This window comes from Malania oleifera, chromosome 12 (genome assembly GCF_029873635.1).
Source record: "Malania oleifera isolate guangnan ecotype guangnan chromosome 12, ASM2987363v1, whole genome shotgun sequence".
In the NCBI taxonomy this organism is placed as follows: domain Eukaryota; kingdom Viridiplantae; phylum Streptophyta; class Magnoliopsida; order Santalales; family Ximeniaceae; genus Malania; species Malania oleifera.
Window position 1 is genome coordinate 26,307,798 of NC_080428.1, and position 144,179 is coordinate 26,451,976.

The 144,179-nt window shown below is 37.3% G+C and overlaps 2 protein-coding genes and 1 non-coding gene across 5 annotated transcripts; all 3 read right to left on the reverse strand.

The window, feature by feature from the left end:
- Positions 1-8,566: 8,566 nt before the first annotated feature.
- LOC131145323 (small nucleolar RNA R71) lies at positions 8,567-8,673 on the reverse strand. Its single transcript, XR_009134106.1, has one exon. It is a non-coding gene; the product is annotated as a small nucleolar RNA R71 (small nucleolar RNA).
- A 27,244-nt stretch (positions 8,674-35,917) lies between these two features.
- LOC131144316 (transcription factor TCP2) lies at positions 35,918-98,847 on the reverse strand. Of its 2 annotated transcripts, none has more exons than XM_058092879.1 (5): positions 98,357-98,847; positions 97,864-98,066; positions 97,611-97,731; positions 95,597-97,048; positions 35,918-36,149 (listed from the first exon to the last, which is right to left on the reverse strand). In XM_058092879.1, the coding sequence occupies exon 4, from the start codon at positions 96,982-96,984 to the stop codon at positions 95,641-95,643; it is 1,344 nt and encodes a 447-aa protein (XP_057948862.1). In that variant the 5' UTR covers positions 96,985-97,048; positions 97,611-97,731; positions 97,864-98,066; positions 98,357-98,847; the 3' UTR covers positions 35,918-36,149; positions 95,597-95,640. The 2 variants fall into 2 exon arrangements, with proteins under 2 accessions (XP_057948862.1, XP_057948861.1); XM_058092878.1 differs by having other exon boundaries at positions 98,334-98,847.
- LOC131144318 (uncharacterized) lies at positions 80,563-83,453 on the reverse strand. Of its 2 annotated transcripts, XM_058092880.1 has the most exons (4): positions 82,444-83,453; positions 81,546-82,354; positions 81,336-81,454; positions 80,563-81,232 (listed from the first exon to the last, which is right to left on the reverse strand). In XM_058092880.1, the coding sequence occupies exons 2-4, from the start codon at positions 82,183-82,185 to the stop codon at positions 80,729-80,731; spliced, it is 1,263 nt and encodes a 420-aa protein (XP_057948863.1). In that variant the 5' UTR covers positions 82,186-82,354; positions 82,444-83,453; the 3' UTR covers positions 80,563-80,728. The 2 variants fall into 2 exon arrangements, with proteins under 2 accessions (XP_057948863.1, XP_057948864.1); XM_058092881.1 differs by having other exon boundaries at positions 81,546-83,312.
- Positions 98,848-144,179: the final 45,332 nt, after the last annotated feature.

Genomic DNA, 144,179 nt, shown 5'->3' on the forward strand with positions numbered 1-144,179 from the left:
TTGGGCCGGGGTAAAAATGGGGTGTCTACAGCGGGTATCTGTTCTTTATCGTCACCTTGTAAAATTCTCTGTAGTTGATGCACATCCTAATCAACCCATCCTCCTTCTTTACAAATAGCACCGGTGCTCCCTAGGGCGAAACACTCGGTCGAATGTATCCCTTATCTAGTAGCTCCTGATGCTAACCTACTCCTTCAACTCTCTCAATTCTGCTAGAGCCATACGACATGGAGCTTTCAATATTGGTGTCGTACCTGGAACCAACTCTATAACAAACTCCACTTCATGATCTGGAGGTAATCCCAGCAAGTCCTCTGGAAACACATCTAGGAACTCTTACACTACAGGAATCCCCTCCAGTTTACGTTCTTCTTCCGGCATGTCTTTCACAAACGCCAAGTACCCTTGGCATCCCTGCAGGAGTAACCTCCTAACCGGCATAGTTGAAAGGATCCGTGGTGCTGAACGCACAAACGACCCTAAGAACTTGAATTCCTGCTCCCGTGGTGGTCTAAACAACACCTCTCTCTAGTGGCAATCGATATTGGCATAGTTGGTAGATAACCAGTCCATCCCTAGGATGATGTCGAAGCCATGCATGTCAAATACAATAAGGCTGACTAGTAGTACCCTCTCCTAAATTTCTATTGAAAAATCACGAACTACTTTACTACACACGACTACATGCTCAGATGGCGTAGCCACTACCGGTTCATAATCTAACTGTTGAACCTCTAATCCACACATTTTAACGAATCCCCGGGAGATAAAGGAATGTGTTGCCCCTAAATCGAATAATATAATAGCTTTATGAGAAAGCATGTGAATGATACCTATGACTACATCACCAGCATTCTCTGCATAGCCTGGAGTTAAGGAATACACCCTTGCTTGGGCTATACGCCCCTGTTGACCACCACCCTACGCTTATGTACCTCCTCTCTGTGGATACTGTGGGGCTCTTCTGTTCCTCTACATGATACAATATTTCACCTGATGTCCTAGCTTACCACATTGCAAAAGCCCTTGTAGTCCTCCAACACTGCCCAGATTCCCTCTTACCACACGTAGGGCAACCACGAAAGGATGTGGTGCTCTGAGATGCACCACTACTGTTCTTTTTCTAGTTGCCCTACCTTGCACCAGAAGAAGAACTAGTAGGCGCTACCCTCTTCTTCGGAACCTGGACCTCTGTGTCCTCTTGCAGGCTCTCCTCTACTATATTGGCTCTTTCTACTAGAGAAGCAAAGTCTTACAACTGCAAGATCGTTGTCTGCCTCTAGATCTCCTTCTTCAGATCCCTCTAAAACTTCCAGGCCTTCATTGCCTCATCCGGTATCATAAATGGAGCAAATTGGGATAGATCCTGCAATTTGGCAAGGTACTATTGAACTGTTAGCGATTCTTGCGTCAGGCTCATGAATTCCTCCATCTTTGCATTTCTGACCATGGCCGAAAAGTGCTGTTTAAAGAATAAACTCTCTAAAATAGGTCCACGTCATCACTATTGGTATCGTTCGATGCTCCTCCATTTTATTTACCGACACCCACCATCTCTCTGCCTCCCTTTACAACTAGAATGTTGCAAAGGTTACTTTCTGCTTCTCTGTGCCGTTCAGAACATCCAGGATCTTCTCGATCTCTTAGATCCAATTCTCAGATCAAATCAGACCTCCACTTCCTATGAAAATAGAAGGCTTCAGTCTAGTGAACTGGTCAATGGAGCATCCTATCTCAGCTGTGGAATGGTTCTTCCCCCTATTCGTTCACACCACCTCAGCCATAAGCTACTGTGCAAAATCCCGCAATACACTCGTGGAGTCGCTACCAGCCTCATGGCTGGCTCCCTTACTACTACTGCCTCCAACGTTGGCAATATTATCCCTGGACTCCATCCTGAAGAAGCAATTAAGAAAATCAATTAGAAGCTTAATAACCTAAGTATCAGCTAATACTACAATATTATAAACTCAGTTCCCTAATCCACATTCCTACTACTGACGTACTAAGATAACTCAACATTCTCATTCTAACTCAAGTTCTACCCCTCCACTTGGAAACAAATCCGTCGATGGATTGCCATGATTTTCTAAACCTTTCGATTAATCCACAAAAACATAGAAGTCTGTCAATGGATTTCTGTCTCCTGGTCTATTGAGCAAAACTCATATGTTTACTCCACATCCTAAACTCTGGTAAAGTCTAGTCTAGAGAACCTAGCAACCTAAGCTCTGATCATTTCCATGACCAAGCAATGTAATTCACATCACACTTCCGGCTGGTTAAGGCTCTGATACCAACTGTAATGCCCTGGCCCTTTATACAACCCCAGAGTGCTACTACACCTATATAATACTTTGTCTCTGATAAACATACATATACCACCCGCCCTGAATAGGAACATATGGGTATTTCATATTGATATGTAATTTCATGCACAATAGAAAACATAAACATTCATATGGAATCTAAAAGACAAACCAGAGTTTCTAATTGTATCGTCACATATATACGATCGTGCTTAAAACATAACCTGTTCTTACGATCCCCAAAAACTCATTCTGAACTAAGTATATTACATATACAAAACACTTACATAATCTATACACAATATGACACTACAAGTCCCTCTAGCAACTAGGACTGATGTCCTACAGGACCTGAAACAAAGGTTGTATATTGGGGTGAGACACTTCTCAGTAAGGTGGAAGATATTACATCAGTAAAAAGCAGTTACATACTTAAAGCATTCTCAATATTGTAATATAGGAGATATATATATATATATATATATATATATATATATATATAATTCTAGCAATAGATAGTTTAGCGTCATAACAAGTGAGAGTCCCCAAGTTAGGGTAGGGTACAGGCTCATACACTGTACAATCCCTTTGCCCGGTACACAAACCTTTGACTTTGCCCATTTTAGTTTTTAAATCATGTATATGCATAGTTAGAACACCTTCCGGCTTAGAAACATCATAACTAATGCCAACACTACCCCTTGGGGCGGGTTATGCGATCATAAATCCCTGAACAAGCCCTATCTTGCGCAGGCACTGTTAGTCATTATGGTTATTATAGTCCGACTGAATCCACTTGATCCATTAATCCACCAGTGACCACTCCTACCCAACCGACTATCTCGATACCCACACTGAAAAATAGATGTGTGGTTGCACTGTATCCAAAATATGACAACGGAACCGCACTTAAGCTTTTTAAGGCTTCATATAACGTTGAGCTTTTTAAGGCTCTCATAATAACAAGTTGCGGTCCCAATATCATATATACAATTTATAATAAAATGAATTAACTTGTTTCAAATTCACAAATCACCTGTATAGTTCCAATATTTTCATAAACTCATTCATTCATACGATGGCATAAATTGGCACACACACTCTCGGTTTAACCCTTTTTACATATAAAGCTCAGTATATAACTAGTACTTGTCTTCCACATTTTCAGATAGCAAAAATAGAACTCCAGTTCCCATAGTTCATATACATGTATAATAATTCAGTATATTCCATTTCATATCATATGAAACTCATTTGATCAAAAATCCGCTATATATAGTATATAACTCGAAAAATAACATTTAAACGGGAAACAGGGTGTTCAAGCATCTCCTATGTTAAATTTAATGCAAATAAAGTTTTGAAAAATTTGAAAACCATATGCCAAAACCCTCATTTTTACCAAAATTGTAAAATCATAAAGCCAGTAATTTTACCTGGTGAAACTTTGCAAATAAGCAGTCAATACGTGTATATAAACATAAGCTAACTTTTTAGCGGTTTAGTTTTCTAAAATGACTAATGTAAACAAATCCCTTTACCTATTTCCCCAAACCTGAAACATAAACTATATGACTCCAAAATAGTGGACCAAGTTCTCAAAACCTATAAACCCCAAAACAGTACTTCAACACAATCCTATTTACTACAGATCTACCGAACCAAAAACGAACTTAGACCTTTACCTCAATTTCGGGATGAAACCTAAAAGTCCTCAAAACGAAGATATGCTCCGTTATAACCGTAGAGGTTTTCCCCTTGATCCACGTAGTAACGTCTGATTGTGGGTTCGGGTGACGAACAGTGGACGATCGAACAAAGAGAGAGAGAGAGAGAGAGAGAGAGAGAGAGAGAGAGAGAGAGAGAGAGAGAGAGAGTTTTGAGTTTCTTAACCATGAAGCAATGAATAGATATTTATAATTTAGTTGACACGGCTAGACTCATCAACAAGCAGAAGAAGGGTGTTCGTCGACGATGGAGTTGCCCTCGTCAACGAGTCTGAGATTCCAAAATTCCCAAAATATCTTAGTATCCACTTGTTGACGATACTTTGAACCTCACCGACAAGCCACAGAAGAGACTTCATCAATGAGAGAAAGAGCCTCATCGACGAGCCCCGCTGTTTTCTCCTTTTTAAATTCTTTTCCCTTTTCTTATTTGTTTAATTAACATTTCTTGGGTCGGGTCCTTACATTCCCTATTTGTGACCTCCATTATTTGGCCCGACTTGTTCATTTTTCAAATTATTAGTTTTCCCCTAACTTTTATTGTTTAGATGGGACTCTTTTTTTTTTCTTTTTCTTTTTTCGAACAAAACCCATTTTGAATAAAAAAAAAAATGAAATGAAAACATGCATTCATATGACACCCCCTCACTTAATCATAGGACAAAATGCACAAACTAGTTAATTTACTAGGTTTCCATGCCATTTTTAACGGGAAGTAACTTTGCCAATACTTGGATGTCGTATTGCTTCAATGTCAACTTAGGTAAACTAGTCAATAGGTAACCACCTCTATTTTTTCCTTTTAATGCCCCGACTTTGCAAGAAGTGCCCTTTTTCTGTATTATACTGCTATAAATATGATGCCCCTTTTAAATAAAGCTCTTCTCAATCCAAGTATTCCATTTCATCCTTCTACTCCTAAAGTGCAGTAAATGTTTTACTTGTGTTCTGATCTCATGGTGGAATTTAAGACACGAGATGAAATGTAGGCTAAGGATACGAGTTTCCAAAAGAAAAAGGAAACTAAGCCTCAAAAATCTCTTCCCTAAAGGTCATTTCATGCCCTAGTTAGTGCAAAGTATTGACTGAACTTGTTATGTGAACAAGTTGCCTACGTACCTTATCAAGATCAGGTCATAATGTAGTTTAGACTCAATATTGAGTCTGACAACTCATTTGAGACAACAATATGTACCAATTTGGTCGAGACTTTCATTCATATCATAATGTAGGCTAGGGGTATAAGTTAAAGAAGAAAAAGATTTAATAACGCCCAAAATCATCAATTTTGTCAAAGGTAATATTGGACCAAGGATCACCTACGAAACATGCCTCTTATTTTTTTTCCCTTTTTTGTTTGTGCTTCCCCATTTTTACTACATCTTATGCTTTTTCATATGAGGGGGGAGGGGGGGCTGATTTATTCATCTTTTTAGATTTTATTGAGGCTTCATGTTAACATTTTTGTCATTGCCCTTGTGTGGGGTATGATCCTTGGATGACATTTTGAAGAAAAAAAATTTTCCATACTCAACAAGGTTATTAAAGGATTTCTTCTTTGACTTTTTTTTGATAGCTTATTCACTCAAAAAATGAGCAGCTCGAAAGCTATCCCAAGTATAGGAGTTCAGTCGTGTAATAATTAGCCCAAAGGCCAGGTCATCTCCTCAGGGAATGCAGTTTAGTTTCAAAATTTGTGTAATTCTAAAAGAAATTAAGAAAAGACAAATTACTAAACACAGTTCAGATTCAGTTCCTGGATTTTTGGGATTTTTGTAATGAAACTGAAAACAATGTAAATCCTAACTGGAAATTTATCATGCATAAAAATAAATAAATAAATGCCAGATTCAATGCTAGAATAATGAAATAAACAAATCCTGCAATTATTCTATTAAATAAAAATACTAACTTTAAACATAAACCCAAACAAAAATAAACTATAACTAAATAAAAACACTAACTTCAATAGTAAAAATACCCAAAGAAAATATTTAAATGCTAACAAAGACTCCAAATAAGAAAAAACAAACTGAAGAATGACCCAAACAAATATTAAAGATTCAACGCAGGATTTAAAAAAAAAAACAACAACAATCTAAACTGAATAATTTAAACTAAAATAAAATTCCAACCACAACTTTTTACTACTTTTTACTAAACAAATAAACTAAAGAAAGGGAATAGAAGAGAGAGAAAGATTCAATTTAAAAACTAATTAACAATATTTAAATAACACGAAAATCAAACTAAATTTTTTATAATAAAAATAGATCCAACAATTGTTTAAGAAACAAATAAAAAAAATAGGGAGAGAGAGAGAGAGAGAGAGAGCTTAGCCATGAGGAGGGATGAAAGAGAGAGCTGCTATTGCTGCCTCCCTTTCTCTTGCCAACCTATCTATAAAAAAAAACTAAAGAAAACTTAAAGAAACCCTACCTAAGCTACTCTCCCTTGAGCTCCAATTCGGAGCCCCAAGGAAACACCAGCGCATGGGCCATCCAGCCCTCTCACGTGGTCACATCATTTAATGGGCCTTTATTCAAAAAAATTTTTTTTCCTTTTGTTAACACATGGTCAATTTTTCACTTTCAAACCCAATTTTGACTTAGTAAACGTCCGTATCTCTCAAAACTTGAAACAAAAAAGTTGTAGAACTCTTTCTCAAATTTTCTTACAATTTTGAATTGTCTCGATCGGAGCTTGTACGAGAAAGTTACGCCCATATTACAAAATAATGTTGAAATAGTCCATAAAACAGCATATGGTAACTTCACGTCTAATTTCAACCTTGATGCAGCCAGTATTTCTCAAAATGCAAAACATGAGAATTGTAGAGTATTTTATTATCTTTCTAAAACATCTTGAATCATTTGAATCGGAGGTTGAATGAGAGAGTTATGCACAGATCACAAAGTACCATCGATTTTTAGCTTCCAATAGTCACCCTGTAATAAAAAAATACCAAAAATTCATAAATTACTCAATAAAACCTAAATATTATAAATAAGACACAATGTTAAAATATTGAGAGTAATTAGGCATTTAATTAAAAAATATAATTTGTGATGCATGAATTAAAGCACCTAGTTACCCAATTTAAGCTCGTAATCAGTAGAAGAAAAATGGTCTACCATCCCTTTGGCCCATGATTGTTGCCTCAATTGAACTGTCAAACACTAAAGGGCCCAAACTCCAGTTAATAATTTTGTAAAAACTGACTTTAAAAAAGAACTAGTTTAAATTCATGCCCAAATGGGTTAACAAGTGGTAACTCATTATTGGGCTCATTTTGGGTACACTGGTCGGCCAAAGATGGCCACCCATCATATGATCAAAATATGATTGAAATTTCCATAAGACATTATCCACAATTAGGAGGAAAAATTCACGGAACATATATCATCAAAGGGTAGTCCATACATTATGCCCCCTTTTTTTTCTTTTTATTATTTTTTTAAATGGATTCTCAAAACCAATTATCGGTTCCCAGTCTTCCATACTGGCAAAACCATTTCCTACATCACTGCACAAAATGTAAGCAAAAATAGATAAAATTTGTGTTGGCTTTTTGAGTCCAATCCTTGGTTTTGATAATGAAAAACCGCAAGTTAGTAATTGATTACGCGCTTAAATTGCGTAATTAGGTGCTTTAATTCATGCATTGCGAATGATATTTTGTATTAAATGCCTAATTACTCTCAATATTCTAACATTGTGTTCTATTTATAAAATTTGGGTTTTATTGAGTAATGTATGAAATTTTGGTTTTTTTTTTTTACAGAGCAACTGTTGGAAGCTAAAAAAAACGACGGTACTTTGCAATCTGTGCGTAACTCTCTCATCCAACCTCTAATTCAGATGATTCAAGATTCTGTAGAAAGATAAGAAAATAATATACAATTTTTGTGTTTTTTGTTTTGCAAAATACTAGCAGCATCAAGGCCGAAATCAGACGTAAAGTTAGCATGCCGTTTTATGGATTATTTCAACAATTCTTCGTAATCTTGGCGTAACTTTCTCATCCGAGCTCCGATCAAATTGATTCAAAATTCTGGGAAAATCTGAAAAAGAGTTCTACATCTTTTTTGTTTTAATCTTTGAGATTTACAAGCTATAAGAGGGTCGAAAGTGGGCTTGAAAGAGGAGGGCAGTTCATGTACCTTTGAAAAAAAAAAAGAAAATCAAAAAATCAAAAAATGAGATTCGACCCAGCCATGCAGCCGGGTCATCTCAGAAGGTGAGGCGCTGGGTACATACAAAGGAAATACAAAAGAATGGAAAGAAAAAAAAAAGAAAGGAAAGAAAAGCAAGGAAAGAAAAGCAAAAGGAAAGGAATGGAAAAGTCAAAGGAGGGTTTCCTTGTGGAGGGAGCCATGTGCAAGAAGAGAGGAAGGGGGGCAGCGTGCACTGGCTAGAGGGAGAGAAGCAAGAGGTTGGCTATAGTCGCTACAACCTGGGAGTATTACTAGTTGGCAGGACATGGCAGAAAAATTTCTAGCTAAATTCTTTCCACCTGCAAAAACAGCTCAACTCAGGAGTGAGATTGGTCAATTCAAGCAACATGATTTTGAATCACTTTATGAAGCATGGGAAAGGTATAAAGATTTGATTCGACGCTGCCCACAACATGGATTGCCTGATTAGTTGCAAATTCAAATGTTCTATAATGGATTAAATGGGCAAACTCGGACTTTAGTTTATGCTGCATCTGGAGGAACTTTGATGTCAAAGACACCTGAGGGTGCTACTGCTCTTTTGGAAGAAATGGCCTCAAATAACTATCAATGGCCAACTGAAAGAACTATGGCTAAGAAAGTTGCTAGAATTCATGATTTGGAGCCATTTGCTGCACTTTCAACTCAAGTCACTTCTCTATCCCATCAAATTTCAGCTTTGACAACCCAGAGGATACCACAAGGTGCAGAATATGTGGCAGCTACAAGTAGGACAGATCCGAGCATTGGAGCGAGTCAAGAACAGGTTCAATACATCAATAATCGGAACTACAATTATCGTGGTGATCCTTTGCCACAATATTACCATTCAGGGCTTCGAAATCATGAGAATTTGTCTTATGAAAATACAAGGAATGTGCTGCAACCTCCTGCAGGATTTAAGAGTCATCAAGGTGAGAAGAAGATGTCACTTGAGGATGCCATGATATCTTTTGTTGAGGAGACAAAAGCAAGGTTTAAAAAGACAGATGCACGACTAGACAACATTGAGACTCATTGCAACAATATGGGAGCCACTATGAAGAACCTTGAAATGCAAATTGGGCAACTGGCCATGACTATAAATACCCAACAGAGAGGAACTTTTCCTAGCAACACAGAAGTGAATCCTAAGGAACAATGCAATGTCATCACACTTAGGAGTGGAAGAGAAATTGAGAAATCGCCAGCAAAGGAAACCATGTCCACACCTACAGCTAAAAATAATGGCCAAGGCAAGAATAAAGTGGAAGAAGACGAGATGGTGGATGACACACCAAGAGAGACTGACACGTCACCAACAATTTCATTTCCTGACAATCCTCCTATTCTCTCTACTCCACTTCCTTATCCTCAACATTTTCAAAAACAAAAATTAGATAAGCAATTTTCTAAGTTTTTGGATATTTTTAAGAAAATTCACATAAATATTCCTCTTACAGATGCCTTGGAACAAATGCCAAACTATGTCAAATTCCTGAAGGACATCATTTCAAAGAAAAGAAGGTTGGAGGAGTTCGAAACAGTGAAGCTTACTGAGGAGTGTAGTGCTATTCTTCAAAAGAAATTACCTCAAAAATTAAAAGATCCAGGGAGTTTTACTTTGCCTTGCACTATTGGAAATTTATTTTTTGATAAAGTTTTATGTGATCTTGGAGCTAGCATTAATCTTATGCCACTTTCTATTTGCAGGAAATTGGGACTTGGAGAGATGAAACAAACAACCATTTCTTTGCAACTAGCAAACCGATCCATCAAGTATCCACATGGAATCATAGAAGATGTATTGGTAAAGGTGGATAAATTTATTTTTCCTGCTAATTTTGTGGTGTTAGATATGGAGGAAGACCAAGAAGTTCCACTAATTCTTGGCCGACCATTTTTGGCCACTGGAAGGGCGTTAATTGATGTTCAAAAGGGTGAGCTCACATTGAGAGTAAACAAGGAAGAGGTCATATTCAACATCTACCAAGCCATAAGATTCCCAGAAGATCTAAACACTTGCTTTCGGGTAGATATCACGCAGCAATGTATAGAAGAAGCCTTTCAAGAAGTTGTACCAACCGATCATCTAGAACGGTGTATCACTACTTTATCCCATGTTTATGATTTTAATAATTCTACTATTTTCGAATCTGATTTACCTTGTGCTAGTAAGGAATTTCTACACTGTGTATTTGCTTTGGGAGCTTTGCAGCAGGTTACAACAGTTAGCAATGAAGTGGGGAGGATAGAACCTATGGTGGCAAAGACGGATTCTGGAATTTCTAAAGAAAAGATGCAGCAAACTACAACTCCAGAGTTGAAGCAATTACCTGAGCATCTTCTCTATGCATTCCTAGGGGATAATGACACCTTTCCAATGATTGTCGCTGCATCACTCACATCGGAAGAAGAGGAAAAGTTGCTGCGTGTGTTGAGGGAGCATAGGACAGCCTTGGGATGGACTATTTCTGACATAAAAGGTATAAATCCTTTAATTTGCATGCACAAGATTTTAATGGAGGAACTTCACAAACCGTCAATCGAGCACCAAAGACGATTAAATCCAGCAATGAAGGAAGTTGTGAGAGCTGAAATTTTAAAACTCCTCGATGCTGGAATTATTTATGCTATTTCAGATAGCCTATGGGTAAGTCCAGTGTAGGTTGTGCCAAAGAAAGGTGGAATGACGGTGGTGAAAAATGACAACAATGAGTTTATTCCTACAAGAGCAGTCACGGGGTGGCGTGTATGTATGGATTACCGCAAGTTGAATAAAGCAACAAGGAAGGATCATTTTCCACTTCCCTTCATTGATCAAATGCTGGATCGATTGGCCGGATATTTCTATTATTGCTTCTTAGATGGTTATTCGGGATATAATCAGATTGCCATAGCCCCCGAGGATCAGGAGAAAACAACATTCACATGCCCTTATGGAACATTTGCTTTTAGGAGGATGCCTTTCGGATTGTGCAATGCCCTGGCAACATTTCAGCGTTGCATGATGACTATCTTTTCTGATATGGTGGAAGAGATAATGGAAATTTTCATGGATGATTTTTCAGTTTTTGGTACATCTTTTGATCATTGTTTGCATAATTTAACCCTTGTTTTGCAGAGATGTGAAGATAAAAATCTAGTCTTAAACTGGGAGAAGTGTCATTTCATGGTTCAAGAAGGGATCGTGCTTGGCCATAGAGTGTCATCTAAAGGAATTGAAGTTGATCGAGCCAAAATTGCAATCATAGAAAAACTACCACCTCCAAAGAATATGAAGGGAATCAGGAGTTTTTTGGGACATGCGGGATTTTATAGACGGTTTGTAAAGGATTTTTCTAAACTCTCTAAACCTTTATGTAATCTTCTCAAAAAAAATTATGAATTTGACTTTAATGATGTTTGTTTGCAGGCCTTTAACGCAATCAAGGAGAAACTAATTTCAGCACCAGTTATGACTGCACCTGATTGGAGTCAACCTTTTGAAGTCATGTGTGATGCCAGTGACTTTGCAATTGGAGCAGTGTTAGGACAAAGGCAAGACAAACTGTTTAGGGCCATATATTATGCAAGCCGAACATTGAATGATGCTCAATTAAATTATACAACAACTGAGAAGGAGATGCTTGTTGTGGTGTTCGCTTGTGATAAATTTCGGTCTTACCTTATTGGTACAAAGGTGATAGTGTTCACTGATCATGCAGCACTTCGCTATTTATTTGACAAGAAGGATGTCAAGCCTAGGTTGATTCGTTGGATCTTGCTTCTGCAAGAATTTGACTTGGAGAATCGCGATAAGAAAGGGAGCAAAAATTTAGTTGCTGATCATCTCTCTCGGTTAGAGCAAGAGGAAGTAAGACCAGGCTCAACGATCCAAGAAGCATTCCCTGATGAGCAGTTATTTGCATGTGAGATCAAGCTTCCTTGGTATGTTGATATTGTAAACTACTTAGCTTGCAAAGTATTGCCACCAAATCTCACGTACCATCAAAGTAAGAAGTTTCTACATAATGTGAAATATTATCTTTGGGATGAGCCTTTACTATTCAAAAGATGCCCTGATCAAATCATCCAAAGATGTGTGCCAGAAGAAGAGATGCACGCCATTCTTCATCATTGCCATTCCTCATCATATGGAGGACACTTTGGAGCAACACGTACAGCAGCTAAGGTACTTCAAAGTGGCTTCTTTTGGCCTTCTATTTTCCGTGATAGTTACACTGTGGTGAAAACTTGTGACCGGTGCCAATGTATGGGAAATATTTCAAGACGTCAGGAGCTACCTTTGAAAAACATCTTAGAGGTTGAGTTGTTTGACGTTTGGGGAATAGATTTTATCCGTTCCCTCCTTCTTTTGGCTATGTTTATATCTTGTTAGTAGTTGATTATGTGTCAAAGTGGGTGGAAGCAATTGCTACAACAACAAATGATGCAAAGGTAGTGCTCAAATTTCTACATAAGAATATATTCACAAGATTCGGCACTCCACGAGCTATTATTAGTGATGAAGGGACTCACTTTTGCAACAAGTTATTTGACAATCTTCTTTCTAAATATGGTGTGAAGCATAAGATAGCACTTGGCTACCATCCTCAAACGAATGGCCAAGCTGAAATTTCAAATCGAGAAATCAAGAACATCCTTGAGAAGACGGTCAACTCTAATAGAAAGGATTGGGCAAAGAAACTTGATGATGCTTTATGGGCATATCGCACTGCTTTTAAAACACCTATTGGCATGTCCCCTTACCGATTAGTGTTTGGAAAAGCATGCCATCTCCTGGTGGAATTGGAGCATAAAGCCTATTGGGCTGTAAAGAAACTTAATTTTGATTTGAAGGCAGCAGGGGAAAAGCGACTTCTTCAATTGAATGAGATGGATGAGTTTAGGAATGATGCTTATGAAAATGTAAAAATCTACAAAGAACGTACGAAGAAGTGGCATGACAAGCAAATTCTCAGGCGTGAGTTTGCTCCAGGACAGCAAGTTCTACTTTTCATCTCACGATTAAAACTCTTCCCAGGTAAGTTAAGGTTAAGATGGACAGGTCCTTATACAATTGACAAAGTTTTCCCTTTTGGAGCAATAGACTTGAAGGACAAGACAGGGAACATATTCAGAGTGAATGGTCAGAGATTGAAGCACTACTATGGAGAACAAATGGAGAGGAACTGTGCATTTATTCCTCTTGGAGATCCTCATTGATGAAGGCTGAAACGTCTGGCTAGAGACGTTAAAACAAGCGCTTATAGGAGGCAACCCAAGGAGTTTTTCCTTTGTTTATTTCTTTTATCTTTATTACTTTATTAATTTATCTATGCACTTTTGAATAAGTTAGATTTTTTATGCAGGTTTATTTGGCACGAGTACAGAGCTGAAAACTTAATTCCTCTACGGATTCACCAATAAGTCAGGGAAGTTTCTTTCTTTTCTTCAATCTTTCTCATTTTTGAATAACATTGAAAAAAAAATGTGTGAATATGGATGATTAGGCCATGCGTGACCCTACTTATGCCCTTCATATACCTGCATATAACCTAGGAGTACACACTAGGTCATTTATGTGTAGTTTCTATTTATATGGCTAAACTAGGAATCGTAACTCATTGAAAGTTGATTAGTAGTGCAATTGTGTTAATCTGGCTATATAAACTCTTGTATCTACATGGTATCTCTTGAGGCTATAAAAATACACGTTCACGTGACTTGTAGCACTTAGGGTTCCTTGTGAACACTGAGAGAGCGCCCGTGGAGACTTTGACACCTTGTAAGGTACTGTTGAGCCATTTATCGCTCTTTTGAGTTTTGACATCAACTCAGAGTTCATGAAACTCAACTTTCCCTATTTTTTTCTGGATACTCTTTGTACACTAGTCTTGGTTTTTGAATTGCTAGCCTAGAGGTGAAATCTAGTGGGGAGATAAAAACTTAGGTCTTGTAGCCTACTCAAGATGTGAAGGCCGAACCACCCCTAGAAATAGATTTATTTCATGGACTCTTGTTCGAGCTTAATGCACATGGATGGTATGAAAACAATAAAAGAAGTGTTATGATTGTCCTAATTGACCATGAAAAGAAAGAAATTGAAAAATGAACAAAAGAAAGAAAAAGAGAAATAGAAATACCCTAGAAGAGGTGAAAGATTAATACCTGCTCCACACAACTACAACAAAAGTCAAGGACAAGACGCATGTTATCCACATATGAAGACTCTTCACACGCCTAATGCCTCAAATGTATTCACGCCTAGTTTGTGAATAAGTTGATCTAGGGTGGTCTCGGTTGGACAGGGCGAGTAGGTGAGAAGATGTTAGGGTGAAGGACCTGACACCTCCTGAATAGGCTTGATCCTTTTCAGACTAGTCCACTCCATACATTTAGCGTTTGTTCCTTGCAGTATGTCGGATGTTTGATCAAGACACTCCTCCTCACATACAATGAGTGAACCCATCCTTTTTGAGTGTTTTTTAGGGTATACCAGTTAGGCCGAGTCAAAGCGACAGTTCTTTAGGTGTCCACGAATATCCTGGGTGTAACGAGTCACACACATTACACGCGCTTCAAGATTTCACCTATTTATTCTTGAATTTATATGGCTACATTAACTCTGAATTATGCTCGCTGGTTAATTTTACGTGAGTTTACTATTCTTAATGGCTATATAATGATGAGATTTGCATAAATGACTTACTTCGGAGTTGCGTGAATTGGGTATGAATGAGTTTGTGTGTAATTTGGTGATATTCCTGTATGTGAAAGGGTATGGTTGTGTTGCCTGTGTATTCATTCATTGAAATTGGTATGACACCACCCTAAATTGCATTCACGTTATTTGCTAGGGACTAGCAAAACTTTAGTTGGGGGGTGTGATTACGCGCTTAAACTGCGTAATTAGGTGCTTTCATTCATGCATTGCGAATGATATTTTGTATTTAAATGCCTAATTACTCTCAATATTTTAACATTGTGTTCTATTTATAAAATTTTGGTTTTATTGAGTAATGTATGAAATTTTGGTTTTTTTTTTTTTTTTTTTTTACAGAGCAACTGTTAGAAGCTAAAAAAAACCGACGGTACTTTGCAATCTGTGCGTAACTCTCTCATCCAACCTCTGATTCAGATGATTCAAGATGCAGTAGAAAGATAAGAAAACAATCTACAATTTTTGTGTGTTTTTTTTTTGCAAAATACTGGCAGCATAAAGGCCGAAATCAGATGTGAAGTTAGCATACGCCGTTTTATGGATTATTTCGACAATTCTTCGTAATCTTGGCGTAACTTTCTCATCCGAGCTCCGATCAAACTGATTCAAAATTATGAGAAAAGCTGAAAAAGAGTTCTACATCTTTTGTGTTTTAAGCTTTAAGATTTACAAGATATAAGAGGGTCGAAAGTGGGCTTGAAAGAGGAGGGCAGTTCATGTACCTTTGAAAAAAAAAAAAAATCAAAAAATGAGATGTGACCCGGCCATGCAGCCGGGTCATCTCAGAAGGTGAGGCACTGGGTACATACAAAGGAAAGACAAAAGAATGGAAAGAAAAAAAAAAAAAAAAAGGAAAGAAAAGCAAGGAAAGAAAAGCAAAAGGAAAGGAATGGAAAAGTCAAAAGAGGGTTTCCTTGTGGAGGGAGCCGTGTGCAAGAAGAGAGGAAAAGGGGCAGCGTGTGCTGGCTAGAGGGAGAGAAGGCTGGACCATAGCAAAAAAGAAAAGAAAAGATTTTTCTTGAGGAGAAACATTATTTTGGGGGAGCTTCCTTGTGGTTTTCTTTTGGGGGTGCTGTGAGGATACACACACAGCTAGCAAAGGAGAGTTGGAAGCACGCAAAAATAATATCTTTTCAGAATCAGAAGGCGGCGAACAACTGCGGTGTTCGGGGTGTTCGTGACGCGCGACGGCGGTGCGGCGAGTGTTGATCTTTCTCGTACGCTCCAAATTGAAGAAAATATGGTGAAATCTGTTATGTTGGATTTAATTTTCGGAATGAACTAAATTTTTGAATTCTAGGAAAACGATGAAGCCAGTTTCGAACTATGCTTGCTCTTTGATGCTAATCTGAAGTAGTTTTCATTAATGTTTGTTTGAGTTATTATGTGCCTAATGCTTTTAATTAACTGGCCATTAATTAAATGATTTTAGTCTTATGATTTGCTATCGAGAGGGGGGATTATAGGATAGATCTTGGATAATTCAGCGTAGGTAAATATAGAGATCGAAAGACTTGTATGAACCTACGTAGCATTAAAAATCGAGGGTCTTACTGCGTTCTTGCGTTATTAATTTGCATACTCTTATGTTAAATAATAAACAAGAATAGGTTCCGATTGACTATCGAAAGAGGTTTTTCGAAAAATTGGCGATTTTCCAACAAACAGAGAAAACGAAGTTAAATTAGCTAAATGAGTAAAGCATAGAGAGAAACTCGGTGAAATCGGTTTCCTAGAAGTTTTCACCATCATCAATTTGACACGCGGTACAGTTTTAAATTCTCCTCAATAGTTTATTTAAAGTAGCTTTGTTTAAATTTTGCAGTCTAAAATTGTTAATTTTTCTAAATAAAATCAAGGTTAGTAAAATTTCGGTACTTGGTAAAATTAAGACATCAATCCCTGAGGACGATACTCTACACATCATTATATTATAAAACTACGATATTGTGCACTTGCAGTTTGCTCCGGTCAGTAATGTATGTGCCTAAGTACTTGAATAGGTCCATCATTCAGATCACACACATGAAAGTGAAGTGGAAGCCAGAAAGACATTGAAGAGCACATACTCTTGTTATATTCCATAGGAAAATGACGAGCGAAAGAAGAAAACATGTTATGTTTCATTGTATTTCATTTTGGTTTTATATTTTGGTCTGTAATAATTGCATCTCATGCATGATAGGGATGAATGCTCAATGGACCATAGATTGACTCATAGGAACCAATACCCTTAAGATAAAATGCCACAGTTTACTCACACAGGGTTGAAAAAGTTCAAGGGCCAAAATGAATTTAACAAAGACTTCGGTCGACCAATTTTTGGGCTTTATTTAAAAGCCTAAGACTTAGACTGACATTAGGTTCCCATAAACACTTCATGAAAAATCCCCTATAACTTAAAATTTTTACCTATGTGAACACGGGTGACTTCTAATAAAAATCAGCACCTAAAATAAACATTGAAAAGGTCTCGATCAACTGAACCAGTCCAGTTATACTATGCTGGGTCAACCGAACCACTGTTGACTGAGGAGATTAAGCCTCAATCGACCGAACTTGTGCAGTATAAATGATATGGTCGACCAAACCATACGAAAGTAAACATTTTGACTTTGTACAGTCGACCGTCCAGGTTTGAACACAGTGTCCTCAGTCGACCGAACCACCATGTGTCTGACTACACTCACTCGACCAAATTTTTAGTTCTCTTTGGCCACGGTCGACTGAACTGTTTGATTAGCTGAGCGAAACTTTTGTTGGTCGGCCGAACTTCGAATGGGTTAAAATCACCTGAATACGGTCGACCATATTCTCAGTTGAAAAATACCATGGTCAACCGAAGCTCCCAAAGTGGTCAACCGAACCCTCAGTACGGTCGACCGAAACTCTCGGGTTGCCCAATTTTTACCGAGGTAAATTAGGGCTTATTTTTTATTAACCTCACTTAAAATTTTTCAAAAATACCGAATAAGTCCCGAACAATTATATTTTTTTGGAGTGTCTATATATACTCCCTCGTTTGGTTTGATTAGCACGAATTAGCAAACATCATTAGAAAATTATTCTCTAAAATTTCAAATACCCATTTCTCTCATACAAGCTTAAAAATCCTACTCTTACTTATTCCAATTGCAAGATATCTTTTGTGAGAGTTTCTTGAGGTTATCCATATAAGCTTACACTCTCATATTCTCTAATTAATATTGATTTTTTATTGAGAGTAAGCTTGAGTTTTCCCTTGTCATTTCATTCATAAATCTTCTTTGGGAAAATTCTCTAGGGGTTGAGTCTTGCATTATTGTTGCAAAACTCAAGAGCTTGTATTGCGTTTGTTTGTGAAAAATATTTTTGACAAACTTAAACCAAATATCTCTTGTGGTTGATTTTTTAAGAAAAACATTTTTGAGATATTTGTTAGTGTGTTTCAGATCTTTGATATTGCTCGTTATGATTGATATAGTTATCTTGATTCAAAGATCACTACACATACACTATCATATACTGATTCCTATACTTGCATTATCTTGAGAGTAGTCATATAAACTTTATTGACCTTATAAATCCTATCATACTGAAGTGCCTTGGTACATATCTTCTTATTGGAGAAGCTCATATATTGTACACGAAAATTTATATTTGATTATCTGTTGTATTCTAGGCATGGCCTGAGGGGGTATTGATCTAGCGCTTAAGGATCGGTTGTAAAGATTGAGGTTAGCCCTGGTAATTTGACCTGGTGTTGTATTCGGTATCGCTTCACCCATGAAGTGAGCTTTAGTGAAATCCTCTTACTTGTGAGCTTGATGCGGGGACATAAGTAGTATTGGCCGAACCCCAATAACAATCTTATGCATACTCTTTAGTTTTCACACTTTATTTACCGCACATGTATGTTATTATTTATTACTTTGATTGATTTATATACATAGTTTGCTTTATAAATTTAAAAATCTACTCAGTAGATCATTTATGATATTGGGAAATACTTAGACAAACCCTAGGGTGTGTATTACTACTGCTAGTTAATTTGACCTAGGAGGAAAAGTTTTAAATTTCCAATTCACACCCCCCCCCCTCTCTTGTGAATACACCATTTTCAACAATTTGGCACAAGGCGATGCAATGAGACTAAAATGCATTTTATTCAATTTAAAACTCAAAATAATTTGAACAAAGAGATTTTTCAAGGAACCATCCTTTTTAAGAATAAAGGATTTTGTTGATTCTATCCCCACTGGGTCTTCAAACATATGTTCAATTTTCCATCATCACTTCTTATCCCAAAGTCAACAGCCAGTCAATCCTTCAACCTAGCATGGAGCTGTTTTAAATGCCATCCTTTTCTTTTCGACATTATCTCCTTCATAAGGATGTCCTTGTACTGCTTGTGACTCCTTATCTTCTTCTTTTTTTGTCCATTTCTTCCTGCGCAGTTCCCTCCTTGATACTTGAGTTGTTCATCCTTCCAATCTTGAATGTCCCCTCAATTATTTCTCTGGTGATTACCAAATTTTCAAATTTCTAAGGACAACCTATGATAAGATGGCCAAAATATAGATCTTTTAGAGTGTTGATAAATAAAGAAATTGCTTCCCTATCCTCAACTGAAGGATGAACCAGTGCTGCCATTTCTCTCCATCAGTAAGCATATTATTTAAATGATTTGTTTGAATTATTTTCCATATTCTGCAAAGTCAACCTATCCAGAGCTATCTCAATCACATGACTATACTAGGCAATGAAAGCATGAGCTAGATCTTTCTAGGTGCATATCTTTGCTCGATCAAGCTGAATGTATCATCTCATAGCTACCCTAGTCAAACTATCTTGGAAACAGTGGATGAGCAATTTATCATTATCCAAATGTGCAGCCATTTTTTGACAATACATCCTTAAATGAGTTATTGGACATTTGGATCCACTGAACTTCACGAAATCTGGGACTTTGAATTTTAGGACTAAAATCACATTGGGCACCAAACATAGATCAATAATATTCATCAAACTTAATGTTCTTGTTCCTTCCATAGCTTGCAACGTTCCTCCAAGGCTTCATATTTCTGATTTACCTTCGAACTAAGGATTTGTGCTTTAATCATTTCCCTAGCTATTCCTCTTCCTTGGAAATTAGGATTGGTGATTGGTGGTTCTTGTGCATTTCTCCTCGATTGAAATCTTGGGACTGATGCCATTGGGATAGACGGGTACGAGCTTGGTCTCGAGCCAGTTGAGAGATTCATCAGATGTTCACTAACAGGTGTAAATCCTAGTGGAAATGAGGATCTTCTTCAATTTCAGGTTCTGGAGATTGCACATTTCTTGTAGTAGTGAGTATCCCCATAAATTTATTCAATTGATCTTTAATATCTTGAATATCTTGATAGATATCCTCTTGACGTTGTTCAAGACCTCCCATGCAGCTTTCAAAATGCTCACCTATGATCTTGGCCTTCTGTCTAAGGATGTAGAAAGATTGCATGGTTCATGCACAATGTTGGAACTTCAGATTTTCGTTCTACCACTCTAGCACACTGCTTTTGCAGGTAACTAGAACATAAGTAAAGACCCATTGGCTATGACTATGCATGAAATGCATGAATACAATGCAACCTAAAACAACTACTTTTCAGAATTCTTTGGAAAAACCTCATCATCTAATGAAAACTCCCCAAATCAAACCAACCCTTGATATACAACCCTTTCATTTTAAGAACTTGCATACACGTTTATTTTCCTCTGATGACTCCTAAAAGTTGACCTTATTTGTTGAGCATTCAATTTTTTCCTCAATTACCTTAATTCTTTCAATTCAACTAATTTTCTAATGATTCTGTCAAATTTTGAAGTACAGTTGAACTCCATTTCTTCTTTATTGAATACCACTACTAGGTCATCCAAAAGGTGATTTGCGATTTCCAAAATCTTGAGCAAGTAGTACGCATGTCTAAAATGGATGCAAAATGCAGGAAGCAACATAAAGGAACTAAAAAATATATACAAAATACTGGACTAAATCATATGGAGAAGGATGAGACTCTTGTCCCAACCCCAAGTGGGATTATTTTTACAATTTTTTTATCAAGGATCTATCCTAAGGGAAGGAAAACTATAGGCAAATAAGTGTGGTTCAAGCTTTATTCCCTATTAACAACATGTTCTCAGCATGTTACCTACCCTTACCCAATGGCCTTGGACAAAGTTCAAAATAAGCGGAGTGGTTCACGTTCCCCCAAAGACAATTGTCTCATGAGGGCTAATGTACTATGCTCCTTTCTATTCCTAAATGGTGAAGCCCGAGTAGAAAGGCTCGAGAAAATGTGTGTGAGTTTATATAATTAGCATATTCCCACAAACCCGACATATCATTCATCTTTACACATCCTTATTCAAACATATATACAATAAAATATTCACAATTATATAAACAATATTCACAAAATAAGATGGAGTAATTAAAAGACTTATAAAATTCACATTTGGGATAATTTCTAATTAATTAATGGCTTGATTCTCTAATGTCCCCAACAGAGTCGCCAATCTGCCACGATATCCTGAGAATGAGATGCCCCGAGGAGGCAAGGGAATATGATATATGATTTTGAAAAATTTTTAATTTGGAGTCGCCACTAACCTATTTTTCCTTGGTGCAATTAGAAAACCTAATTACTACTCATTTGATTGGTCACTAGACTAAACCTAAGCGAAGGAACCAGTAATCTCGATCTGTGTATACCAAGATTGGGATCGGGAGTTCGGTTATGCGAGGGGAAGGTATTGGCATCCCCTACACACTCATTCTATAAACGATACCTAATTAATTAAGAATTATCCCCAAATTGAATTCAATAACCTTTTAATTAACTTTTTTTAAAATAAACAAACAAATGAATGAATAAATGTATAAAATTGACAGGAGATTAACAAATTTGGGTGTGACTTAGGAATGTCTAATGAGACCTCCAAAAGAGGGGATCTTATCATAACCCCCCCCCCCCCCCTCAAAACCAATATAGGTGAGGTCTACAAATACCCCATTACCCTTTTCAAAACATTAGTACACACCCACCCAAAATCAAGAAAATTATAAAAAAAAATATCTTTTAAAAATATTCCAAAATTTTTCAAAATTTTGAAGAAATTTTTCTGAGCATTTTAACATTTTTTTCAAATTTTTTTTGAAATTTTCAAAGCTTTTTCCTCATTTTTTTTTTAATCAAAATAACTCTAAATATTTTTCTTGGCTTCAAAAATATTTTTCCAAAATTTTCCCTATTTTTTTGCAATTTTTCAACTATTTTTCTCTATTTTTTAAATTAAAAAACTAATTTAAAATAATAGATAAAATAAATAAATAAATAAATACTGAATTGGGTCAACCAATTCATTCATAATGAACTAGGTCAAGTGGTTCATTTAAAATAAACTAGGTCAACTAACAAATTCCAGGTGTCCACCCACAATGGTGACACATGCCCCCCCCCCTCTTTTTTCTTTGATTTTTTTGGGATGGAGTGACGTCAACCTAGACACGAGTCAGTGCCCAATTGATCTAGATCTTGAAACATGGATTGCTGACATGGCAAAGATTTAGGTCGTCCAGAGAAAACACAGATCGAACAGCCAAGAATGAGCCATGTTGCCCCTAGGATACTTGGTCCAGAACACCCCATGTGTCGCCATGTGGTGGTGACACGTGGCCCTTACCCCCAAATATAAAAACCTAAATTTTTATTTTTCCTCATTTGTCACACTCCTCTCTCTCTCTCTCTCTCTCTCTCTCTCTCAAAATCTCTCCGATCTCTCTCTCGACCTTTCTCTTTTCTTTGATTTCTTCTTTGCACTATTCTTCTCTTTCTTCTTCTTATTCTTCTTCCTCTTCCTCTTCCTCTTCCTCTTCCTCTTCCTCTTCTTCTTCTTCTCTCTTCTTTTTCTTCCCTCTCTTTCACTATCCTCTCATTTTTTTCTTTTCTTATTCTATTTTTTCCTTTTTCTTCTTCTAAATCCCCCTCCTTTCTGCATATCCTGTCTTACTCTGTTGGAATTGGTGTGATCCCAAGAGTGGGGGGGGGGGGTGAATTGGATATTTTAAAATTTCCTTTAAAGATAAATTTTATTACTATAGTTCTACTCAACTTAGGATTTATCAATTTACCAATTGTGTAAAAACTTAATGATATACACAGGTATAATAGTTTCAGAATGTCTCAATTAGTTACTAACGAAAAATCAAGCAATGATATTAACAATTTAACACAAGCATGCAAATATTGGAATGTAAAGAGAATAAGAGGAGAGTGACACAAGGTATGTTATCGAGGTTCGGCTAACAATGCCTATGTCCCCGCCTCAAGCTTACAAGCAAAAGGATTCCACTAATGCTCACTTGCGGGTGGAGCGACATTGGTTACAATACCTTTTCCTTACTGGGCAAAGGAAACCTCAGGTCAGATTCACAGGGCTAACCCCAACATTTACAATCAATCCTTACGGGCTAGATCAACACCCTTTCAGGCCATGCCTGGAATACAACAGCAAGTAAAAATTTCGTGTACAATACAAGAGCTTCTCATACTATAAGCAGATATGTACCAAAATATAACCAATGCACTCTTATATGATAAAGAATTAATGCTCAGTAGAGTATTTCAAGTCTAACTCTCAAAGGTATATTCATCCAGTAATGTGAGAGATGATAATGAGGATAATCTTTGTTTCAAATAAGTTAAGATCAATAAAAGTTTCTCAAGGATTCAAACCTCAAATAATGTTGTCTCCACAAATATTAATTTTCTGTGATGAACTATAGGAGACAATAAAGATTAGCCTCACAAAGATACTTTACAATAACCACAAAATCAAACTTTTGCCTCTTGCAAATATTTAAAGCTAAGGTAGGTTTTCCAAAGAAATGTATATGAGAGAAATATTTTGGGAAACACTCAATGCCAACTCTCAAAAGATTTTATCAAAAACAAATGAATATGTGAGAGTATTTATGCCTTTGAAGAATATGATAATGAGCCCACAAAAATGGAAATTAATCGCTCTTCAAGTTGCAATGAATTTGCAAATGAAGAGGATAAGAAAATAGAACTCTCTTCCTTTTAAAATGATTTTAAAAATAAAAATATGAAAGAGTATAAGCATATGCTTGATTTTGAAAGATATGCAATAAAGACAAAAAGAATTTTAAAGAGACTATTTGGCTAATCTTATTGCTAATCAAGTTACTAATCAGGACAAATGAAGGGGTATATATAGAATTCCCAAGATTTTTTACTGTTGGGGACACGGAGGGAATTTTGAAAATGTTTAATTAAAAATTAACCCCTGATTAGCGCAGTAAAAAATTAGGAACCCGAGAGGTTTGATCGACTATTGCTTAGCACCGATCACCTGAACTCACACAGAAAATTCAAATTAAAGTTGGGGTTCGGTTGACCAAGGATAGTGTCGATCGGCTGAGGTTAAGGCGATACAAACCCTTCGTAGGTTCAGTCGGCTGAGCTCCTTGTCAGTTATCCGAATTGGTTTACTTCGGTCAGCCGATTAATTTTACTCCTTAAAGGCCGATCTGCCAAGGCAGATATGTCAGTATGGGATTTTGGTTTCGGCGCCTAAGGAAGATGCGTGTTCAACAGGATGGTCACCCGAGCCCCTTTTAAAAATCTTTTACAAATAGCTTCGGTCGGCTTAGGTAAATTGAACTTTTAAGATTTGGTCGACCAGGGCCTTTTCAAAGTGCACATTTTTGCCCTATTTTTGTCCTTGAATTGATTCCATCATGTGTGAATAAGTTATACCATTTTGTTGTAAAGGTTTTGGGTCCTAATGGTCAGTCTATGGTCTTATATATTTGAGCATTCAATCCTTACCATGCATGAGATGCAATTATTATAGACCATCTAATTATTACAGACCCAAAGAAGATATAATGCAATTACAATTTGTTGGCCTTACAAGGTTTAATACTCCATTTTGATGCTAACAAACAAGTAGGACTTAACATGCTTTAGTTAAGTATGTGTTTTCTCAGGAATCCATATTGAAAGTACTCATGTAGCATGGATCAAAGTTTGATAGTATGGATCAAAGTCTGAAGATCATAAGAGCATGATGATTAAAGAAGATCAACATGAGAGCTAAAAGAAGAAATATCAAGAGGATGTAAAGAGATGAAAGATTAGATTATTCTAAAAGATTAGAGACTAGCAACAAAGGAAGTTCAGAGCAAAGAAGAATTTTTTAGCATTCAGGACAAGTCTTTGTAAGTACTTTAAGTCTATTCAAGTATGAAGTTTTCATTTTGAAGCTCATTAGACAAAGAGACTTAGAGACCTTAAGATAATAACTTGGAACATGTTTTCAAAGTTAAAACAAATCTATATTCCAAGTAATAATGAGAGAAAAAAATCAAAAAGTGACTAAGAAAAGAAAATCATTCAGTTGACAGACGACTGTGTGTTAACATATAGACGACTGACTAAATTTACAAGGTTTAAAATTGAAACACAGAAGCCTAACAGATGACTATCAAAGCTCCCACAGATGACTGTCAGTGAAAAGTGAGAAGACTGTTTAGGTTTCACCAGACGATTGTCCACCCTCTATGTTATTAAAAAGCTTAAAAGTATACATAGACAGACGACTGTCATCATATGGACAGATGACTGTCACCTCATATTCTAGTGATAGACGACTGCCACTCAAGGGACAGACGACTGTCACCTTTCTGCCTATGATTTTCACAATTATATTAAATGGACAGATGACTGTCAGGACTTCACAGTCGACTGCCTCGCGGCATTTTTCTGTTTTCCAATGGATATAATTTTTGAAATTCAAATATTTGGAAACTCAAATAAGTTTAATATATGGGAACAAGTCTGAGTATCCTTTGGGGAACAAGCAAGAAGGTTTTATACATCTATAAATACCCCTAAAGACACATTGATTTAATCACCAAGATCATTAAGAACTCACAATCTGCTGTCATACTCTCTCTCATTCTGAAATTCTGAAAGTGCTTCATATTACTCTCATCCTTGCTTGAAATTAAGAGAAGTTCTTGCTAAATCTCACTGTGTTTGATCATTGAGTTGCTAATTCTTTCATTGAAAGATACCTATGGTGATAAGTTTCTAAGAGCTTCATTTTGAAATTCATATTCTGAATTTACTGAAGTGCATTAGTGTTTTAAACTTGTACTAATCAGCTCTTTGACGAGCAAGTTCTTGTACGTATTGTTTTTCTATCATTGTAACAGGGCTTGTTGACAATTTGAGTATTGAATCGTTGGACCAAACAAGGGGAGATTGTTTGGAGAAGGCGGGCTCTAGCCTTACCCAAGGAGTGCTTGTAATTGTTTTTGTTCCGGCTGATAAAGGAACGGTAATAGTGAATCCTTTGGCAGTTTGGCCAAGGGCGAGGATGTAGGCTGTGTTGAAGCTGAACCTCGTAAAAATCCTTGTGTTCTTCTTTCTCTACTCTACTCTTTATTTTTCAAGGATATAATCTGCGTGGTTGCTTTAAATTTCAATTCTGAATGTTTGGTTGTTAAATAGACCAGAAGGTAATTCATTTTGGATAAATCAACATTGATTGCTAAAACCGAAAGGGACTACGTTGGTTGATTATCCTTGACCTATTAATCTGAAAGTTTATTTAAAAACTGAAAATTGGGAAGAAGAATAATTGTGATACAGGGCTTATACTGAGTGTAGCAAATTTTCACATATATTGTTACATAAATTGAGAGTTTGATCTTGTTGTGATTGATTGTGATTGTTTCTAAAGATTTGCAACTTAAAAGAACTAATTCTAAAGGAACAATTTTTTTTTAAAACCAATTCAGCCCTCCTTTTGGGAAGCTATTCCTAATTTCACAATTGATAAAATGGTCTTCAGTCCTTTTGCTCTTCAAATGCCATATATATATAAGCTTTGATGGGCATCAAGGCTCCCACCGTATCCATACCATCCATGCGCGCTAAGAGTAATCCTGTTAAGAAACTCAATGCACAGGTAAGATACAAAGTGATCTATCATTATCAAAACGGGACAAAGACTCATAGAATCAACACACTTACTCTCTTAATCTCTTTGATCTCTCTCTCGAATTTTCTCTCAATTCTTTTTCTCTCATTTTTATTTTTTTACCAATTTTTTTTGTACTTTTTGTCAATCAACTCTACACAAAGGAATGAGGGCTTTCAAATACTTTTAGGTCCACAAAAATTTCAAGATAAGTACCCCTCTTCTCTTTGCTTCTCATTTTTAGATCAAACAATCTTGATTTGTATTTTAAGTTTGAATTGAATAGAGCTCATGGTGAATTGACACACCCTGAACTCGGTGAGTGAACTCAATCAGTTGGGTGACTCAATGAGTTAACTCAATACGTCTTTATGAGCTGAATGGGTTTTGGGTCTTGTTCATATGGGCTTTGCTTGGGATTTGGACGTGTAGACTCTATTTGGTTTTTGGGTTAGGATGGGCTCTATTTGGTTCCTAGGTTAGGTTGGGCTTTGTCTTTTTTTAAATAGATTGGTTTAATGGTTTTTTAAAAAAATTGGATCTGCGCCCCAATATTGGGCTAATGGCTTCTTCTTTTTAAATGGCTAAGGGTTTTGGGTGTCAAAAAATTGGGCCCAAGGCCCTTTTATTTTAAAACACGAGGCTTGGGTTATTTTTGAAATTGGTAAATGGACCCAGGTCCAAATGGACCTGGGTCTTGAGGAGTTTATGGGTCAAGTTAATGGGTCAGTCAATGGGTTTGTGCCAACGGCTTAGGGCCAACGAGTTGGATCTGAATCCTTAGATCGGATTTGATTGATTTCAAAATGCTTTGTTTCCTATTTTCGAATGAATATTGAATAATAATTAAAAATATGAGAAAGACTTACCTAGAATCTTGTACTCCTTCAATCTTTGAGTCCTCTTCTCTTTAGTCTTGGCTGCAATTCCTCTATCTTTTTGGGTGGATGTTGTGGTATGACTTTCTGAATGCTACTACCTGTATGTTTGTCCATCTCTGTGTGTCTAAATTTCTTTCTAAGATGCTATCGTTGTGTGGGATGTTGTGAATGGTGTAATCCCAAGAGGGAGCATGAATTGGATATTTAAAAAAAAAAAAAATCTTCCTAGGTCAGGTATGTTCAATTTCAAACAACAGCCAGTATTACAAAACCTTGGGTCTTTCTATGCAAACTCAAATCCCCCCAATAATATAAGCGTGTATGTAAACCAATTAATCACAATAAATAATCAAACATACATGTGCGGAAATAAAATAGCGTAGGGAAAGAAAAAGGCACAATATTTGTCATTAAGGTTCGGCCAATACTGCCTACGTCCCCGCCTCAAGGTAGAGCTCAAGGATTCCACTATTTGCTCACTTAACCAGGTGGAGTGACGTCGTTTGCAATACTCCTTATAAGGTGGAGTCTCCTCAGCTCGATTATGGGGCTGAGCCACAACTAGTTCCCCTTATGAGGCGAAGTCTCCTCAGCTGAATTACGGGGCTAAGCCACAACTAATTCTCCTTACAAGGCAGAGCGTCCTCAGCTCACCTAACCAAGCTAGAGCCAAACCAATACACCTTACAGGATGGTGCATTCCTCTTCAAGCCACGTCTGGAACACGAAGATAATAATATTTTGAGAACAAACAAAATGCTTCTCAAAAGCAGAGATGTACAATATAAGGCTCTAAAATGCACTTTCATATTATATGAAATATAGATCAGTAGAGAATGTGTATTTTTCATAAAATGATTTTGCAATTTTTGAAAGTGATGTATATGATAAACTACTTCAAAGATTTAACCCCAAAAATATTTCTCTAAAAAATTATTTTTCAATGAAGTGTATGAGAACCTAGGGTTTTGCTTTTAAACAATTTTCTCAAGATTAAGAGACCTTTCAAGCAAAGATATTATAGATGAATATATGCTCAAGGTTCTCTTGACTTACCCTAACTCACTTTCTCAAAAATAATTTTTCCAAAGATTTATTTCAAGGAAAGTTAGGGTTTTGGCTCAAAAAGATTTTTGCAAACAAATACAAATGAGCCTTTGGATCTTGCAATAGATATGCACAAAGATCCACAAGCTATATGAAGTTTCCCCAAAAATATTTATAAAGAAAAATATGTGGGAGAAACTCAATGCTTACTCTCAAAAATTGATTTTCAAAATGGAGTATGAATAAGAGTAAATTCTTTTCAAATGCTATAAAATATGCTTACTAGAATGATTCTTCAACAATCTTCTAGAGCAATGAATCTGCTAAAGAAGAAAGTGAGAAGTAAACAATGCTCCTTTTCAAAAGATTTTTCAAGGAAAAGGGAAAGAGAGTAGCAATTTAAGTACAAAATATTTGAGAGAGTATTTAGGCTAATCTACTGCCTAATTGTGCTAATGAAAGGGGAATATATAGAGTTTCTAAAAATATGACCATTTGGGAACACAAGGGGCATTTTAAATTTATTTAATTAAAATTAAACACGTTTTTAGCACTGAAAAATTGGGCAACCCGAAAGGGTCGGTCGACTGACAACTTCGTCAGTCGGCGGACCTAAGCTAAAAATTCAAATTTCTTAGGGGCTCGATTGACTAAGCAAATTGCCAGTCAGTTGACCAAAGGCAATTCTGAACCCTTCATTAGTTCGGTCGGCTATCCACAAAAGCCAACCAGCCGAGTGAATAGTGTCAGCTGACTGGGGCTATTTTGTTCCAAAAATGTCGGTCGGCTAAGGAATACAGATTTGTCAAGTTCTAAGGTCGGTTGACTATGGAAACTTAACTAAGAAAATGGTCGGTCGACTGAACTTTGTCAAACTTTGACTTTTGGCCAAAGGTATGGTCGGTCGATTTGGGGTTATATAATGTGAATTGGTCGGTTGACCGACGTCAGTGAATGCCTTAGTTTTTGCCCTGAATTTTGACCCTAAAGTTGTTCCAAAACCCTTGTATGATTTTAGCTTTTATGAAAAGGATATTTGATTAAAGTTTAGGTTCCCCTAAGGTCTATCTACGATCATTCTGAGCATTTAACCATATCATGTAGTGCATGCATTATTACAGACCAAAAAACCTAAATGCATTACAAATTAAAATACATGTCTTCTCTTCTTTGCTCTTTGATCATCCCATGGAATATGCTAGGAGTATAATCTTTAAGTTCTTCATTGGCTTCCATGTTTAGTCCCCTTATGTGTGTGTTGAAATATAAACATGTTCACATAATAAATATACACATAAGATACTTGTACTTTGTTAACATCAAAATAGGGATCGGACTCAAAAAGTCAACATGGGAATCAACTTTTGAACTGCTCCTCTATCTGAAATCCTCCCAAAATTTCTACGTTGTTTGTGTGCAAATCTCTATGCAATTCTCACTGCATTTCTCACACTATGAATTTCTCACACACTACCTCTCAACACATTTTTTTTTTTTCAGAGCTCTCTCTCTTTTTTGCTAAATGTATTCATGTTTTTTTGTGTTTTCTCCTTCTGCGAACCCCCTATTTATAGTGTTGGAGTCTTAGCTGAGATAGGCAACCTTTAGGAATTTTCTTTCCTAGTGTCTTCCTTTCATACAAATCCTTGCACTTGCTTTCCTTCCTACAATCCCCTTCGTCATGCGATTTGGCTTATTCTCTTTTTCTTATTGAATCTTTGGCCGAAGATATAAGGGGATACATCACAATATTTTGAAATCTTCTCTAATTAATTACATAATCGCTTAAATTTTATTTCCTTTGCTGCTTGATCTCCTTTCTTTTTTTGGATGCAAGTACCTATGAAGATGCTTTGGAAATATCCTTGTGCATAAGATTTTTGCTCGGCCCCCCTCTGTATTTTTTTGTATATTTGGTGTTTCCTCTGATGTATTTCCCTGTAATCCCCCAATGTACTTCTCTATACCCCTTATGTATTTCCTTGTACCCCTGATGTATTTTATTATTTGTACAAAAAGTGAGATGAATAAAAAAGGTTATTTAATAAAAAGGGTATGTTTGCATATACATAAAACAAGAGAGTGAAATGTCATCAAAACAGGGAACCCGGTTAAATTTAAGAAAAAAACAAATAAAAGAATGTTAAAAAGAACCTTGTTTAAGTTCAATGAAATAAAAAGGTTATCAAAAAGGACCCAGTGGTATGAAATAACAAAGTTATCACAAAAGGGCCTAGTTATATTTCCTATGTTTGCATAGGAAGATGAATAAAATACAAGAAACCTTATTAAAAAGAGCCCAATTGAAATTGGGTGTCTACAGCTTTTCAACTTAGGCACAAAATAGACATTATTAATAAGAATATGGCTCCCATATTTTGAAAGAATCAAAATAGTGCATTTCCCACATATTTGAATCTTTGAAGAGTATCCAAATGAAACATTCCCATTCACCTTCTCCTCAAGCGTGACAAATTTTTCTTTATCTCCACATATGTGATTGCTTGCTCCATTATCTAATAACCACAGACTTTTGCCATCATTCTCCTCATTTTTGAAATCTAGTAGTAGAGTGGGCTCTACGGTTTCTTACTTGTCATATACTAGATTGGCTTTTTCCTCCACATCATCAGGCACACTATAACATTCCCAAGAATAATGCCCAAATTTGTGACAATTGTAACATTCACTATGAGACTTGTCATACCTCCTCTCGTTCGTTCTAAGATTGTTGCATCTTCCTCTTCCTCTTGCTCATCCACAATTTCTATATGATTGATAGCTCCTTTCATCATGTTTGAAATTAGCATGATCATTTCTACCTCTTCCTCCTCTACCACAACCATTATCACAACAGTGTCCTCATCCACACCCTCGTCATCTTTGGCTCCTTTTGCCTTGATCATCTTTGAGAGAAACCGTAGTTTTGAGAACTTGTTCCAATGGTTCATCTTGCCTTCTCTTGATCTTTTCTTCATGGGCTTGTAAAGAGTCTTCTAATTGTTTAAGCATCATGGAGTCTAGATCTATGGACTCCTTGATGACACACACCACATAATAAAATTTTGGAGCTAAGGAATGAAGAATCTTCTCTATCACTCGAACATCTTCAATTTTATCTCCATACCTCTTTATTTGATTCTCAACAGCGTTCACCCTTGAACAATGATCCGAAATTGATTCAAATTCCTTCATACACAAAGCTTCAAAATCATCTCATAATGTTTGGAGTCGCATCTTCTTCACTTTGTCAACTCCTTGGATAGAGTTGTGCAAAATTTCCCAAGCTTCCTTTGCGATGGACGCATTGGCCACCTTATCAAACATCGAACCATCCAAACATTGATGGATGAGGGTGAGGGCTTGTTGGTCCTTCTTCCTTGTCTTAGCCAAAACATCCTTGTCATTTTGAGGCAAAGAAACTTCATTTTGAGGTGGGACATAACCTTTTTCTACAACCTCCCATACATCTTGCGAGCCAAGCACCGCTTTCATACAAATACACCAAGTTTCATAATTTTCGTTTGTAAGACAAGGAAATTGAAACGAATACACTCCACTATTGTGCACCATCTCTCAAAGGAAATCGCTATACCACTTTGTTAAAATAGAAAGTAAGAGATGCGTGTATTCACTTGATCCAAAACTTGAGTACAAAAGGGGTATTTATAGGTACAAAACATGACTCTTGAACATCTATTTTCATGAACCCAACTAATTACATAAACCTTAATTAATTGTTTAATAAATGAATCACAATAAATATGCTAACTTGCACATACATGAACTAAGACACGTGAATGCATTAATTCAAATTAATCTCAACAGATTTGGGTTGGAGTTTTCGTGGGCTAGTGGTTGAGATTTGTTTGGTTGCTTTAAAGATTTGAGCCTCCACGCCATACCCACTTTGTCATTGTGAGTTGGGTGATTTGGATGGTAAGGATTTGAGTTCAAACGGTTGCCTTTGGCTGTATCAGTTCTGCAATTGATGAGGACATGTAGTGAGATTTGAGGGATTTGTGGGATGGTAGACCATTCTTGAGCTTGGCACCATCGTCATGCCCCCGTCCAGCCCATGGAAGGCTATGCGTCTTTTACCTTTCGCATCCTCTTGAGAGATTCTTGAAAGTGATATCCTTGTTTGATTTTTCTATAGCAAATCTCTTTTCTGTTTAGTGCATTTCTGGTTTTCTCCTCTCCCACCAAAACCTCCTCTAGAAAAGGTACATCCCCATCTTCACCTTCGATGCCTATGAGACCTGTAGGTTTCTAATGGACCAGTATGTGCTAAGTTTAATTTTACAGACCACAACATTGTCTGCGATAAAAACGTGTTATTGGATCTCCTTACACTTGTGTAACCTTACTTTTAAAATCTCATCCGGCGAATCAATATTTTGAAGGTCTTTAGAAAGGCCTCCACAAGTGAATGCAATAGCTTCCAACACTACTTTGCTTCTTAGATGAAGTGGAATTCCCTTAACAACAACCCAACGAGCGTCTCTGTTCTCACGGGTTTTATGGCTTAAGAAAAAAAAGATCCCACCTACGAACCCTCAAGAAATGTTTTCGGTATACTCTTGCCTGAGAGAAAAATATGATCGAGTAGCCTCCTCTTCCGACGAGAAAATGAAAATAACTTTATCAAAGGAGAGTTTCTTGATGTAAAATTTGTGTTACACCTTCCAAGGATTCAAACGCCACTCTGAAATACAGAAGTCCTTCATCAACACTTCCTATAAGACATCATTTAAGGAAGTCCTTCCTTCTTCTATTGTTTAAATCATCTGGTTTGATAAAAAGACCCTTCTTCGTGATTTTGATTTTGCATTCTCCCGTAGTTCCAAAGCCTCCGACTGTCGCTTGTGGGTATGTCTTTCCTTTCTATTGTTTAAATCATCCGGTTGTTGCCTAAGGCATTTCTTTAATGCATCAGCTAGACAGAAGCATTTCTCCAGCCTCTTGTCCACTACAAAGTCCAGGGAGAAGTAGTCCTTGCCAACGACTGCTTCTTTTATTTTGAGGAAGAGCTTGTCACACTTCCTGATGAGATTGCAAGAATATTCTCTGTTCTTCTGGCTAGTAACAAAGGAATCGCATCTGCCAAGAGATAGATGGATTTGCAAAAGCCTTTTCCTCTAGCAGTTGTGACCGATATAAATTGACGAGTTTCTGATCAACAAATTTGAAATTCCTTTTATTTCACTATTTTTATTAAACCCCATTTTGCAAACAATATTCAGGTTCGGAGAGAGAGAGAGAGAGAGAGAGAGAGAGAGAGAAGTGCATTGAATGTAGTATTATTAGGAGAAAACAAACAATGGACAAAATTCTTTTTTAGGAAACATTTCAATAGCTAAAATTTGAGATTTACATATTTGAGGTATTAAGTTGGATTTGTGGAAGTAGGATGGTATACGGGAGAAAAATAGGACAATTTATTAAGTAGGCTAGGTTTACCAAGTTCTCTATAGATTAACCCAATAAAGTAGTGACAACTCTTGAATTTTTTAAAATTTTGAAAAGAGTTAATTATGGTTTACTCATTGGTCTGTTGTGTGAGTTATCAGTACTTTACTGAATCAGTCTATGAATGACGTGGTAAATCCGATCTATCTACTAATTTCTCGAGAGATAAGCTCAACCTTTGATTCTATAGTCCGGGTCTAATGTCAACTTTGAACCAAAACAAAAAAATACAAAAAATCAAGAGTCAAACAAGTAATGACTAGAAAGATAAGGCTTTGGATTTACGTCATCATAAACATTACATGATACATGTATTATTGTTGCTAGATGCACATTTTATTATTATTATTATTATTATTATTATTAATTGTCTAAGGGAACATAAAAAATTTATAAATCTAAATAATTATAAATCCAAATGAAAATCCTGGGAAATTAAAAAACAAAAAGGCTTGGACTCTAGTTTGAATTCAAGACCGTGCTTAATATTTGGATAATTTATTAAATACATTCTCATTGCATTTGGAAATGTTCCTAGAGCATCCCAGAAGATCCAAAGTAGCGGTAATATGTGCATTCCTATGAAGCAGAGTTTAAATTTTCGGTCTATTAACTATGGAAAATAATTTATATTTTTTACATTATAAAAATATCATATTATTTTTAGGTTTTTTCTAATATTTGTATAAAAAAAGTTAAAATAACCAACCTTCCGTACAATTATTGAAAAGCTTTAAAAAAAAGGGCTTGACAAAATCTGAAATCAAAACATGAAAAGTATTTTTATGTTAAAACTATCAGTGTACAGTGCGTGTGAGTGTGGGTGCACTCCATTTTCTTTTCCCAAATAACGAAGATCGCTGCTTGATTGCTTTAAAAAAAAGGGGATCCTTTGGCACGTAATCAAATCCCTTTCATATTGGGATACGGTTGTCTAAGCAAAGGCAGAAATGAGTAGGTAGGTGAAAGGGGCAGCAAAGACAGACTGGGCCTGCTGCGCCCGCCCCCCCCCCAAAACCCAAAAATAATGGAGTTCACATCTACTTGAGCTTGAACTGGAAACTGCCTTCTCCGTACAGCTCATTCAATTCCTCACCTTAGCTTGGCGTGCAGTATAATTGAAGACTAGCTGGTCTGACCCACTGGGCCTGCAGCCAATGCCTAATCCACACGGCACACAACAGCATATTAATTTGTCGTGTTTAAGCAATTTCCTTGCTTTCAAATGCAAGGAGTTACCTGTTATAAATGTCAGCACCTAAAATATTCATTGTAATATGGTTGCCAAGGCAAGAAAACGCATTCAAACAAAAAAAAGGGAGCGGTCACTACACATTTAGGCATATGAAGTAGCGCAATCTTAAAATACTGGGTTTAGATCAACCCGTGCCATTGCCTAGTGGTCTGATAAGGTGGGGAAGTCATAAATATGCGCTGTGAGAGGGGAAGTCTAATTCAGCTTAACTGATAGTGTAATAGAACAGACATTTCCACTACTAAATACAGAGAAAAATGAGGAAAAGAGTGACGGTCAGTTGTATGTTGTCGAGAAACACAATCTGCTTTGCAAAATTTGGATAAAATTTATGTGAATATGCAAATAATGAAAGCTGACTTCAAAATGGATTAAGCAGACACGTACAGACAATCCCAGAAGCATAATAAATAACAATATTGATAATTAATGTGTTGCCCCTTGCAGGGAAAGCGTACATGCTGTGATACTTGTGCTCGCTGCACCGTGCTACTTCTCCGTTGATGATCTTCGTCACCTGCACACAAACATTGAAATGAGTATTCATACTATTCCACATGCCATCTAAGGCCATCAGCAACTGGATGTTTTGAAATATTGAAAAGAATCAAAAAAAAAAATAGTTGGAAATCTGAATTAGAGCTATTAGAAAAAATAAATAAATAAAAATTATCAGTGCAAAGTTTGGACCAGAGTGTTGAAACTTGGTTTAAATGAATAGACTAATGTCTGTGAAATAAATCAAGATAGTATTTGAAAGCAAAGATTTTGGACCTTAGATTTGAATTTAGGTAGATTTGAACAAATTTCAATACAATTTTAAATTACATCTTATCCCACTCCAATACGACTTCAAATCCAAGGTCTCTCCAAAGGGAATTCAAAAGCGAGGAGAATCAGTGAGAAATCAAGAACCACCTCCCCCAGAAGATGTCATATGATGTACATTACAATCGAAGTCCAGTACAACACAATTGTAAAGAAGATAAATGAATAGACTACACAAAAAATAACACAAAGCAAACAATGGGATTAATGTGGTTCACTTGTGAATCTTGTGCTCTTTATAAAGGAAAAAAAGAATTTACTGAATCAAATGCAAATAAAATGAAAATCATAATCACACAACATTAGAACCCTAGTGCTCATAATTTCTGCTTCATAAAGATGAAGGAAAACTGTTCAAACCATTCAAAGACACAAAATATATCACAAGCAAATATAAGAGTGATTATACGAATCCAAAAACACTCAACATTGGGTTGGTTACTAATTAGTGGGTTTACGTGTAGTGATATTGGCATTAAGTTTGGACTCAGAGGACAGGCAATATCCCCCTATATAGGTGATACTTTCCATGTACTTCTCAAATGTGGTCAAATTGTTTTCTTGCAAACATTCAGCCACATAATCTTTTTCTAAGCTCCATTCCCTCATTTAGTCTAGTGACCATGTACTCTGAATTATGCTTAAACATTAGAGTGTTAACCTGATATTAGCTTGGGCAGTGTGTCATAAAAGAATGATTTCTTTAGAAGTTGAAACTCAAAAATGAAAGCATCTATGGTGGTTCGAAGGGAAAGTCGAATTTTATACAAAGGAGGTTATATTTAGAGAATGGCGAAGATAATATAGGAGAAATTTAAATTGTTAATTTTCCTATGAGCATGAGATGTCTACTATGCCTTTTGAAGCATCATGCGCAGTCTCACAAGCCAAGCTTGTCCAAAGCCTTATACTTGCCTATGATTATTTAGTGGATAACTTTCACATAAATAGTAGTGTGGGTTTCATTCTTTAAGTTAAGTGGCACCCTAGTTAAAAAGGGAGATCCGACTCCTCACATATAATGATGTTTCTTTGTATTAGAATAAGAATAACATAAAAAGCTTTTTAGGAGAGAATGAGTGTTCATAAACTATTATAAAACTCACTAGCAAAAATTAGTGTGCTTATCCTACATGCCTCCCTCCACGAACACATATTGCCCATGATGTCTAAACAGATGAGTTACATTGCTTTGCTTCACTGCAAACTCTTGTTTACTTCGTGCTTAGTGACCACTTGTAGTGTATCTTGTATTCAATGCATGTGAACATGCACTTGTAGGACATTTGCAGTTAGTTGGGTTATTGGTCAAAGTTTGTGTGCAATAATTAGTGCTGCACAACCCTCAAAATTGTGTGAAGTGTTCACCCATAACAGTTGGTATTATAGGAGTATTTGCATCATTTCTTGACATCGAGCGCAAGCATCGGAATCTAAAGGAGTATTTGCATCATTTCATTAAGGGTATGTACAATGGAGTAACAACTAGTGTAAGGACTATAAATGGAGAAACTAGAGAATTTCCAATCACCATAAGTGCATATCAAGGATCTACTGTGAGTCCCTATTTTTCTACTTTAGTGATGGACCAATTAACTAAAAGTGTTCAAAAGAAGGTTCCATGATATATGTTGTTTGCAGAGGATATTGTATTAATTGATGAAACTAGGGACGAAGTAGAGACTGAGTTAAAATTATGGAGAGAAGTTTTGAAATCTAAAGCATTTAGGATAAGTAGAAATAAGACAGAATATATGAAATGTAATTTTAGTAATAATAGGAGGAATATTGGAGACAAAGTTAAACTTGATGATGAAGAAATAATAGCACTTGTAGATTTCGATACCTTGGATCTATTATGTAAGCTGAAGGAGAAATTGAAGATGATGTAATGCATAAAGTTAAAGCAAGTTGGGTAAAATGGAGAAGTGTTTCAAGTGTGCTCTATGATCGTAGAATGCCTAGTATGGATCAGAATGTCGGGCAACGAAGAAACATAATATCCAAAAAGTAAAGGTTGCCAAGATGACAATACTTAGATGGATGAGTGGTATAACATTGAAAGATAAATTAAGGAATGACCATATTTGCGATAAGTTAGGTATAACTCCTATAGAAGATAAGATAAAGGAGGAACGACTCAGATGGTATGAACACTTGCAACGTAGGCCACATAGTGCACCAGTGAGGAAGAGTGAGTTAGTTACTGTAGAGGGTAGTAGAAACGGGTAGAGGTAGACCTAAAATAACTTCGGAGGAGATAGTGAGTAAAGATTTAATATCCCTGAATCTTTCAAAAGAAATGGTACATGATCGCATAAATTGGTGAAAAATGATTCATATAGCCGAGCCCACCTAGTGAGACTTAAGGTTTGGTTTTGTTGTTATGTTGTTGAGCACAAGAATTGGGTATGGCCACTTGTTGTGGTGCTGTCCTATTTCAATGCTCAGGAGAGTTAAACCACCAACCAGAATTATTTTCAGCTTGTTATAGGCCAATAAAATCTTGTTACCTTACATAGTGGATGAGCCATACACATGAAACAATCCAATAATGTACATCTTTAGCAAAGAATGGAGAGAAAATGCAAATATTGTCAATAAGCCAACCTAAAGAAGGCTATTGATCAGATAAAAAAAATAGGCAAATCAAGGAAGAAGACCATTGCACTTCAACCATGAGACTCAGTACTTGTTAAGATCCATAAAACAAATCAAGTTGTTACAAGGTTAAGATAAGAAACTACATTGCAAATATAAAGGACCAATCACCATATTAACCAAAGTTGGAAAGGCCTCTTACAAGTTTAATCCTTCAGCTTGGACAAATGTGCACCCTATGCTTTTATGTCAATTGCCTCTAGGCTTAAGCCATTCTATAGTAAGACTAAAGATCTAAGCCATATTGAGTCAACTAAAGCACCATTGCAGACCAAGCAACTTGACAAAAAGAAGTTGAAATATCCTTGCACACAAAGTGTTCACATCAAGGTGACAACAAAGAAATTCCAAGTGGAAGGGCATTGGAGATGAAAAAAATAACTAAATATCAACAAAAGACATGCATTTGTTCATGGACAAAGTTCTACAATTCTTATTGTTGAAGTTTGAGGTCATCGGCCATATAAATAAGGGAAAATGTGATGAGCCAAGCTTTTCCAAGGCCTTATGTTTGCCTACGGTCACTTGTTTTATTCCAATTTGGTGCATAGCCATCATATAAATAGTAGTGTAGGGTTTATTCTTTAATTTAAGTGGTGCCTTGGGACAAAATGGGAGTATAACTCTAGCTCATAATGATGTTTCCTTGTGTTAAGGTAGGAATTGTGTCAAAAGCTCTTTAGGGGGAGGGTGAATGTGATCAATCATTGTAAAACTTACAAGCTATTGTAAATGTCTTTAGACTTATGTCACTATGCTACTCAGTATATGACTTTTATGTTTACACCATGCTTACTACTTGCTGCATGTTTTATATTCAATGCTTGTAAACATGCTTGGTGTTTGGGGCGTGACACACCTATACATAATGACGAGGAAAGTCAAGAAGTCATGTATGAATAAGATTAACATTTGGTGATCATTGTGCTTAACTTAGGAATATGCATAGTTTAGGATATTTGGATTTAATTGTTTAATTTTAAGCATTTAGGTATCTTCTATTACGTTTCATTAATTAGGGATTTCCCAAAATTTCCCAAATAATTGGATCAACTCCAAATAAAAAGGAAACTATTAAGGAAAAGAGAGGTGTACATCAGGTAAAAGGAATGAATTTGAAGGTGTTGGTAAGGAATGATATTGTGTTGCTAAATGGTAGTGGCAATTGTGTTGTTTTATGTGCACGGGAGCATAAAAAACTTATGAGAAGCAAAGCCGGAAAATAGATGATTTCTTGCCATTATATTAGGCTTGTAAGTTGCTTGGGTCATCCCAATATCAATGGATGGGATGAAAACACTTTGGCACACTCCGCTAGCATTTATCGTGCATCCTTATACCCCTTTCTATATATCGTAGGCCTTGTTGCTTTTTCGTGAAATTTTATACTTTTTAGACCTATTTATCTAAGTTTTTTTTTTCCCCGGTAAATTTGTTCAACCTTGTTAAGTTTGAAGTTAGTCTTTTCTTCCTCAATGTCATAGGCATTTAGAATTCCTCTATCCTTCCTCTTTTAAGGCTTCCTTAGTCTCCTTCGACTGTAGTTTGGGTAGCCCCTAGAGGGCATTGTTCAAGGAGATATTCTCTTAAAACAGAAAGAGGGAAGTTCGTTGCGTTTAGAAAGGTCTCCATGGCAATGGCATTTACCTTAGTGGAGGGGTCACCTTCAAAAAGAGGACTAAAGGTGCTTGGTCCCTTACTATTCCTTATTTAGCTTTAGATTCTCCTAGATTTCTAAATATAATGTTCTATATTCCTTATTTATCTTGCAATACAACACTAAGTTGAGCTAGTAAGAGAGAAGTAGCTAAGGAATGAAAGCCATTGGCACTAAAAAGTGAATTACGATGAAGGATGACTCCACCCAAATCCAAGTTGAAGCCAAAGCTAAGAATATTGAGACTAATATAACTCAAAGGAGAGATGGTTAGAGTCAATGAGAAAACAATAGCCACGTAAAGCCATGCTTTGGGCTTCAAAGGAGTAAAACAAGGATAAAAATAAGCGGAGAAGCATCTTTAGGCATATGAATTCCTATAGGTCATAACACCAATCTCAAAAATAACTCATGGGACAATAATGATAGCATTGTTGCTCCCTCCATGCAAGAGCAAACTAAACCACACCATAAACCATTAAATGGCCCCATGTACCCTGGCATTTTCTTTTGGCATGTATATTTTGCATTTTCCAATTTGTACTTTTTTTTATTCTCTTTCGTGTCGTGGAGCAAATGCCTCATGCATTATCATTTTTTGTATAACATTTTTAAATAATCAGACTTACTTTCTATACAATCAACATGTATCTTGTCCTATGCTTGTCTTTTCATTTGCACCGTGGCTTATTATATTTTAGCCCCTCTTGAAAATTGTTATGCATCACATCATTCATAAGAATCTAGGCTATGAGCCTTCTAGGATCTCTATGCTATTTCCCCTTGCATTAGGTTAGCTATCTTCCATCTAAACTACAAGAGTGCTCGTTGTCCCCAAGCCTTCAATCCTATTCTCACAAAGGTCTTTTAAGATTTTTTTTTAATTAATTAATTATTATTATTTTGTGCCTTTTGTAAATTTAACCCTAAATCATTTTGGGCCAATTTGATATGAGGTTTCTTTTTTTCAAATGGCTTTCTATTATCTAAATTAACCAATTTTACCAAAATGATCAATTAATTCAAAATGTACTAACCAAATATCCATTCCTAACTTACTTTCTTACCATGCCTAGATGTAATTAGGATTTTTACTCCTGGAGGCTTGGGTCGTTGCCTATGACCTTTTGAGATTAATGCAATTAAAACTAAATAATTAATTAATGGGATCATCAATATCTAAATCAAAAGGTGGTGCATCAGAAAAATAATTAGAAAGTAAATAAAAGCATTAGTTGAAAGAGAATAACCTTAACTAACAATACTATTTCAAACTTAACTACCAATAAAGGGCACTAATGTTTGTCAATTTTGTTTCTAAAAACATCTCTTTAATTTGAAAATTGTTGCCAAGGTCCCCCCAAGAGTTTACTCTGTTGTGGAAATTGAATTGCATAGCAGAATATTGGATCAAACAAACGCAGCACTCAACGGTAAAATACAAAACAACACAACCACGCAAATTATATGAAAGCAATAACAAAAGACACAAAGGAATTACGTGGTTCTGCAATGCCTATATCCACGGGAGCAATCAACAATCTTTCTTACTATCTTGTTCAAAAAAATGAACAACCATTATAAATACATCACAAATGACATATAAATAGAGCTCCTGGAGGCTTTCCCTCCAAACCCCAACCAACTTAATATCCCTTATTCAAAATTTGAAAATCTGCGCTAGGTTCCCGAGCCAAATCGTCAACGGTTTCAAACAAAATGTAAAATATCTCAGACATTGCTCCAAACTGTCAACGGTTAGAAGGCTACCGTCGACGATTTCCCCTGCATCATCTTGACTTCCTTCATATTTTCCCTTTGTGCACGCTTTCCACTCACTATGTAAGTTACATATCACAACAATCTCCACATTGGCGAACACACACCCCTTAGGAGAAACTGAAAATATAAACCCTATTAAAAAATATGTTTTATTTATTTATTTATTGTGGCTTTTATCACATCCGTTGGATCGTCTCTAAATCCAACGGTTGTGTGGTGTCATATATATGTTTGTAAGTCATGGAAAAAACTGTGTATTGCTTGTCATTTTGCGCAAGGAGAGGTCTTTCTCTCTAGGAAGATTTTTTTCTTCATTGGTTTGAGGTGAAGGGGTGTACAGGGGATCTGGGATCTGGGAGAGTCTGATCAGATCTTGTACTGCCATCATTTCATACTGGACTTTTCTCCAAGTGCATGCTTCGTGGACATAGCAATCTTGCCGAACCACGTAAAATCTCTCGTCTACATTTTTTCTGTGAATGTTCTTGATGCTATTTATTTTGTTGATCGGAAGATTAAAATCGCTGCACGTCAACAAATGGTATCAGAGCACGGTTTCGATTGGGGCAAATCTGATAGATCAGATCAGATTGAGAGAAATTTTTTTGGATAGTTTTTTCGTGAGTGCGCTCAAGATCAGAGCGGTTCGTTCAAATCGGATTGAGGTAGGCGGATTCAGATCAGGTGCTAGAAAATTATTCCGGAATTTTTTCAATTGAAAAATCAAATTGAGGTACTCGAATTCAGATCAGGTGCTGAAAAATTATTCCAAAAATTTTCAATTAATGGACGATCATATTTCAATTGAAGGTGTGAAAAAAAAAATTCAAAAGGAAAATTTTTTTTTTTTTTTTCGAGGATGAAGAACATGATGAACAGTGCCATGATTGGGTGAAAACCCCGGATTCAGAATCGGGTCGGGTACATAACGCAACGGATTAAGACACGGGTCAAGAGATTGGGTTGCAGGTCGAATCCAACCGAAACCTGCCGGGTCAAGGCGCGGGTCAGCATCCAGGTCGGCTAGAACACATGCAAGTCGCACCTACAGTGGATTAGGGATTCGGGTCGAGCAGAATGAGTCGGGTCGAGGTGCGGATCCTCCCTGTGGAGCGCTGACGTCACGCTGATGTTAGAGGAGAGGGAAAAAAAAGGGAGAGAATTATTATTTTTTTTTATGGAGAGTACTTTGACGGCCAAGTTCGAGGTGGAGCCCTATAATGGAAAAAGTAATTTCACTTTGTAGCAGAGCATCGGGAAGGATGTGTTGGTCCAACAGGGACTGATTAAGGCACTGTATGGAAAAGACAAGAAACCAGAAAAACTATGTCAAATGATCAGTGGGAGGAGCTGGAAATGAAAGTGGTAAGTACCATTCGCTTAAATTTAGCTCCAGAAATTAAATACAGTGTGTTGAATGAAACATCACTGAGCTTTGAAAAAAAATTAGAGAATATTTATATGTCCAAGTTCTTAGTTAATAGACTGTATTTGAAGAAACAGTTGTATCAGTTGAGGATGACTGAGGGCACAGAAGTCAGAGACCACCTCAATCATTTCAATAAAATAATCATACAATTGCTGAGTATTGAGGTAAAAATTGAGGAAGATAAAACACTAATTCTTGTTATATTCGCTTCCTAGTTCACATGATACTTTGAAAACCACACTACTGCTAGATAAGGAGACTCTTACAATTGATAAGGTGACTACTGTCATTTTAGAAGGTGAGAATTTTCACAAACCAGATTATCCAGGACATGGAGAAGGGTTGGTGGCTAAGGGCGAGTCTAGCCAACAGCGGGGTAGGAGTTCTAGAAGGTGTAATTGGAATCAAGGGAAATCTCGATCCAAGTCTAGGGGTAAGAATGGGAACTGGAGGAGTGGTTGTTTTTATTGTGGGAAAGGATATATGAAAAAGGACTATCTAAGGAGGAAAGCGATTTAGAGGAAAAGAACAGGAAGAAGACTGAGCAGGCTACTCTAGTGGAGAGCAGTTTATCAGTTTTTGATGGGGATCTTTTGGCTGTTAGTACAGGTTCTAGTTACTTAGCCAATACCTGGACTTTGGATTCGGCGTGCACATATCATATATGTCCATACAAGGACTGGTTTGAGTCATATGAACCAATCTTTGGAGGGACGGTGTTGATGGGTAATGATGCTTCCTGTGGTATTCTTGGTATTGGAGCGGTTAGAATCAGGATGTTTGATGGTGTGGTTACAACCATTAGTGATGTGAGGTATGTCCAAATCTGAAAAAGAATTTGATTTCCTTAGGCTCTTTGGACAGTAATGGTTTCTCTTTTTCAGTTAGGGATGGTATGCTGAAAGTGGCTAGAGGTTCACTAATAGTAATGAAGGGTCATCTGAGGAATAATTTGTACACTTTGGTGGGTAGCAAAGTAACAGGTGGAGTTGCAGCTAGTACCTCTTCAGATACAAATACAGATGATACTACTCTGTGGCATATGAGGCTAGGTCACAGGAGTGAGCGTGGTTTGCAGGAGCTGCACAGGTGGAACTTACTGGGAGGTAATTCTTGTTGTAAGCTTAAGTTCTGTAAATACTGTTTGTTTGGTAAACAGCGCATGGTGAGTTTCAGAACATGAAAGCATACGAGCAAGGAGGTGCTAGAGTACATTCAATCAAATGTATGGGGTCCAGTACAGGTACACTCTCATAGTGGTGCTATTTATTTTGTCTCATTTATTGATGACCCTTTCAGGAAAGTCTGGGCGTATTTTCTGAAGCACAAGAGGGAGGTATTCAATAACTTCAGGGAATGGAAAACTTAGGTAGAGAAACAAATAGGGAAACAGGTGAGATCTGACAATGGAATGGAGTACAAAAACAACCAATTAATTGACTTCTGTAAGGAAGAGGAGATCACTAGGCACTATACAGTTCCACATCGGCCACAGCAGAATGGGGTGGCTGAAAGGATAAACAGAACATTACTAGAGAGGGCAAGATGTATGAGGATTCAGGCTAATCTGCCCAAATCATTTTGGGCAGAAGGAGTGAATATGACATGCTACCTGGTAAACAAGTCTAATTCTGCAGTTATTGACGCAAAGATTCCTGAGGAGGTATGGATAGGTAAGCCAGTAGATTACTCTGTGTTGAGAATATTTGGTTGTCCATCGTATGTGCATGTGCAGGAACAGGAAAGATCAGAGTTGGACTCTAAGTCCAAACCGTGCGTATTTCTTGGTTTCCAAGAAGGAGTGAAGGGATACCGGTTGTGCGACCCTATGGCACGGAAGGTGGTCATTAGCAGGGATGCGGTCTTCAATGAGGAAGCCATGTTGAAGGAGAATGTTGATAAGAAAGTGGAGTCTGATTCAGTGGGAGTACCTATTCAAGTGGAGCTAGACAGTATTCAAAATTCAGGTATGGGCAATACTCATACTACTTTTGTTGATTTTGTTGCACAAGATACAGTGAGACAGGCTATAGTTCCTCAGGAAATTTCTCAGACAGGTGATAGACATGAGCCTACAGGGCTAACCACCGGCAGAGAAAGGAAGAATGTTAAGCCTCTAGTCAGGTATGGGTTTGAAGACTTAGTTGCGTTTGCTCTGATTACTAGTAGTGGAGATCCATTTGATTTTCAGGAAGCAATTCAGAGTTCTGAATGAGATAGTTGGCTTGGAGCCATGGTTGAAGAGATGGAGTCTCTTCATTAGCATAACACTTGGGTGTTGGTTCAGAAGTCCAAGGACAAGAAGCTGATTGGTTGTAAGTGAGTTTTCAGAAAGAAAGAACCTACTTTAGAATCAAAAGGGATAAAATATAAGGTCAAGTTAGTAGCAAAAGGATACAAACAAAAAGAAGGTATAGATTATAATGAAATATTTTCTCCTATTGTTAAGCATGCTTCTATTAGATCCTTGTTAGCATTGGTTGTCGTGCATGATTTAGATCTGGAACAGATGGACGTAAAGACAACTTTCCTTCATGGTGAGTTAGACGAAGATATCTTTATGGAGCAACCGGAGGGTTTTGTGGAACAAGGTAAAGAACACCTGGTATGTAAGTTGAATAGGTCTCTTTATAGTTTAAAGCAATCCCCTAGGCAATGGTATAAGAGGTTTGATTCTTAAATGTTGAGGATTGGATATGTTATAAGCAGTTATGACAATTGTGTTTACTTTAGATTGCTTAACAGTGGTGTATATGTGATCCTTATGCTATATGTGGATGACATGTTGATTGCCTCTAACAGTACTGATGAGTTGAATGTGTTGAAAGTCAGGTTACAAGATGAGTTTGAGATAAAGAATCTTGGTGCAGCTAAAAAAATCCTTGGCATGGAAATCAGGAGGGACAGACAATAGAAAAAAGTTATGGATGTCAAAGGGTAAGTATATAGAGAAGGTGTTGGAAAGGTTTAATATGGATAAGGCTAAACTGGTAAGTACACCTCTAGCTGCTCATTTTCAATTGTCTACTAAACTGTGTCCTTCTACCGATGAGGACAAGTTGGATATGGCTAGTGTGCCTTATGCCAGTGCAGTAGGGAGTCTGATGTATGTTATGGTATGTAGTCGACCAGACTTGTCATATGCAGTTAGTTTGGTAAGCAAATATATGTCTAATCCAGGTAGAATGTATTGGAATGCAGTGAAATGGATTTTCAGATATTTGCGTGGCACTTCTGATTATGGTATCTTGTTTGAAAGTACTGATGATTGTAATGTTTAGGGTTATGTGGACTCCGATTATGCTGGTGATTTGGATAAGATGAGGTCTTACTTCTGGCTTCATTTTTACCATGGCTGGTGGTTCCATTAGTTGGAAGGCTATGGTGCAACCTACTACAACTTTGTCTACTACAGAAGCTGAATAAATAGATTTGGCAGAGGCAGGTAAGGAGGCTTTGTGGTTAACTTGACTGATTCAGGAACTTGGTGTTATGCAGGATAGGTTACATGTATTCTGTGATAGTCAGAGTGCAATCCACTTGGCAAGGAATTAGGTCTACCACTCTCGCATGAAGCATATTGACGTGTGGTACCATGCAGTTAGAGGTTGGGTTGAAAGTGGTAAGTTCCAGTTATTGAAGATCCACATAGATGGAAATGTTGCAGATATGCTCACGAAGCCTGTTACATTAGCTAAGTTCAAGCACTGTCTGAACTTAAGTAATGTAGTCTCTTGTTGATTGTTGACAGAGCATCCCATAGCGTGAAGGTGGAATGTTGTGCTTGGCTGTGATTAAAAGCCAAGGTGCAGATTGTTAAAAAATATGTTTTATTATTTATTTATTGGATCGTCTCTAAATTCAACGGTTTTGTGGTGTCATATATATGTTTGTAAGCCATGGGAAAAAGTGTGTATTGCTTGTCATTTTGTGCAAGGAGAGCTAGAGAGGGTCTTTCTCTCTAGGAATATTTTTTTCTTCACTGGTTTGAGGTGAAGGGGTGTACAAAGAATTTGGGATCAGAGAGAGTCTGATCAAATCTTGTACTGCTATCGTTTCACACTCCGTGGACGTAGGCAATCTTGCCGAACCACGTAAAATCTCTCGTCTACATTTTTTCTGTGAATGTTCTTTGTTCTATTTATTTTGTTGATTTGCCGAACCACGTAAAATCTCTCATCTACATTTTTTCTGTGAATGTTCTTTGTTCTATTTATTTTGTTAATCGAAAGATTAAAATCACTGCGCGTCAACAAACCCGTTGCTCCAACTTGACCTTGGAACATTAACTTGGGATCGTCTCCTTTTTAGTAACTGGAGACATGAATAAAGTCCAAGCAATGCTTGAACTTATTCGTAGTGACTGGCTTTGTCAAGATATCTGAAGCGTTCTCAAAAGTGTGAACTTTCTCTAGCACAAGTTCACCTGAAGAAATCAACTCCTGGATCCTGTGGAACCTTAATCTATATGTTTGGTTCTAGAGCATGATATACTTAATTCTTCGCCAAATATATGACACTCTAATTGTCACAACCCAGTTCAACTCCAACTTGCTGCCTGCCCAGCTCCTTGACTAAATCAGTAAGCCACAACGCTTCCTTTGCAGTTTCGGCGACAAACATAAACTCCGACTCGGTTGTTGATGATGCCACCAAAGACTATAATCATGGACCTCCAACAAATACGTCCTCCCACAACGGTGAATACATACCCCGTTGCAGACCTACTGTCATCCAAATCTTCCGCATAATCTGCATCAACATACTCCACAACTGACGGATCACTCTGTTGCTTTCCGAGCATGATGTCATAGTTAGAAGTACCCCGTAAGTATCAGAAAATCCATTTAACAGCTTCCCAATGGTGTCTACCCAAATTAGAAAGAAACTTACTCACCACACTAACTACATGTGCCAGGTCCGATCTTGTACATACCATGACATACATTAAACACCCCACAACACTAGCATTGGGGACCTTTGACATGTACATATCGATTTTGCATCAGTCATACTAAACTTCTCCAACACCTTCTCCACATAACCGCCCTGAGATAACCACAATCTCCTTGTAGTTCTGTCCCGGCGAATCTCCATCCCAAGTATATTCTTGGCTGCACCAAGATTTTTCATGTCAAACTCTTTATTCAACAAAGTCTTCAACTGATTTACCTTAGTTATGTCCTTCGCAGCAATTAGCATGTCGTCAACATACAATAATAAGAAAATGAGAGAACCATCATCAATATCTTTCACATACATGCAGCAATCATACTCACACCTTCTGTAGCTTATCCGGATCATATAGGAATCAAAATATTTGTACCATTGCCTCAGAGACTATTTCAGCCTGCAAAGACACTTCTTTAGTTTGTAAACTAAATGCTCCTACTCAAGTTGACTGAATCCTTCTGGTTGTACCATATATATCTGCTCCTCCAAATCACTATGGAGAAACGATGTCTTCAGGTCTATCTGTTCCAAATGTTTATCATAATATGCCACTAATCCCAACACCACCTTGATGGAAGTGTGTCTAACCATAGGTGAGAAAATTTCATCATAATCTACTTCTTTCTTCTATGAGTACCCTTGGCTATTAACCGTGTCTTGAATTTCTCTCCTTCCTTTTCTGAAATTGCTTCCTTCTTCCTATATACCCATTCGCAACCTATCACCCTCTTCCCATCTGGAAGCTCCACCAAATCTCAAGTCTGATTCTTATGCAACGACTTCATTTCCTCCATCATAATACCCATCCATCTACTTTTCTCCTAGTCGTGCACTACCTCTTGAAAAGTAGTTGGATCCTTGCAACTGGTAATGAAAGCATAAGATACCAAATCATCAAATCCATACCTGGGCAGTGGTATGATAGTGCGTCTGGATCTCCGTATAGGAACACAGTCAACTTGCTGATTTTCCCATCTAGAACTCTTTGCAATCTAGGGACCATGATCATTGCCTTGAGTTCTAACTCCACCTACACAACATGCTTATCTCTACTCCAGTTTTCTAGCTTCTGTTTCTCTTCATCATCTTCTTAAGTATACTTCATCATAACTTTCTCATTGAAAACTAAATCTCTACTGATCACCACCTTGCTTGCCATTGGATCCCACAGCTTAAACTCCTTCACACCTTTCTGATACCTCAGAAAAATGTAGCGTCTAGACTTTGCATTAAGCTTCAATCTCTCCTCACTAGATAAGTGCACGTAGGTTGGACAACTGAATACCCTTAAACCTGAGTAGTCTACCGCATTACCTGTCCATAGCTCCTCTGCAACTTTCCCCTCTAATGATACCCTTTGTAACGCCCCAAACCCAAAAAAGGGGCTTGGGGGGGGGTCATATTAAATAAATCTCTGATACAACTTGTAACACCCCGAACCCGAGAGTGGGGTCCGAAGGGTTATATTAAATCATTCTCTTTGATACCAAATAAATTACAGAGTGGAAGATTTCCATAACAAATACCAGTGTACTAAAACCATCCTTTAAAACAATAAAAATTTCAATATCACAATAATAGAACTGAACTCATTAAAACATAAATAAGATATCAACAACAATATCTCCAATATCAATTTAATACATCCTTAAGAAGTTCAAGATAATCAGAATAACACAATAACATTTAATCTAAATCTCACTATCTAGTCCCACCCATGCATCAACTGCACACTCTGATTACTGATATACTCTTCATAGCATCTGAAAAACACTTGATCATGATGGGGTGAGACACCTCTCAGTAAGAAAGAATAAATTATCATCGTATACTCTATAGGTCATGTTGACGTATAAAGCAATCTAACCTTTGGTGACCACATTTGGTGCATACCCAGGCACTAGCTGACATTGGGCCCTCTTCTAGCACCATACCCGTACGGTAAGTCTACTCAGCAAGCCTTGCCAATTCAGGAAGCCCTCGGGCTAAATCCCAAGGATCAGAGCGTTACATATCGCCGTCCTCCTTTGCTTTGATATCACCAAACATATCCCTCAAATATGCAATTGCACAATACTATGGTACCATACTCATTTATCCTTATTTATCAATTTATTCCCAGGCTGGCCTATATACGGGAGGAATAATCATATGCTGACTCGTATGCCCATTCATACCATTTATCATTTCAATATCCATAGATTCTTTTTAACAGTTGTAATCTCAACAGGTTTAATTTATACAATAAACTGAAATATTCTCTTGCCACACATTTAAATGATGACCCATACTTTAATAATATTCATATAATCATATACTCATATTTAAGACCAACATAATATTCATATACTCACATTCTGCAACTTAATCGGTTAATCTTTAAAAGCAGTTGACATAATTTATTCCCTTTACCTGATCTTGAAGATTTGCCTACCCAGTTCCCTAAAACAAAACCCTAGCTTCCATAAATTTGCTGCGGAGAGAGAGACAACCGGCAAGTCGCAAGGATAAGGAACGAGCTGACTGGAGGCCGTGTCGGAGATCCAAGAGGCCATAGAAGAGTGAGAAACACGAAGGGGTGAGGGAAACACACTAGAGGGTCGAAACCGTAGCAGAGAGAAAGAAGGGAGAGGAAGAAAATGAAATAAAAATAACTTGAAACCTATTTATAGAGATGCTAGCCCGCAGGAAACTGTGAATGGCTTTTCTGGGCTTTACGAAACCGTCAACGGTTTGGCACTTAAATTGCTCTTGGCAGTTGTAACCGTCGACGATTTTTCTAAGACTCCCTGAAACAGTCGACGGTTTGGTCCTGTGCCAAACCAATTTCCTTCTTTCCTTTTCTTTTATTTATTTTCCTTTATTTTTCGGGTTCGGATCCTTACAATCTCTCCCCCCCCCCCCCCGCCTTTTTATAAAAATTTCATCCTCGAAATTTTCTAAATATGACCTCAAGCAACGATATCAATCATGAAACCAACAACCTCAAGCTAAACTCATGAACAATCTTATCCTCCTCATAATTCAAACCTATACTCTGGTATTAATCATTCCTAGAGTCTACAGAATCTGTATCCTAAGCTCTGATACCACTTTGTAACGCCCCAAACCTGAAAAATGGGCCCAGAGGGGTTATATTAAATAAATCTTTGATACAACTTGTAATGCCCCAAACCCGAGAGTCGGGTCCAGAGGGTTATATTAAATCATTCTCTTTGATACCAAATAAATTACACAGCGGAAGATTTCCATAACAATACCAGAGTATTAAAAATCATCCTTCAATACAATAAAAATCTCAATATCACAATAATAGATATCAACAACAATATCTCCAATATCAATTTAGTACATCCTTAAGAAGTTCAAGATAATCAGAATAACACAACAACATTTAATCTAAATCTCACTATCTAGTCCCACTAATGTTTCCACTGCGCACTTTGATTACTGATATACTTCTCATAACATGTGAAAAACATTTGATCATGATGGGGTGAGACACCTCTCAGTAAGAAGGAATAAATTATCATCACTGTGTGTGGCCAATGAGTTTTAGTGTATTATTTATATAAAGAACATTCAATGCGTACATCTTATAAATAACTCTATATACTTGTAGGTCATGTTGACATATAAAGCAATCTATCCTTCGGTGACCACATCTGGTGCATATCCAGACACTCGCTGACATTGGGCCCTCTTCTAGCACCCTACCCCATACGGTAGGCCTACTCAGCAAGCCTTCCCAATTCAGCAAGCCCTCGAGCTATATCTCGAGGATCAGTGCATTACGTATCGTCGTCCTCCTCTACCTTGATATCACCAAACATATCCCTTAGATATGCAATTGCACAATACTATGGCACCATACTCATTTATCCTTATTTATCCATTTATTCTCAAGCTGACCTGTATATGGGAAGAATAATCCCATGCTGACCCGTATGCCCATTTATACCATTTATCATTTCAATATCCGTGTATTCTTTTCAACAATCATAATCTCAATAGGTTTAATTTATACAATAAACTGAAATATTTTCATGTCACACATTTAAATGATAACTCATATTTTAATAATATTTATATAATCATATACTCAGATTTAAGACCAACATAATATCCATATACTCATATTCTGCAATTTAATCGATTAATCTTTAAAAGTAGCTGACATAATTTATTCCTCTTACCTATCCTAAAGATTTGTCTACCTAGTTCCCTGGAACAAAACCCTAGCTTCCTTAAACTTTCCATGGAGAGAAAAACAACCGACAAGTCACGAGAAGGAGAGAAAACCGGCCGGAGGCCCTGCCGGTGACTCGGGAGGCCCTAGAAGAGTGAGAAACATGAAGGGGTGAGGGAAACACACTGGAGGATTGAAACCCTAGCAGAGAGAAAGAAGGGAGAGAAAGAAAATAAATAAAAATAACTTGAAACCTATTTATAGAGATGCTGGCTCGCAGGAAACCGTCGACAGTTTTTCTAGGCTTTACGAAACCGTCGACAGATTTTCTGAGACTCCCTGAAACCGTCGACGATTTGGTCATGTGCCAAACCAATTTCCTTCTTTCATTTTCTTTTATTTATTTTCCTTTATTTTCCAAGTTCGGGTCCTTACACCCTTGGTGATTGGTTTACCAAGAAACAAGTCATACTAACTTCCTTGCCCCAAAAGTTCTTGGCTAGCCTTGCATTTAACCTAAGACAACAAGCTCTCTCAACTAGAGTTTGGTTCATCCTTTCTACCACACACCATTTTGTTGTGGTGTCCGGCAAATAGTGAAATGTCTCCTTATGCACTACTGCTCACAAAACTCCATGAAGCTCAAATCAGCAAACTTGGTCCCATTGTCTGACCTGAGGCATTTAATTCTCCTCCCAGTCTAGTTTGCCACCTCAGCTTTCCACAATTTAAACTTGACAAACATATTTGACTTGTGCTGCAAGATGTACACCCACACCTTACGTGAGTAATCACCAATGAAACTCACAAAATACATATGCCCACCCCGTGATGCTACTCTCACCGGCTCCCAAACATCTAAATGAATGTAATAAAAAATACCTTCCGTCTTGTGAATAGTTGTTTTGAACTGCACCATGTTCTGCTTCTCAATAACACAAAACTTGCAGAAATTAAGCTTACATGTTTTCATACCCTTCAAGAATTTCCTCTTATGAAGTTCTTTCATCCCATGCTCACCCATATTGCCCTAACCGCATATGCCACAAAACGGTGTCATCAAATTTAGAATCTACAGCTACAACTCCACCAACAATTGTAGTGCTCAGCAGTGCATAGATGTTTCCCTCTAACTTCTACCCTTTTATCAGCGTTAGAGTGCCTTTACACAACTTCATAATTTCGCTTTTAGACTTGTAACTAAATCCGTTACAATCCAAAGTGCCCAATGAAATTAAACTCTTCCATAGGTCTGGTATGTGTCTTACATCACATAAGGTTCTCACAACACCATCAAACATCTTAATTCCTGCATTTTCCTATTGATTTTATATGAAACATCATTACTCATAAAAACAGAACCAAAATTAACCTACCTATAAGCATTGAACTATTCCTTATTCGCCGAGTCTAGGATCCAAGAGTCTGTGAGGCGATTCGACCCCAATGAAACTAAAAGTATATCACCATCACTACTTTTTAAATTTTCTTCTTCAACTACATTCACTGATTTTGAAGTACCTTCTTGCTTTTCAGCATTCCCTTTCTTCCATTCCGAACACTCCGATTTTATGTGCCCCTTTTTATCGCACTTAACACAGCGGAGATCCTTTTTCTTCTTGGATTGCGAGATTTATTTTGATTCGATCCATTCCTGAATTTTCCTCTCCCATGTTCAAGGTTACCCTTCACCACAAGCCCTTAACCATGTGAAATTTGATCGCTGACCATCTTTATTTGATGAAAACCTAGCAATGTATTTGTTATCTCTTCCAAATTCAAGGTTTCTTTACCCCATTTTAGAGTCGTAACCAAGTTCTCATATGTGTGAGACGCTGGTAAGGAATTCAGTAGCATCAGTGTCTTGTCATCTTCCTTGAATTTCACATCAACCCGCATTAAATCACTTATGATTTGATTGAATGCATTGATGTGTTGGTTCAAATCCGAACCTTTAACCATCTTAAGCCAATATAGCTTTTTCTTAAGAAAAAGTTTATTCGTAAGAGACGTAGACATATACCGACTTTAACCTTTTTCCAAACAACCGCAGAAGAATCCTCTTCCATGACGTGATACAGCACGTCATTGGCCAAACACAGTCTGGTAGTAGCCACAGCCTTTGCTTCCAATTCCTTCCAATTTGCCTCATCCATGCCTTCAAGTTGAACTTCATATAAGGCTTTCACCATACCTTGCTGCATTAACAGATCTTTCACCCTTCTCTGCCACAAACTGAAGTTTCTAATTCCATCAAATTTGACAACATCAAATTTTGCAGACAAAGTTCCAGAGGCCATCACAACAATGCTCTGATACAAATTTGTTATGGGAATTGAATTGCACAGTAGAATATCGGGTCAAATAGACGCAGTACTCAATGGTAAAATACAAAACAACACAACCACGCAGATTATATGAAAGCAATAACAAAAGACACAAAGGAATTACGTGGTTCGGCAATGCCTACATTTTTTAGAGCAATCGGCAATCTTTCTCACTATCTTGTTCAAAAACATGAACAACCATGACAAATACATCACAAATAACATATAAATAGAGTTCTCAGAGGCTTTCTATCCAAACACCAACCAACTTAACGTCCCTTATTCAAAATTTGAAAATTTGCGCTGGGTTCCTGAGCTAAATCGCCGAATGTTTGTGCCATACCATTGACGGTTTCAAGCAGAATGTAAAATTTCTCAGACACTGCCCCAAACCATTGACAGTAAGAGGGCTACCGTCGACGGTTTTACCTTCTGCATCTTGATTTCTTTCATGTTTTCCTTTTGTGCATGCTTTCCACTTAATATGTGAGCCACACATATCACAACATACTCCCTATAGCACAAGGTGATAAAAAGTATGGGATTCATTAGCATGGATGAGATATTATAGAGGAAGTGTCATTGTTTCTCATGCAAGCCCTTGGAAACAGGGTTTAGTTGTATGAGGATATTTTGAGTGGATGAGTGCTCATTGGAGATGGAGATGATGCTACATCATCTTTCAAGCTTTCTACTCTTCACAATGCATGTTAAGGGGTGTTATCTTTCTTGGATTTCCATTTCTTTGTGAATCTCAATGAAATAGAGTTTAACAAGCTCACTGTGTTGCTCAATGCTTGAGATCATTTTGTTCCTTCTTCAACATGGAAACAGATAGTCTAGGAGGATGATTCCTTGGATCTATTTTCAATCAAGTCTTTTTCCTTCATCTCTTACAAGTAAAAAACATCTTCACTAAATCTTTTTTTGTTGGAGCCATATCATTTGGATGGAAGAAGGTTACTTTTAAGGTTTCGATTTCCTTTTTCTAAACTATGCCTCATGATAGAATCAACACTCATGGTTTGTTACAAATTAGAAGATTCTATAGGTCTCTCTATCTTGATGTTGCAAGATGTTTTCTGTGTCTAATGAAACAAACACACCCCTTTTCCTTCATTACCAAGTGTCAAAACATCTATGGGCTGCTAGTTTTGGTGAAGCTTGGGTGGCACCATAAGGTGTTGTACAATTTCTTGATAGTGAGATTTTGGGTTTTGGTGAGAGTATAAAGGGAAGATCTTTATGGTGTTGTGCATTTTTTGCTCTCTTAATGACCCTTTGGATTGAGAGGAATATAGAACTTTCAAGGATCACATAACCTCTCCTAGTCTTTTATGAGAGAGAGTAGTGTTCTTGGCTCATTTCTCTATCCTTTTTTGGGTGTGGGAGTGGGTTTATTACCACCTAACCTTCAAAGTATTATAAGGCAATTTATTTGTAATTTTTTTTTTGTAACTTTTCCTTTTTCTTTTAGGAGGACATCTTGTTCTCCTCTCATTATACCTTGTTTGTTCTCTGGCAATATATTTTTTTCTTAGAGAAAGAAAAAGTAAGTAGATGGTTCAATCCCCCACTTCGTCAAGTCAAAGCCCTAAGTCAAACAAATTCCTAAATTGTATATTCTCCTCCTATATTGCTCTGAGCTTTATAACTTTAATCTCCTTCATTTTGCTAAAGCCTTTCTCAAACTTAGTCTAGAGCCTGGACAAGCCTTTTCCCTAACCTCTGAATTGTTGAATTGGGTCTTACACAAATGATATGTAACAATTTGAATTGCTACACATTCTCTTCCTCCTTTAGCAAGTTTGTTCGGATTGTAGTGGTAGAATCCCAAGCCATTCTCAACAAGAACTGATCGTTTAGTCCCAAAGCTGAGTTGATCATCTTTCCAATATTTGATTGTAGCCTAGTAAGCCCACTGGGAACCTCTCATCTATCCACAAGCTATCTACGCCTTCATCCCATGTAGGATCATCCTATTAGTCATCTCAGCCTGCTTATATCTAGAACTGATTAGGTATGCCAAGTCCTCTGTACGCATAGTTCTTTTTATCAAATTGTTTACTTTTTTGTCCATTAAGATAGGGTTATCCAAAGTGAAAAATTAATGACTCCCTTATAGACTTCTAACAAACTTGACTAAGGATTCTGCCTTCACACAGCACCAATTTTTTCTTCTTGCTAGCTTGTCCTCTAGAAGAGACCTAATATGTCCACTCTTCACTAGGTAAAAAACCATAAGCTAGTGAGGGGCATTAGAGCATGAGCTAAAAGTTGAGGATTGTTGGCATGATATTGGCAACAGTAACACCACTTTAAAATGTCTACTGCATCCTAATGAAGTGTAGACAATAATGTCCCTTTCCTAAGTGACTTGAATTGCACCAGACCTATGTGATCTCCACCAAACACCATCGTGAATCTCTCTAAGGAGATAGTGGACCTCATCTAGGTTAGAAAAGAAAATGAAGGACATTACATAGGATGTCACAATAGTTTGTGTCTTCTCTATGGGCCACTCTGTATTTAAGTCTCCTTGCCTCATCTGTCAGTAAAGTTCCTTTAGATATATAGGCAATTTCTAGGTCCATTTATACTTTAACTGCTTCAATACTCTCCATACACTTCATTTTCTGTTGGCATTATTGACTAAGCCACATTGGAGACCCAATCCGAATAATCTAGTTCTTAAATAAATCTTTCCTCTAGAAGCTTCTAAACCTTTTGTAAATGGCCTAGTTTCCTTATGGAGTGAAATTCTTTTCATTTTCACATGATAGTAGGACAAATAAACATTAAATCGTAGACTATAATGTAGGTATTTAACAACTACATGTCTTCAGAAAACCAAGCAAAGGCATTTGTAATAACATGTAGACAATTTACAAGCTTTCTTTTTAATGAGCACTGTAGGTCACAACCAATTTGAGCAACCTTCTTCAAATCATCTTTATACAGTGCGACTCATGCACTCTAAAAACGAAGTTGGAGGCATATACGTTCTTAACAAGTCTATACCTCACACTTACTTTTAAGAAGTGCAGTCCTAACATTATGGGCAAAATGACAATATCTAGGAATTATGCATCCATTCCATAAATCCCAATATGGGTGTCATAAGAGATGCATGCATTCTACATTGATCTTCATGAGATGATTTTGATTTTATCCAATATATTTTTGCCACCTAGGATCTTCATTTATTATGCTTGCTTCCTATTTTTTCATATTTCCATTACGAATCTTCCATGCAACCTTTAAATGATGACAATCATACATGTCATGGTTGTAGTCCCCATGAAACTAGTCGTACCATTTTAGATAATTCATCCCTAATAATACGTGTTCTAGCCAACAAAACTTAGCATTGTCTCAAGCCTATATTCCTACTCAAATAAAGTTTAAGGAGTGTTATTCTCAAACTTCTTTTGAGGGCTATGGGACTTGTCATTCCTTTCTTTCTCTATTAGTCCTTCCCGCATGTTTTCTTGTTTTTTTTCTCTTCTATTTGATATTCCTTTAAGCTCGCATTGTCTTCTATATTGTACTTATATGCATACTCAAAGTGCTCAGATGGTTGCTACTTTTTCATCTAATTCCTATCCTTCCAACACTGTGGCATTGAAATGCCTCATGTAATCCTGGTGGGGGTTTGATAAGATTTACACATGGAGTAATTAAAGAAATTCCATCCAACCAAACATAGTTTTAGGCATGAGTACTAGGTCCAATCACTTTTTTTTAGTGTGATCATGCCTAACATACAATGGCCTCTAGGCATCCTCAATTCTACAATCCACAACTATCTGTATTATACACTAGCTCAATCTTAGGGCCCTTTCTAGGCCAATGTCTTAGTGGACATTCCATGGAAGTTGGGTTGGCTTATAGGTCAGCATAGGAATTTCAAATATGGGGAAGTTGGCAGTGACGCTAGGCATCACTTTGCTCTCATACTATGGAGAATTATCTTCCTTCATAACAAAAGTTCAATATCCTAGGCTGGGTTTCTTATTTGCTCCTACATCACATTGAGTTGCTCAGAAAAATTTATAATGTACCTAAATGGAATCTATATAAAACTAGTTTTGATAGTTCATTGGAAGGCTTGTCGAAACATAAGAACACCGCACAATGGTCATCATTGTTGGGTGGTTAAGCACGTTCGCTGTGCGTGCTACAACAAGAACGTGAACAAACCATGTTTTTTAGTTCATTGTTTTTGTGAATGGTGCTTTTCCATTAAAACAAATTCTGGTATAAAGGGTTGAATGAGATTGAAGTGTCTTAAGAGTTGACGTGCAAAATAAAGCAGGAGTAATTAGGGATAAGGCTCAAGAAAACTCATTGATGCATAAGTCAGCGGGAAGATTAAAAAATGAGGCAAGCAAGGGGTGGCAGATGATGACTTACCTTCGTACAAAGTTTTTGAACCATTAAATAGTAATAAGATTGTCATTCAGTAGTTATGAGTTTAACAAAAGTGGGAAACATGGGCATAGAGCAGCTACCTGGAAAGTTGAAGCATCCCCCCCCCCCCCCAACCTCATAAAGGAGACATCATACCCACAACCCAAACATAGAGAACTTGTTTCACGAGCATCAGGCATGTGACCCTCTTTTACTAGTCAAATAGAATATTCTTATTGCGATATGTGACTCATATATTGAGTAGAATGCATTTACAATGAAAAAACATAAAAAAAAAAAAAAACAGGAATGCTGACTTGTAGGAGGAAACCGTCGACGGTTGGGCCCAGATACAGTGAAATAGTCGACAGTTCTAAACCTGTTACATTGATTGTTTGCTCTCGGTATTTAACCATCAACGGTATCTTTGCAAACCATCGACGGTTTTGGCTCTCCATAATAAACCGTCAATGGTATCTCTACAAACCGTTGACGATTTGGTTCAATTACTCAACGTTTGTTTTCAATTTTTGAATTAAGGCATTGGACATGTTGGGTTTTGGAGGGAAAGCCTCTGGGAACTTTATAAATACATGTACTATATAACAAATGGTCTTTGGACACAAGATAGTGAAAACACATTGCCGATTGCTCCCGTGGATGTAGGCATTGCTGAACCACGTAATTCTTTGTGTCATTGTTATTAATTTCATTATATTCTGTGTGATTATTGTTCTGTATATTTCACCATTGAGTGCTGCGTTTGTAAGATCATTTTATTCCATTGTGCATTAGTTTTTTCACAACAAATTGGTATCAGAGCATTGTTGTAATGACCTCTGGAACTTCTTCTGCAAAGTTCGATGTTGTCAAATTCAATGGAATGGGAAACTTCTATTTATGGCAGAGAAGGGGTAAGGATCTGTTAGTGCAGCGAGGTATGGTGAAGGCTTTACACGAAGTTCAACCAGAAAGCATGGATAAAATAAGTTGGAATGAATTGAAAGTGAAGGTAGTGTCGACTATCCGACTCTGTTTGGCTAATGATGTGTTGTATCATGTCATGGATGAGAATTCTCCGGCAGCAAATTGGCAAAAACTTGAAAGCCGATATATGTCTAAGTCTTTATCGAACAAGTTATTTCTTAAGCAAAGATTGCATTGGCTTAAGAAAGATTCAGATTTGAACCAACACATCAATGCATTCAATCAAATTGTAAGTGATTTGATGTAGGTTGATGTGAAGTTCGAGGAAGAAGACAAGGCGCTGATGCCAATGAATTCCCTACCCATGTCTCACACGTATGAGAATTTGGTTACTACTCTAACATGGGGCAAAGAAACCCTAAATTTGGAAGAGGTAACAAGTGCACTACTAGGTTTTCATCAAAGAAAGATGGCCACCAATGAAATTTCATATGGTGAAGTGCCTTGTTGTAAAGGATAACCAAGAATGTGGAAGAAACAAGTTCCAGAACGGATTGAATGGTAATAAATCTCAGTTGCAGTCCGCGAAGGACATAAGGTGTTTTAAGTGCGAAAAAATTAGGCACATAAAACCGGAGTGTCCAAAGTGGAAGAAGGGGAATGCTTTAAATCAAGAGGGTTCGTCAAAATCTGCAAATGTAGTGGAAGAAGGAGATTCAGAGAGCAATGATGGTGATATGCTATCTATTTCATCGAGTTCAGAACGTCTCACAGATTCTTAGATCCTAGATTCAGGATGTTCTTATTACATGACACCAAATAAAAATTGGTTCAACACCAACACGTCAATTAATTCTGGTTATGTTCTAATGGAAAATGATGTTTCATTCAAAATAGTTGGAATAGGAAATGTCAGAATTAAAATGTATGATGGTGTTGTGAGAACTTTATGTGATATAAGGCATGCATCAGATTTACGAAAGAATGTGATTTCATTGGACACTTTAAATTGTAACGAGTATAGTTACAAGTCTAAAAGTGAGATAATGAAGGTGTGTGAAGGTGACTTGATGGTAATGAAAGGACAAAAGTCAACGGGAAATATCTATGCATTGTGGGGTATCACAGTTGTAGGTGGAGCTGCAACTGTAGATTCTGAGTCAAATAACACTGGTTTGTGGCTTATGCAATTACGGCATATGGATGACTACATTTATTCAGATGTTTGGGGGCCGGTGAGGATACCATCACAGGTTAGACATATGTACTTCGTGACTTTATCACGAAAGGTCTTGGTGTACTTCATGCAGCACAAGTCAAACATTGGAAATGAGTACGATGGTTCAATTTAAGGAGTTTTGTGAGCAGCATAACAGGTTGTATACAGGGATTACAAGGTACTTTTTGATGAAGTCAGTGAGTATGACGTGTTTCTTCTTTAACCAATCGCCAAGGGTATCACTAGATGGGAAAGTTGCACGAGAGGTGTGGATAGGTTATGTGGTAGACTACTCCAGTCTGAGTGTTTGGATGTCTAGCTGTGCACATTTCTAGTGAGGTGAGATCTAAGCTTGGTGCAATGTCCAAACGATACATCTTTCTGGGGTATAAGAAAGGTGGGTTCAAACTATGTGATCCAATGGCAAACAAGATGGTGATTAGTGGAGACATGATTTTTGGTGAGAAAGTCATGGTACAGCGTACTCAAGCAGATGAAGAGAAATAGGTGCCAAAAAACTGCAGCAGAAATGAGCATGTAATACAGGTGGAGTTACAGACTCGGGGCAGAAATGACATTGTTCATAATGCAGGCCCAACAGGATCACAATGGATTCAGATGCACTATCAGGCCACCACTCAGGTATAAATTTGATAATCTTTCAAGATGCGGTGCAACACAAAGGGAAAAATAGATGGATGAGTGTTATAGTGGAGGAAATGAAGTAATTGCATAAGAATCAGATGTGGGAGTTGGTGGAGCTTTCAGAAGGGAAGGGGTGATAGGATGCAAAGGGGTGATGTTTCTGTTGTTTGTGGATAACATGTTATTTGCTGGGAAGCCTTTGACTGAGGTTAATCAATTGGAAACTTTATTGAGAAAAAGTTTTGACATGAAGATTTTGGGTACGACCAAGGAGAATCTTGGTTTGGAGATTCGCAATGACAGAGCTGCAGGAAGATTGGGGTTATCTCAGGATGGTTTTGTGGACAAAACTATAGGGAGAATATGGTTGTCTCAATGTAGTTTTGTGGAGAATCAATGCAACCGCTCGGTACCCAGGGATGGGCAGTGATGTTCGGAATACAGGATATGTGTTTACTGTTGTGGGAAGGCCTATTTGTTGAAAGTCCAGGGTACAGTCTCAGGTTGCACTATTTACAACTAAGTCAGGGTTCATAGCAAAAGCAGAAGCTGTCATGGACAAGTTCAAGTATTGCTTGGACTTGGTTTTTGTCTCCAATTGCTAGACAGGAGGCGGACCCAACCTATACGGATTTTTGTCCCAAGTGAAGCAGCAGGTTTATGTTTTCAAACTTCTCCCAAGGGGTGTATATTCACTAAGGTGGAGATTGTTGTAATATGTGACTCATATATTGAGTGGAATGCATGTACAATGAGAAAACATAATGAAAATAGGAATGCCGACTTGCAGGAGGAAACCTTCGACGGTTTCCCTATAACCGTCGAAGATTTGGCCTAGATACAGTGAAACAGTCAACGGTTCTCAACTTGTTACATCAACCGTTTGCTCTCGGTATTTAACCGTCGACGGTATCTCTGCAAATCGTCGATGATTTTGGCTCTCGGTATTAAACCTTCAATGGTATGTCTGCAAACCGTCGACGATTTGGCTCGGTTACTCAACGTTTGGTTTCAATTTTTGAATTGAGACGTTGGATAGGTTGGGTTTTGGAGGAAAAGTCTTCAAGACATTATAAATACATGTAATACAATGTAACAAATGGTCTTTGGATACAAGAGAGTGAAAAACACATTGTCGATTGCTCCCGTGGGTGTAGGCATTGCCGAACCACGTAATTCTTTGTGTCATTGTTATTACTTTCATTATAATCTACGTGATTGTTATTCCGTATATTTCAATATTGAGTGCTGCGTTTGTAAGATCGTTTTATTCTGCTGTACATTCATTTTTCACAACAATTCTATATCGAAAATTACAGTGCATTTAGATCACATTGCCATAAAATTTGTCAAGGGACAACTATATTCCACTATCCTAATTTATAGCAAACGATATTGATGCTTAGATCTCCACACCTCCCTTGTCCATCTAACAAGGAAAAGTGCTTCCATATCATATTGGGGAGGCCATTTAAAAAAAATAAATAAATAAACAAAACAAAACAAAAAAAAAAAAACAAAGGTATAAGGGTTGCTCATGCTGTTAAACACAGCCTAGGATTATGCACATACATGCAGCAAATTAGAAAAGATGGCAAAAAAAAAGAAAAGGTCACAACAATTATGTGGTTCAATAATGTGCCTATATCCACAAAGCCTTTAAGAAATCTCCACTATTTCGTGAGTGAAAACTGCCTCAAGATTTTAACCCTAGTCTACAAGAATATATAGTCCCATCCGAGAAAACTCCAAAATACCCTCATATAACAATAGAATGACACTATACCCTAAAACAAAATATTGTATATTACAATGGGTGGCCAATCCTAACACACCACTTGGTCTTTCCCACAAGGAATGTTTTGTGCACAAAAAGTTTGAGAGCCCTTAAGATTAAACCTCCCACTTATTACAGGCTTCAAGTCAATAACTCTTCCAAATATGAACCAGAACTTAATCACATATGCCTCTTAAATGCTGTATTTATCAAAATACTTCAGTAACATGGCATGCCTACAAAAAGAACAATTTATTGAGCAACATCAAATCAATAATTTTTTCCTTTAAAAATAACAGCTCATTGGGATAAACAATCTCAGAATAAATTAAGAACAATATGCAAGTATTGTGACAGCTGAACCATGAACTTCGACTATATTTAGACCTGAAAACGCATTTTCAAAGTTGACTTAGGTTTATTAATAATACATGCATAAAACACTGTAATGATGATCTTTCAATGAGAAAAATTATGGGATGTCAAACTGCAACATGCGAAGGAGGTTATGAACCTATCTTGTAAGTAGAACCAAAATGTTGTTGAAATCAAAAATTTTGGTGGGAAGAAATAGCTATTCAATGTAAGAAGAATGCAATGGCAATCAATGCTCTATTCTTGTCACATACAGCTGCCTTTCTATCTTATATTGTCTATTTGTTTGCCTTTACATGCTCTATGATGCTGCATTTATGCGGGAGGGGGATGGGTGTTAGCTTGACATGCTTTACAGGCCTATTCCCTAAAAACAAAAGCTTTTGGGGACAAGTAGTAGTTTGAGTTTGACGCTGAAGACATGTTTTAGGGTAACTATCTAAGGGGGATATGAGTGAATCAATGTCATATTATGTTTCTTTGTCCCCTTTTCAGCTTTTAACAGTTAAAAACCAAGAAAAATCTCATCCATAACCTCTTCAATCTTAAAGAAATGAACAAGTAATAGTCCTCATTTATTCTTGACCATTATTACTGCTACATCCAGGCATATTTTGCTTCTTCTAAGCCAATATACTTGGTCATTATCATATCAATCATTTGGCTCATTAACATAAATGGTATCAAATTTGATCAAACACCTTAAGCAAGTTGTGAAATCTCAACGGTGTAAACATCCATATAAGAACGTTCTTAAATTATTAGTTAATCCCCAAATTCTGGTGAGACAGAGATGTAAGTCACCTGATCTGGAAACATTTCACTGCAAACTAAGAAAGAAACCTACTAATAGATATCTTAAAAAATCAAAAATCAAAAATCAAAATTAAAAAAAAAAAAAACAAAACAAAACAAAACTATATGAGACTAAATATTCAAAATCAGCCAAGTCATTAATATGTAAAACAATGTGGTTCCAGATGATGGACTGTATTTTTCTCTAGGAGATTTGGCTTGTTTACTATCAAACAGATTAAATAACCAATTATTGTGTCATTTATGGTACTTAGACTTGAATTATTTCACCAATAAGTTCAATCACTGACCAAGAGCTGAGAAATATTTTTTAATATCAGTAGCATTATTTCCTAAATAGACAAACAAAAATGGACGCCAAGGTTATAAACTTCAGTCACTGAGATCCTTTTCAACAGATGTTGAGAATTTATAGCGGAAAGGAGTTACATTGGCATTACCATGTTGTGAAAATGGTAAAGACACCTCTGAAGGAAGTAAATGAATCATGATGACGTGGTTCAGGACTAGAACAGCACAAATTTGATTGTTCCCTAGTGAACAGTACATTGCCCTTTTAGTAAAAGTATTACTATTTCAAATCAGGGCCTTGAAAATCAGCAATCTTTACTGAATAGAACCAATAGAGTTGATATTACCAGAGGAGAATCAAAGATACACGAACAAGAAAGAAATACACGAGACTTCAGTGATTTGATAAGGTTTAGACAATTTTCATAACTAAAGATCATTCTAGAGAGTTATTGTTTTGATAAGCGCAATAATTGAAATAATCATATTCTAGGTCCATGGTTTTAAGAGAGATAGAAACCTATTCTATATCCACACGCAATCCCATTTGAGGCACAAACCTCCAATATAATCTTTATACGAACCCACCCCCCACCCCAGGGAAAAAAAATCACTCTATTGTTATTGTTATAGGTTAAAACAAAAGCATAAGTAAATATTATTTTTGAAGTGACCTCGTAGTTATAGCTTTGAAAAAATACATCAGCTATGTGAAGACAGATTTTGAGGTAACCTCACAGTCAAATCAGACTTAACTCAGTTTGTCCATAAATTATGTGTCAGAGGAAAAGTCTAGTTTGAGACACATCAAATGATGTGCAATTTGGAGCTTTCTAAGGCACTTACAGCAATTTTCCAAGACCCAAACTAGGGGAAAGGTTAGATGAATTTGCTGGTTGGATTGATTCACTGGTCATTGTAATTAGTCGGTCTCAGCAATTCCAATTTTGACCTCTCTCATTAAAAAGGAAATCAAAATATCCACGTTTTTTTTCTCTCAAAGTGTTGCAAACTGAACTATTGCAATTTAGCCATGTTCTTTAGAACCACATAGCTGGAAGCCTGGAACTGAACTAGCAGTTTAGTAAGAACATTCTTATAAAAATCTATACAAATCTATATGCAATAAAAATTGTTGTAACATGCATACCTACCACCAAAAGTTGTGACATTTATCAAAATTTCAAATAACTTATCAGAACAAAATATATTCAAACTTCATTTAAGTTTTCCATAATTTCAAATTCATTCTAGCATTCTTTATTCATTTCTTCCCTTCCATATTCTAATTTTGAGCATAAGCTTCAATTTACAATAGCAAGAAATGGGAATAAGACCATCCCCATTTAATGCTCAAATATTTTCAGGAACCCACAATGCCCCAGAATCTTCCTTGCATATCTGGATCCTTACAGCTTGGTCTTCCGGCGATTTCCAAACAGACTCACAAAAACATAATTAAGAAGCCTTTACTAACAAGTGCTAGCCATACTTGGACTGTTATTTTCCAAAAATATGCCCTCATAAACACCACTAATGTTCTCAAAATCACTCTCCACATCATTGCTATCCATAATAGCTTAATCCCAACAAAATCAATGCCCCATTCTCTCACAAACTCCTAAATTGAAAACTACATCACTAGTTCCCTTTAGAAGCTTTTGCGCACACTCATTAAATTGGTGATCTCTATATGCAGAATGATGACAATACTTTCTTCCTGCTCAAATCGCTAGGGATTGAGAAGAATCGTGATCAAAGTCCACATTGCACTAACTGCCATAAGACAAGATAAATTTTTCCATGACATGTGGTTGGAGACTAAAATTTTCAACATGCTACAACTTCAACTTCCAAGCGAGCATTGTTTTTTTCCTAATAACAGATCAGACTCTCAAAGAAAAGGGGAAAAAAAAAAAGGGGGCCACATCTTTGTCTATAGATCTCTAAGTCATGAACCATCTGATGCATTAAAAAGTGGACTGATAAACATTTCCAATGGAAACCAAATTTCCCAAAAGAAATGTGCTGACATCTTCAAAATAATCAGGAGCGTGTTCAAAGGTTTAAGGATTAAGGTGTGCATCCAACCATGTTTAAAAGATGTGATTTTCAGCTGTAGAAAAATACCTTGAGGCCTCTAGTTACATCAAAGGTGGTGATTCAAACTAAAGCATGTTCAGCTAAGGGCCATAATTATTCAAAATGAAGGGATTTTTTTAGCGAATGGTCATAACTATTCCAAGGGACGTTAATAAGTCTATAAATAGGGCAAGAGTTTGGGCTTTTGGAAATAGTCTACCGAATGGTCAGTTCAAATTTCATAATTACTCCTCTCCATTAAGACATGCTAAAATAATATTTTATTACACAAAATAGCAATTTGGTTAGAACAGTGTTGTATTACCTAAAAGTGATTAAAAAGTCGATCTTCATTTGTACAAAAGCAGCACACAGGTGGCTTCATTGTGTCCTAAAGAATATTTGCTAGAACATGGTGCTCACAAATAGTTTGTCCATGGTGGAGAGGGTGAACCCTTAATGTAAGCGGAAGTTTTATAAATTCTATTGAATTATTTTTTCATATGTACATCCCAATCTTATATAATACAATTTCCTATTCTAAACAAGGAAATAATCTCCTTACTGAATAATATCAAATCTCCCATATTTACCCACTTTCCTAATTTGTTAATTATTTACAATGATGCTTGTGATTTTTTAACACCCCCCCTTAAGTTGGATCATAAATATTAATCATCTCCAACTTACTAATCAGATCATCAAAACTCTGTCGTCCCAACCCTTTAGTGAAAATATCTGTGGTTTGTTCCTTGGTAGGTACATAAGTCATACAGATAATTCCTTCTTCAATTTTCTCTTTGATAAAGTGTCTATCCACTTCCACATGTTTAGTTCTGTCATGTTGAACTGGATTGAGAGAGATGCTGATAGCTGCCTTATTATCACAATAAAGTTTGATAAGAAATTTCACCGAAACTTGTAATTCTTCCAAGAGTTTCTGTAACCACAATCCTTCACATATCCCGTGAGCAACTGCCCTGAACTCAACTTCAGGACTACTACGAGCCACCACATTCTATTTTTTGTTTTTCCAAGTTACCAGATTTCCCCAGACAGATGTGCAATAACCTGTGGTGGACCTTCTATCTTCCACTGATCCTGCCCAATCTGCATCTGTAAAGATCTCTACTTCCTTGCTTTTACATTTCTTAAAGAAGAGTCCTCTTCCCAAGGATCCCTTGAGATATCGAAGGATCTTGTATACGGCATCTAAGTGGGCCTCTTTTGGTGAATGCATGTGTTGGCTTACTACACTGACTGCAAATGCAATATCTGGTCTAGTATGTGATAGGAAGATTAGCTTGCCAACCAACCTTTGATACCTTTCCTTTTCAACTGATATTCCACAATCTTCAACCCTCTTTACCACTTCAATCGGGATTTCGCGAGGTTTGCATCCAAGCATGCCAGTTTCAATTAGGAGATCAGTAACATACTTTCGCTAAGAAACACTAATTCCCTTTCTCGTTCTCGCCACTTCCATGCCCAAAAAATACCGCATTTGTCCTAAGTCTTTAATTTCAAATTCAGCAGCCAGAACTTTCTTCAATCTCTCCATCTCTATTGTATCGTCGCCAATAAGGATTATGTCATCAACATACACTATTAGAATTGTTTTCTTATCTCTTTCAGACTGCTGGAAGAATAGGCTGATTGCCCTTGTTAATAACCTTGATATTTATTACTTTTGCAAATCTGTCAAACCATGCTCTGGGAGATTGTTTGAGTCCATACACGGACTTCTTGAGTTTACACACTCTGTTTTCTTCACCTTTCCCACTAAATACAAGTGGTATAGTCGTGTATACTTCTTCATCTAACTCGCCATTTAAAAAAGCATTTTTAATATCAAGTTGTTGTAGTGGCCAATCTAAATTGGCTGCCAAGGATAAGAGGACCTGTACTGTATTTAAGTTTGTCACTGGTGCAAATGTCTCTATATAGTCAATATCGTAAGTCTATGTAAATCCTTTTGCAACAAGTCTGGCTTTATATCTTTCAACTGTCCCATCAGATTTATATTTCACTGTGAAGACCCATTTACAACCCACTGGCTTCTTCCCTCTCGACAAATTTATCAATTCCTAAGTTCCATTTTTTTCTAGGGCCCGCATTTCTTCCATGACAGCCTCTCTCCATTTAGGTATTTCTAGAACTTCCTGAATGTTCTTTGGTACTCTCATCCTGTCAAGATTAGAGACAAAAGCCCGATATCCTATAAACAAACTTTTATAAGACATGTATTTAGACCAAGGGTATTAAGTACATGACCTGGTTTGTTTTCTTATTGCAATAGGTAAATTGATATCATTAGGTACAGGTTATCAGAAGAAAGCTCAATTACCAGATCACGATTGGGCATGGACTCATGGTTATTTGGAGCCATCACCGGTTCCAAAGTTCTTGGTGCCTCAGGTATGAGATTCTCCCTATTCTTTGTGTTCTGCTTTCTTGAGTAAACCAGTATGTCTGCGTTGTTTTGCTTTCCTATATCTCCTCCTGAGGTTAAGTGTCCTGTTGTGTTTGGCAAGTCAAGAATTGATGCAATGGAAGGCTCGATAGATGAGTCAGGGAATGAAGCAAAGGAAGGCTTAATACGTGGTACGGGTTCAGATGACGCAGGTTCAATAGTAAAGAGGTCAAAGAACCGATCTTCACTCCATGTCTCCCCCTGAAGACAGGGCTTTGAGAAATAGGGAGTGGTTTCAAAGAAAGTAACGTCAAGACTAACAAACAGTCTTTTGGAGACCGGATCATAGCATTTGTAGCCTTTCTGAGTCAGGGAATAACCAAGGAAGACACATTTAACGGCACGTGGATCCAATTTATCCCGATTGTGTGCATGAACATGAACAAACGTAGTACAACCAAAGATTTTCAGTGGGAGACTGGATGGAAGCCGAGAGGTAGGAAAATGTACCTGGAATTTCTGAAGAGGAGTGACAAAGGAAAGTACTCGACTCGGCATTCGATTAACGAGATGTGTGGCTGTTAAGATGGCATCACCTCAAAAATAGTTTTTCATGTTGGTAGTGAACATTAACGCCCGGGCTACTTCAAGTATATGTTTATTTTTCCGTTCAGCCACCCCATTTTGTTGAGGGGTATCCACACAAGAACTCTGATGAACATTCCATTTTCTTGAAGATAAATTCCCAGAATAGTATTAAAGTATTCCGTACCATTATCATGACGTAAAATTTGAGTATTAGTCTGGAATTATGTATGAATTATGGAATGAAAACTGATAAAAATGGAGCGGACTTCAGTTTTGTCTTTCAGCAAGTAAACCCAACACAGACGAGTATGGTCATCAATAAATGTAACGAACCATTTTGTATTGGTGCGATTGAGTGAACGTGAGGGACCCCACAAATCACTATGAATCATAGTAAATGGACGAGAGTGTTTGCACATGGATGATGGGAAAGAAGTACGATGGTATTTTGCAAGCTCACACAGGAAACTTTTTATTTGGACAAATAGACAGAAACAAACGTTTTAAATATTGAAAATTGGGATGCCCCATTCTTGCATGCCATAACAAAAGTTCACTATCTCTAGAAATAGATACAGAATCACAAATTGCAGTATTACATAGTTCGCTCAAGCTTGCCTCCTCAAAGCAGTAGAGTCCCTCATGCGCCTTAGCAGTGCCAATCGTCTTCCTCGAAGATAAGTTATGAAAAATACAATAATTTAGCAGAACAATTCGAGTTTTTTGTTAATTGACTGATGGATAACAGATTGCAAGGCAACTTGGGAACATGTAGGACAGATTGTAAAGTGATCGAGTCAGATATGCGAATACTTCCTTTACCAGCAACTGGTGAGAGAGAGCCATCTGCAATTTTTACTCTCAAATTCCCAACATATGGTGAGTAGGATGAAAAAACATTGATAAGAATCAGTCATATGATCAAATGCGCCAGAGTCAATTATCCATAGAGATTTGTAACAAGATGAAGTATTTAAACCTGACAGATAATTACCTCAGTGAGCCAGGGAACCAGAAGAAGTACTCAATAACGCCTCTCTCACCTTACCTCATCTGCCACAATCGGGTCTTAATTTCGAAGATTTGCGAGTAACTCTCGACGTCGGAATATGTCTCACGAACAATGTCCCAAACGTCCTTCGCCGTTGGCAAGAACAAGTAGATTTTCCTGAGTGACGGCTGCATCGAGTTGACGAGCCAGGTGGTGACCATGGAGTTTTCGAACCTCCATTTTTGCAAGGCCACCACGTCAGTAGAGTCTGGTTTCCTCCGTTCCCCGGTAAGATAGCCTAGCCTCCCTTTTCCTTCAATCATCAATTTTCTGGATTGAGCCCACTCACGGATATTTTTTCCGTTTAATTTCTACACTGAGAGTGGAAAGGATAAGTTGTCAAGTCCATTCGAACCCCCAACAGATGTGGCCTCTGAGTCGCCGTCGATATTTGCAGACGAGGTTGACCCTCTGCTATTGACGGTGTCGTTGGCCATAGTTAGCTAAGGTTGAGAAACCCTAGCTCTAATACCATGTAAGCGGAAGTTTTATGAATTCTATTGAATTAATTTTTCATATGTACATCCCAATCTTATATAATACAATTCCCTATTCTAAACAAGGATATAATCTCCTTACTGAATAATATCAAATCCCCCATATTTACCCACTTTCCTAATTTGTTAATTATTTACAATGATACTTGGGATTTGAACACTTAAGGAAAGTGACAAGAATTAATATGCCACAGAGCCACCTTCCATTTATTATCTACCATATTATATTTTTATTCCAACTGAATTTCAAGATTACTTCAACTTTGCTAGAAAAGTCAACCAAAATTTTTCCTCTTAAGGAAATCTAGTAAGTTTTATAGTTGAGCATCAATCTTAATTAGTTGAAGTAGAAATATATATTAGAGGCCTATATAAGAAAATATGTAGTTAGTAGGATAGAAGCATATTTGGTCGTAATATTCACTTTACGAATGAACAAGCACGAAAAGCTCCTAGTCCCTTCTATTCTTTGTTATGTCCACAAATTTTCTACAATAAACTTTGCTAAGGCTGGATATACATTGCTGGTGCACAACCTAATGGTTAAAGCTTCAAGTGGCAATATGGTAATAAAGCCAGGTTACCAGGAGGTCCTAGGTTCTAGTCTTGTTGCCCACATTTATTGTGTGGTGTTTAAAAATTATTGTATTCCTTGACGGGTGTTATTTATCATTTGTTTATCCCTACATTTGCTGTCAAACTGCACATGCAAGGTTAAGGCTTGGTACCTTGTAGGCTCACAACCTAATAGTTTAAGCTTTTAGGTCAGGTAATAATCTAGCACACTTCTTTTACCCCTTCCCTCCTACATTTTTGGCATCAAAGGTAGTGCTATACTCTTGGCTACCTTCTCACATCTTCTTTCATATTAACAATAAGAGGTATAGGCAAGTATGACAATCCAATAATGGAAATTCAAGCAACTTACCATGCATCTTAAAAAGAAAGGAGCTTGAAGTTAGTGTCATTCAAACCATGGTTACATTGGTAGCAAACTTGACAAAGTGAATCGATTATCCCATCATCAAGTTGAAGAGGGGATGGAGATATAATTCTATATGATTGATGTTGCTAAAATTATCATGGTTGTGGAAGTAGAAGAGTTTCTTCAATGTTATGCTATTGAGAAATTATTTGTCTACATAGAAAAATCCAAAAAATCAACAAGTGAAATAAATAGGAACAAGGCTATGTGGCAATGCCAAGATATGTTAGGACAAAGTATACGAGATGCTTTTCACAAGGGCAAGTTAAGGATCTCCACTAGGGAGAAAGATAATATCTTGTCCTAAGGAGAAGTTTCATCTAATGTCTTCTCTCAATTTAATAATCTTTGCCAAGACAAAATGGTATAGTTAACTATGGGAGAGCGAAGAATGACCAGTAACTAGCCAACTAAAGTTTCCTATCCAAGATGAGGTCGAGGTATAGTTTTTATGCTATATGAATTATGCTTATTAATTGGCCTTGAAAGGAGAAGCAAAATTGTCCAAACATGGAGCAAAGAAGTATGTTAAGTCTTCACCCTTCTTCCAAGGTTGAGATGTGGTGATGCAAGTAATTCTTAGTTCTTAAAAATATATATATATGGTTAGATCAAAGGCTCTACAAAGGGAGTAAACAAGTCAGCTCCTACAACTCAAGTCAAAGGTTAAGAAAATCACTCGCACGCTTGTTTCAAGTTCAATAAGGTCCAAAGTCACAAGTGAACCTAATTGAAGAAGATTCAAAGATAGCCTTTTCATGACTCTAATAAGCTTATATTAGATCAGGAAAAGGATTTGGAAACCTTAATAGAACGAGCTTGAAATAGATGAGAGATTAGTACTTACAAAAGCTCTTAGTAAATCAAAGGTCAAGTTCAAGAATGATTGGAATTGCTCCAAAATATTCCAAACTATGTAAATCTCAAAGTAAGGTGTATACTATTATTGTTGAGAATTCCTCTTAAGAGTTTGGCGCACATTGGAAAACTGAGTGGATGATATGAGCTTATATGCATGGTTGGGCCCAATAATCAACAAGCTTAAGCTTTTTTTGTCAAGTTGGTGCTCACCAATGTATATCACTCCCTCGTCCTAACAAGTAGTATCAAAGTCGATGGTTCGCAACTCTATGCGAGCGAAATCATAAAGTCAAGATGTGAAGCTAATTCTCTTGACATTCTAACAATTGGAGGATCAAAGTGTGTGACTAAGACAAATAAAGATCATCTAGGCCTGATAGATGGATATGAATAGGGTCAAGATGTGGGAGATGGGACTGGTTTGGAGGAATGTGAATGCAATTGAAGTCACATAAGTTGCAAGAGTAGACCCACTTAAGCAATTGTTGGAGAATTAGGCTTGCACCAATGAGGGTAACAATTTCTCCTCACGGAGGAGAATTTGAATTGGGCTCAACTGTTCATGCATGTGTTTCTATAGATATAGACACATGGAAGAGGAGTAGTGATTAGTGGACTCCTATGGTTTCATGCCTTTCCCATGGTTAAGTAATGACTCCTAGTTGGTTGCATAACAAGTAATGACTTCTGTTCAAAGGGGAACAGTTGGAACTTACAAGTGAGGAAAGATTGTTGAGAATTGTGTGACTAAGACAAATAAAGATCATCTAGCTAGGCCAGATAGATGGATATGAATAGGGTTAAAATGTGGGAGATGGGATTGATTTGGAGGAACATGAATGCAATTGAAGTCACATAAATTGCGGGAGTAGGCCCACTTAAGCAATTGTTGGAGAATTAGGCTTGCTCCAATGAGGGAAACAATTTCTCCTCAAGGAGGAGAATTTGAATTGGGGTCAACTGTTCATGCATGTATTTTTATGGATGTAGACACATGGAAGAGGAGTAGTGATAAGTGGACTCCTATGGTTTCATGCCTTTTCCGATGGTTGAGTAATGACTCCTAATTGGTTGCATAAGAAGTAATGACTTATGTTCAAAGGGAAACAGTTGAAACTTACAAGTGAGGAAAGATCGTTGAGAATTCTATTTGTGCGTTCACATTGGAAAAATTGAGTTGATAATAGGTGCTTATGTACATAGTTAGGCACAAGGCCTAAAGGTTTAAAATTTATGGTCAAGTTGGTGCTCACCCATGTATCTCAAGTCCACACATGAGAACTCTCTTGATCTCAACAATCTAACATGTGGTATCAAAGTCAATGGTTCGTAACTCTGGGCGAGTGACATTGTAAAGTTGAGATATAAAGCTAATTCTCCGAATCAAAATAAGGTCAGGATGTGGTAGGTAAGATTAGTTTGAAGGCACATGGAATGCAATTTGAGGCATGAATAGTGTAAAGGTAAGACTCACTTGAGCAATTGTTGCGGAATTAGGCTTGCTCCCACAAAGGAGACGTTTTCCACTCAAGGGAAGAGCTCAAATTGGGCTTAGGTGTTCATGCATATGTTGGCTTCCTATGGTTTCACGCCCTTTCCCATGGTTAATGGACCCTAGGTTGCACAACAAATAATGGCTTCCGTTCAAGAGGAAGTGATTGAAGCTCACAAATAAGGGAAAGATTGTTAAGAATTTCATTTGTGAGCTTGTCCAAAATAAAAATTAAGTGAATAATAGGTGTTTATATGCACAGTTGGGCACAAGACGCAATAAGTTTAAACTTTTAGGTCAAGTTGGTATTTCCCATGTATATCACTCCCCCTGTCCTAACAAATGATATAGAACTCATGGTTTGTAGCTTTGCGTCAGCAACATTGTAAACTCAAGGTGTGAAGCTAATTCTACAAATCTACTGACAATTGAAGGATCAAGTGTGTGAGTGAGACCAATAAGGATCATCTAGGTCAGATAGATAGATCTAAATAGGGTTAGAATGTGAGAGCTAGGATTGATTTGGAGACACATAGAATGCAATTTGAGGCAATTAAGACATTGGATAAGCCTAGTTAAGTAACTCTTTGAGAATTACGCTTACTCTCACAAGGGAGATAGTTTATATCCACGGAGGTGTGCTTGGAACTCATAAGTGAGGGAGAGATTGTTGAGAATTTCACTTATGAGTTTGTACCAGATTGGAAAAATAGAGAGGAGGATGGGTGCTTTGACACATGGTTGGACCTAAGACAATAGGCTTAAGCTTTTGGATCAAGTTAGTGTCCACCCATATATATCAAGCATGTGGTCTTGTGCCCAACTATGTATCTAAGCATCCATCCTCCACTTATCCTTGTTCGAATTAATCCTTACAAAATTGCCTAGTAAAGAAAGGTATGGAAAAGTTTCTAGGAGATATCTTGCTGGGTTTATAGGGATGAAAATGATATAAACAAGGTTTAGTGCAATGTAATCCATGATATATATCATGTATTCCTAAGACGATTGGCAATATGATAAGTACGTTGTTCATGATGGTTGGAAAATACCTATGCCTTTGGAATAGGTGAAGTGGTAATTATATCCTAACTAAGCAAGGAGGAGATCACTCGTAAGTATTAAAGAGAAGCTAGCAATGTTCTCACTTTTAGCAATTTTATAAAAGAAAAATTCAAAAAAAATAAAAATAAAGAATGTGTTCTTATATACCTATTGGTGGCTAAATAGAAGGAAAAACTTTTGTGGCTCCCAGTGGGTTCGAATGCCTCTAGGAGTTCCAAAAATTTAAGATCTACCTATTGAGTTGCCTTCATAACGAGATGTTAGCAAGATAAAATTGTATGTGTAAATGTATACATACCTACCTCACATAAATTTACCTGTATACCTACCTAGTTTGAATTAACACATGGGATCCACATATGTATTTACCTACCTCCTATGAATTAAATCATATGAACTATGTATGTAAGACCATTGTATAAATTAAGACCTTTAGGGCCAATAGACGATGCAACAATCATTTATTCATTCTTTACAAACTATGATTAGCTCACATGGTTTTTCAGAGCCATGGATGTCAACCCTCCACCATAGTTGGTACCCCCCCCCCCCCCAATTTTGCTGCTTGTCATCGTCGATCCTCTACCATAGTTGGCGCTCCACAACCAGCTAAGATCTTTTAACATTCACAAGATCTGTTTTTTGACCATTACCTATGCACACCAACACCACCTCTCATGCAACCCATCAGCACTACTCACACATCATTATAGGCTACCTAACTCCTTACTCACCTCTTCGGGCTCAGATTTGTACCTAACCCTTTACTCTCCTCTCCTTACTTAGATTTGCTCCTAGCTCCTTACTCCCATCCCTTTTCTCATATTTGCTCCTCAATCCTTGCTCACCTCTCCGAGCTCAGATATGCTCATTGTAACGCCCCGACCCGACACGTGGGCCCGAGGTGCTACTTTAGTAACCTCTGTGCTCCTGATACCATATTCATTATATAAAAGTAGCGGAAATAAATGATACATCCTCCAAATACATTACCAGAGTTCTAAACTGCTAACATAGAAGTCTCCAAATATCTATATCAAATCCCAACCAAAAGAAAGAAAACTAACTTAGTCCATACGACCATAATACATATCTAGGGACTTCAAACATAACTTAAATACATTAAAGTTCTTACAAACACTCATAAAAACCGAAACTAGCTATCACCCCGCCCCGGAGCTTGCTAAGCTCGATCTCGAGATGGTCCTGAAAAATGATTTGTATATTGGGGTGAGACACTGCTCAGTAAGGCAGATTAAGTTAATATCAGTGTGTGGCCAACGTGAGTTTTAATGTATACAAAAGATCATCAATTGTTAATAAACCACAGTTATAAAATTATTCTCAGACCATACCCACACACACACACAATTATTTACAAGCGAAAGTTTCCGAAGATAAGGAAGATTACACGCCCATACATGTAGTTCCCCTCTGCTCTGATACGTTATGCAACCTGGTATGGCTACAACAGATACTTATCAGGATACTCGCCTTTCTCAGCAAACCCTCAGGCGGAGAGTTTATTTCACCATCAACATTTATGCAATTTAATTCACATACATTCTCACACCTTTACAGTTGAAAAATATGCATTTGCTTCCTCAGTATAAATCAGTTCAATAAATAATAACACCATTTACATAAATTAGCTATACGTAAAAGACACTACCTATGACTAACGACATGCTTAACCCCCATGACGGGTTGTGCGGCCCGAAGGCTGGACCAAACCTTGGGGGATCAACTCAGACAAAGTCAAAGTAACCATATGCTACAACGTCTGCAAGCATCCGCAACCCAATTGCAAGTCTGATTGCCTTACCACTTCCTGATCCGAACCCCATGGAAGGTACAATCTCTACGCAGGCCAATCGGCTGAAGCCACCCTACACCTCTCAATACAGTGTGGGCGCACATGGCCAAATAATAATTTCCTAGCAATGGTACCGTGCTCACAATACAACTGGTCCTCAAGGTTCTTAAACCATATCATGCAATTTCGGTAATAAAAATTATAGTATAAATCTCATTTCATATAGAACCTGAAATTTAATAAAACCTGGCCCCCGGCCGTCATATCAAATCCCAGTATTTTGCAAATGCAGTTCCAATATGTTCTACAAACAGTTTAGTATTTTCACAACCATACCCGAATTCCGTTATAGAATAACCCACACCAATTATTCACCTGCCACACTATTTCAGTATTTGAATATAGTCTAATAATCAACAATGAAAAACATAATATATTTAGTTCGTATGATAAACCAAGCTTTCCACCGTTCATTTTATTCAAAATACTGCATCATATATCCTATATTTGTAAAATCCATTTTTAAACGGTCGATTTTCGAAACCACCTTTGAAATCACGTTTATACATACATATAACACATCTTAATCGATTCAAACTCGATAAAAACCTGACTTAACTTAATCCCCTTACTTGTTCCTAAAAAAGAAACTGATTCCACACGAAAAACAAAAAACCTTAGCTTTTCGATCCCACCGCCAAAAACGAACCGGCAAGCCGAGAAAAGAGAGGAAGATGATCGAAAACCGAGCACGGGCTTTGGGTGAGCCCACGGGGGAGAGACAGAGCCACAAGAGAGTGAGAGTAGAGAGAGAGAGAGTCCATAAACCCTAAGAGAGAGAGAATTTTTAAGTTACAAAAAAAATGTGTTGCTTTACCCTTAGGTAAGCAAACTCGCATGAAAATCGTCAACGGTTTTCCCTGCACTCACAAAACCATCAACGGTTTGACAGTTGACCCTCCCCTGTTGACTAAAACCGACGACGGTTTTCCGAAGCTCTATAAAACCGTCGACAGTTTGGGTCCTGCCGAACCAATTTCCTTCTCTTTCCTTTCTTTTCCTTTATTTCTCTCTTCCCTATTTTTTTTATTTTTTATTTTCCAAGTTCAGGTTTCTACACTCCTAGTTCCTTGGTCATCTCTACGGGTTTAGATATGCTTCTAGCTCCTTGCTCACCTCTCTAGGTTCAGAGATGCTTTTAACTCCTTGCCCACCTCTCTAGGTTCAATAATGCTCCTAGCTCCTTGCTCCCCTCTCTAGGTTCAAACCTGCTCCTAGATTGCCTAGCTTTGCATGCACATCTCTGACCTCTATTTGTGGACCACCACAAACACGAATGGCTACACTCCACCCTGCGTCATTACTACTCCCTAAGTGCCCTATCTTTGTAAACTCAAGTTGATCTCTTTAACTCGCTGAGTTTGAGGGGGATGTTAGCAAGATACAACTATGTGTGTAAATATATGCATGCCTACTTTATATAAATTTACTCATGTGACACATGCCTATCTTGTATAGATTAACACATGTGATCCAGGTGCGTAAGTATCTGCTTCTAATGGATTAAATCATGTGATCCATGTGTGTAAGAAAGTTATATAAATTTATCCCTTTGGGCCAATCATAGTAGTCAGAGGCGCGAGGCGAGCCGAGGCGCAAAGGGTCTTTGAAGCCAAGGCGCGAGGCGAAGGCGCGCGCCTCACGAAGGTGAGGCGCACAATTATTAAAATGGTGTAAAATATCTATTTAGGGTAATTTATATATGAACATATGAATATCTAGTCATATTAGAATTTAAAATGTCAAAACATTCAATAAAAAAATTGGAAATTTAATAAAATTGCCAAGACAAAGCCCAAAAGCCTCAACAATTCAACATAGTTCAACATCAAAAGAAAAGAGTACAATAAAAGATTTCAAAATATAAAATCTAAAAATCCTCCTCAATCATCACTCATCACTCATCATCAACTAGGTCGGTGAAGATATCATCATCTTCCTCTTCATCATTAGAACTGTTTTCTCCAACATCTTTTTCCTCTTCCGTCTCCTCTACACTATCCACTTGGATTTCATCCTCATCTACAAGTTCCAACATTGTGGTCCGACCCCTAGCAGTGGTTGCACTACTAGATGAAGCCCTTCCTCTTCCTTTAGACGATGATGGCATATTTGTACTTATTCTTGATCTAGTGTGATGCGGGGGGTTATTTAGTCCAGCAGCTCTAGCAACAGAATCCCAAGTCAAATTATCATCTTCAAACACAAGTTCATCATCCTCATCAGAATCACCATCCATCCTACCAATCAACCACTCATTACTATCATCAATGTCCTTCAGGAGGATGGGATCAATGGTGTCACGTTTGTCGTATCGACGCCTCAAAGTTCGATTATATTTCACAAATACCAAATCATTCAAGCGTTGCTGGGATAGCCTATTTCTCCTTTTGCTATGAAGCTGCAAAAAGTTTAAAGTAATATGGTTAATAATGATTCTAAAAAGCAGTAGATTGGTAGTTCTTGTTCTTTAATAATTAATCCATGATATACTAATGACTTACATGTTGGAATATGCTCCAATTTGTTTCGCATCCGGTAGCACTACACGTGAGGCTAAGAATTTTCACAGCAAACTTTTGCAAGTTTGGAGTTGTTGATCTATATGCCATCCACCATTGCGCTGTTATAAAATAAATTTTAAATGAATACCTACTAGGTAAATAGCAAAAATAATTTTCAAAAATGAAGAGGTAATACAAATGCCACTTTACCTGGTGCTTTTGTCTTCCTTTGTCTCACTGCCAAACTAATTCCAAAGACGCCACTAGCGGCATTGTATTTTTCCAACTCATTTGAAACTTTATCTTGCATTTCAATAGTTGGCACTAACCTTCCAACACATTTGTACAAACCCGTCATAATTTCTTCATCTTGCAAAATGTTGGGGTTTGAATAGAAAAATTCTGGATTCAAGTAGTGTGCAGCTGCATGCAACGGTTGATGGAGTTGGCATCCCCACCTCGTATCAATAATTTCAAATGCCTCCTTGAATTTATCCTCTCTCTCACCAAAAGCCTTAGCTATGGCTTCCTTAGCCCTATCCATTGCTTCATAAATATATCCCATTGCAGGCTTCTTTTCCCCATCAACCAAACGGAGTACACGAACAAGTGGACCTGTTAACTTAAGAGCATAGACGATGGTACTCCAAAAAGTAGGCATCAAAACAATAGTAGCTGCTCTTTTGCCAGCCGCCTCCTTTGCCCATTTAGTAGTATTCCAATCTTCAGAAGTAAACATCTTCCTCAAGTTATTCTTTTGAAGATGGATTGAACGAAGAGTGATGAAGGCAGTTGCAAATCTTGTAACTGCAGGTCTTAGCAACTCCTTTCCTCCAGTGAATTGTCTCATCAAGTTGACAACGCCAACACGATTATAGATATAGCCATTCAAAAAATTGCCCTTTTCAAAGTTGCATGAATTGAAGGCATCTTCCCAATATCCTCCAAAATTAAATCAATGCAATGAGCAGCACACGGTGTCCAATATAAATGTGGCCTCTTTGCTTCCAACAATCTCCCTGTTGAAAAATCAAGGAATGAAGCCATTAAAATATTAAAATAAACAATATATACACTATAGAAAGTAGTTCTAAAAATAAGTTCTTACCTGCTGCAACATAGTTTGACGCATTGTCAGTTACCACTTGAATCACATTTGATTCTCCAATTTCTTCGACCATCTCATCAAGTAATCTATACATTCTATCTGCATTCTTGACAATATTAGAAGCATCAATAGACTTGATGAATACTGATCAACTTGGAGAGTTCACTAAAAAGTTGATTATGTCCTTATTAGCAACTGAATCTCTCCAACCATCAGACATAATTGAGCAGCCATATTTTGTCCATTCCTCCTTATGGACCTTCAACAACTCTTTCATTCGACTGACTTCCTCCTTTAGGTAAGGAACTCTCACTTCATGATAGCTAAGTGGCTTTATTCCAGGACCATATTGTCCAATCGATTCAAGTGCCACTGCAAAGCTGCTCAAACGTACAGCATTAAATGGTATCCCAGCATCATACATCCACCTAGCAAAATCTCCCATTGCCTTTTTTCTAAGTTCTTTTTTGCACGCTTCATTTATTGATGTTTGCTTCATCTTCCCTTCTTTCCTAGCTTGAATCGCTTTCTTTGGATCGGGAGTAAAAAACAAGTCTATAGGCCCCTTCTGTTTTGGTTTCTTCAAGTTGGATTGGTATGATCTTTTACTTCCATCACTAGTAAACACTCACTTGCCACGAATGTCAATTTCTTGAACTTCATCTTCTTCATCTTCACCGTAATGATCTATATCATCAAAGTCGGGCAATAACTCATTTTCCTCCTTTTCCATATCTTTCTTCAACATATACTCTTTAATCTCCTCACGTACATGAGTAGGGCACTTAGAGCATTCTTTCACATTTCGAAATCCTCCGACAATGTGTTGTTTTGCTCAAAATATTCCTCCCCTTGTGACTTTAGCACAAAAATTGCAAGTCAAATTATTTCTATTTTTTTGATCCTCCAAATGTGCATACTTCCATGCGGGATCTTTCTTTGACGAGGCCTCACATCCAGAACTAGAATCCATTTAAGATTTTAGACTTGGTATCCCGTATCCTAACTGAAAAAACAATGCATCATATATTTATAATTTAAGACTTACATAATGCATTTCCAAACAAATTAAAAAACAGTACCTAAATTTCAATAAAAAGAATAAATATTATGTATTAGTTATAATTTATAAACTTACATTAATTAAACTAAATATTATAAATTAAAAAACAGTAGCTAAATTTCTGTTAAAAAAATAAATATTATGTATTAGTTATAATTTGTAAGCTTACATTAATTAAACTTAATATTATAAATTAAAAAACAGTAGCTAAATTTCTGTAAAAAATATACATATTATGTATTAGTTATAAATTGTAAGCTTACATTAATTGAACTTAATATTATAAATTAAAAAACAGTAGCTAAATTTCTGTGAAAAAAATAAATATTATGTTATTAGTTATAATTTATAAGCTTACATTAATTAAACTAAATATTATAAATTAAAAAACAGTAAGCTTACATATAAAGAAGAAGAAGAAGAAGAAGAAGAAGAAAAAAAGCAGGCAGCAGTCAGCAGTCAGCAGCACGCAGCAAGCATGCAGCAGGAAGAAGAAGAAGAAGAGAAGCAGCAGCAGAAGAAGAAGAAGAAGAAGAAGAGAAGAGAAGCAGCAGGCAGCGGGACGCAAGCAGCAGCAGCAGAAGAAGAAGAAGAAGAAGAAGAAGACTTACAAAGGTTCGAAGTGTTGAAGGCGACGTGACGAACTCACGTCGTGCTCGAAGGCAGTCAGACGAACTCACGACTGCTTCGAAGGCAGGCAGACGAACTCGCGAGGGCTCTAGCTGGTTCGAAACGAAGTTGCGCAGGTCGTGCTTCTTCAAAATGTCGAAGATGAACTCACGATCCTGGTCGAAGCTCGAAGACGAAGTCGCAAAGGCTTCCGGCTGGTTCAAAGGCTCGCAAACGAACTCACGAAGGGCTTCGAAGGGTCGAAAGGGGCTAGGGCTCTGTTCGTTTGAGTCGAATAAGGGATACGAGTCTGGCTTGGGCTATTTGTCTCCTTTAAATGGCTTAAAAATACACAAGGCGCGCCTCACTGCGCCTCGCGCTTCACTGCGCCTCGTCTCGCCTGGGGTCGCCTCTTGCAGGTCGCCTCGCCCCACCTGGTATGAGGCGGCGGACTCATCGCCTCACTGCGCCTTGCGCCTAGGCGCGCCTCAGGCGCGCTTTTAACTACTATGGGGCCAATAGAAGACACAACAATCATTCATTCATTCTTTCCGAACTATGATTAGTTAGCATGAGGCATCCAACATAAAATTGTTTTCAACTTTGATTTTACTCATTCTAATATGGCTCTTTATTTCAAGTTGTTTCACACTCAAAGAAATCTTAAGCATAACAGACTAGATTGATAGGAGAATAATTTGTTAAAGAACAATAGGAGGAGCATGAGTCTTGTTCAATTTGGCTTCATCTCCTAAACATGGAGAACATGTGCGGACAATTGTATTATAACCAAATTACCATCAAACATTGATTGTCTATTCCAAGCGTTGATGATATGTTTTGTTAGGCTTGTCTATGTTGAAGTCTTCTCCAAGATTGACTTAGAAGTGGATACCACCAAATTCAAAACAAGCAAAAAGATAAACAGAATACCACATCAAGACTAGGTAAGGCTTATAGCAATGGTGAAATTAATGTCATTTGGTCTCAAAAATGCCCAAGCACTTTCACGAGGGTAATGAATCAAGTATTTCTCTTTCACTAGCATCTTTTTTTGCTATAGAATTTGATCATTTTCTTGTTTATAGTCATCATATAAGCATACGAACAATATAAGGGCTACTCTAACCACCTTAAGAAATGAAAAACTGACATACATTAAAAAATGTTGTTTTATAAATCTTTCTATTTGACTTCCAAAGAAATTGAAGTGGCTCATCAGAAGATTTAATTATTAAAGAATGGCCAATGCCAAATGACAAGCACTAAATGAGAAGCTTTCATGGACTAACATTATAGTGTTACTAACTCATACAAATTATAAGAAATTTCAACACAATTGCAACTTTTCTACATGTTGTATTAAGAAAGGTAGCTTCAAGCATAAATAGAAGAAAAGAAGAGTTTTCAACTTATAGAAAACAAGTTATCTAGCACCATTGTTCTTACTTTGCGAAATTTTGAGATGAGATGTCAACTATGAGACTTCTCATGTTAACATTGGTGGAGTTGTAAGCCATGGTCATCCAATTGTCTTTTTTGGTGAAATAAGCAAGAACATATTTGATATAGGGTTCTATACAAATATCCAAGGTTTGCGACACTAGAGTTCAAATATCATTCAAAGGAAGTTCTTTTTGCACTCTAATTATGAAGCTTTCAAGCATGTCAACACTTAACAAACCTAAAGTAACAACATGGTAAGTGGACTAGCTTGAAGCTTCATGCTACAAGATACTTTTTGTGTTGAACCACAAATTACATGCATCCAGACTTCCTGCTACAAGAGCATACTCTTATTACAAAGTGCATTCAACTTTAGCGTTTTCATACTTACGGATATTTGTATAAAATTATGAAGATTATTGCACAAAAGGATCTCATAAAGAGTTTTTCATTCAAGACAACCTTCTTTGCAAGGGAAATCACTTGTGCATCCCCAAGATTTCTCTTACATAATAGTTGTCGAGGAGTTTCTTTCGAAGGCATGGGTGGACTTTGGAAGGGAAAAAAAAAAAACATGTTGCTTGTAAGTGTTAGGACTAGAGGAGCCCATGGATGGGCTTGATACACATGAGTAAACACCAACTTGACCCAAAAGCTTAAGCCTATTGGGTCTTGGGCCCAACCATGTATATAAGCACCCATCATCTAGTCTAATTTTTTAATGTGGGACAAGCTTACAAGTGGAATTCTCAACAATCTCTCCCTCACTTGTGAGTTCCAACCGCTCCCCCTTGAACGCAAACCATCTCCCTTATGGGAGTAATCCCAATTCCCCAACAGTTGCTCAAGTAGGCCTTACCACTAGCGCCTTACGTGCCTCGGATTGCATTCCACGTGCCTCCGAACCAATCCTACCTCCCACGTCTTGACCCTATTCGGATCCATCCCAGGCCTAGATGATCCTTATTGGCCTCGGTCTACACTTGGTCCTCCAACTGTTAGCACGTCAGGAGAATTAGCTTCACGTCTCGGCTTTTTACGATGTCGCTAACACAGAGTTACGAACCGTCGGCTCTGATACTACTTGTTCGGACCAGAGGAGCCCATGGGTGGGCTTGATACACATGGGTGAACACCAACTTAACCCAAAGGCTTAAACTTTTAGGTCAAATTGGTGTTTACCCATGTGTATCAAGCCTACCAATGGGCTCCTTTGGTCCTAATAGTAAGATAAATATTTTTTGCATACTATTAGTTACTAGCTACTATAGTTATTTAGTGTTATTATTGTGTGTTGTTTTTGTACTAGTAAGCAAGAGCTAATGGGGAGTTAATCAAAGTAATATGGTCATTTTTATATACTTTGAACATATTATTAATAGAGGGGAAGACCTATCATTGTGATTAGGTCTTCCAATTTTCTCAATTCTTCAACATGGTATCAAAGCCATGGTTGTCAAGAGGGTCCCGCATCCTAGTTTTGTTGTCCACGTTTAATGTAAGTTCGTTTAAAAAAATTTATAGAGTTCCAATATGGGGCATTTTTCATTTCTTGTTTACCTCTCCACGTGCAACTAGACTACAAGTGTAGGGAAGCATCAAGGTATATTGTTGCCCCACAATCTAACAGTTTAAACTCTTAGATAAACTAGTAATTTAATAGTGTTTATCCTAAAGTATACTTCACAGTATATTTCAAGAAGTTTCTCTCTAAATAACCAACTATAGAGAATCTAACTGCTCAATCTGCATTAAATAGTATTTAAATTAGTCCTGGGTGCATGAAACACATTATGAATTATACTTATGCTTGATACTTAATAATAAGGATAATTTACACAGATGAGCCATGATTTTATGTCCCCAGCAATTTGTTCATTACTTGCCATGAAATTGACTACCAGTGCAGGTATGACACCTTCCAAGAGAGCTGCTTAATGCTACTTTTTTAATCACAAATATATGTCCTAACAAAAATCATGAAAATGGGATTAGGGAGATCAAGCACATGCAACCCCACACACCCCCTGCTCCCCAAAAAAGAATAAAATTCAAGATCTGTGGCTCAATCCCAAAAGAAACATGAGAATAGAATGTCATGTGCATCATATTTCTAGGGTCTTATACATCCTAGGAACAATTTATATTTTGTACTCTCTTACTATTTATACACACACACACACACACACACACACACACACACACACACACACATATATATATATATATATATATATTTCATTTTATTTGACTCTTCATATAGTATTAGAGCAAATCAATTAAATCTTGCCTTAAACTCTATTCATATTTTCACTACTTTTTATTCATCTCATATAAAGAGAGAGTAGAAAATTTTCATCTTTTTTACAATAGGCAACAATTTGCCTGGTCTAATTTTTTTCACTAAATACCATATGTGGGTTTGACTAGAATTGTCTTTATTCTCTTCGGGAATTTAAGTAAAGTTAAATAAAAAAGAAGGGTGAGAATATTCATTTTCTTCCAAGAAAAGAAAATACAGAGCATATTTGCACGTTAAGTACTTCTTGACACCCACATTTTAAAATTGTGCTTTTTTGTTCTTGAAGAGGTAAAGAAACTTTATTAAAAAAGAAACTTCTCATCAAGTCGGGAGCTTAGGAGAAAGAAAAATAGAAACAAACAAAGCATTACATACCAACAGCAAAACAAGAGTTAAAAGAGTTCCTCCCTGTCCATTGAATAAAAGGTAGTGCAAGATCTGGTAACCATGAGAAGAATACATTTGGCTTAACTTCTGTAGTCGAAGATGAAGCCAATGCTACCAACAAATTAAAAGATACTTAAAGAATCAAAATTAAATTCATAAGTTATCACACCTAATTCAATGCTTTTAATGGATAGAAAGAGAAAAAATTTTATGTTTGTCATATGGAATGAATAAAATATCTATTATGCTAGCAAATTGTGGACAGTGGACACGCTTGAATAAGACACTTAATCAATTTGCAAAAAGCTTCTATTGAAGTTTTGGAGAAGACAAGGGCTTTTGTTAACTCATTTTTTGATATGTTATTTAATTGAGCAAGTAGTTAATATCACTACTAAAAATTATGAAAATAAAAACAAAAATTATTAATTAAAAACTTATAACTAGGAAGCTATTGGTTACATTCTCAAAACTCAAACAAATTAGGACTTGAATGAACACATGTTCATTTTTGGCTTTAGATCAAACAACGATGAATTATTATACCATAGTTCATCTCGCAATGTAACGAAGGGGTCAGCTCCCGAAATACAGGGGGTCGCATCTCCAGATCGCCTTGATCGAAGGGGGGACTCGAGATTATGTTAAGGGATAATGCATGTGAGAAAATAGGTCAAAATTTGGTCCAAGGGAGTCACCACTTAACCTATTTTAACTTTAAGTGAGGTCAGAAACCTATTTAATATGCTACCATTTTATTGGTCTCTAAGTTATTCCTAAGTCCAAGGAAACCAATAGTTAATAGTCAGTGTTACCAAGTTAGACTTGGGAGTACGGTTATATAAAGGGAAGATATTAGCATCCTTTTACACCCGTCCACAGGACGGTACTTGATTAGCCTAGGATCACCTTTGAAATTAACCAATCGAGACTTATATTTTTCCTTTTCATCTCAATTAAATGTCTAGTATATTAGGCAGCCTTGCAAAAAGATAGAAGCTACCGCGACCTGGGGATCCCCAAATGCATTAGAGGACACAACCCCCAATGATGGCTATAAGGATTAGTTGTTTATTAAGTTTATTCCATATTAAGTGTTTCTTTTACTTGATCTTTAAATATCATGAGGCTTTGCAAAAGACAAAATCCCCCTACCTCCGATTTCTCAAGGGCATACAGAAACATAACCCCCAAGTTCCAAGGAAGATTTATTATGGAAGTTTATTTTGATAACACATGCAATTAATAGAACAAGTTATTATCAAAATGTGTAAACCACAAGATATGCAAGAGAAGTATGCACATAAACCAAGGGGTCTAATAGAATCACTCTCGTACAAGTCTGAAGTGATTCTGCTAGAACCCTCACCCCTCAGGCGATAATCGGGGATTACATAACCTCAATTCATCATATTCCTCCTCATGAGAGCGTGCACACACACGCAAGCATGCAAACATACGCACACATAAAAAGAGCAAACACACATTCATGCAAAGTCATGCAATTGACAAGCCACACAAGATAAGTTGCTAAGAAAGGATTGAAATTAAGCAAAAAGGGCCCCCAGGGGTTTTCTATAAATTTCCCATATTTTTTGGATTTTTCTATAATTTTATAAGATTTTAAAGGATTTTTATCATTTTTTATTTTTTTTGTGATTTTTTAATTCTTATTTCTGAGTCAAAAATAACACACAAACTTTTTTTATTTTTTCTTCTTTTTTCCTATTTTTTCTACTATTTTTCTTAACTTTTTGAATTAAATTATTTTTTAAAAATTATTATTAATTAGGAAGACTAAACTGGGTCAAACCGATTCAACCAATTTGACCAAATCAATGAGTCAGACTTGGGTTGACCTAGGTCAAATCGGCTGACCTAGCTCAGGGAAGAGGAGGATAGGCGAGAAGAGACCAAGGTTTGCCATATGTCAACCGTACACGGTGACACGTGGCAGCTCTTGAAAGGCACATTTTTTCTTTTCTTTTTATTTTTTTTTTAAAGAGTATGACACGTGGCAGCATGGTTTTAAATCGCGGTTACGGGTAGCATAAAGTAACAGTAATGGGGGTAATGGGAAGCGGGAGTAGCGGATGTTACATAACAAGAAGCGGGTGTAACGATCGTCAATTTTTTTGAAGCACACACAACATTGTGCATATTAGTGTTCTTGCATGTTTTAAGCTTTTAGCCCTTCTTAGAAAGATTTTTAGTGTATTTTGGATCCTTTAGTTCGAGTAACTAAATTATTTGGTAAGGATAACAAGTCTACATTTGTCTTAAACCACCATTGATAGAAAAATTACGTGTGTGCGTGTGTATTTATACTTCTCATTGTTCTTATCTGTAATAAATTCTTATGTGTGCTAAATTAATTAATAGAACAAAATACATTATACACTCCATTAATTTATTAGACATATAAGAGATACGAATAATACAAATATAAAATAGTTAGAAAAGAAAGAAGGTTGAAGTTGAAAAAATATAGAACATAAATATCACATTACTAATATTATCAAAATAAAATATTTTCCTAACAAGTTAGTACTTTCAAATTGTTAATTAATGCATCGATTGTGAATTTTAAAGACATAGTAAATTTTGTATCATTGTCATCCTCATTATAATCTTTTCCCCCTCGCCACATGGTATATTGAGAATGATTTATGAAAGGGAGGGAAAAAGTGAGAAGAAAAAGCAAAAAAAAAAATAATTTTTTTTTGTGTAACAGTCATGTAGCGGTTACGTAACAGCCGTAGTGGCCTTTACGTAACGGTCTGTAATGGCCGCTACAGCCATGATTTTTCTTCTCACCGATTTCAGGGTGTAATGGCATCAGTAAGCCAAAAAACCGTTACGTAACGGCGTTACGTAATGGTCACGGCCGTTATTTAAAAACCATGCGTGGTCGGTAACATCATTGTGACATCACTTGCCACGTGACCAAATACCACTGGCTCAAAAATTGGGGTAACGATCATTGACGTAGCAACGATCCAATCGTCTAGATAAAACATAAAATGGATGGCTTGGATCACACCACATCTCTAGGTGATGTAACCCAAAATATGCTAACGAGTGTGCCACATGTCACCACCCAAAGGGTGACACATGGCCCACTATGAAATTTTCTTAAAAAAAAGATACATATGTATATATATATATATATATATATATATACTCTTTTTTCTTTTCTCTCTCTTGAATCTTCCTCTCTCCAGAGCTCTCCTCTATCTCTCTCTTTCTCTCTCCCCTTCTGCTCTCTACCCTTTCTCTCTCTCACACACCCACACCAGCTGCAACCGTTGCAGCCTTCGCCATCTCCGGTGGATCTCAGGTACACCGCCTACTCCCCTATTCTCTTCTCTCTCTTCTTTGATCTCTTCTCACCTCTCTACTTCTATGATCTCACCTCATCTCCCTCGATCTCTCAATCTCAAACCTCTTGCTCTCTCTGTTCTCTCTCAGCCCTCTTTGATCTCTCAAACCTCTCTCTTTCTCAAATCTCCCTCTATGTCTCTCTTTCTCAAATCTCCCTCTAATCTCTCTTCTCTTCTAACCCTTTCTTTTGATTTCTCATTGCAGGTAGAATAGGGCTCGCAAGGTAAGACCCCAAGACCCCATAATTCATTCTTATAGGTTTCAGGCTCTATCATAGTTGAATGGTGACACTTAGTTGGTGATAATTGAAAGCAAGTGAAAAGAGCAATATTGCATAAAAAATGTGACTAATATAATCCAATTGTCAGATATAGCCATGGCTTACATTCAAGGGGACAAGTAGGATTTCACTTAACCGAGACTATAGGAAATTGTTAGACTACAAGTAAGTTATACTAGATTTAAATAAATGTACAAAAAGGAGTAGCTAAAATATTTGCATGGGCCCAAGAGTTAATGAGGTCAGTTTTAAGCCAAATTGATGCTCACTGATAAATATGAATCATATGCACAACAACTCTTTTGAGTATTAAAATTTCAAACGAAAAAAGAGTTAGAGTAGAACACAAAGCATCATGACATTAGAATAAAAAATATTATATAGAAATGTAAGTATATGTGCATTGTTAATAAAAGAAATAATTAAAAAAGTGTTGATTGTTACTATGAGCACATCACATGTTTAGTGTGCTCTAAACATGACACCTAAGGGTTTCCTCAACTCCACTCGACACAAATCCAATGCTACATTGTTATGGAGGTGTTTTTAAGCGGCCTCAATTGATCTACTATGTAATGATACATGGTGTTAGTGTTTTGCATGTTAAGATTCTGGCACATAATAGGAAAAATGATTTCATTTGAAGCAATCTCATATTTCTTAAATTACAATAATGTTTTGTTATTACATGAAAAAATATTTAAGAATGCAAAGCACTAGTGCTAGGATTAGCACATAGCAAAGAAGCCAAAGCCATGTTCAGCAATGGTTTATAGTAGCTTTGGCTACTCGGCAAGGACCGATGTTTTGAATGTAAAGAATTTGCTATGTGATATGCAGAAAGATTTCATTTAGAATGGTCTCACATCATTCAACTAACATCAATGTCTTTATTAATGTGACAAGTATTTAAAAACGCTCAACGCATTAAACACAACATATAAGGTAATTGTTTAAATATACAAAACAAACTCTCTTTCCTTTTAGGCTCTAGTTGAATAAAAGATCTTGCGAGAGAAAAACAAAGGAAAAAAATAAGACGCAAATTAAATTTTCTATCTCAAATATGACCAAGAATGAAATTTAATAAAATGAAAATTTATGACATGCAAAATAAAAAAACTTGTTTATTTATCTGCTACATATATATATATATATATATATATATATAAAATTTCTTTCTCGATCATTATCCTTTACTGCTAAATGTGACATGTAAAACGATTTCATTTAGAATGATCTTATGTCACTCAACTAACGTCAATGTCTTTATAAATGTGGCAAGTATTTAAAAATGTCAGACATGTAATAGAGGAGCCCAAATTATTACACATAATAGAAGAGCCCAAATTGTTTAGTAGGATATAACTAAACACAACATAAAAATATATCAGATCAATGTTTATATATAAAAAAACAAACTCACTTTCCTTTTAGGCTATTTGATTAAAGATTTTGTGTGAGAAAAGCAAAGGAAAAAAATAAGATGAAAATCAAATTTTCATTATATTTTCTATCTCAAATATGACTAAGAATAAAAATTTATTTAAATATGAATAAAAATTAAGAAAAATGAGAGGTTAATAGCATGTATTAAAAAAAACTGGTTTTATTCATTTGCTATATGTAGATTTTTTTTCTTTCTCAATCAGCAAATTTCTTAAGATTTTCCTTTTCTTTTCTTTTTTCTTTCTTCATTTTTTCCAAGTTGACCTGAGCATAAAACTATAAACTTTTGGAATAATCAAGTTCATGTATTTGACTAATCCAAAAAAGAGCCACCTGTATAACATAGTGAAATATATATATATATATATATATATATATATATATTAAAAACTTTGAAGGGTGATTAAATAATTGTTCCAAAACTACATCATCTTCAATGACAAATCCAAGAATCACGTTAGGGGTAGGGTAGGGTAGCGTAGGGTAGGGAGAAGATATATATATAATTTCTTAAATTTTATTTTTTCAGTTAAATTATTCACTATTTCGGCATTAATGAATAACAAAAAAATAAAAAATTATTAATTAGAATCATGAGTAAATACATTCGACCAATGTTACAAAAGCATAATGTATACAAAATATATACATGTGTCCAAACTTGAGTAGTATAATTGTGCTCACCGGCCTTTCATAGCATAAAATTTAAATGTGTACAATTTGAAAAATGCAGCACAGACTTGCATTGTTTTTATTGAAATCCACAAATTGAAATTCAAGACTTGAAATTTATTCTCAAATACAAATTTGAAATATTTTACATGAGAATATAAAGGATGGTTCAAAAAGTAGATATTTGGAGTTTGGACTTCAAAATTTAGATGTATAAAAAAAAAAAATGCAACACAAACTTATATTGGTTTTTGTCCAAGTAAATAAATTTAAATTTAAGACTTGAAATTTGCTTCCAAATACAATTTCATAATATTTTAAATGAGAACATACTAGCAAGGAAAATTTTTTAATTATCAAGTAAGTTTTAAAACTTAGATAAGATGTGACATAAGGTTAAGGAGGCACAGAAATGCTTAAAAAAAAAAAACTAGACCCTATTATTGATTTCACATAATAATTTTTTTTTTTTTCCTGAGTGATTCCATATCAGACTAGCAAACCAAGCAAGGAGCTTGATGAGCAAGATAAAAAAGGAAACAAACTAGTCTATACATATGATATAGAGTACAAAAAAATTCAGAGCAGCTAAATCAGTCTAAATTTTGTGCATCACAGCTCCAATGAAAGAGATTGTTTACAATTCTTTTTAGGATCTTTAGGATAGAAGAGGCATTGTCATGAAAAATTATTTGCGCCCTTTTCCCTCCGGAGTTTCCTATATAATAATTTCTTTTAATATGGTGCATTTATACTTCTTCCATAATGGTACTTGCTACTATTTTAGGACTCAAGCCTTGGGAAGTTTTCAAGCACCATAGTGACCCTTAACTGAAGTTCAAATTTATGAGCCAAAGTTCTATTATTGCGGCAAAAGATATGAAACCGAACTTTATTTCAATCAGTATTTTTGGTTTAACTTAATATTTACAGAACTTTTTTTTTCCTACTTGGAAACACAGTGATGATCTGAACTACCAGGTTACAACAGCCAAATTCTTTTGAGTTTTGATTTTGAAAAAAAAAAAAAAGTAATCCTTCACGTATTTTTCAGCGGCTGTTGACCTGATAAGGGAATCTTTCATGTGATGCACCGAATCAATTAAGAACAGGATCCATTGGAAATATTGCAGAACCGTACAAAGCACCGGACTCACGTTTACCAACTGGTGCTGCGTCCTCGGACCGTGTCACAATATTTAAAAACCAAGTTCATGGTAGACAAACAAGGAGACAACCAGCCGAACCCCCACTTGCAACAATCCATGCAAGAATCATAAAAGGCAATTGGTTGCTATAATAATTATAAAATATGCCCAAAACGTTCAATATTTTTTAAAAAAAAATTAAATAATTAGCAAGAAATCTAAGCCGTTTATGATAACATATTACGTTATTTCAAAAGACTTTGATTAAGAATCTAAACAGCAGCATAAGACGATAAACAGGCAGATTGAAGATAAAGAAGTAAGCAAGCAATGTATACCCAATTTGGATATTTGAAATGAAAAGGCAGCTGTATAAAATTGATAAATAAATAAAATCAGATTTTATTTCGTACCTGGAACGAATGATGGGCCAAAGCGAGGATGCCCGTACAGGAAATCAGTTCTTTCCTTTCCCCTTCTGGTCTGAGTGCCTGCTTCCATCACCATAGCAGAGTTGCAAGCGGCCATCAAATCCAGACTGGAACTGATGATGATTTTCCACAGGCGTAGCAGCCCCAATGAAGAAGGGCAGATTAGATCCGTCTATAGGAGAAAACCTCTGAAAATGAGGCAACAAAGACGGTGAATTGGACTGAAGGGTCCCCCTATTGAATCCAGCAAGGCTGGAAGAGATTGTGAAGTTGAGATTGTAGTCATTCCCAGACTGTGAAGAGACGGGGATGAGATGATCGGGAACAAACGAGAAATGCTGCAGCTCCGGGTGGTGCTCGCCTACCACATTGAACGCAGGAACTGTCACGGGTTGTGGTAAAGAATTTCCCATGTGGATTTGTCCAGAAAATCCAGATGAATGATGTGTTCGGGACGAATGTGGAGCAAGAAGCCCAGAACTAAAGTACTCCATTGGAGTGGAAGACCACTGTCTGGTCTGCTGAGCTGATGTAGTGGCGGTTGCCGGACAGGTGGTGGTGTTGCTGATGCTGCCGATGCCGGCAGTCAGCAGTTCAGTGAAAGAGGCATTTTGGGAAATGGGGTTCACGTTGTGGTGGTGAACGGTTCTTGAGTCATTCTCTTTCTCCTTTTCTTTCTCCTTTGCAGTTCTCTCCCTTGCCCGCTCTCTTGCTTTCACGCGAATCTCAGACCGTGAGAGAGATAACCCGGAGCCCTTGCTCGTCTCCGAAGTGCTGCTGCAAGCAGACTTGGACAAGGAAAGATGTTGAGGCTGCTGCTGCAAATTGGCTTCACCTTCTAATTCAACATTAGCAGAATCAAACCCTTGTTCGCTCGGCCCCTTCTCATCGCTTGGATGCTTAGGCGTGTTGGGAAAAGAGTTGTTGAGCGAAGGAAGCTCCGCTATGGGTTCAGCTGCCGCTTTGATCAACCAGTCCACTGCCTTACTCGGCTGGTCATAACCCAAACGATCCTGAAGATCATAGAACTGTATTGCGGTGGTGACTGAGAGGCGAATCCGGCGGTCTCGAAGCCCTCTAGATGTCCAGACCTTACTGTGCCGATCCTTGCCGCCAGAGGCACGAGAAACCCTTATAATCCTCGACGAGTGGTGCCAACCGCGAAGCCGACCACCGTCACTTCCATTGCCTCCACCAAAAGTACCGCTACTACCTCCCACTCCAAGCCCAACACCCCTTCGGACTTCTCCGTCCTCTTCGTCATCTTGGTATTGTTCTCCCCCCTTTTTCCCTATCTTTTTAGAATCACTCCTGCCATTACCGACCCTTGAAAACATAGACGCATTGGTCCGAATCTCCTCCGCCTCCATGCCGCGTACATACCTTGCTCGAGAAAAAGCTAGACCAAGGCCCTTCTTTCTTATCCTCTTGTTTCTACAGAAGCAAACAAGAGAGAGAGATATTATACTTTATAAGAGAGTTTAATAAGCTAGCCATTAGCTATAATCTGTGACACAGTGCCTCCATCCTTAGCATTGATGAGGATTACACAGCTAGAGCAGTACTTGTGGCTTTGTAGTTTATAAAAAGGCATTTTTTACGGTACGATATATCACAGTCGAAGCCGGGAGGTGTCAGGGACGGAGGGGTCCGTCTAAGCTTTTTCACAGTGCTTTCAAAAGCAAGCCTGAAATGGGCTCAGATGCAGACTCTCTCTCTCACTCTCTCTGCAGCAGCCAAAGAGAAAGCAAAGCATCAGATGCTCAATATGTACACCCAACACTGCTTTTTCCTTGGCTTGCTTCCTCCCTCGCTTTAGCACTCACCCCAATCTCCATTATTAGCAGCGCCGCTTATTCGACTGAGATCTGACCTTGTACATATATACACAGTGGCAGTACCCTTTGCTAGCTTCAAGCCTAAAGGCAAGGCCTTTAAAGATGGTGAACTTTGAAAAATAAAATAAAATAAGCAGTTGAAATAAAAGCTAGCCTACCTTGGGGGATGATCGATCTTAGCCTTTTCTGCTTCAGATTCAAGCTGAGAAACAGTAATTGCGCATGAGCAGTGACTGATCTGCGCGAGCCTTTAGCTTCGTCTCTAAAGCTTCGCTGACTCTATCAATGGCAGGCATTACATTACTGCCGGGCTTGAACATATATATATATATTTAAAACAAGCGCTGTTGCTGAAAAATAAAATAATTAATAGTAATCGTCGCATCTTTTACTCATTAAAAATAAGCTTACCTTGAACAATGTAGGCAAGGATTCGAGAATTTCAATCTATTTAATCGCGAAGAATATGGCGGAATGTAGAGTTGCTTTTGGTTTTCTTCGCTGTCCCCAGCAACTGCAGCTGATGCTCTCTCCTTAAATCTCCGCTAAGGACGGAAATAGATCAACAGCTCACAGATCTGTCTCGTTCAGCTCTCCGAACAACAGATCAGTCCCTGAATTACAACGGAAAAAGAAAAGTTAAATTCTGAAATATTTATAAGCTTTGCATAAATAGAAAGGTAATTTTAAAAATTCAAAGATCAATTATTGACTTAATTCATTACGAAAATTTACGACATAATGAGTATTATGAACCCTTCGAGATCGACTCACTCGGCAAAAAAGTTTTCAAAAATTTACAATCCATAATCTCCGCTAATTAATAAATTATTCAGTAAAATAAATGAACCGAATTGCAAAATCAGTGCAACTCCAAATACCGAAGCAAGCAAGGAATAAGTACGGATCGAAGCTGCATCCGGCACTTGTGGAGCTTAATTCTTGAAGCTGCAAAGAAAATTAAAGTGCGATTGAATCCGGAGAAGAAGCGGACACTGACGGAGCTGGAATTCAGCAGAAGTGGAGGAGTTGGGAGTGGTGGTTGGCGCTTCTCTCTCTAGAACTGCTGAGAGAGAGAGAGAGAGAGAGAGAGAGAGAGCGTGTGTCTGTGTGTGCGTGTGTGGGTAGGGAGGGGAGTGGTAGGAGTAGTAGAACAGTTAGGGTTGGTTTGTTTTGTGGGAAGAAAATGAAAAATCCGATTATATGGGAATTCCGAAAAATAGGGAGAGAGGGAGGAGGAGGAGGAGAGAGAGAGAGAGAAAGAGAGAGAGAGAGAGCTCGGGATTCAATGCCCTAGTCTTGCCCATTCGAGCAATCACCGGGCTTATCGGGAAAGGACAGACACAGCGCCGTTCCTCCCCTTCAATTTATCATTAATTATGTTCTCCGTCTCTCTCCTCTCTCTCCCTTTCCAGTTCTTTTTTATTACTTCAATTTTCTACCCGCTTATTTCCCGTGCCGAGCTTCTATTTTCGTTTGAGTTGATTTTTTTTTTATTCAGTCCATCATGTGCAGTAGAAGCCAAACGGATATGCGTTGTGTTTTGAAGGAAAACTACTACTTGATCATAATTCTTTCTTTTTTGGAAAGTAAAATTGGGCATAATTCATGACGCGAGTTTTAATACTCCATTTGAATTAAAAAAAATTTACGAAAAGAATAAATTTATTTTTACTGTACTTTTTTGTCCTACAAAAAAAGTAAATATGTACAAAATTAAATCTTTTATTAATTTATTGTTTACCTTATTTCTCTTCTTATTTTTCTTAGTAACTAAGCATAAAAAACTAGATTTTTTCTCATATTTTTTTTTAATCACTTTCAAGTTCCAAATATTACCCAAGTAAAATTTCCACGGGACCTAGTCCAGTAAAAATTTCCACTATCAATCAAATAATGGGTACACAAAATATTTTCTAATCGTAATTAGATGATACAAATATCTCTCATCAAGATATCTACTCTTGGCAAATACAAAGAGAATTGGAGAGAATATATCAAATTCGAGGTTACTGTTCACAGGAAAAAACCCCAACTCCTGAGCTCCAAATCTGATCTCCACCGTTTAGATTGTAACTCCTTAAGTCGTAAACCTTTCCTCCAAATTTTAACTCAATCGGACCACAGACGAAGCGGGATCAGAGTCTTGATGAAATCTGAGCAGCATGAGAAAAATCACATTTTTCTCTCTTTCTTTTGAGAAGTGACAGCTCTTCTCTTCTACCCTCTCTTTTTATAACTTCTTTTAGGTTTTTCACACTAAAAAAGTTAGGCTTTGGGCTTTTAATAGAGCCCACTTAGGCTTTCCTCCATATGGAAGGAAATAACCCAACAAATCTCTTCCTTTCCAACTATGTGGAGGGAATCGTCATCTTGACGATCAAACAACAAACTTCAAACTTCTCCTTTGGTAGTGTCTTTGTCAACATATCAGAACCATTATTATCAGTGTGAACCTTCTCAAGTTCCAATAACTTATCGTTCAACGCATCTCTGATCCAATGGTATCGTACATCAATGTACTTCGATCTTGCATGGAAATTGGAATTGTTAGCAAGATGAATAGCACTGTGGCTATCACAAAACAACTCATACCTCTGCTGCTTGAAACCAAGTTCTCTCAAGAACTTCTTTGCCCATAACAACTCTTTAGTCGCTTCCGTTACTGCAATGAACTCTGCCTCTATCGTAGAAAGAGCAATGCACTTCTGAAGTCTCGATTGCCAAGCTATAGCCCCACCTGCAAAAGTTATCAAATAGCCTGAAGTAGACTTACGTGTGGCCACATCCCCAGCCATATGTACATCTGTGTAGCCAACTAACAATGGTTTTCCATTTCTCAAACCAAGTCTCAAACTGGAAGTGCCTCAAAGATACCTCATGATCCACTTCACTGCATTTTAGTGCTCTCTTCCCGTATTTGACAAGAATCGGCTAACTACACCAACTGCATAGGTTATATCTAGTCTTGTGTAAACCATTGCATACATCAAACTTCCTACTGCTGAGACGTAAGGAACTCTTTCCAAGTATTCCTTTTCTTTATTTGTAGAAGGACATTCCTTTGTACTTAGTCTGAAGTGGGTAGCAAGGGGAGAGCTAACCACTTTAGCTTTGTCCATATTGAACCTTTGAAGCACTTTCTCAATGTACTCCTCCTGTGACAAATATAACTTCTTAGCACTCCTATCACGACTGATTCTTATGCCAAGAATTTTCTTTGCTGGCCCCAAATCCCTCATAGCAAATGACTTACTCAATTGCTTCTTCAACTGGTCAATCCTTGAAGCATTCCTGCCAAGAATTAGCATGTCATTCACATAAAGCAGTAAGAAAATAAAATCATCATCAGAGAATTTTTGAACAAATACACAGTGATCTGAAGTTGTCTTCTTATAGCCTTATTGATGCGAACCTCAATCGACACGCGTTGAGACCCAACAACCAATATTGGAATGCTTGCCCAAGAAAGCTAAAATTCAGATTTTGATAGGAAACTCCGACCCAACGTTTATAAGTGAAACGTGAACCGTAAGTATAAGTAACAAACCCCGACCCAATGATTATAGATTAATCATGAACCGAAGGTATAAAATTTGAACGCCACAAGGAAGAATCCTTGATAAGTTCGCAAGTTCTCAAAAGAACCAAAGAAGAAACAAATCCTCACTTTTCTTGATTTCTATTCAATGAATAATTTAGCTCTTACAATGGCTATATATATAGCTAGCATGGGGGACAAGGATAATAAACACTTAACAATTCCCATACAGACATGGGAGACAAGGACATTAAATACATAGCAATTCCCACACAAACATGGGAGACAAGGACATTAAATACATAGCAATTCCCACACAAACATGGGAGACAAGGACATTAAATATACCAACTTACTAGACACATTTAATGACTCTCACAACTTACTAAAATCCCATGCAAGCTAAGTTGTCTTACAAATTACATATTAAATGTAAAGATAAAAGGTCAAAAGTCAAATATCCTAATTGACTAGCACACCCTTAATAAGGAGATTACAGCCACTAAGCAAGATTAGCTTCATCCAAAACATGGATTAAGTTAAGTATGTCTTCATCTTTCTTTGGGCCATGCTTGGAGTGCCCCTTTTTTTGAATAAGCCCAAATATATTGAATCAGCCCGTGAAGTATTTCTTTATTCTTCTTGAATCTCGCTCTGATGATAGGCCCAACTGAAACATATAATGGATCCTTCCATGGTGCTTATTGATTCTCATCATTTTTGAACAAATACACAGTGATCTGAAGTTGTCTTCTTATAGCCTTACTCCCCCATAACAGACTCAAACTTCTTATACCACTGTCTCGGTGCTTATTTCAAACCATATAGGCTTTTCTTCAGCTTGCACACATAATTCTCTTTCCCTTTCACTCTGAAACCCTATGGCTGCTTCATGTAAATCTCTTCCTCCAAATCACCATGAAGGAAGGCAATTTTCACATCCATCTGCTCAACTTCCAAGTCAAGACTAGCTTCTAAATTGAGTATTGTACAGATCAATGACTTCTTTACAATTGGAGAGAAGATCTCATCAAAATCAATACCTTTTCTTTGACCAAACCCTTTTACAACCAATTTAGCTTTGTACCGTGGTCGCGAAGAGAACTCATTTGGCTTCTTCTTGTAAATCCACTTGTTCTCCAAAACTCTTTTTCCTTTAGGCAGCTTCACTAACTCAAAGGTGTGGTTATCATACAATGACTTCATCTCATCTTGCATGGCCTCAACCCACTCTGTCTTGTGTTTATCTTCCATGGCTTCTGCAAAACAATGGGGCTCTCCCCCGTCAGTCAATAACACATATTGTTCTACTGAATACCGAGTGGAAGGATGTCGGTCTCTAGCTGACCTCCTAGATGGAATCTCTGGTGGAATCTCTGGCACTATCAACTGCTCATCAGTATCAACATCTCCCTGAACCTGTAAGGAAACATCTATATCACCTCTACCCTGGTGGTCATCTTGAACATCATTCTCAAACTGAGATGAAAAATTCTTCAAAGGAACTGGATCCACATCAATCAAACTGTCACCCTGTTGAGACATACATTTCTCTACCTTCTCAATAACCACAATCGTTTGATCTTCTACAAACACGACATCTCTGCTTCTCACAATTTTCTTTTCAACTGGATCATAAAGCTTGTATCCAAATTCATCTTGATCGTAGCCAAGGAATATACACTGTCGCGTTTTCTCATCAAGTTTGGACCTTTCATCTTTTGGAATACACACAAATGCTTTGCACCCAAAAACACACAGATGATTATAGGAAACATCCTTACCTGTCCAAACTCGGTCTGGCACATCAAATTGTAGAGGAACACAGGGTGTAAGATTCAACACATGAACAACAGTGCTCAATGCCTCCCCCCAAAAGGATTTTGGCAACCGGGCTTGTGAAAGCAAACATCTCACTCTCTCAAGCAGTGTTCTGTTCGTCCTTTCTACTATGCCATTCAATTGAGGAGTTTTTGGAGGAGTCTTTTGATGCTGAATACCTTGCTGTCTACAACACTCATCAAATGGACCAGAATACTCTCCACCATTGTCAGTCCGGATGCACCTTAGTTTCTTCCCAATCTGTCTCTCAACTAGGGCTTGAAATTTCTTGAACTCAGCCAACACTTGATCTTTTGACTTCAAGATATATAACCACAACTTCCTTGAATGATTATCTATGAAGGTCACAAAGTATCTGGAGCCACCAAGTGTTCTCGTATTCATAGGGCCATACACATCTGAATGTACTAAATCCAGTATCTCTGACTTTCTCGAATGAGGGGAATTCTTGAAGGAAATTCTGCTCTGCTTCCATGACAAACAATGAGTACACCTTTTTAGAAGTGTACTTTTCAGTCCACATAGTAGACTTTTCTTCCCCTGTAGAGCTAATCCTTTCTTACTTATATGAACCAGTCTTTTGTGCCACAACTCTGTTGTACCATTATCCTCCATCGCATTAACTATGTTGTTGGAGATCTTTGCTTGCAGAATGTACAATGCAAAGTGCTTCATGCCACGAGCCACAACCATAGCACCCCTGGTGAGTTTCCACTGGCCATCACTGAAAATGCTGCAGTACCCTTCGTCATCAAGTTTACCTGCAGAAATCAAATTCAAACGAATGTCAGGAATATGCTTCACATCTCTAAGAACTAAACTCGTGACATTATTTCCCAATTCCAATGACTTTAACTACGCCATCATTTCCCATCTTTACTATTCCAAAGTCACCAGATCTATAGGATGTAAAGAGATCCTTCCGAGATGTAGCATGAATGGAGGCACTACTGTCAATCACCCAACTGGTCTCATGATATGCAACATTTATCATCTCATCATCATAAACAATGAGAAATTCTGCAGGAGTGGTAGTAGCAACTCTATCATCACCATTTTTGTCATCTCCATTCTTCGTTCCCTTCCCTTTCTCATTCTTGTTTTCTTTCTTCAATTGCCTGAAATATTTCTTGATGTGTCCCTTTTTCCCGCAATGATGACACTCAACATTTGCAAACTTGTTAGACTTGCTTCTGCTGTTATCTCTGTTCTTCAGACCTCTGCTCTCACTTCTCCCCCTCTTTTCTGTATCCAAGATCTCTGATTGTGAAAAGGACCCCTCTGTTTTTCTTCTCATCTCTTCATTTAGAAAACAACTCTTGGCTATATCCATTGTAATTACACCTTCTGGAGCGGAGTTAGACAATGAAGGTCTGAGCATCTCCCACGAGTCCGGTAATGAACCAAGCAACCATAACCCTTGTATCTTATCATCAAACTTAATACCCATTCCAGCTAACTGATTAATAATTCCTTGGAATGTATTCAGGTGATCAGATAAAGGAGTTCCGTCTTGGTACCTCAAAACCATCATTTGTTTAATCAGAAACAACTTATTATTTCCAGTCTTTCTAGCATATAACTGTTCAAGCTTATTCCATAGATAACATGCATTTGTTACTCCACTAATACGGTTCAAAACATTATCATCTACCCATTGCCTGATATACCCACACACCTGTCGATGTAACAAAGTCCATTCCACATCAGACTTTTTTTCTGGTTTTTCAGCACTAAATACCGGTAGATAATAATCTTTCACATAAAGAAGATCCTCCATTTTTCCTTTCCATATGTGATAATTTAAACCATTTAGATTAATCATTCTACTAGTATTTGCTTCATAACTCAAATTGCCAACCGGACAATTTGTGAACCGGGCTCTAATACCACTTTGTTGGGAGAGATATTAATAAACAACTACAGCGGAATAATTCTTCTCCTTATATGCAAGCAAATATAGTGTATCTTTACTTTTATATCTGCTAGAAATAAGAAGAGAAATTGTCACGCCCCGAACCCTGAAATGGGACCTGGGGGTGAAAATTGTAACCTAACCTTTCCCTATATCATATAAATCATCACAGATACAGTACACTGGATGAGAGTCCGACCCCATGGGGTTCCCAGGCATCCTAAACACATCAAATCATAATCATATACGTAGTGGAAAAAGTCATTCTATATCAACATATGCAGTACCATACCAGAGTCTATACAAGAGCAGAGCATGGCTCTAACAAAACGTACAAACTGGGTGCCCAAATACAACTCAAAATGGCAACCCAACAAAACTACAGTCCTAGCACTTACCCAAGCGCTAACGCAGTACACCGGCCACTACGCTCCCTACACCAGGACGCTAGTTCTGGTTACTCGAAGGACCTGTAAAAATGTACGTACAGTAGGGGTGAGACACCTCTCAATAAGGAAGAACATAGGTTATATCGGTGTGTGGCATTTGAGTGTTATCATGACACAACATACAAGCAGTTGAATGCAATCCAGTACTAATTTACACAGTGCACACATGCACGCACACGGTGGCCATTTATACGCAGCCCCGTAACAATACACACACATGATCAGTAACCTAGTGTCGTCACACCCATCGGCCCGAAGCCAGTCCGGCATTCTTGCGTTGGCTGGTAGCCAACCCGCGAAGCACGGCGCCATCGTCACATGGCTAGTCGTCGACTCGCATGGCATCGTACCGGCGCTAACTGGTGGATCCACACCCTTCTGCCTGATCTGCCGAAATAGGCTCACGCCCTCAGATATAGAGCCGGCCACTCTTGCCAACGTGGCTGGCGATACACACGCCCTCGGATATAGAGTCGGCCACTCTCAGTACCTGGAACAATTTTGGAACCGCATTCCTACTAGTATTTCAACATATCACACACACATGCATGCTTATATAACCAAACAAACCACACTCATTTAGTAATCTAAATCATGGTTTTCCAAACAAATATAGTTTAAACAAAGTCAAGGCAAAGTTATCCCAATATCATAGTATAAATCACACATATACTCGGTTTTCAACAAAACCCGGGATTCAGCTCGTCGCCCCCTTTTTCCCAAAATTGTAATAATGAAAAACCCATAGTTTTCCCCGTTAGATCCCCCCAAATAAGTAGCCAAAACATATACAAAACTGTGGACCACAGTTCTACCGATTCCGATTTCAAAAATAACCAATATAAACATAGTTCCTCTTACCTTAACCCTGTAAGCAAATCCCAAACTCCAAGGTCCCTAAACAACGAACCGAGTTTCAAAACCTACAAATCATAGTACAGAATATACTCACAAGACTGATACCTACAAAACTATAGGATCAGAATTAAAATCGAGCCTTACCTCGACTTTACGCCGAAACCCGAAAATCTCCGAAACAAGATTCCGATCCATAGAAGTTGTAGAGAATCCTTCCACGATCCTCATGGTAGCTTCCGTTTTTCGATTCCGTCAACGATCGATGAAGAATTCTAGAGAGAAGGAGAGAGTAGCGAGAGTTTAGAGAAAGAGAGAGATAGGATTGAGTATACTTAATGAAGAAGTAATAGAAATTTCCTTTTATAGCTCTTGACCCGAAAATTTCCAATTTTGCCCCTCTTAATATTTAAACCCATTTTTCATATTTTGGGTTTTTACAATCTCCCCTCCTTACAAAAATTTTGTCCTCGAAATTTGCCATCTCCTATTCCCAGATTCATACATACAATCAAATACATAGACACAACTCAAGAGCGAACTGGCGATCATCACAGCGCAATCCCATCATACACATACACATAGACACAACTCAAGAGCGAGCTGGCGATCATCACATCACAGTCCCATCATACACATACACATACATACCTTCACTTATGGCGGAGGAATACCGTGGTTACATATACAACAGTCTTAGGAGTTCACAATACTCACACTCCCGACGACTAACCACCTATCCTAACCCACAGTAGGATCATGTACAAGTGCTCAAAATAACTGTGGATACTTCTGGCATATTTTCGTTTCCAGTGCCCAAGAAGCTTCCTCAACCTCGTGGTTTCGCCACAATACCTTCACTAACGGTATCTCTCTGGTACAAAGCTTCTAAACTTTACGGTCCAGAACCTGAACAGGTATCTCCTTATACGCTAAAGTATCCCCAATTTCCAACCCATCATAACTAATCACATGTGAAGGATCCAACACGTACCTCCTCAACATAGAGACGTGAAACACATCATGGATACTCGAAAGTGCTGGAGGTAATGCAACTCTGTAGGCTACCGGACCCACTTGCTCAAGTACTTCAAATGGTCCGATATACCTCGGGCTCAGCTTGCCATTCCTGCCGAATCTCATCACTCCTTTCATCGGAGCAATACGTAGAAATACCTTACCTCCCACTTCAAATTCTAACTCATAGCGGCGAACATCTGCATAACTCTTCTGTCGACTCTGAGCCGATTTAATCCTCTCCCGGATCAAACCCTCAGATGCTTGCTGCACAAGTTCAGGTCCTAACACCTGACGTTCACCAACCTCATCCCAACACAAAGGAGATCGACACCTCCGACCATACAAAGCCTCGAACGGTGCCATCCCTATACTAGATTGGAAGCTGTTGTTATAAGCAAACTCCACAAGTGGCATAAACTATATCCAGCTACCACCGAAGTCTAACACACAAGCTCACAACATATCTTCCAAAATCTATATCGTCCTCTCCGACTGTCCATCAGTCTGGGGGTGGAACGCTGTATTGAAAGTAAACTTCGTCCCCAATGCCTCTTGCAAGCTCATCCAGAATCGAGAAGTAAACCTCGAGTCCCAATCTGATACTATAGACACCGATATCCCGTGCATTCTCACAATCTCATGCACATACAAATCTGCTAGCCTACTCAAAGGATAACTAACTTTCATCGGTATGAAATGAGTAGATTTCGTTAATCTATCCACGATCACCCAGATAGCATTCTGCCCGTGAAGCATTGGCGGCAATCTGGTCATAAAATTTATGGAAATATGCTCCCATTTCCACACCGGAATAGGCAAAGGCTGCAACGGTCCTGTAGGCCTCTGATGTTCAGCTTTCACCTGCTGACACATCAGACAATGCTCCACGAATTGAGCAATCTGCCTCTTCATACCAGACCACCAAAAGGTCTCACGGAAGTCCCGATACATCTTCGTACTACCAGGATGTACCATAAACATAGAACGATGCGCCTCCTCTAGAATCGTCCTTCTGATCTCATCATCGTTCGAAACACACAGTCTGGTCCCAAACCTCAGCACACCTCCCTCAGAGATGTTAAACTCTGTAGTTAATCCCTATTGTACCTTTTCCATAACCTCTGCCAACTCTACATCACTAGCCTGTGTGGCTTTTATACGCTCAAACAAAGTTGGTTGGACCACCAAACCAGCAAGATAAACCTGATGTTCACCCACTACCAACTCTATACCTGAGCTTTCCAAATCTCGTCTGATGTGACACTGAGTTACAACCGCAGATACAGCCATAGGCCCTGACTTCCGACTCAATGCATCAGCTACCATATTAGCCTTCCCTGGGTGATAACTGATCGTGCAATCGTAGTCTTTAATCAATTCAAGCCACCGTCTCTGCCTCATATTCAACTCCTTCTGCATGAAGAAATACCTGAGGCTCTTATGGTCAGTGAAGATCTCACACTGCACCCTGTATAAATAGTGTCGCCAGATCTTCAGTACATACACAATAGCAGCTAACTCTAGATCATGCGTAGGGTAATTCTTCTCATACTTTTTCAGTTGCCGAGAAGCATACGCCACAACCTTACCCTGCTGCATAAGCACACATCCCAAGCCCTTTAGAGACGCGTTGCTATAAATCACAAATCCACCATCTCCCGAAGGAATGGTTAATACTAAAGTAGTAATTAGCCGGTGCTTCAACTCCTGAAAGCACTGCTCGCAATCACTGGTCCACTCAAATTGCTCTCCCTTCCTAGTCAATCGTGTTAGAGGTTCACACAGTTTAGAGAAACCCTCTACGAACCGACGATAATAACCCGCCAGTCCTAGAAAACTCCGAACCTCCTGCACATTCTTTGGCCTTACCCAGTCGACCACAGCTTCACTCTTGCTAGGATCAAGTAATATACCATCCCCAGTAACCACATGGCCTAAGAACGCGAACTGACTCAACCAGAATTCACATTTCTTCAACTTAGCATACAACTTCTTCTCCCGCAAAATCTGTAGCACTAACCTCAAATGTTCCACGTGCTCTTCCGTACTCCTCGAGTATACCAAAATGTTATCAATGAATACCACCACAAACCGATCTAGGTACTCATGGAAAACCCTGTTCATCAGATCCATGAACACCGTTGGAGCGTTTGTCAACCCAAAAGGCATGACTAAAAACTCTTAGTGGCCATATCTGGTTCGGAAAGCCGTCTTCGCTACATCCTCCACTCTAACCCTCACTTGATGATATCCTGACCGCAAATCGATCTTCGAAAAGACCCGCGTCCCTTGCAACTGATCAAAGAGATCATCTATACGAGGTAAAGGATAATGATTCTTCACAGTTACCTTGTTAATCTCATGGTAATCAATGCACATCCGCATCGACTTGTCCTTCTTCTTCACAAACAGTACTGGAGCTCCCTAGGGAAAAACACTAGATCGAATGAATCCCCTTTCCAGTAATTCCTACAACTGCTCCTTCAACTCATGAAGTTTTGCTAGAGCCATCCGCTACGGAGCTTTAGAGAACGGTGCCTTACCAGGTAGCAACACTATCGCAAACTCCACCTCACGATCTGGAGGTAAACCGGGTAAATCATTTGGAAACACATCCGAGAATTCGCTAACTACCCGAATATCCTCGAGTCTCAACTCATCCCGTGGCGGTTCCTCCACACAAGCTAAGTACCCCTGACATCCGTCTAAGAGTAGCCTCTTTGCCTGTAATGCTGACAAAATCTATGGCACTGAACGCACACATGATCCTACAAACTCGTACTCTTGCTCCCCAGGAGGTCTGAAAACTACTACCTTCCTACGACAGTCGATCACAGCATAATTGGAGAACAACCAATCCATCCCCAGAATGATTTCAAACCCTGACATGTCGTATACCACAAGATTCGTCGGTAGCAGGTTCTCTTGAATTTCCACTGGGCAGTCTACCCACATCTTCCTACAGAAAGATACACTCCCCGATGGCGTAGTAACAGATAACACCTCATTCATATCTTGGGTCTCAATCCCACACCGTCTCACAAAATTCACAGATACAAAGGAATAGGTTGCACCCAAATCAAACCATACAGAAGCTTTATTCAAAAGATATAATAAGGTACCTGTCACCACGTTACCTACATGCTCAGCATCCGCTGGAGTAAGAGAGTATACTTTGGTCGGAGCTGTATTCGTCTGAATGGTTCCCCGAGGTATTTGATTGCTCCCTCGATCCCCACTAACTGTAGGCACATCTCACCTCGACGCTCGACAATCACACTTGTGGCCTAATTGGCCACAATTGTAGCAACTACCCCCAAATGGTCAGCACTCACCCTCGTGCTGCCTGTGACATATGATACAACAACCATCAGTCTGGCTCCCCTAAGAAACCTGGCGCTCAGTATTCTGGAGGTAACCTGAGCTCTTGCTCCTCTTCTTCCACAATCCCTGACGAGATCTAGTCTGAGAACAAGAAGGTACTATCCTCTTCCTTGATTCTTGATCCGCCTCGTCCTCTTGAATGCCAGTCTCGATCACCGTGGCCTTATCCACCAACACCGAGAACTCGCGGATCTAAAGCATACCCACCAGTCTGCGGATATCCTTCCTCAAACCCTTCTCGAACCTCCGAGCCTTCTCATACTCATTCGAGATCATACATGGTGCAAAGCGGGTTTCAAAACCTACAAATCATAGTACAGAATATACTCACAAGACTGATACCTACAAAACTACCGGATCAGAATTAAAAACCGAGCCTTACCTCGATTTTACATCGAAACCCAAAAATCTCTGAAACGAGATTCCGATTCGTAGAAGTTGTAGAGAATCCTTCCATGATCCTCATGGAAGCTTTCGTTTTTTGATTCCGTCAACGATTGGCGAAGAATTCTAGAGAGAAGGAGAGAGTAGAGAGAGTTTAGAGAGAGAGAGAGAGATAGGATTGAGTTTACTTAATGAAGAAGTAATAGAAATTTCCTTTTATAGCCCTTGACCTGAAAATTTCCAATTTTGCCCCTCTTAATATTTAAACCCATTTTACATATTTTGGATTTTTACAGAAATAATCAATCACACCAAGCCACAAGAACACAAGTAATTTTTTATGTGGAAAACTTCCCCAGTGTGAGGAAGAAAAACCACGGGACCTAGTTTAGTTAAAATCTCCACTATCAATCGAATGGGTACACAAAGTGTTAACTAATTATAATTAGAGGATACAAATATCTCTCACCAAGATATCTACACTCTTGGCAAATACAAAGAGAATTGGAGAGAATATACCAAATTTGCGGTTACTGTTCATGGGCAAAAACCCCTAACTCCCAAGCTTTAAATCCGATCTTCACCGTTCAGATTGTACCTCCTTGAGTCGTGAATCTCTCCTCCAAATTTCAGCTCAATCGGACCACAGACGAAGTAAGATCAGAGTCTTGATGAAATCTAGGCAGCATGAGAAAAATCACGTTTTTCTCTCTTTTGAAACGTGACAGTTCCTCTCTTCTCCCCTCTCTTTTTATAACTTCCTTTAGGTTTTTCACACTAAAAGGGCTGGGCTTTGGGCTTTTAATAAATCCCACCTGGGCTTTCCTCCACATGGAAGGAAATAACCCAACATATATGATGACCGTCGCCCAAATATGACAATTTGTCATGGTTGGAATACACCTAATTCATTCTAATTAACTACTTAGGGAGAAAGAAATCATTACGTCTCTAATGGAAGTAGTACCCCACTATAGGGTAAGATAATTATGCTATGCAATTCCCATTGTCATAAATTCTACAACCTTTTCCCTCACTTCACTTAGAGTAGTGAACAATTTTTTTGAAGATTGAACTTCGCCAAAAATCAAATCAACAATTTAACATCATCAAAGAGACCATGATAGTAGTAATTGTTAGATACTATCTTATTATTATTATTATTATTAGGGTTAGATTCCAATTGTATTCAATATATATATAAAATGCATAAAGGCAAAGGCACCATTTTTGGCCTCTTTGCAACAACTCTCTCTTTCTCTCTCTCTTTGGATTGGATCATGAATGCTTTCATGATATCAGAGCATTCTAAACACTGAGTTTCCCAATTGTACTCTCTGCAACACCTGCACCGTCCCTTCCTTCAATCTCCTACACTTGCCGCCGCACTCCCTGCAACTCCGGCACATCTGCATCCACACTCTCCTTGTAACTCCGCTACACTCACTATAACTCTATCCACTGCAACTACACTCACCTCCAACACATCCGTCGCCATTGCAGTCGCTATTGCACTCGCCTCTGCAAAGAATTCTTTCGAGCAGCAGGGAAGTGAAGTTGGAGATTATTTACAGAAGGGAAGTGGCTTTCTTGGCGGCTCTTGAACTCAGCATTTTCTCTCTTTCTCATTGACATACGTAGATAATATTTCTTTTGCAACATCTTGACTTCATTTGTTGATTGGATCTTTAAAATTAATTCTTTTGCATTTGAAGATGGTTGGTGAAAGAGATGATTCTCTCCATGCCATTAGTGCTAAATTGAATGGAAATAATTATTCATATTGGGCATATGCTATAAAGAATTTTTTGATTGAAAAAAAATTGTAGGGATATGTTACTGATAATGTGTTTATGTACTCTGATAGTAAGAAAGATAATTATGTAGATTGTTAGTTGTTTGGGAGGTGAATAATTCCAAAATTATAACTTAGACTTACTATTTTGTTGATTAGTCCATTGGCATGCAGCTAGCTAAATTTTCTACAGCTACTGAAAGTTTGAGATTATTTAACAAAATTATACATGCAAACTAATTTTGCTAAACAATATCAGTTAGAGATGGATATTAGAGCAGTAAGGAGAGGAGATCAAAGTATTTAGCAGTTTTACACTCTTATGACTAGTTTTGGGATGAATTGGCACTAACTAAACCTGCAAATCTTAGTTTGAATAAGTCTTACTACACCTATAGAGAGGAATAACAACTTGTTCAATTCTTTATGGCACTTTGGAATGAATTTGAAGGATTTGGTGGTTCTATCCTGTTGACCTTATAGGTCACGTCCGATTTTGATAATGACAAATGCCTGTTATATTTAATGGATGTTTGAAGTTATGTGCAGGAACTCTAATAGACAGATCATAATGCATAAAGAGAGAGTAAAGTTGAAGACCCAATTCTCATTGTATTTCATTTTTATTCAAAGGGTTTGTAATAGTAATTAGGGTCTATGGTTTATAATAATCACACACACATCACATGCATGATCTAATAAGTAAGCTCAAACCAAACATAACAGAAACAAGACCTAGAAATGATCCTAGGATACTCACTCACTCACTTGTATGTGTTAGTCATTTGAATAAAGTGTCTGTTAGCTGAAACAGAACCGAAATGCACAAAGTGTGCACACTCGGTCGACCAGCACTTCATGTTCATTTTGCCCCGAGTCGACCAACCAAGGACTAGGTCAACTTGTTGACCACAGCCCGGTCGACTGAACTATTACAGTTAATTTGACCCCAGTCGACCAAACCCCCCTGACGTCAACTTTATTGACTTCCTAGTCTACCGTGCCTATATTGCATTGCACCAACCTATTCGACCGAGTTCCCACGTGTGGGAACTCAACGGTTTGGTTGTCCGACCGGCTCATTTCAAATTGACCCTGGTCGACCGAACCGTGCGAAAATTGAAAAATTGCTTTTGGACATATAAGTCCGGTCGACTGGGACCACAATTCATTTCTTGTCCGGTCCATCGAACCCTAAGAACTTGGGTCGACCAAACTTGTCCTGGTTGTCTGGTGCTCTCAGGTTGGTCCGAATTTTTTACCGCGGTTAACTTGTTTAAACAAGGTTAATTTAATTAAATAATATTAAAACTTTTCTAATTATTCCAACTATGTCGTTAATGGTTATAATTCAAGCGAAGTCTATATATACCTCATTTGGAATAATTAGTAACTTGATTAGCAAACCTAATTAAAATTCTCTCTCAATTTCAAAATTCCTACTACTCATTTCTAAACTCCATACACTCAATCTTACCTTTTCATATTGCTGAAAATCATTTGTAAGTTGATTTTAGTGTTGAGAAGGGTTGCTCTCCCAATTGCCGTGATTCATTGTGACGATTTTTCTTGAGAGCCAAACCTAAATATTCTTAGGGGACTTAGTTAATAAGTCTCTCCTAAGAAGACTTCTATTAAACTTCTGAGTATTGCATATTCATTGCAATATCTTGTGAAGTTTGTATTTGTTTTTGAATTGCAAAATCTTTTCAAAACATTTCCAAATATCTTGTGAGATTTATCTTGACAAACCTTTGAAAAGATATTTGTTTATGTGATAAAATTTTTTGTTGCAATATTCATTGAATTATATCTTTTGCTGAATACAAAGATTAAATCTCTTTTTGCAAACCAAATCTATACACTACTTGAACTTTATACGACTGAGAAAATTTTTTGGTTGAAATATATGAGATTTGATTGATATCTTTGTTTGAGCACTTTGATTGAACATCTTGTGATACAAAGAGTATATTGCTTGCACTCTCCCGTATCGATTACATTGATAGCAAATATTTATTTAAGAGTAGATATATTAAACCACATTGAACTTACTCATTATATCTTGTTGGTGGTGTATGTGATTGCACGTAATTGGGTACACATCTGCTTTACAAGAAAGCATAATCACTGTACCAATTTCATTGATTGTGAACATAGTGCTGTATTTCCAGGAACGGGCCTGAAAAGGGATACTAGCCCTTTGAAATAGTCCCGGATTGGCTTAGACCCGGTTAGGAAAGTTAGGTGCACCATCCTGTTAAGGTATAGGTTGAGGTTAGCCCCACTAATTGACCTGGTTGTAAAGGTTGAGGTCATCCCTATGTTGATTGACTTGGTTGTATTAGGTGCTGCTCCACCCGTTAAGTGAGCCTTTAGTGGAATCCTCGGACTTACGAGCTAGACGCAGGGACGTAGGCATAGTTGGCCGAACCTCGACAACATATCGTGTGCCTTGTTTTTTTTTTTTTTTTTCTACACTTGATATTTACCGAACATGTATGTTATGGTGTGAATGATCTACTTGATTTTAATTTTCGCACGTTACATTATTGGTGCATTGGAATTGCATAGAAAGACCCTAGGTTGTGTTATACTAGTATTTCATTTAACCTAGGAGATAAATTTTTAAAATTCCAATTTGAAATTAGGATAGCTTCCCAAGAGGGGGGGGGGGGGTGAATTGGGAATTTAAAAAACTTTTCTTTTAATTCCTTTTAAGAATAATTAACTTCTTTTATTGTTTAACCAATTCTTTTACTTGTTTATTTAATTTGTCAAATACACAATAACTTGGTTTCTTTTATACAATCAACAACACAAGCACTTAAACAACTAAATCACCAATCAACCTTTCAATCAACCACACTATCCAAACTAATCAAACACAATTTGAAAGCAAACAATCAAACCAAAATTAAGATATACAGTACTAAGAAATTAGGATGGTTGTTTGTTTATGTATGCCTAATAAATATGAATCAAGCCTTGTAGTTGAATGATATGCTTGTTAAAATAAATTTGCTTCTTTTATATAATTTACAATCACACATCCACACTCCTCCCAAAATTCAGAATTCAAGTAAACTCTTAGTTAGTTTTCTTTGGGTATTTTAACCAAGTAACGTATTCCCGTATGGTTTCCGCAAAGTATGGTTTAACCAATGTACTCTCTTTTGGTTTCCGCAACCCAAATCAAAATTAAACTTTAAGTTCGTTTGATTTCCAAATATACGTAGTATATATGATTTCAAATTTAAACCATCCACGCAATATAAATATGCTGAAAATAAAGAGTAAGGGAAAGAGAGAGTGAGACACAGGATTTTATGAGGTTCAGCTTCAACACAGCCTACGTCCTCGCCTTTGGAAAACCACCAAAGGATTCACTAAATCTGTTCCTTTACCAGGCAGAACAATACCTTTACACACTCCTTCAAAAGGCTAGAGCAGCACCTCTCTAAGCGATAATCCCTCGCCTAGCCAACAATCCAGCAAACCTAGAATCGTCACAATCTACAAGAATATAATATAAATTCTGTGTATAAAAAAATATTCTCAAAATTTAGAGTAGGTTGTACAAATTGAGATGTAAATTGTACTTCAAAAAACCAAAACAAAATAGAATATATGAAGCTTTAAAGTTTTTAGAAGTCACCAATAGTTCGTTTAAAAGAGAGATGGAATTGCAACTAGGAACCAAGCTTTGATATTTTCAATCTGCCAAAATTGTAGAATTCCTCTCCAGCAAAAGATGTGAGCAAAGAAGAACTTCAGGAGAATTTCAACACAAGATGAATTTCAAATTTTATCTGATTTCTCTATTTTCTCATGTTTTCTCTATCATATTTTTTCATTACCCAAAGAGTTATTTGTAGGCAATTTAAAATATCAACATCAACATCAAATTAGGTCAACTTTGAAAAAACATTAAATTGTTGACTAAATTTTGGAATTCAAAATTTTAAAAGATCAACATCCACATCAAATTATGTAAACTTTGCAAAAACATTAAATTGTTGACTAAATTTTGAAAATCAAAAATTTGAAAGATCAACACCCACATCAAATTAGGTAAACTTTGAAAAATTCATTAAATTGTTGACTAAATTTTGAAATTCAAAATTTTAAAAGAAGCTTCCCGTTGAGATCTGAAATCTGCTCTGCGTGGTAGTCGTTTGCCACGACATGACAGTCGTCTGTCATAGTTTAAATTTAAACCCAGAATACTAGCAGCCATCTGCCAAAACATAGGCAGTCATCTGTCATAATTAAAATTTTAAACTCAGAACACTTTGATTAAACCTTTTAACTTGCCAGTTGTCTCTCCATAGACAGATAGTCGTCTGTCAGGTGCATGACTTATCATAAACTCTCTTTTTATTTTGAAAACTTTCCTTCCTTTAAGAACTTTGTTACTTTGATTTCAAAAACATGTTTTAAGCTCTATAAAACAAAGTGTTTCTTAGTTTCTTTTGTTTTTATAAGAGCTTCACATATCTAAATGATATTTGGTTTTGAAGTACTTACAATAGTTCTTCTAATTATGGTCTTCTTAAATCCTTTAGTCTTTTGAGGTTCACTTTTGACTTTGGGTTTGCTTGCTCTTAAACTTCTTCATTTGCAGTTCATTGCCTTCAATATTCTGAGGAGCTTTCACTAGAATAACATTGAGCTTCAACCTATCAACCTTGAGAGTTTTTTTTATCTAAAACACATCACTTAACATCATATGTTAAAGCATCCTTCATTTTGTTATTATCAAAATAGGATTGAAAAGTCCAGTTAGGTCAACACAATTCACCCCCCTCTTGGGAATACACCAATTCTAACAATTGGTATCAGAGCCTCATTGCACTAGGCTTAAATGTTTTTGCAAAAAGATCGCAATGGCTAAATTTGGTGTATCCCCATTCGGAGAGGGACAGTCACCTTTCAGTCCTCCTATATTTTGTGGTGTCGATTACATCACGTAGAAAATTAGAATGAGCATTTTTATAAAATCAATGAACTGGAGGGTCTGGCAGGTGATTGTAAATGAAATTTGTATGCGTATAGAAAATGATATTAATTTGATGCATGCAAATTCATATGCTATGGACATGCTATATTGTGCTTTAGATACTGATGTTCTTAATGAGATTATGGCATGTATTAGTGCATAGGAGATCTCGGTTGAGCTGGAAAAGAGATATGGAGAGACCCAGGACAAGGAGATTGCCACTCTAGAAGCTCCAAGATCAGATGATCTGGTAGTGGCGAATCATGAGCTAGTAAACAATGAAGAGGTAGTAAACAATGAAGAGGTATATGATTCACCTTCTGTTTTAGTCTGTTATATAGTTGATGATTCTTATGCCGATTGTTGCAAAATATCATGTGAAAAATCTTCTGTGGTTCTTTATGAAAATACTACTGTTATAGCATGCAATGATTCATGTGAAAATTATTGTGCTAATTTATTTAATGAATCATTTGATATTCCTTGTGATATTACTATTAACATAGCATGTAATGGTTCTTGTAATAACTGTGATATATTTTATGATGAATCACCAATTGTTTCTGATAATGATACTTGTATGCATGGATTCATATAATAATTATAGAGATAAATCTTGTATTGAATCATGTAGTGAGTTTTATGATGAAAGCATATCATTGAACGGACAACTAGAAAATGAGTCATTTAAAATTCATAAGTCTCTAGTTAGATCATAAAACTTTTCTGAAAAATCAAAACAAAAGGATAGCTATACAATTGAGAGAATTAAAAGATTATCATGCTATTCTTGATAAGAGAAAAATTAAAAAGATATTGAAAATTATCTGCTTAAGGAAAGTAAGTGATTATTCTAGAGCTTCATCCAAAGTAAAATATGGAAAGAATAATCATACTAAACCCTTAAGATTCAAAAGAAATAAATTCTTCAAAAAGGGTATATATCCTGTTTATCAAACCCACAGTAATGCCTCAATGAGCAAAACTAAAATAAATAAGCATAATCCTTCACGTATATATGAAGTTTGCTTATCTTGTATAAGAAAATGGCATGTTTGGTTTAATTGTCTACTCATAAGTGCCAGAGACTTGGGAAGAGAAATGGATTGGTTAGTCGTGAAAGAAAATCGCGTGAGACTTAAGGAAAAGTGCATTCAAATTGAAATCATCTTCTAGTTGATCTTTCGTCAGTCTCTAAGTGTAGGGGTTGTAATGACTGCAAGACCATGAATCGATCTTTGCTTAAACCGTTAAGTCTTGGTATATGCTTCAACTGTATAATACTGCTTCACCAAGAATCCTTAAGAATCACGTCAATGTGAAAATATATGTAACATATTAAATCTGAACTTAAGGAAGAGTTTTTGGTCAAAACTAAGTCAAATCGGAAAAATTGACTATGCTCGATCGACCGAGCATAAACTAAACTGGAGCTCCCGGTTGACTGGCACATTGACTTTTGACCGTACGATCGACCGACCCACAGTGAGCTTCTCCAATTTGGTTGACCGAACCTGTCGGTCTTCCCTTGGTCAACTGAATAGAGAATAGTGTGCCACCTTGGTCGACCGCCCATTTCAGTATAAACTCCTTCTAGTCGACCGAATATTGTCTGTTCGTGGGGAATTTGAATTGTCGGTCGACCGAATCTACTCCTGGTCGACCGAACCTCTGTATTTAAATATCCTCTTCACATTCAAAGCTTATTTCTACTAGAAAATTTCAGAGCTTTCTTCACTATTCCTCCAAGCATTGTCCAATACCCTTGGACCAGCGCCAAATCTCTTTCATCCAGCACTCATGGATCATTAAAATGATCGTGTTGAAGCCCATGATCTTGCACACACCGAGGACGACTGGTTTTTTTCAGAGCACTCCAAGATTAGATGCTTGCAGGAGTTTCACCCGAAAAAAGCCATACTGGGTAAGATTTTAGATCTAGAATTTATGGACCAGCACTTTGGAAATGTCATGAATATGTTTGAGTATCAGGGGTGGAAAACTTTCATTTCTTATCGGGCTAGGGGCCACTACCCTACATATGTTAGACTATTTTATGTAAATCTAGGGAATGACGAAAATGGATATTTCTCTAGAGTAGTGAGGACTGATGTTCGCTTTGATGCAAATTATTTATCTAATGTCCTAGATATAGATCGTGGCGAATTTGAATGCCCGAATTCGGTAACTTCCTGGATACACAAACAGGACTTTACGGTTGCCACTTTTGTAAACCTAATCATGTCTGATCCACGAGCAGCCAATCAAGATCACCCCCCACAATAGAGGCAGTTCTCTTTAGAGGCTAAGGTTGTGCACCACTTGATTACGTATAATATCCTACCTAAGGCAGGTTTTTGAGGTACATGTCTCATTCTTAGACTACTTTGTTATGTGGTGCCTATTTGCCCGAAAGAAGCTGGATTTGCCCAATTTGATGATACGATGGATGATGGCCAAGATGATTGGCCACATGATCATTATGTCATACAGAGGGATTTTGAACAAGTTGTTTCAATCCATAGGAGTCACTCGCACCAATGTGGCTGTGCTGAAGAGAAGAAGGTCTGCTGATATATTTTCTGCTGTCACCCTAAGACTGATGGAGTATGAGCTGGTCGACAACATTTGGTTGCCATCTAGGGGTGTAGCAGCTTATGAGGAGGCCCCGCAGGAGTTACCACCACAGCTTGCGCAGCTGTCGAACGTGGATCTAATGGCTGCCATCACCAGCCTTTCTAATTCCTTTGGGCAGTTTAGAGGATCAGTCCAGTCAGATCTTCGAGATCTTGCATCATCATCTACTACACTTCATGATGAGTTCAGGTAGTTCTCGATCTCCACTGCTAGCCGGTTCACAGATCTGGAGAGGACCATGGCAGTTAACTTCAGTGAGTTAAATGATCGGATTTAGGAGATGCAGGACAAGAGAGACCGGATGATAATGGATTTCAACTTTGATGCAGGTGATGGTGCTGATGGTAGTGTTGATGGGGGGGGGGGCATCTAGATTCACGAGAGCAGTCTGCAGATCAGGATTTGTGGTTATGATTCACTTTCTTTTATATCATATGGTCTGTACTTATTAAACAACTATTATTTTTCTTTTCTTTTCCTCTCTCTTTCTTTCTTTCTTTTCTCTTTTTACACACTACACTTTAACGCTTGTTTATTCTGGATTATGCTGTTGGTTGGGTTATTTATTTTTATCTGTTGATATGTATTAACTTTGGGAATGTCGTGGCTATCTGTTTCTTAGGTATTGCATGATGTTTGTGTGTAATGCCTTGATGATAGTTTTATGCTCTTTTGTTGGATATCATAAATGACATATAAATCAGTATCAACTTATTTGCATGTTTAGGTTAGAATGCCTCCTGCATAGCAGATGCAATTGATGTGTAATTGCATGCTGGTAGTTGATATAGGTTCTCGCATGCCCTAAACTTTTGATATACTGGCTATTGAGAATCTTAGATGTAGGTTTATTTGGGAAATGTCTTATTTACAGACGGCATGCTGCCGAAATTTCGGTGGACTTTTCCGAAATAAAATCTTGTCAAATGATGATTATAATGAAATTAAAGTTTAAAATCTTTTTGAAAGGATGAGTGAAAACTCAATAAAAATTAAGCCTCATCTTCACATAATCATAAGATATTTAAGGAGCGTAACTCAACCCCTAGGGATAGACCATAAAAGAACTCATATGCATCATGATTTGACTTGTTAAATATTAAGGTTTTTCTAAGAACCCTGATCGTCATTATATTCTGTATGCTTTGACATGGACGCTTTTTGGTTATGTGCTTTTTTTACTGCTCTAATGTTTGTCTTTCAATGAGTGCGTGATCTTTAGGGGTGATTATACTAATTGATTGGTAAAATGAATAAATCACCAATCCAGGATATTCATTTTTTTAAAAAAGACTCAAAAATTGACTGCTTACACTTCTTACGATTCTTAATGAAATATCTATCTACTTAGTCTAAGTAGTTTCTTTTTATCCAAGCTTGATATTTCTCATTATATATCTATCTATATATTTCTCATTTATTCAAACTACACTATAATTGTTGATATTTCTTATTGGATTAGACTTAGTAAAAATTGATTACTGCTTGTGTGTATAATTCTTATATCTACAGCATGATGATATTGGACTTTATGTTTTATTGCTTTGATTATACTGGAACTATTTGAGTAGTTGTGGATAAAGTGATAGGATTTATAAACTCAAATAGGTTATTTTTTATACAGGATCTATTTTGGAAAGTCCTATTTTCAAAATGACACTCTGCCGAAATTTTTTCAAAAACTTTCCAAAACTTATAATGTATAAATATAATGTTTACCCATTGCCTAGAGCTTTTAACTCTTATGGCCCTTTTTACTATTGCCAAAAGGGGGAGATGAAGAGGCAAAAATATTTGGGCTAAAAATGGTTTTTATTTAATACATATTGATAGGGGAGCCTTCTTAGGCTATACCCATTTTTTTTACTTGATGTATTTGTCATCATCAAAAAGGGGGAGAATGTTGACCTTATAGGTTACACCTGGTTTTAATAATGGCAAATACCTGTTATATTTAATGGGTGTGTGTTTGAGGTTATGTGCAGGAACTTTAATTCTCATAATGCACAAAAAGAGAGTAAAGTTGAAGACTCAATTCTCATTGTATTTCATTTTTATTCAAAGGGTTTGTAATAATAATTAGGGTCTATGGTTTGTAATAATCACACACACATCACATGCATGATCTAATAAGTAAGTTCAAACCAAACATAACTAAAACAGGACCCAGAAATGACCTTAGGACACACACTCACTCACTTGTATGTGTTAGTCATTTGAATAGGGTGTTTGTTGGCTGAAACAGGACTGAAATGCACAAAGTGTGCACACTCGGTTGACTGGCACTTCATGTTCATTTTGCCCCCGGTCGACCGACGAAGGACCAGGTCAACTTGTTGACCACAGCCCGTCGACCAAACTATTACAATTCATTTGACCCCGGTCAACCAAACCCCCCTTGAAGTCAACTTTATTGACTTCCTGGTCGATCGTGCCCATATTGCATTGCACCAACCTAGTCGACTGAGTTCCCACGTATGGGAACTCAACGGTCTAGTCGATTGACCAGCTCAGTTCAAATTGACCCTAGTCGATCGAACCTCGCGAAAATTGGAAAATCGCCTTTGGACATATAAGTCCGATCGATCGAGACCACAATTCATTTCTTGCCCGATCAACTGAAACCCAAGAACTTAGGTCAACCGAACTTGGCCTAGTCAACTGGTGCTCTCAGGTTGGTCTGAATTTTTTTACCACGGTTAACTCATTTAAATAGGGTTAATTTAATTAAATAATATTAAAACTTTTCTAATTATTCCAACTATGTCGTTAACGGTTATAATTCAAGGGAAGTCTATGTATATCCCTTCATTTGGAATAATTAGTAACTTGATTAGCAAACCTGATTAAAATTCTCTCTCAATTTCAAAATTCTTACTAATCATTTTTAAACTCCATACACTCAAACTTACCTTCTCATATTGTTGAAAATCATTTGTAAGTTGATTTGAGTGTTGAGAAGGGTTGCTTTCCTAATTGTTGTGATTGATTGTGATGATTTTTCTTGAGAGCCAAACCTAATTATTCTTAGGGGACTTAGTTAATAAGTCTCTCCTAAGAAGACTTCTATTAAACTTCTGAGTATTGCATTTTCATTGCAATATCTTGTGAAGTTTGTATTTGTTTTTGGATTGCAAAATTTTTTCAAAATAGTTCCAAATATCTTGTGAGATTTATCTTGACAAACCTTTGAAAAGATATTTATTTATGTGATAAAATTTTTTGTTGCAATATTCATTGAGTTATATCTTTTGCAGAATATAAAGATTAAATTTCTTTTTGCAAACCAAATCTATACACTACTTAAGCTTTATACGATTGAGAAAATCTATTGGTTGAAATATGTGAGATATGATTGATATATTTGTTTGAGTACTTTGATTGAACATCTTGCGATACAAAGAGTATAATTTTTGCACTCTCATGCACCGATTACATTGATAGCATGTATTTGTTTGAGAGTAGATATATTAAACCACACTAAGCTTACTCATTATATCTTATTGGTGGTGTATGTGATTGCACGTAACTGGGTACACATCTACTTGACAAGAAAGCATAATCACTGTACCAATTTCATTAATTGTGAACATACTGATGTATTTCCAGGAACGGGCCTAAAGAGGGAGACTAGCCTTTTGAAATGGTCCCGATCTGGCTTAGACCCGGTTAGGAAAGTTAGGTGCACCATCCTGTTAAGGTGTAGGTTGAGGTCAGCCCCGCTAATTGACCTGGTTGTAAAAGTTGAGGTCAGCCCTACGCTAATTGACCTAGTTGTATTAGGTTCCACTCCACCTATTAAGTGAGCCTTTAGTGGAATCCTTAGACCTACGAGTTAGAGGCGGGGATGTAGGCACAGTTGGCCAAACCCTGACAACATATCATGTGCCTTGTTTATATTCTGCGCTTTATATTTACCGCACATGTATGTTATGGTGTGAATGATGCGCTTGATTTAAATTTCTGAACATTACATTATTGGCGCATTGGAATTGCATAGAAAGACCCTAGGTTGTATTATACGAGTATTTCTTTTAACCTAGGAGATAAATTTTTGAAATTCCAATTCACCCTCCTCTTGGGAATACACCAATTCTAACATATCCTTCATCAGAGCCCTCTTCCCTCTTTTGATTCAATTGTTGGTTAACTAATGACAAAGAAAGTGCGTCTCAAGTCACATGTGGGTAAAGGTCTTCTCCCAGTTCCTACTAAGACTATTTTGGATGTCTTATCTAAGTAATCTTCCAATGGTCAAAATCGACGTCAGAAAGTTGTCATTGCTAAGTGTAGTTTTTGCAAGCAAAAGGGTCATTGGAAAGCACAAAGTTTATTATTATTAAGGGACAACAACAGGCTTCGAAGCCTAGGCATTATCATATTGCAACCACTACATCATCAGAAGAGTTGTCTCCCATCGTGCCTACACTATCTATTATTGCAGACCAGTTGTATAAGCTTCTTTCTACATCAAAGTCTAATACCTTATTTGTTTCTCCCTCCATAGGTTTTTCCTCCTTATCCACTTTAGGTATATCCTTGTCCACGTGGATATTTGATTCAGGTGCTACTCATTATATGTCAAATGACATCTCTATATTTACATCAATATCTTTTACCTTGACACCATCATCTATTTTGGTTGCCAATGGTACCCCAATGTCATTGGTAGATCATTTCATCTTGTTTGTGTCTTGATTATGTGTCAAAGTTGCAAAATTAAGTATTTAAATGCATTAATTAAGTGTTGCCATTTTAATTAAATACTTAATTATGTTTAGTATTTTAATCATTGAACTCATTTGATAACATTAAGATACTTATCTTATTTTTGCCACAAATTTACGAATATTTATGTTTAATTAATGTAGGATAATTTTCGGAAGTTAAGGGAGACACAAAAATGCATTGAAGCCAGGTCATGTGCACCGAATGGAGGCCTGCCATGCATGAACATTAAATACGGCCGCGCCATGCAAGAATACATTTAATGGGCACTTGAGATTTTGAAATGAGATGGTCGTGTACGCAAATAAGAATTGTGCATGGGCCATGAATTACATGCAAATTAAATGAAGATGGGTCGAATACTTTTTAGAAGAGAGTCTCATGCGTAAGCTGGAGCCATGAAGAGAGGTTGTGTGGAGTTGAGTACGTGCATGGGCCATGCACGTAAGGTCCATGCGTGAAGAAGCCATGCGTAAGATTAGAGGGTTGTGTACAAGCATTCAAAGAAGAGGAGCTGGGTCATGCGAGCTGGGCTTCATGAACCTGGGAACTTCCATGTGACAAGACCACGTGAACCGGTAGCTGGGTCTTGGCCATGTGTTGGCTCATGGGTTGCTAACAAAGGAGAGTAGGGTTGGAAAAAAAAAGTAGACTAGGGTTTTAGTAGGGTTGCTTTTAAGTGTGCTTTGGAGGGTTTTATTAGTTAGGCTTTTGGAGGGTAGGAGGGAGGTTTTTTTCTTTGGGGGGGGGGGGTGCCGCATAGAGAAGGCAGAGAGCAACTGGGGGCTGTTGTGTGCGCAGGAGGACTCCTCCACCCCTCACGACTATCACTCACTCTCTCTCTCTCTCTCTCTCTCTCTAATCTTGTGTTAATTTAATATTTGTTTTGAGTATTTTATTGTTGAGTTTACTTTGCTACTTTTATTTAAAGTTATTGTTGGATTTAAATGTTTGTTTAAGTAGTGTGTCATAGTTATTTTATTGTTGAAGAATCCTTTTTTTATTAGCTTAATTTTTGTTTTAGTTCTCTCACTCTCTCTCTTGTTCTCTTGTCTCTTTAATTAATTAGCTTGTTTAAATTTCAATGTCATTTTAATATTTAGTGGAACTTATCATTACTGGTTTAATTTTCATTTGAGCTCATTTTTAATGTGGATTGATTAAGTTCAAGACTTTGTTTAAATTAGTTTATTTTTGCTTAAGACCTTGGTTAAATGTAGTTTATTTGTTTTAAGACTTTATTTACGTTGAGCTTATTTTTGTTTAGGACTTTGTTTAGGTGTAGTTTATTTTCATTTAGGCCCTTGTTTAAGTTCTTCGAATTGTTGAATATGTTGACTTGTTGAGTTCGATCTCAGTTTTGATGTTGACAAACACAAGTATCTCATGTGTGTGCCTAGTGTTTTGAACATGTTTACAATTCAAAATGTACACACAGAAGACGAAGATGGAAGCTAGAAAGGACTTAAAGCTCACATCATACTGGTGTATTCCATGAAGAGAAGAGCAAAGAAGAAAGAAGACATTTGTTTATTTCAGTTGTAATTGCATTTGATTTTCATACTTTGGTTTGTAATAATGCATGCATTTGCATGATATGAATTAATGCTCAGATAGGCCATAGATAGACCTCAGGGCAGACTTCAGTTGACTGATGTTGGGTTTTTAAGCTTAATTAAAAGCCTCGGGCGACCGATCGATTTATGTGTTGTAGCCCTCAGTCGACTGAACACACCATTGGCCAAAAAGTCAAATAGTTAACTAAAGCCTTGGGTGACCGAACCAAAAAATGAATGTAACTTCCACAGTCAATCAAACCCTGGTCATTGACTTTTCCACTGTCCCGAGGCGACCAAACTTGTAGTTCAAAAAGGCCCTGGCGATCGAACCTTATGAACCGGTAGACTGAACCATGCATCAGGCGCCTAAACCTATGAAGGTTTAGGAAATCGCCTTAACTTTAGCCAATTGGACTCACCCACAGTCACCCGAACCCAATACAGGTTTTGTGTCTATTCGGGCGATAGGCCCTAAGGACTGGACGACTGAACCTTTCAGGTTGGGTTATTTTTTCAACCATAAACATGCTTAATTTTTAATTAAATATTTTTAAAAATACCGAATGTGTCCCTAACGGTCATATTTTCTTGAAAAATCTATATATATACCCCCTCATTACTCCAAATTAGCAACTTTGATTAACAAATATTTTCTCTCAAAATTTTCACTTAATCAAAGTTCCCCCACACACACTCTTATTTCAAAAATCTCTTTAGGCTTAAATTTTTACACTCTCCAACTCTCTTTATTATTCTTTGGCAAATCTTTCGAAAGAGAGCATCTTTATTTTAAGACATTTATTTTTGCATCCATGCTTTCATAGATAAAGTTTTATATTGCAAAAATCATTTGAAAAACCAAAACCCTAGGTCCTCTGATTATTTTTTGAAAAATATTTTTGGTGTTATGAATGTGAACTTGGACTTGTCTCCTATCATATGCCTTGAGCATTTACTATCCAAGTACCACTTCTCTTTAGAAGAGGTGGAACTAAAGCATACCTACAAAAAGAAATTAAGTGACTTTCTTTGGTACCCAAGTTTTCTTTGGTCCTTTTGGGTTAGTACCAGATTCTTCCTTAACTTTCCAAACCATTTTTTGTTGACTTTATGAGTCCTTTCTCGTTTTGATCATGACAAATCTAAGGTATCTCACTTGTGCATTTAGTGCTTGAATAGATAACCATCTTAGATGGCACATAGAGTCGAGGTATTATCAAAGCCACGAGGAGCTAAAAGACCACTTCATCGAGGATATGGCATGGCTACATGAAGAGCAAAGGATGAAGACATTTCTTTTGTATTATAATTGCATTTATTTTTGGGTCTGTAATAATGCATTCATGCATGATGGGAATGACTGCTCACCAAAGGCCTTACATTGACCTTAGGTCCCCAAACTTTTTATGAAAAATCCCCTAAACTAAAAAGCCATACTTATACCAACAGGGGTGAAACTTTTAAGGACAAAATTAAGGCATACATTGTCTTTTCAAGGACCTCGGTCAATCGATCGATGTGCATTATAAGTGCCTCAGTCAACCGAACCCTCATTGCTGGCCTATTTTTTAAAGACTCGGCCGATTAGCACAAAATGAACATATCTTCCTTAGTCAACTGACCATTGTACTCGGGCCTTTTAACGTACTCAGCCAACTAGCCAAAATGAACTAGTCTCGGTCTTAGTCGATCGAACCTACGAAGGTTTGGAAATTGCTTTTGGTTCAGCTGACCAACCACTTTCTCAATCGACCGAGCCTCTCATAATATTTTGAAAATCACACAGGTCAACTGACAGGGACTTTGGTCAGTCGACCAATCATCGTAGAAAGGCGTGAATTCTTGTGTGGTTAGCTGATCGACGCCTCTGTCGGTTAACTGACCCTCTCAGGTTACCTGATTTTTTATGCGCTAAACATGATTATTTTTGTTATTAAACATTTCTACAATCCCTACCGTGTCCCTAACGACTATAATTTTTGGGGAGTCTATATATACTCCATTCCAAAGCTGGATTAGTACTTTTTGATTAGCAAATATTCTCTCTCAAATTTTTGTTCTATTCCTATAGTATCACTCTCATACAAGCTTATTTTCAAACTCTCTTTTACACATTCATTTACATATTCCTTTAGAAAGAGAGCATAATACTCTCGTTCTTTTGCACATTGATTGCAACTTGAAGCTAGGTTGAGTATTTTTTTTTTTGTGAGCATTACATAGTTGATTTCAAAGCTTATACTCTCCCTCATTCTTGCATTGTTGAAAATCGATTTTTAAAGGGTAAGCTTGAGTTCTTCCCATTATATTTTATTCATAAATATTTGTTGTGAAAAACTCTCCATTGTTTGTGAATCTTTGCATCCTTATTGCAAGATTCAAAGGCTTGAGTTGGCCTAAACAAGGCTTAAGAATCTTATTTTGATGATAACAAATCAAAGGGACTTAAACATATTTGGTTAAGTGATGATGTTTCAGGATTTACGTGATTTTAATAAGAGGTTCAAGTTCTCAAGTGCTTGATGAAGTTCATTAAAAGCTTGGACTCAAAGATAGAAGATCTAATGAAGCTTAAAATCTATTGAAGAATGAAGACAAGATAAACTCAAAGAATGGAAGCAAAAAACATGAAGACTTAGTGTTTTAGAAAGTTAGAATCTTAAGAACTCTCATATAAGTACTTCACAAATCTCAATATAAAATTTTTGAAGCTCTTAGGAATCATTATGAACTTAGAAACCTATTTTTGAAAACGTCAGAAAATGTTTTAAAGACTCAATTAAGTTTTCCAAGATTAAATATTTAAAATCAAAGTTTTTGGAAATTTCTGAAAGTTGTAAGAATAGGTGACTGATAGTGTTTCATCAGTTGACTAACATTTTTATACTGAAAAATTTGAGCAAATAGAATAGAATCAAGTGATTGAACTCTCAAGCTCAAGTGACTAACTCAGTACTGGCTTTTGAAATATATTGAACTGTAAAAGCATAGGCAGCTGACCATTGAGGATCAGATGACTGACACTACACTGACTTTCAAAATTTGTTGTTCTATAAAAGATCAGGCGGTTGGCCCTGATAGTCTCAGTCAACTGACCTTCGTAATTTTCAAATTAAAACAGCGAGGGAAAGTTTCAAAGTTGGATTGCTTGGCCCCCAAATCTCGTGAAAAATTGGGAAACACTAAGAAACTTGGGGAATACGAAAACTTTTTCTATCTATAAATACATGGTAAACATAAAGATCAAAACATACCTACAAGCAGCAATCAATCTAAATTCTTTCTACTCTTCAAAGCAATCTTGCTAATATTTTCACTGAAGTACCTGCTGTGTTCTTGCTAATAAAACCTCATGGTTCTTTAATCTTTCACTAAAATTTTCAATCTAAGAACCATGGTGATATTTACTTGAACTTCATATTTTTATATTGATTATTGATTGAAGTATATTGGTATTTAATTTTACTAATCTGCTCTTGTTGAGGGTTCTTTTTGTACACAAGTTTTTTTTTTTCTCTTGTTATTTTTTGACGATTCAGGGTTGTTGAATTGTTGGTTATTAAGAAAGGGTATTCGTGTTAGAGAGGTGTCTCCACCTGATATGTAGAGGTTGTAACTTGGCCTATAAAGAAGTTGGAAAGGAAAATTCTTATAGCATATGCTTGGGGCAAGGACGTAGGCTGCTGGCCGAACCTTGTAAAAAATTTGGTTTCAAGCTCTTCTCCTTACTCTCTTTAATTTCTTGCAAGAATATTATATGTGTGTATTGTAGAGAGCCAAAAAAATATAGTAATTAAGTAAATAAAATAAAGGAGAGAAAAGGATTTTTCAATAGGGGATTTAGCAAGGTCTCATCAACAAGTGTAGAGTGCTCGTCAACAATCAGGCTTCTTGGGCTTGTCAACGTGGTTGCATGTCTCATCGACGAGACATTACCAAGAGGGCTAATTTCAGGGCCTGAAATTCGTCAATGAGGGGTAAGTGTTCATCAACGAACTCCCTTCATGGACTCGTTGACGAGGTGACGTGTCCCGTCGATGAATCTATGTTTATAAATATGTTAAACTCGGGTTTTCAGTGAAGGAAATTGCATGTAAGGTTTTTTCTCTCTCTAAAAATGTCTCTTCCACCTTCTCTTCAGATTTTTGGCTTCATCCTTCACCGGTTTGACGATCGAAAGCCACGACGCTACTCCTGAGAAGATTCTCTTCAAGTTTGCTGGAGTAGTTTGTTGGTTTGGCCAACTTGGGCACCATCCCAAAATCTGGGTAAGTTGGTTATTCTAAGTTTTTGGTGTTTCTGGACTAAGGAAAATGCTTTAGATTGAATAATACTGAAGTTTTGTTAAGGAAAATGTAATTTCAGGGTGTTGAGCTGGGGAACACATGGGCATAGGTTTGTTTATTTTTGTAGGTTTCTCAATAAGTCAGGTAAGGAGATAAATTAAGTCAGCTTTTTTCATGAAATTATTATTATTATATTGCATTTATTTTTAGGAAAATATGTATGTTATAGAACTATGTTTGGGAATATAGCTGTTAAATAGGGAAATGATTTTAACACATTTTATAAGGAAATATGATTTCAGAATAAATTATGAGTTTATAAGGCTAATTACATTTGTGTGGCATGAGTATAATATTTCCATGAAAATTTTGTTTTATTGAAATATTATGATTTTTTCCAAAATAAACATGTTATATATAGCAGTTTTTAGGAAAACCATAAAAACAATACAAAAACTATGGTTTTAAGAATATTAAGTTAACAAGTGCAAGAATTTCATGTACAAGTATGTCATGTTATGTTGGCGCCGGTATCATGATTTTTATGTTATGATATGACGACATAAAATGTCGTAATTATACATGTTATGTTAAGATTCAAGAAAATATTATCACGTTATGTTTTACTTTGAAATATGAAACTGTTATGTTCAATATCATAAAATGTATTATATGTTATCACAACTCGAATAGCTTAGTTTTGTTTCACGAAGCACAGTACCGTAGCTGTATGTTCACATTTACGTTTATGTTTACGTTAGTGCTTCCACACATCTTATATAGAGTGTGGGAGATGGCAGTCGATGTGACTTTATAGTAGTGTTGTAGTTCCCCTGGTAGTCTGGCACAGGTGGAACAGACCCATCGTACTTACACACCTATGTTTGACTTAGCATGGTCGGCCAAGCCATTGCTAGGTTCAGTATTCGGGCCGCACAACCCTATCATATAGGGGAGAAGGTATGATAATAATTGACTATCTATCTATCCTGGGTAATAATTCAAGTATGTTATGGTTATATAAGATGATTTTTCAGTATAGGAATTTAGTACGTTAAATTATGTTATATTAAATCATGTTTTATAAAATTATGATACAATTGTTTATACCAGATATGAATTACGTACTGTTTATATGTATATCACGAAAAATACTCATGTTGCCACATACTGATATTAGTTTATCTCCTTACTGAGAGGTGTCTTACCCCAGCCATATAGACATTTCAGTAAATCTAGATAGAAGAGTGGACCGAGTTCTGTGGCAGTAGAGATTGGCTGAGCTACCCTATCTGTAGGGTAAATAGTTGAGCTAGGGTCAGATGAATTTTTGTTTGGATGTATGATTATGTATATATGGAAGATTTAGTAAAACTCTGGTATTGTGACTGGTTGGATGGTATGTATGTAATTTATGTTTTCCGCTGCATAGGTATCAGAGGTGTATGATAGGTATTTACTCGGTACCCATGGGTCCAAGTTGATCATGATTAGTCTAGTTTATACGCAAGTTTACAGGGTTATTATGTATGTTGTTATATAAAAAAATATGGTAAAATAGGCAAGTTGTTACAGTTTGGTATCAGAGCTTAGGTTGCTAGGTTCTGTGGACTCTATAATGCAGCAAAAACAATACCAGAGTATAGGAAAAGGGATTTGAGATTTTTTCCTGCAGTTTGGAGGTAAGACTTCCGTGTGGTTTTTGTGTCTTTCCTGGGATGACGATTTCTGTAAAGCCATAATAAACTATTACCAGCTTGTGTTTCTAAAATGTAGGATTGAATTTTAAATTAGGATAAGAATGTCAAGATAGAGGGAAAATATGAGATTTTGGTTAAATACGTAAATTATAGTGATAGGGTCCCTAAGTCATGTTTATTGTATTTTCAGGATGGACCCTGGTGGTGGCAGCGCTTATGCCAGCGGTAGCGAGGGTGCAAGGCCTTCGGGTGCAAATAGTGCTGATTTAGATACGATACTACGTAGTGTAGCTTATCAGGTCATGGTTGAGATCGTACAGAGCTCCAGGGAGTAGGGAGGCTCCTCCGCAGGCCATGGGTGTATGATAGAGAAATTCACCAAGATGAACCCTTCGAAATTTTCAAGATGAGCTGATCCTACAGTCGCCGAGAATTGGATGTAGGAAATAGAGAAAGTATTGGTAGTGTTGCAGTGCACGGAGGAGCAGAGGGTCTTATTTGCCACCTATAAATCGATAGGAGAGGTTGAATGATGGTGGGCTGTGGTAAAACTATTGGAGGAACAGAGGGCGGTGCCTATAGTTATGACTTGGTGTCGTTTTAAAGATTTGTTCTTTGACAGATACTTTCCGACCACTATTAAGGAGGCTAAAGTGGGGGAGTTCTTGAACTTGAAGCAGCGATGATAGACAATTAAGTAGTACGCGGCAAGGTTTATAGTGTTGTCCTGCTTCGCCCTGTACATCATACCCGATGAGGCAAAGAAGGCGAGGCAGTTTGAATGAGGTTTGATGCGAGAAATATAAAAATAGGTAGTGGTGTTGAAAATGCAGGAATTTTCTGAATTGGTAGACAGAGCAGCTATGGCTAAGGCCGGTGAGCGGATGGGTGTAGAGGAGTAGGGACAAAAGAAGAGGTCCATGCCTTCAGGTTCTCAAGCAGGCTCTAGTCAGAGCCGGTGGAGGAGAGGTAATTATGGTAGGGGATAGAGACAGGAGACGAGAGTTCATGAAATTCAGGGTATGCAGATCTACCCAGTTTGTCAGACGTGTGGAAAGAGACACTTGGGAGAGTGTCGAGCAGGGAGAGGTGTCTACTATCGCTGCGGAGTACCGGGACATTTAGTACGAGAGTTCCCTACACCACTTGGTACCGCACCTGCTCCCAAACCGCACCGAGGAGGTTATCAAGTGTCTCATGGAGGCCAGCAGAGGAATGTAGCCACGATAAGGGTTTATACTTTGATGCCGAGAGACACAGAGGTTGCAGATGACATCGTGACAGGTACCTTTACTACTTTATCATATCAAGCTATTGTTTTGTTTATTATAGATGCCACCCACTTCTTTGTGTCTATGAGATATGTTAAATTGTTTGGTGTTGAGACACAATTATTAGATGTTGAATTATCAGTAGCGACACTGATAGGGTTAGTGGTGAGGTGTTGTAGGGTGCTCATGGGCTACCTAGTAGAAATTCAAGGGAGAGTATTATCAGCTGACCTAATTGTGCTTATTATGCATGGATTTGATGTAATATTGGGTATGGACTGGTTGGCTACTAACCGTGCGAGTATCGACTATCATCTGAAATAGGTGATTTTCAGACCACCAGGAAAGCGAGAATTCAGATTTGTGGGCTCGTGAGTGCAATCTCCACTTCAGTTAGTGTTAGCCATGTAGGCGAGAAGACTACTTTTGGACGGATGTCAGAAGTTTATGGCTTATGTAAAGGAGGTGATGGAAAATGAATTGAAGTTCATTAATACACTAGTGGTTAAGGAGTTTCCAGACGTTTTTCTAGAAGAACTACCTGGGTTGCCTCCCGACTGTGGGATAGATTATAATATAGACTTACTTCTAGGGATAGCACCAATCTCTAAAGCTCCTTACCGAATGGCTCCAAAAAAATTGGGAGAATTAGAGGATTAGTTGCAGCATTTATTGAATAAAGGGTTTATCAAACCTAGTGTTTTGCCCTGGGGAGCTCCATTGTTATTTGCGAAAAAGAAGGACTGGTATATGAGGATGTGCATAGATTACAGGGAAACAAACAAAGTAACAATTAAGAACAAGTATCCTCTACCCCGTATAGAAGACTTCTTTGATTAACTTCCGGGTACACGGGTTTATTCCAAGATCGACCTCAAGTCAGGTTATCACCAGGTGAAAGTTAAAACTAAAGACATCTCAAAGACAACTTTCATGACCAGGTATGGGCATTATGAATTTCTAGTTATACCCTTAGGTCTAACGAATGCTCCTACCATATAGATGGATTTGATGAATAGAATCTTTCACCAGTATTTAGACCAGTTTGTTGTGGTTTTCGTTGATTACATACTGGTATACTCGAGGAGTTTTGAGGAGCATAAGATGCACCTAAGGCTAGTACTTCAGATACTCAGGGAAAAGAGATTGTATGTGAAGTTTAGTAAATATGAATTCTAGTTAGAGAAAGTTTCTTTTCTGGGATATGTTACATCAGGAGATGGAATCTTAGTAGATCCCAGCAAGATAGAGGTTGTGGTGAATTAGGCTAGGCCGAGGAACGTTCCAGAAATGAGGAGTTTCTTGGGATTGGTGGGATATTACCGTCAATTTGTAGAAGGATTCTCAGCATTGTCATGGCCTTTGACGCGACTAATCAGAAAGAATGTCAGGTTTGAATGGGACGACAATTGTGAGTAGAGCTTCTAGGAATTGAAATAGAGGCTTGTCACAACACCAGTATTAACTATTCCATCGAGAGGTGATGGTTACATGATCTATTATGATGCATCTTTGAGGGGGCTCAGATATGTATTGATGCAGCAGGGTAGAGTAGTAGAATATGCCTCTATACAATTGAAAGAATATGAAAAGAATTATCCCACTCATGACCTCGAATTGGCTACAGTGGTTCATGCATTGATGATTTTGGAGGCATTATCTGTATGGAGAGAGATGTGAAACATTTTTAGACAATAAAAGTTTAATGTACTTCTTCACATAGAAGGAGTTGAACATGCTACAAAGAAGATGGTTAGAGCTCATAAAGAATTATAACTGCACCATCAATTACCATCCAGGTAAAGCAAATGTGGTGGCTGATGCACCGAGCCAAAAGTCCATGATAGTAGTATTTTCAGCTGTAGAAACTCAGTGCCCAATCTAGATGGACTTGGAGAGGTTTGGCATGGAGATAGTGAAGAGTGATCACCAAGCATTTATTGCTAACCTGGTGGTGCAACCTACTATACAGGAAATAATTAAAGCTGCTCAAAGGGATGACATAGAATTAACAGAGCTTATAGCTAAAGTGCAGGACAGACATGGAGAGGAGTTTAGTAATTCTGATGATGGAGCTCTGAAGTTTTATATCAGGCTGTGCGTGCTTGCAGATGTGGATATTAGAAGGACGATCCTTAAGGAGGCTCACAGATCCTTATACACAGTTCATCCGAGTAGCACTAAAATGTATAAGGATCCGTGAGAATATTTCTAATGGAGCGGCATGAAGAGAGAGATTGTTGAATTTGTGCGGTAGTGTTTGATGTGCTAGCAGGTAAAGGCTGAGCACCCGAGGCTGGCGGGCTAGCCACAACCACTTTCCGAGATCGGAACTGGGATCACATTTCTATGGATTTCGTGACAAGTTTACCGCCAGTGTAGTAGGGACAAAATGCTATTTGGGTGGTCATAGATCGACTAACAAAGATCACTCACTTTATCCCTATCAAAGTCAACTACTTCATGGACAAACTAGCATAATTGTATATTTAAGAGATAGTACAATCATATGGTGTGCCAGTGTCTATAATATCATACCGAGACCCACATTTCACGTCACGATTTTGGAGGAGTTTGTAGGAGGCTCCGGGGTTCCAGTTATCATTCTACATGACGTTTCATCCTCAGACAGATGGGCAGTTAGAGAGGATGATTCAGATATTAAAATATATGCTACAGGCATGCGTCCTGGATTTTGGGGGTAGTTGGACTTAGTATCTGCCACTGGTAGAGTTTGCATACAATAAAACTATTAGACCAGCATCGACAGGGCACCTTATGATGACGTTATATGGTAGGAGATGTTGTTCTCCTCTATACTAGGATGAGATAGGTGAGAGGTGAGTTTTAGGACCAGAAATAGTGTAGGAAGCATACGATAAAGTTCGGCTTATTAGAGATAGAATTAGTGCAGCTTAGAGTCAGTAGAAAAGCTACACTGATAATTGCCACCAGAAGTTAGAATTCAAAGTGGGAGACCATGTATTTCTAAAAATAACGCCACTGAAAGGTACTATGAGGTTTGGGAGGAAAGGTACGATGAGCCCTAGGTTTATTGACCCTTTTGAGATACTTAAGAGGATGAGGTCAGTTGCCTACCGGCTAGCTTTACCACCAGTTTTATCCATAATACACGACATATTTCACGTTTATATGCTAAGGAAATACATCCTAGAACCCTCCCACGTGATTAGTTATATAGAGGTAGAGCTTAGAGAATCACTAGCTTATGAGAAGGTACTAGTGCAGATCATAGACAGGAAAGAGCAAGAATTGCGTAATAAGAGAATTCCATTAGTAAAAGTCCCATGGAGGAATCATGAAGTGGAAGAAGCTTCTTGGGAGCTTGAGGAAGAAATACGAAGGAAATACCCGAACTTGTTCAGTGGGGACCAACAATAGATAGAGGGAAAAAACAGTAATAATTCAAGTAATGTAGATAAGGTTTAAGTTATTTTATGCTAAGCAGGATAATGTATGTATAAGTGTTATTGTAGGTTATAAGATAGGTAATGTTTTGGTTTTGGGAGAATTTTTATTTATGTATATGTAATCTCTGAGAACCCTGATGTAACCCCGGTATTCCTCTACTACAAGTGAGGGTCAGTAATAAAATAAGTAGTTCATTTTCCTCAAAGGATGGTGTTCAATACAAATAGTAAATTTTGAGGATGAAATTTTATAAGGGGAGGGGGGGGGGGGGGGGAATGTAGAGACCCGAAGAATTATAGTAATTAAGTAAATAAAATAAAATAGGGAATAGGTTTTTTCAAAAGGGGATTCAACAAGGTCTCGTCGACGAGTGTAGAGTGCTCATCGACGTGGACGCATGTATCGTCGATGAGATATTATCGTGAGGGCTGATTTCAGGGCCTGAAATTTGTCAACGAGGGGTAAGTGTTCATCGATGAACTCCCATCATGGAGTCGTTAACGAGGTGACATGTCTCGTCGACAAATTCGTGTTTTAAAAATATGTCAAACTCGGGTTTTCAGCGAAGGAAATTGCATGCAAGGTTTTCTTTCTCTCTAAAAATGTGTCTCCCACCTTCTTTCTAGATTTTTGGTTTCGTCCTATGCCGGTTCGATGATCGGAAACCGCCATGCTACTCTTGTTTATATGTATATCACAAAAAGTACTCATGTTGTCACACACTCATATTAGTTTTATCTCCCTTATTGAAAGGTGTCTCACCCTAGCCATTCAAACATTTCAGGAAATCCAGATAGAAGGGCAGACCGAGTTCCTTGACAGTAGAGATTGGCCGAGCTACCGTGTTTGTAGGGTAAGTAGATAAGCTAGGGTTAGATGGATTTTTAGGATATGACCCTAGGATACTTTTTGGTCTTTTTAGGATGTATGATTGTATATATATATATATGGAAGATTTAGTAGAATTCTGGTATTGTGACTGGTTGGATGGTATGTATATAATTTATGTTTTTCACTACATAGGTATCAGAGATATATGACAGGTATTTACGCGGTACCCACGGGTCCAGGTTGATCATGATTAGTCTAGTTTATAAGCAGGTTTATAGGTATATATGTTGTTATATAAAAAAATATATTGTAAAATAGGTAGGTCGTTACAGTTTGGTATAAAAGCCTAGGTTACTAGGTTTTGTAGACTTTAGAGTGCAGCGAAAACAATACCAGAGTATAGGAAAAGGGATTTGAGGTTTTGTTCTACAGTTTGGAGGCAGGACTTCCGTGGTGGTTTCTGTGTCTTTCCTGGGGTGACGATTTCAGGAAAGCCATAGTAAACTAATGCCGAGTTGTGTTTCTAAAATGTTAGACTGAATTTTAGATTAGGATAAGATTGTCAAGATAGAAGGAAAATATGAGACTTTGGTTAAATACGTAAATTATAAGGATAGGGTCCCTAAGTCATGTTTATTGTCTTTTCAGGATGGACCCTGGTGGTGGCAACACTCATGCGAGCGGCAGCGAGGGTACAGGGCACTTGGGTGCAGGCGGGGCTGATTCAGATGCAATACTTTGCAGTGTAGCTCAGAAGGTCATGGCCGAGATCTCACAGAGCTCCAGGGAGCAAGGAGGCCCATTCGCAGGCCATGGGTGTACGATAGAGAAATTCACCTAGATAAACCCTGTGGAATTTTCAGGAGGAGCTGATCCTGCAGTCGCCAAAAACTAGATGCAGGAAATAGAGAAAGTATTGGTAGGATTGCAGTGCACGGAGGAGCAGAGCTTCTTATTTGGAACCTTTAAACTGACTGGAGAGGCTAGAAGATGGTGGACTGCGGTAAAACTATTAGAGGAACAGAGGGCGGTGCCTATAGTTATGGCCTAGTGTCGTTTTAAAGATTTGTTCTTTGACAGATACTTTTAGGCCACTATCAAGGAGGTTAAAGTGGAGGTGTTCATGAACTTGAAGCAGGGACAACATAGAGTTTAGTAGTACGCGGTGAGGTTTATAGAGTTGTCCTACTTCACCCTGTATGTCATACCTGACAAGCACTTAGTGAATCGTCTTACTGGTGAGCTTGAGGTGGGGATGTAAGCACTATTGGCTGAACCCCAATAAAAACTCTTGTGTCACTCTTTCCTTATACTTTTTACTTTACTGCATTTGCTTCCTTGTCTGACCTTTTGATATTATTGCTTATTAATTTGAGTATTAAATTGTGTTTGATTAGGAAATACTAGAATTTTAATACTAGTGCAAATTATTCAATTACCCATATATCTGCTGATTTAATTTATTGTTTGGACAGACCCTAGGTTGTGAAATACTGTTGTAGCACATTTGACCTAGATTTTTAAAATATCCAATTCATTCTCCCTCTTGGGATTACACCAAAAATTACATTTTTTTTTTTCTAAAATTTCTCTTTTTAAGTAGGCAATCAAATTTAATATGACCCTTCTTTTTACATAAATAATAAGTAGTATGAGCATAAGCATTACTTGAAGAGGTACTAGTATAAAACTTTGATTCCTTCATAAAGTAGCCCATGTAAAGACTTTTCTTTCCCTTGTTTTCTTTACCATTATAGCCAATACATTCTTTATCTAAAGTCATCTTTTGAGCATCGACCAATTTTTCAAAGTTTTCTTTTCCACTTGTAAATTTGTAAATGATTCTTGAGTAGTCTTCCACTTTTCTTTCCAAGCTAGTAATCTTTAAATCCTTTTCCTTTTTAGAAGTAGCATGAGATTCTTTTAAATTTTCTAATTCTTTTGCCAAACTTTCATTCTCATTTTTCAAAATGATATTCCTTTTAGACATTCTTACAAGACTCTTATGCACCTTAAACAATTCTTTTTGCAATTGTTTATAAGATGGCAAGCTATCATCACAAGATTCATTACAAGAATCAATAACTGAGTTAGAAGGAGAGAAATGTACCTCCTCATTGTTTAATGCCATCAAGCAAAAAATTGCAACTTCTTGATCATATGAGTCACTTTCCAAACTACTTGAGCTCCAATCATCCCAAGTGGTAGCCTTCATTGTCTTCTTCTTTTTCTTCTTGGAATCCTTTTTGAGTAGAAAGCACTCCGGTTTGATGTGGCCAATCTTCTTGATATTGTAGCAAGTAGGAGATTCTACTTTTAACTCTTTCTTACTTAAGTCTCCTCTATCCATCCTTGAGCCGCAGAACTTTCTAGTAAATCTCTTGTTCTTCTTGAAGAACTTTACAAGCCTTTTAGTGATGAGAGCTACATCATCATCATCATCTATGTCTTCATCGTCCTCATCACTAAAAGTTTATTTAAAGTCTAAGCTTTTTGAAAGAGTGTTGATTGTGCTGCAAATTGAGAAATCAAATCCATTAACCACGGGGCTTACATAAATTCACAAGGCTGCAAACAAGCAAAAATCTTGAAATCTTGTAAAAGTTGAGAATTTGCATGAAGTTGCATATTATATCTTAAGTTGGTATCTTTGGTTGTTTAATTTAAAGTTGTTGATTGATTGTTGATTGGTTGATTAAGTTTTGTTTAATTGTATGGTTGTGGATTGAATAAAGAACTAAATTTTTGTGTGATTGTTAAATCAACAAGAAGTTAAGAATTCATTGAAAGAATTAAAAGAAAATTTTAATAATCCAATTCACCCCCCTTCTTGGGACTACACCTCAACTTTCAAAAGGGTAGAGAGTGAGACCGAGATTTTTTATGAGGTTTAGCTTATCCCCCAGCCTACGTGCTCACCTTAGGCAAGACCAGCTAAGAATTCCACTAATACGTTCCTTTGCGGATGGAACAAACTATTTACAACCCTCCTTTAGGGTGGAGCCTCCTCTCCAAGCGATACCCCACGCTCGGTTACAACGATCCAATCACCTAAACCATCAAGAAATAAGAAACAAGAAATAAATTGTTTTTTGTACAAAGAATGCTCTCAGATAGAGGTGATTAGTACAATTGAAACACTAATATACTTCCATAACAAATACCAAAAGAAATTGAATTGAAGCTCAAGAACAAATTCACCGGATTACTTCTTTAGACAAGAATCAACAATTCAAATGTTTAGAGCTTAAAGAAGAATGATTAGCACTTCAGAACAAATCAACAATTCAGATTGAAAGAGTTAGCAAGAGAGCTTTGAGAGAGCAAGAGAGCTTTTAGCTTGAGAGAAGATTTTTCAATGTCTCGTGTATTTTTTATTAGTGAAAACATATATTTATAGACTCAAAAAGGTTGATTCATATTGCCCAAGTTTACTTAGAGTGTTTCCCAAGTTTTTACAAAATTTGGGGCACAAGAAACTTAAATTTGAATTTTAAAACTTTTAAAAAATATAGCTATTAACAGTGCTTAGGCGCTTGAGGTCTCGGGGCCAGTCACCTGAGATTCCTTAAAATTGTGAAATTTTTAACTGAAAATAGGGTCAGGCGCCTGAGCCTACACTGCCTCTTCAGAAGTTCTCCAGGAAAATCTTTAGGTGCCTGAGCTTATTCATGAGTGACCTGAACAAACAAAAATTCTGTTTTTCTGTTCATTTTTCAAAAACACTTAGCTCTCTTACTTTGTTACTTAAAATGAACATCTTTCGGGGTTTTTAAAACAAGGTCTCTAAGTGCATGACAACCCCTAATGAGCTTCAAAACATTTCCACATGATATTTAGCATGAAGTGCTTACTTGAGATTGAGTGAACTTTAGGTTTCCACATGCCTTGATCATTTTGGGTCCATTTGAGCTTCCTTTGAATCACTTTGAAGATAAGTGTGACTTTATAGTACTTAGTGATCTTGAACTTGCATTTCTTTGGATCATTTGAACTTTGTCAATTAAGCATTCCTGAAACATCATCACTTAACAACAATATGTTAAATCAACCTTCATTTGTTATCATCAAAACGAGATTTGAAAGCCATGTTAGGCCAACAATATTCCCCTTTTTTATGATGACAAATAAGGAGCAAAGATGAGAGAACCTTTGAAAAGGCTCCCCTTTACAATAAGCATGCCTTTTTAACAAATATGAAAAATGATGATTTAAAAGTAAGTTCAAAAGAAGAAGTAACAATCAAAATTCACAATCAAAAGTACATTGCATTATAGCTCATGTCATCATATATAATTATAGTCATGTTCTTATTATGTTCATTTTCATGTTTGCTTTTACCCCATGTTATATGCAAAGATTTTATATGCTTTACATACTTTCTACATATTTGCCATGTTCTTATTGTTTATGTTTACTTCATCATATTTGCTCAATATATCTGCCCCTTTGACATCAATCAAAAAGAAAATGAGGGGCATAGGTACAAAGAGTTTTAGCACATTAAGAGCAAAGTCATATTACACAAAAGCATATGTAATGTAATTACAAGCCAAACTGAAAACAAAAAAAAAACAAAGCAACAGAAGACAAAGGTAATAAATAAAAAGTGCTTAATACAACACAACGTGATAAACAAATAAGTTATTAGCATCATCATCACCTTCCTCACTTCCTTCCTCAGAATCTTTATTATCACTCTGAGGAGTAGAGCTAGTGTCCATAGGATCAACACCACGAGAGGAGCTAGCCTAATACTTCTCAATGTGAGTTAGGCGTTGATCAAGTGACGAACATGTAGTGTGAAGTGAAGATACATCCTCCTGAAGAGTTTGAAGTGTGTATCTCATGTCTCTACCGAAGGTGGAGAATTCATGATGAAAGGGAATGAACCAAGAAGGCGTATCTGCAGGAGGTCCTTGGTCTTGAGCTGGAGGAGAAGGAGGAGGTATAGGTGCTGGCCTCTAAGGTCTTCCTCCTTTCAAGAACCATCCTTGATCGTGTTTTTCATAGTCCATTTGCTTGAGGGTTGTGGAGGTGAAGAGGTCGTATCGAGTACGTTTGATGAACAACTCAGAAGATGTGGTAATATCAAGCTGAGCAAAAATAAGGTTCAACACACCGCCATATTAAAGAGTTACACGAGTGGCTTCCAACTTGGCCCACATCCATTTCAAAATGATGCTAGAAAGATCAAGCTTCTTCCCCTTTAGTAAACACCATTAAACAAAGCAATCAACATAGGAAAGATGATCATATGAGCCAGCCTTGGGTAGGATGTTGTTGGAGATGATTTTGTGAAGTATTTGGGTCTAGAGGTTCAATTGTTTATACATAGGAGGATGGCCAAAATAAACGAGTTCATTGACCATAATTAGAGGCAAAAATTCTTCGGGTGTGAAGCCTTGCTCAAGAATCCAAGTTTGATAAAAGGCAAGACAGTCGAATTAACCCGGGGTGATATGCAAAATGGGAGCTAAGATTTGAGGAGTCAAAACAATTTTCTTGCCTTTAACCTTAGTGGTTAGAACATTTTTGCCATGGATCATGTTTGCATACAAAATTTAGACTAGGTTGGGGTACATTCCTGTGGCTTGATAAACCACAAAATTTTTCCAATTGATATTCCTAAACATAGGCAATATTTTAGGAAATTTGGAATCGAAGAAGGTGGTTGTTGACTCTACGAGTCCAATCTGATTTTGATAATGACAAATCACTTGGTATTTTATCTGTGCATTGAGTTTGTGAATAAGAACTATATTAATCATGCATGGAAGGATAGTGAGTCATGGAAGCCTTAAAGTAAAGCATACATATTTTGGCAAGATCCATGGAACTCAAAGAGTATGAGAATCAAGATGCAAGCGGAAAAGTTCAAGAATGTCATGGGAATGGGTACTTAGAACTCATGTATTTATATTTTCGTATGATTTAATTTGAGGCTCAACATATGCCCTATAATGACTTTAGGACTCATGCATTTCATGACCATGATTGGGGGACATTCATGGACTTAGAAATAATGTTAAAACCTTGGAAAATGTTTTTATAAAAGAGCCAAGAAATAGAGTAAAGCAGATTTTTAAATTAGAA

What these genes read in the sequence shown, in the direction of transcription:
- LOC131144318 (XM_058092880.1), bottom strand. Translation starts at nt 82,185, where the DNA reads ATGAGACAATTCACTGGAGGAAAGGAGTTGCTAAGACCTGCAGTTACA. An exon ending in AAGGAAGACAAAAGCACCAG is followed by an intron (nt 81,455 to 81,545) that starts GTAAAGTGGCAT and finishes ATTTTATAACAG; the next exon opens with CGCAATGGTGGATGGCATAT. An exon ending in ATTGGAGCATATTCCAACAT is followed by an intron (nt 81,233 to 81,335) that starts GTAAGTCATTAG and finishes AACTTTTTGCAG; the next exon opens with CTTCATAGCAAAAGGAGAAA.
- LOC131144316 (XM_058092879.1), bottom strand. Translation starts at nt 96,984, where the DNA reads ATGGAGGCGGAGGAGATTCGGACCAATGCGTCTATGTTTTCAAGGGTC.